The sequence below is a fragment of the Oncorhynchus clarkii genome, chromosome 33 (assembly GCF_045791955.1).
Source record: "Oncorhynchus clarkii lewisi isolate Uvic-CL-2024 chromosome 33, UVic_Ocla_1.0, whole genome shotgun sequence".
Taxonomy (NCBI): Eukaryota; Metazoa; Chordata; class Actinopteri; order Salmoniformes; family Salmonidae; genus Oncorhynchus; species Oncorhynchus clarkii.
In genome coordinates, this window is record NC_092179.1 from 10,285,123 (window position 1) to 10,400,374 (window position 115,252).

The 115,252-nt window shown below is 43.1% G+C and overlaps 10 protein-coding genes and 1 non-coding gene across 18 annotated transcripts in view; 4 read left to right on the forward strand and 7 right to left on the reverse strand.

The window, feature by feature from the left end:
• Window positions 1-18,791: 18,791 nt before the first annotated feature.
• LOC139392562 (aldo-keto reductase family 1 member B1-like) lies at window positions 18,792-36,668 on the forward strand. Its single transcript, XM_071140606.1, has 17 exons — window positions 18,792-18,983; window positions 23,204-23,371; window positions 23,595-23,711; window positions 23,999-24,076; window positions 24,318-24,440; window positions 25,147-25,253; window positions 25,516-25,597; window positions 25,706-25,789; window positions 25,889-25,971; window positions 26,216-26,246; window positions 26,922-26,934; window positions 28,699-28,787; window positions 34,871-34,977; window positions 35,255-35,336; window positions 35,450-35,533; window positions 35,632-35,714; window positions 35,785-36,668. The coding sequence occupies exons 1-17, from the start codon at window positions 18,918-18,920 to the stop codon at window positions 35,825-35,827; spliced, it is 1,440 nt and encodes a 479-aa protein (XP_070996707.1). The 5' UTR covers window positions 18,792-18,917; the 3' UTR covers window positions 35,828-36,668.
• A 559-nt stretch (window positions 36,669-37,227) lies between these two features.
• On the reverse strand, window positions 37,228-41,709 carry LOC139392609 (aldo-keto reductase family 1 member B1-like). The gene is made up of 10 exons (XM_071140699.1): window positions 41,538-41,709; window positions 40,883-41,050; window positions 40,426-40,542; window positions 40,242-40,319; window positions 39,998-40,120; window positions 39,774-39,880; window positions 39,422-39,503; window positions 38,667-38,750; window positions 37,361-37,443; window positions 37,228-37,270 (listed from the first exon to the last, which is right to left on the reverse strand). The coding sequence occupies exons 1-10, from the start codon at window positions 41,607-41,609 to the stop codon at window positions 37,228-37,230; spliced, it is 957 nt and encodes a 318-aa protein (XP_070996800.1). The 5' UTR covers window positions 41,610-41,709.
• A 149-nt stretch (window positions 41,710-41,858) lies between these two features.
• On the forward strand, window positions 41,859-46,488 carry LOC139392563 (aldo-keto reductase family 1 member B1-like). Its single transcript, XM_071140607.1, has 6 exons — window positions 41,859-41,870; window positions 44,692-44,798; window positions 45,076-45,157; window positions 45,271-45,354; window positions 45,453-45,535; window positions 45,606-46,488. The coding sequence occupies exons 1-6, from the start codon at window positions 41,859-41,861 to the stop codon at window positions 45,646-45,648; spliced, it is 411 nt and encodes a 136-aa protein (XP_070996708.1). The 3' UTR covers window positions 45,649-46,488.
• A 560-nt stretch (window positions 46,489-47,048) lies between these two features.
• LOC139392607 (aldo-keto reductase family 1 member B1-like) lies at window positions 47,049-51,252 on the reverse strand. The gene is made up of 10 exons (XM_071140698.1): window positions 51,181-51,252; window positions 50,704-50,871; window positions 50,247-50,363; window positions 50,063-50,140; window positions 49,818-49,940; window positions 49,594-49,700; window positions 49,242-49,323; window positions 48,488-48,571; window positions 47,182-47,264; window positions 47,049-47,091 (listed from the first exon to the last, which is right to left on the reverse strand). The coding sequence occupies exons 1-10, from the start codon at window positions 51,250-51,252 to the stop codon at window positions 47,049-47,051; spliced, it is 957 nt and encodes a 318-aa protein (XP_070996799.1).
• A 249-nt stretch (window positions 51,253-51,501) lies between these two features.
• LOC139392527 (aldo-keto reductase family 1 member B1-like) lies at window positions 51,502-56,130 on the forward strand. Its single transcript, XM_071140575.1, has 6 exons — window positions 51,502-51,513; window positions 54,334-54,440; window positions 54,718-54,799; window positions 54,913-54,996; window positions 55,095-55,177; window positions 55,248-56,130. The coding sequence occupies exons 1-6, from the start codon at window positions 51,502-51,504 to the stop codon at window positions 55,288-55,290; spliced, it is 411 nt and encodes a 136-aa protein (XP_070996676.1). The 3' UTR covers window positions 55,291-56,130.
• A 4-nt stretch (window positions 56,131-56,134) lies between these two features.
• On the reverse strand, window positions 56,135-66,404 carry LOC139392604 (aldo-keto reductase family 1 member B1-like). The gene is made up of 11 exons (XM_071140695.1): window positions 66,218-66,404; window positions 60,756-60,886; window positions 60,353-60,520; window positions 59,896-60,012; window positions 59,712-59,789; window positions 59,467-59,589; window positions 59,243-59,349; window positions 58,891-58,972; window positions 58,135-58,218; window positions 56,826-56,908; window positions 56,135-56,729 (listed from the first exon to the last, which is right to left on the reverse strand). Exons 2-11 carry the CDS (start codon window positions 60,825-60,827, stop codon window positions 56,687-56,689), a joined length of 957 nt encoding a protein of 318 aa, XP_070996796.1. The 5' UTR covers window positions 60,828-60,886; window positions 66,218-66,404; the 3' UTR covers window positions 56,135-56,686.
• LOC139392606 (short transmembrane mitochondrial protein 1) lies at window positions 65,672-70,409 on the forward strand. The gene is made up of 3 exons (XM_071140697.1): window positions 65,672-65,881; window positions 66,034-66,087; window positions 67,959-70,409. Exons 1-3 carry the CDS (start codon window positions 65,867-65,869, stop codon window positions 68,031-68,033), a joined length of 144 nt encoding a protein of 47 aa, XP_070996798.1. The 5' UTR covers window positions 65,672-65,866; the 3' UTR covers window positions 68,034-70,409.
• Window positions 69,415-69,926, reverse strand: LOC139392605 (small lysine-rich protein 1). The gene is made up of 2 exons (XM_071140696.1): window positions 69,848-69,926; window positions 69,415-69,681 (listed from the first exon to the last, which is right to left on the reverse strand). The coding sequence occupies exons 1-2, from the start codon at window positions 69,848-69,850 to the stop codon at window positions 69,415-69,417; spliced, it is 270 nt and encodes an 89-aa protein (XP_070996797.1). The 5' UTR covers window positions 69,851-69,926.
• Window positions 70,410-72,906: 2,497 nt separating the features above from the next.
• Window positions 72,907-108,358, reverse strand: LOC139392652 (striatin-interacting protein 1 homolog). Of its 6 annotated transcripts, none has more exons than XM_071140786.1 (22): window positions 108,160-108,358; window positions 105,074-105,143; window positions 104,257-104,331; window positions 99,550-99,684; window positions 94,612-94,732; window positions 86,851-86,919; window positions 85,565-85,671; window positions 83,568-83,695; window positions 83,112-83,300; window positions 82,649-82,699; window positions 81,614-81,846; window positions 80,776-80,841; window positions 80,584-80,647; window positions 80,026-80,097; window positions 79,539-79,613; window positions 79,275-79,372; window positions 78,830-78,956; window positions 76,954-77,054; window positions 76,612-76,678; window positions 76,306-76,410; window positions 75,908-76,112; window positions 72,907-74,082 (listed from the first exon to the last, which is right to left on the reverse strand). In XM_071140786.1, exons 1-22 carry the CDS (start codon window positions 108,274-108,276, stop codon window positions 73,829-73,831), a joined length of 2,529 nt encoding a protein of 842 aa, XP_070996887.1. In that variant the 5' UTR covers window positions 108,277-108,358; the 3' UTR covers window positions 72,907-73,828. The 6 variants fall into 6 exon arrangements, with proteins under 6 accessions (XP_070996887.1, XP_070996889.1, XP_070996890.1 ...); XM_071140788.1 differs by having other exon boundaries at window positions 108,256-108,349; XM_071140789.1 differs by lacking the exon at window positions 108,160-108,358 and adding an exon at window positions 107,844-107,925.
• trnaa-ugc (transfer RNA alanine (anticodon UGC)) lies at window positions 88,559-88,634 on the reverse strand. Its single transcript has one exon. It is a non-coding gene; the product is annotated as a tRNA-Ala (tRNA).
• Window positions 108,359-110,489: 2,131 nt separating the features above from the next.
• LOC139392512 (putative adenosylhomocysteinase 3) overlaps window positions 110,490-115,252 on the reverse strand; it is a 47,724-nt gene continuing 42,961 nt past the window's right edge. The window contains exons 14-17 of one of the 3 annotated variants that reach the window (XM_071140528.1): window positions 114,982-115,050; window positions 114,679-114,757; window positions 113,695-113,815; window positions 110,490-112,953 (exon numbers count right to left, since the gene is read on the reverse strand). In XM_071140528.1, coding sequence (XP_070996629.1) covers window positions 112,947-112,953; window positions 113,695-113,815; window positions 114,679-114,757; window positions 114,982-115,050 — 276 coding nt within the window. In that variant the 3' untranslated portion in view covers window positions 110,490-112,946. Of the gene's footprint in view, window positions 112,954-113,690; window positions 113,816-114,678; window positions 114,758-114,981; window positions 115,051-115,252 lie in introns of those variants that run through there. The other 2 variants (XM_071140529.1, XM_071140527.1) reach the window with 2 other exon arrangements.

A 115,252-nucleotide genomic window follows, 5' to 3' on the forward strand; every position in this document is an offset into this window, starting at 1 on the left:
TGTAAAATGATGTGGCTCTCTGCAATATCACCAGATGTTTTTGGAACTAGTGAACGTAACGCGCCAATGTATACTGAGATTATTTTATATAAATATGAACTTTATTAAACAAAACACATATGTATTGTGTTATTTGAAGTCCTATGAGTGTCATCTGATGACGATCATCAAAGGTTAGTGATTCATTTTATCTCTATTTGTGCTTTTTGTGACTCCTCTCTTTGGCTGGAAAATGGCTGAGTTTTTCTGTGAGTTGGTGGTGACCTAACATTATCGTTTGTGGTGCTTTCGCTGTAAAGCCTATTTGAAATCGGACACCGTAGTGGGATTAACAACAAGATTACCTTTAAAACTGTTTAAAATACATGTATTTTTGAGGAATTTTAATTATGAGATTTCTGTTGTTTTGAATTTGGTGCCCTGCACTTTGGTGCCGTGCACTTTCACTGGCTGTTGTCATATCGATCCCATCGAAATTTTAAGCCACTGTAATGTTTGGCTCGTTGAGCTAACAATCTATTGTCTGACTGACTGATCATTAAGATGGATGTCATAGACAGTAATGTTACGACTTCCCACAATAACCTGTCATAAAACACACTATGATACTGTAGGTGCCCACTAATTCTAACCACATGAGATTCCTATTAAAATTAAAGGATTTTCCAAAGGAACTTCCTCTGAAAACTTTTGCCTGATGACAGCAGCCTGTTGAACAGTTTATTCTTGGAATTGGCCCTCATATATATGTGTTGCATATATATGAGTGCCTCCTACTGGTCCGCCAACACCACTTCCAGCAACATCTGGTCTCCCATCTAGGGACTGACCAGGACCAACCCTGCTTAGCTTCAGCGGCAAGCAGGTTGGTATGCTGCTGCCTGAACATGTATGTTTCTGAAGCCAAGCAGGGTTGGTCCTGGTCAGTCCCTGGATGGGAGACCAGATACCTCTGGAAGTGGTGTTGGCGGGCCAGTTGGAGCCACTCATTCTAAAATAATATTCCAAGTGATTTAGGGTGCTGTCTTTCAGATTGGATGTTAAATGAGTGTCCTGACTCTCTGTGGTACCCTGAAGATTGCATGGCACTTATTGTAAGAGTAGGGGTGTTAACCCCAGTTTCCTGGCTCAATTACCAAGATGGCCACCAAATCATCCCTAGCTTCCAGATGGCTCATTCCTGTAACTGTTCCCCAGGTTGTTGCTTTAAATGTCTTCTCAGTCACCTTACCTGGTAAAATAAGGGTTATAAAAAAAAGTACCCAGCAAATTGGCATGATGTGGGTGCAATGCGGGACTAAAATATTGGCCTCACAAAGGCTGCCCACATTAGGCCGATCCACCTTTGCTCGTTGGCCTCAAGGGCAGCTAGAAATAAAGCCCACCCTTTTGGATTGGCTGCCCTTTACATTTTATCTGAACAATAAAGTTGTTACTGTCATATATATATATATAAACTCAGCAAAAAAAGAAATGTCCTCTCACTGTCAACTGCATTTATTTTCAGCAAACTTAACATGTGTAAATATTTGTATGAACAAGATTAAACAACTGAGACATAAACTGAACAAGTTCCACAGACATGTGACTAACAGAAATTGAATAATGTGTCTAAGGCACGTTCACACAGATGAGCAGGGACCCTGGGCATCTTTCTTTTGGTGTTTTTCAGAGTCAGTAGAAAGGCTTCTTTGGTGTCCTAGGTTTTCATAACTGTGACCTTAATTGCCTACGGTCTGTAAGCTGTTAGTGTCTTAACGACCATTCCACAGGTGCATGTTCATTAATTGTTTATGGTTCATTGAACAAGCATGGGAAACAGTGTTTAAACCCTTCACAATGAAGAGCTGTGAAGTCAATTGGATTGTTACAAATTATCTTTGAAAGACAGGGTCCTGAAACATATATTTAAACCAGAGAAATGTTTGTCACATGCACTTACCATAGTCCTTTCACAGACTTCATCATTGGCACTGTAAAATACTGACATAGCACAACACAAAAGTTCAACTGGAATGTCATTCTCAGTAATGGTTGCACAAAAATAACTTGTAAACCTAGAGCTACGGTCCTATCTGAAACAAGATGATTCCGAGATAATTGTCTTTCATTTTCCAAACCATCATTGGTTTGAATAGTGTCAACAATTTGTATCTTTTGTTATTTTTTTACTTAACAACTTGAATTGGGCTATTTGTAAACCACGCCCCCAAATATTGTCATTAGCCCTTGCCTCTACATTATAAAGTAGCTGGGCTTGGTGTGGGCTGGCCTACTGTATGTTGGGCTGGTGTAGGCTAGACTGTGTTGGGTTGGTGTAGGCTAGCCCGTATTGGGCTGGTGTGGGCTGTCCTGTGTTGGGCTGGTAGGCTAGCCTGTTTTGTGCAGGTGTGGGCTTTGTGTGGGCTAGCCCCTGCCCACCTTGCCCACCAAATACCCACATGAGACCAATGGGGTCATGTATGCTGGGTAATGTCCTTGTCTCTTCTAGTAGGAGATAATGAGTGTCACTGTAGTAATAGGGAGCATCATGTTCTGTATAAACCATTGAAATTACCGCGGCATACTGCATTCAGTTGATACATAAACCAAATCAAGCTGGGCAATTAAATTGGGAAAACAAGTCTGCCAATAAACCAATGTAGATGACCTAAAGTGACATATTGGGTTGAATCCATCCAAATCATGCTTCAGCACAGTGTGGCCTGTCCTTAAACAGTGGAACACAATTAAATGCCATGGTTTACTTTATGTTGTATAGTCCCACAGAGAGATTGTACCTCAATAAGTCAATTTGGGGCCTTTCTCAGTAGTCTATTTTACACATGCGTCAAAGAATTGTCCGCAACCACTGATACAAGTTAACACTTTTCATCCTCCTTGTGCTTTTGTGCAGATATGGAGTCGGGCAACTTCTGCCCACAGTGTGAATCACCTGTGGCACAAATGAGGACCCCTCAGCCAGCATCGGCTGCCCTGGCCCATGCCTGTCTGAATGTCTGTGTGTCATCCCCATGTGTTCTCCGTTAGAGATCAGTTAGTGGAGAGACGGCCCCACACGCTCAGAGACAGCTTTGAGAAATAAACAGAGCAGAGACTAGAAGGGAAGGGGCCTCTAATAGGGAGGTAAGGAGAGGTGGCAGTGAGGTGGAAGGGAAGGAGAAGTGTGTCGGCCCTAAGCAATGGCCCTTCTCCTCTTCATCCCTTCACATGGAGAGGTAATTAGCGAGGTTCTGGCTGCCACTCTCACCCTCTCTCTCCTTCCCTTTCTCTCCCCCTCTCTCCCTCCCTAACCTCTCTCTCTCCCTATTCCTCTCTCTGTGCATAACGCAAACACTATGTAATTGCCCCTTCTTTTTTCTGACGCCAGCATTGCAGAACACTGGTGCTAGATAATTGCCCATTCTATCTCAGACAAAGGACAAATGTGTTGGATGAAGTTGGGTGACGGGGAAAATATATGTTGTCCACATATCTGCATTCCACGGGTGATGCCTGTTTTAGCCTGCCCATCTTGAACAATTGGCCTTGTCTGCACTTGACTTGGGTCTGTGTCAGCAATTGTTTGTGTGTAGGTCCCTCTATTAGGTAGAGGACATTCTGCCCTCTCAGACAAGGAGTCCATTTTGCCAGTGGTAATATACTAATGGGCACTTGTGGGCAAGGTAATGTCACTAAACCAGGCTTTTGTTGCCAGTTGCACCCATTACACTACTTAGCCATATTTAGAGGTCAAATGGTTTAGCAAAGACTGCCTTTTTCTATACTCGGCTAAACAGTTGAAACCTATGTTATGGGTGGATATTGTTGAATTGAAAAATACGGATGTGACTATATACGTATGCCCACTAAAATGATTTATATAAGCATATATACTGAACACAAATATTAAAGCAACATGCACAGTGTAGGTCCAATGTTTCATGAGCTAAAATAAAAGATCCCAGAAATGTTCCACACACACAAAAAGCTTATTTCTCTCAAATGTTGTGCACTAATGTGTTTACATCCCTGTTATTGACTATTTCTCCTTTGCCAAGATAATCCATCCACCTGACAGGTGTGGCATATCAACAAACTGATTAAACAGCATGATCATTACACAGGTGTATCTTGTGCTCGGGACAATAAAAGACCACTCTAAAATGTGCAGTTTTGTCACACACAAAATCAAGTTTGAAAAGGATTGCGTCACAAGATGACATGTCAGGAGGCTTAAAAGCTTTGAATCCCCTCGTATTGTGTTCTCTCCTGCAACTTGTTTTTTCACAGCATGGTATGATCACTTAATTCTCCGTCAATGGGTCAATCAGATCCCAGTTACATCTTCCTGATTCAACGGGCCTCCAGGCTATTTAGTCGGGGTCTTTCGAGGGCAACATGCAAATGTTATTCTGTCTCGCTCCTTTTAAAACAGACAGCTGTCGTCATTGTCCCTCTGCCACTCCTCTGCCGAACTCACACACACACAAATGTTTGTTTGACTGTCCTTGTGGTTGACCAAACAATTGATTCCCATTCAAAATCCTATTTTCTCTAACCCTAAACATAACCCTTAACATAACCTTAACCCCAAACCCCTAAACATAACCATAACTCTAACTCTAAACCTAACACTAATTGTAACCCTAAACCAATGCTAATTGTAACCCTAAACCTAACCTACAACACTAATTGGAACCCTAAACCTAACCTACAACACTAATTGGAACCCTAAACCTAACCCCTAAGCCTAAAATAGCCTTTTTCCTTGTGGGGACAGGCCACATTTTCCTTGTTTTACTATCCTTGTGAGGACTTCTGCTCCCCACAAGGATAGCGCAAGCAAACACACACACACACACACACACACACACACACACACACACACACACACACACACACACGTCCTTCTCAGCCCCAGAGAGAGGTAGTCAGTGCATTGTTTTCTCAGGAGGATGTTATGTTCTGAGTGTCTGTGTCACAGTCTGACGAGCAAACCCCCCCTTCTCCCTAATACCCCCTTTCACCCACTCCTCCACCCTCCACCTCATTAAAACCCTTCCCATAGACACCAGCGCTCTGTGAGGCTCTCTGCTCTCGCGTCACCTCCTATCCCCCACTGCCTCTATGTCTTCCTTTGAGCCTCAACCTTTTATTTTCATCAGGCAAGACATGAAGAGAAGAAAAAAAAACATGTTTCTTCTCTCTTCCCTCTCTTGTCTTCAGTGGGCTGCTGGGGCTTTGTGGCGGAGCTTTCAAGTAGCAAGCACCTATTTATTTGCTCTTTTCACTGCTAATTCTCCATCATTGTCCCTCAACACCTCCCATGGAGCTGTGAACCAGGCAGCCATGAGAGACTGCTTTCTCTCCTTAGGATGTGATTCACTGAGCTGGGATAATGATGAGGCTACGGACACTGGAGAGATGCAGGCCCCATTCCAAGCACAGCACTGCTATTCTGTTCTGTACAGCCCAACAGTAAGCACTCTGCCACTCTACAATCACCCTGTGTGTTATGTGTGCAAATGAACTCAGATTATTGGTCATAGTTATGAAATTACTAGGCCTAGATTAAGGCCTACCGGTCCGTTTTGTGTTTCAAGACGCTGCCTGACAATCTGATCACTCTTTGGGCTTGTTGTTTGAGAAAGGCATGTTGACACACAGGCTATTTGTTTAGAGGTAGCAGACAGCTCGTGTCCTTCATCAAGATATCACACTTGTTGATTGAACTTGACATGGTTAAATACATTACTGGCAGGAACATCTCATCACAAATGTGTGCCACCTGTGTTCAGTTATCAGACAGACAGACAGACAGACATGTCTGCCTAGCGATTACAGCATTACCTTACCCATGAGAGAGAAAATGCGCTTGTGTCTGTCAGAATAAATGCCTCACAAGTCAATCTGATCACTTTCATTACTTCAAAGACAAACGCGCCCCAGCATAAGAGACAGTGGAGTGGTCTCAGAGGGGGGAGATAGATTCCTCGTCTCCATCCTCTATGTCATCTCTGGTTGGTCAGGTCTGGGCGGCAACATATACATTCACTGAACTCAATGAGACCCCCCACTGGGGTAAGGTTAGCATGGTCTCCACTTGGAAGTGAACTGTTAGACCGTACAATGATACAATGTGTACATTATTTGATCTATTTCTCTCTCTCTCTCTCTCTCTCTCTCTCTCCCTTCTGTCTATCTCCATCCCTCTATCTCTCTCGCTTCAAACCTTCTGTCAGAATTTTAGGTTAGTCTCTGTGGAGCAGTGAAGTGCCCACTCTTTTCCCCTCTACGGCAAAGTGAGTGTCTGAAGGGCTCTCCCATCACCAGACATAGCACTTGATAGAAGAGTAGCGTCATCTCAAACCAAAGTCATCCTTTTCTTAACGAGGCAATGTTATTTAGTCCACTATCATTAACATTAGTATAATATCGGATCTGTGTTATATCTGAAGTACTGAACACCAAGATGGTGATGGTCCAAGATGTTCAACTTGTCTTCGTGCTCAACTTGTCTTTCCCCTATGATCCACAAGAGGGCAGTCTATTTCCTATGCTCCTAGTGGTTCCCCTATCTTGCCATCCAATAGGAATGCATTGTTGAATCTCCACACCCAGTCACAAAAAGTACTATTATATGTTTAAGTCCATCTGGGTGGAATTATGTTAAGAAATCCTATAATAGCCTAGGTATAACATGAATCATGAATTAACTTTGACTCATCCAGTAGCCTACTCCCACACAAATTACAACACACTGACAGCACACCCAACACTTTTCACATTGTGGACACACCACCCATAATGCACAGTACGCATATGCAGTGGGCACTGCAATCCTCTCTGTCCTCTAAACATTGTTTTTTAAAATGTTTTCGCTAAGTCATAGTGACACGTTCTGTAATGACTCATGTGCCCCTTTAAATACTCACACTGTTTCCCTCGACCCCTCACCAGTGTGTGTGCCAATACATATCCCCAATACATATCCCGTCTAAACAGGATGCCCATATAACATGATAAAAATCAAATGTCCCATGATGATCGTGACAAATTACAGAAGTCCAAGAGATTTTTCTAAACATATTGAGAATAATATCTGGTGACCAAACAAAAGAGGAAATCCCCAAAAGAGGGGGGCGTGGAAGGCTTTTCTTGCAATGTCATTGTGTACACTGTAGATAGAAGTTCACTGAAACAAAAAAAACAATCACAGCACATGAGACATGCTGTTCTCGGGGCAGAAGAACAAACACAAACAACTGCAAGGCTGCAGCAACACAACTATCTAAACTCGGCAAAAAAAAGAAATGTCCCTTTTTCAGGACCCTGTCTTTCAAAGACAATTCGTAAAAATCCAAATAACTTCACAGATCTTCATTGTAAAGGGTTTAAACACTGTTTCCCATGCTTATTCAATGAACCATAAACAATTAATGAACATGCACCTGTGGAACGGTGGTTAAGACACTAACAGCTTACAGACCGTAGGCAATTAAGGTCACAGTTATGAAAACTTAGGACACTAAAGAGGCCTTTCTACTAACTTTGAAAAACACCAAAAGACACCAGGGTCCCTGCTCATCTGCGTGAATGTGCCTTAGGCATGCTTCAAAGAGGCATGAGGACTGCAAATGTGGCCAGGGCAATAAATTACAATGTCCATACTGACTGTGAGATGCCAGACAGCGCTACAGGGAGACAGGACAGACAGTTGATCATCCTCGCAGTGGCAGACCACGTGTAACAACACCTGCACAGGATCGGTACATCCGAACATCACACCTGCGGGACAGGTACAGGGTGGCAACAACTGCCCGAGTTATACCAGGAACGCACAATCCCTCCATCAGTGGTCAGACTGTCCGCAATGGGCTGAGAGAGGCTGGACTGAGGGCTTGTAGGCCTGTTGTAAGGCAGGTCCTCACCAGACATCACAGGCAACAACGTCGCCTATGGGCACAAACCCACCGTCGCTGGTCCAGACAGGACTGGCAAAAAGTGCTCTTCATTGACGAGTCGCGGTTTTGTCTCACCAGGGGTGATGGTTGGATTCACGTTTATCATCGAAGGAATGAGCGTTACACCGAAGCCTGTACTCTGGAGCGGGATCGATTTGGAGGTGGAGGGTCCGTCATGGTCTGGGGCGGTGTGTCACAGCATCATCAAACTGAGCTTGTTGTTATTGCAGGCAATCTCAACGCTGTGCGTCACAGGGAAGACATCCTCCTCCCTCATGTGGTACCCTTCCTGCAGGCTCATCCTGACATGACTTTCCAGCATGACAATGCCACCAGCCATACTGCTCCTTCTGTGTGTGATTTTCTGCAAGACAGGAATGTCAGTGTTTTACCATGGCAAGCGAAGATCCTGGATCTCAATCCCATTGAGCACATCTGGGACCTGTTGGATCGGAGGGTGAGGGCTATGGCCATTCCCCCCAGAAATGTCCGGGAACTTGCAGGTGCCTTGGTGGAAGAGTGGGGTACCATCTCACAGCAAGAACTGGCAAATTTGGTGCAGTCCATGAGGAGGAGATGCACTGCAGGACTTAATGGAGCTGGTGGCCACACCAGATACTGACTGTTACTTTTGATTTTGACCCCACCCCCCTTTGTTCAGGGACACATTTGTCCATTTCTGTTAGTCACATGTCTGTGGAACTTGTTCAGTTTATGTCTCAGTTGTTGAATCTTATGTTCATACAAATATTTACACATTTTAAGTTTGCTGAAAATAAACACAGTTGACAGTGAGAGGATGAATACGCAAGGAGGAATTAATAGTGAACTTCCAAAGCTATGCAGTATTTCACATTTGTATTTCCTTTCCTGATACTTCTCAATCTTTGTTTGTAGAAAATCAAATGGCAGTAAACCTCAGCATTGCTGCATACATTTTAATGAGGGCATATAAAGACTTAGAATGAAACGTATATTGTGGCAGCAGGTAGCCTAGTGGTTAGAGCATTGCGCCAGTAACTGAAAGGTTGTTGGATCGAATCCCCTAAATGACAAGATTAAAAATCTGTTGTTTGCCCCTGAACTTTTCCCCCGGTAGGCTGTCATTGTAAATAAGAATTTGTTCTTAACTGGTTAAATAAAGAAAGCATATAGGGTTATTTTAGTTCCCCAACATTGCATAGCCAATCAGAACCATCACTTAAAAATACCCAACAAGTGTCAACAGTTTAAATGTTTCCTATGTTTGTAAAGAGCAATCCATCCTGAATAAGATACCTCCTGTTAAGCAGGATGTGGTTAGAGGAGAAGTTCGGGATGAATAGGACCAGAGTAGGTAGAATTTGTATCCAACCACTCGTCTAGGATCAGATACTCCATCCTCCCTTATGCTCAAGGTTAGCATCCTAGATCTGTGGTTTGATGTACCTCCTCTACTTCAAGCAACACAGACAAGTCTGCAGGGGCAGAATTTCATCATCATCCAAAATCATGAAATTCAATTCAAATGAAAATCACACAGGCCTACTGCTACAAAACGTTGCTAGCTACAATTTATAAATCAGAAATATCTGTTTAGATACATCTGTGATTATTGGTTATTAGTAAGAAACCTGGCCCTCATATGGAATAGCCTACCTGTGTTTGGAGTGGGTAGGAAGACTGGAGGTGAAGTCAATTGAGTCTTATAGTTTAGGAGTGAAACTTCAGATTTAGATATCAGCCCTGGATGGGCAAGTGAAAAGGCCCTAGATATTTAACCAAAACCCTGTTTCCTCTTTTGTGTCTATTGGAGTGGAGTGCAAAAGGAAGTTGTTACGTCAAACCCTTGGTTGGACATATCTTGGGCAGAAATAATCACCCACAGATTTTGACAAGTCATCATGCTACGTGTACTGTTGAATGTGTGTGACATCGCTCACTCCACTGCGTCTTTTTCGAAGAGGGTTGCAATTGTTAGGACAGAGGGAGTTTGAGCCGTTTGGAGCGCTGGTCGAAAGTAGCGCAATTCTTTGTAAGAGCTTCAGGTGAATTTTCCGTTTTTTGATGTGTCATCTATTTCCTCAATGAGGGATGTGTGTGAAAATTCTCAACAGAATATTGTTTACAGTAAACGGGGCTATTTGAAGTCCTGAAAGTCAGATGCATTACCTACTAAAACTCATTTATCGAGACAATTTGATATCATGAAAGAGAATTACTGACAGCGGTTACTTGATATTATTTTTTCATTTTGCACTTTATTTAGACAGTTGGAAACAGAGGGAGGCAGGCAAGTAGGAGAACAGTAGGAAAGGTGGATGTGGGAATTGAACCCCAGTTTACAGTCGGGTCTGGGGATTGGCATGTGTCTAGCCGCGAGTGTTGCTGCTCGACTCGCCGGCTCTGCACAGTTACTTGACTTTCAACTAAGTCTTGACTCCTCAATCCTCAATCATTCTTGAGACAGTCTATCCATGTCTGTCTGTCGAGTGCAGTTCCTCTTCTCATGAACAAAGAAGCACACGGGAGAACGTAATTGCCAACCTTTGTGGAACTCTGACACTCTGTTCCATCCGGTACAAAGGCAAAGCACTCTTCCATTCCGCGTCTGTTGAGCCCATGTCTGACACACACAGTATAATCTATATAATTAGAAAGACGAACAGCCATTCAGAAGTGATTTGAGGGGAAAAGCCTCCGATTCCCTCTCAAAATATGTACTATATTGATTATGTTTATTCACACCAGTTAGGGCTGACGAGAGGGAGACGTGGGTGGGCACTTGTTTTGACGAAAAATAAACATCTTCAGATTATTCACAGGGAGCAAGCAATATTGAACCCCAAAAAATCAAGGCATTAGAGAAGCACTTCATTACTCTGCTTTCTCCCTGCAGTATTCTGTCTGAGAGGATGAACTAAGTGGTTAATCAAGCTGAAGCCTCTGCCTTGTTTGACTGGCCAAGAGTGGCCAGGAGAGGCCCGTGGCTATAGATGCTCCACGGACCGTACACAAACACACACACTCCGAACACACACACGCCACATTACAAACACACAGGGAGGGAATGGGCAGACGATGGAAGCAGACACTCAGAGGCTCGTGTCTGCCTCAGTGCCCAGCAGAGGTGAAAGGTCGCCCAGCTCTGAGAGGGGCAGCAGGCGTCCCACTGGACAGAGGAGCTCTTCTGTGTGATGGTGAGGTGGATAGTGCAGACTACTTGTTGCATGTCTTTATATGACCTCTCTCCTCTTCTTTCTGAGAACTCAAGTATCATCATCAAGGTCTGATTGTCCAGCCAGAATTCCATCAAACGCTTTAAGAAAGAGACACGTTCATATTTCATGAACCATTTACTTTCTACAATGTTTCTGTTTCTATGTTTCTACATTGTTATGTGTTTTCCTGCAAATCATTTTCTCAGAAGATGATAATCCACTGCTTTAATTTGATTCACATTGATCAGACCCAATTCAATAATAACTGCTTTGTTAGTGTTCATTGTCTATTAACCCAGTTGAGATTGCAAGTATTCTTGATATTTCCAGTGAAGATCTATACTAAAATCATGTAGATGTAGATTGATTTTGATTTGATGTTTTTTTGTTGATAAAAAGCATTTTTCATTGATTCCAGTAGAGATTTTTAATAAAAGCCTGATGACAATATCTCCTATGTTGTGTTTAGTCCGTAGACAGAATGTATGGTATGTGGTTGAACTCAGCAGGAGCTGACACTCAGTATTACCTCTGTGTGGACAGGGATGACCCAGTGCACCCTGGCAGACAGACAGAGTCGGAGAGAGAGAGAGGAGGTCCGGCGAGCCGAGCACAGAGATACTGTTTGATCTCCCCAGTACAGGTCAGGACTCAACGATTTAGTGTGTGATCTCTGGTAGGGAGCAGGGAGAAGAAGGGAAACATGGCCACCGGCCCACAGAGACCCCATTATAACCATACACATCAGGGAGGCCAGACTTGGAGATCAGTAGATCACTAGCGGCATCAGAAGGAAATACTGGGTGTGTGTGTGCATGTGTGTTCTCTGTCCATATTTTTCTTTGTCTATATATGCTTTCCTGTACTTTAACATAGGTAATAGTGGGTATATTGTATTTCATATAGCCATATCTTGACATGGATGAGACAGTGACAGCATATATATATGTATTTAATGAATGACTTAAACATGAACTTTAGACGGAAGGTGATGAAAATTCCATCTTAAATTCAAATTCTTCCGAGTGTTCAGACAACTCACTACAGCGTTGAACTTTTTATCCAAAAGTTTCCTAGAGACAGTCAGATCAAGATGAACTAATCGCTCTTATCTTCAAAACTGATCAACTTCTTGTCCTTGATTCTGATCGATGCATTGACTCTGTTCTCCAGGAGCCGTGTCATCTCAGCCTAGTCAAGTTACACAAAAGATAAACGTTAAAAAATGAAAATGTTCCACCTTTTTAGATGGCAATTGTATGTGGCTCCATGTCTGGCTTACCTGTGCCTCTTTGATCATGCCAGAGCATGGAGATGGGATGGCTGGGCGTTTGATTCCAGGGGTCCTTTGACAGCTCACCGGCTGGCAAAAGGCTGTCGGATGTCTGCAGGCAGATCAGAGGAGATGGGGTGGAAATCAGAAGTCCAGCTGGGAGAAGATCAGAAGAGACACAAACTTCAGCGAGAGCCATTGTGAGATACACAGACAGCGGCTCTGATAACTTTTCTGTTTCTTGTTTCTTTTCTTATTTTTCTTTTTTCTTTCGGTACGTCCTTTTCAGAATTTTGAACGGCTCATTTAAAGGTCTGTGAGGTTTTGTCTGACTTTGACAAAAGTGGTGTTTTTTTTTTCTTCTTTTGGTTGCCTTTTGGGGTTTGGCTTATTCTTCATGGTGGTGAATAACTATTCGATACGTACAGTAGGCTCCACACATTCACATTGTACATGTTCCAAGACAAGAGATTTTTAGAAAAATAAGGATTACCCCCTTTTTTTTCAATTTTTGTCTAAAATGACATACCCAAATCTAACTGCCTGTAGCTCATGCCCTGAAGCAAGGATATGCATATTCTTGGTACCATTTGAAAGGAATTACTTTGAAGGTAATGGAAATTTGAAATGAATGTGGTAGAATATAACACAATAGATTTGGTAAAAGATAATACAAAGAAAACAAAACCGTTCTTTTGTATTTTTTTCTTTGAAATGCAAGAGAAAGGCCATAATGTATTATTCCAGCCCAGGTGCAATTTAGATTTTGGCCACTAGATGGAATCAGTGTATGTGCAAATTTTGACTGATCCAAAGGACCATTGCATTTCTGTTCAAAATGTTGTATCAAGACTGCCCAAATGTGCCTAATTTGTTTATTAATAACTTTTCATCTTCAAAATGGTGCACTCTCCTCAAACAATTGCATGGTATTCTTTCACTGCAATAGCTACTGTAAATTGGACAGCGCAGTTCGATTAACAAGAATTTAAGCTTTCTGCCAATGTCAGATATGTCTTTGTCCTGGGAAATGTTCTTGTTACTTACAACCTCATGGTAATCGCATTAGCCTACATTAGCTCAACCGTCCCGTGGAAGGGACACCGAGATTAGCCTGGTTAATTAAGGGCTGGAGTCAATCCATATCACGGAAGTTCCATGTTATAGCTTGATTAAAATGTAAAGACAATGTTCCACGTTCGTGGAGACTGCATTCAAGGTAAACGATGCATATGTTGGCTCAATCACAAATTACCTTTACATTGTCACACGGATCTTTCGCGATACTTCCGCATTAAGGATGAATCCAGCCCTTACCAAAGGGTAAGTAAATACAAAATCTTATGGTATACTGTGTTTCTTACATTTTTAACCAGGTTCAAATTCAAGATAGTGTATAGGAAGTTATCAAATTACACTGAACAAAATATAATATGCAACATGCAACAATTTCAATGATTTTACTGAGTTACAGTTCATATAAGGAAATCAGTCAATTTTAATTTATTTATTTATTTATTAGGCCCTAGTCCACATATGTCAGAGTCAAGGCCCGCGGGCCACATCCGGCCCGCAAGAAGGTTTTTTACGGCCCCTGGGATGATCTTGATTTATTATTAGAACCGGCCCGCAGCAAGCCGGCAGCCCGCAGATCTTTTACACGCACCAATACTACATTTCCCACAATGCAAAGGTGACGCACCGAGCAGTAGGCTGCTTCATTTCAATATTTATTGGCACAGCAGTCGTCAGCATCACAGTAAAATTAACTTTCAGATACCCATCAAAAATGGCAAAACGGAAGGTGGATACTGAGAACCGGGGGTTTCAAACAAGGTGGGAGTCGGAGTATATGTTCACGAAGGTAGCTGGAAAACCTGTGTGTCTTCTGTGTGGAGAAAGTGTGGCGGTACTGAAAGAGTATAATCTGAGACGACATTATGAAACGAAACACGCGGACAAAAACAAGAATATGGACATGGAACAAAGGCTACAAAAGGCAGAGGAATTAAAACGAGGCCTCAAATCTCGACAGGCTCTGTTCAAAAAAGCCAAATCACAAGGCCAGGCTGCTGTCAAGGCCAGTTTTATTTTGGCAGAAGAGATCGCTAAATCAGCCCGGCCATTTACGGAGGGGGATTTCATCAAAAACTGCATGATTAAAGTTTGTGACGAAGTTTGCCCAGAAAAAAGGCAACTCTTTTTAAATGTGAGTCTGAGCAGAAACACCATTGCCGAGAGAGTAGACCAGTTGTCCATCAATCTAAAAGAGCAGCTTGTGAAAAAGGGAAAAGATTTTATTGCATATTCCTTGGCTGTGGATGAGAGCACCGACATTTCTGACATTGCCCAGTTGTCAATTTTCATCCGCGGAGTGGACTCCAACCTAAGCGTGACAGAGGAGTTTTTGGCTTTACGTCCTATGCATGGCACAACTACGGGGCATGATTTGTATGAAGAGGTGTCAAGATGTGTAAATGAGATGGAGCTGCCTTGGGAAAAACTCGTGGGTTTGACAACCGACGGAGCACCTGCGATGTGTGGACACAGGAGCGGACTGGTGGCGAAGATACGGGAAAAGATGCAAGAGGAAAACGCGACAGGTGAGCTGACAGCTTATCATTGTATCATACACCAGGAAGCGTTGTGCGGTAAAGCCTTGAAAATGGAGCATGTAATGAGCATCATCACGCGCACAGTTAACTTTATCAGAGCCAAAGGTTTGAATCACCGCCAGTTCAAGGCATTTCTGACGGAGTTAGAAACGGAGCATGGTGATTTGCCTTATCACACAGAGGTGCGATGGCTAAGCCAGGGAAAGGTGCTTCAAAGATGTTTCGAGCTTCGTGAGGAGATTTGTCTGTTCTTGGACAGCAAAGGGAAAGACACAACACAACTCCGAGACGAAATGTTTCTGTGTGAAATGGCTTTTCTGTGTGACATTACGAGTCATCTGAATGCAATAAACTTGCAGCTGCAGGGTCGGGATCGTGTCATCTCTGATATGTACAGTACAGTGAAGGCATTTAAAACCAAACTGACTCTGTGGGAGACGCAGATGCGGAAAGAAAATTTGAGCCACTTTCCCAGCTGCCAGACCATGAAAGAGAAGCTCTCTACCAGTGCGTTCCCGAGCACACAGTTGGCTGATAAAATAGGTATGCTTGCCGCTGACTTTCGACGCCGATTTGCTGACTTTGAAGCACAAAAAAGCAGGTTGGAACTGCTCGGTAACCCATTTGCTGTTGACGTGGAAAGCTCACCACCAAACCTCCAAATGGAGTTGATTGACCTCCAATGCAATGATGCACTGAGGGCAAAATATGCGGCAGTGGGTGCTGCGGAGTTCGCCCGTTTCCTCCCCGGCACAATGCCCCAGCTGCGCATCCAGGCTGCTCAAACGTTGTCTATGTTTGGCAGCACATACCTGTGTGAACAACTGTTTTCTTTGATGAACCTGAACAAAACATCACACAGAAGTCGACTTACTGCTGAACACCTCCACTCAATTCTGAGGATTTCTTCAGCTCAGAGCCTTACCCCGAACATTGATGAACTTGTGGAAAAGATGGGACACCACCAAGTATCACCCTCAACCTCAAACAAGTGAACATTACTGTGCAATCACATATTTAGAGTTTTTACTCAGTTCAAGTTTAAAAGTTAAAATTTAATATTTGTTTTCACTGCATGTTACTTCTCCTTAAACAAAGTGTTGTTTTTGATTAATAGATTTTTGCACTTTATTTTTTTGTATTTCAATCCAATTATATTTTAAAAATATTTCAGTTGAGTGGATGATAGAAAATTGCTATTATTGTTTTTTCTTTGAAGTAAATTTAGCCCACTTTTGCTAAAATAGAAAATATAGTCTACTGATGGTGCCTTGAATACCGGTTTCTTTCATTTAATGTTCATGTTATGGGGATATTTATATAAAGGAAATTTGTCTTTTGTGTCTGTTGAAAATTAAAGATTACTGACAGAGCCATAAGAAAATATTGCTTTATTTATCTGATCATATTGTAATATATTTGTTAGGTTTTCAGTAGGTTCAATTAGGTTCACTAGACTATATGCGTCATTTAAAATTTTTTCAATGAACATTCGAACAGTCCGGCCCTCGTCTTGTAGCTGATTTTTTTATTTGGCCCTCCGTCCATTTGACTTTGACACCCCTGCGCCTAGTCTATGGATTTCACGACTGGGAATACAGATATGCATCTGCTGGAGACACATCTCCTTCACATAGAGTTGATCAGGTTGTTGATTGTGGCCTGTATAATGTTGTCCAACTCCCCTATTTATGGCTGTGCAAAGTTGTTGGACATTGACGGGAACTGGAACTTGCTGTCATACACGTCGAACCACAGCATCCCAAACATGCTCAATGGGTGACATGTCTGGTGAGTATGCAGGCCATGGAAGAACTGGCACATTTTCAGATTTCAGGAATTGTGTACAGATCCTTGCGACATGGGGCCGTGCATTATGCTCATGCTGAAACATGAGGTGATTGCGATGGATGATTGGCACGACAATGGGCCTCAGGATTTTATCACGGTATCTCTGTGCATTCAAATTGTCATCCATAAAATGTAATTGTGTTCATTGTCCGGAGCTTATAACTACCCGTACCAGAACCTCACCACCATGGGGCACTCTGTTCACAACGCTGACATCGGCAAACCGCTCACCCACAAGATGCCAAACATGCTGTCTGCCATTTGCCCGGTACAGTTGAAACCGGGATTCATCTGTGAAGAGCACACTTCTTCAGCTTGCCAGTGGCTATTGAAGGTGAGCATTTTCCCACTGAATTTGGTTACGATGCCGAACTGCAGAGAGGTCAAGGCCCTGGTGAGGACGACGACCACGCAGATGAGCTTCCCTGAAACGGTTTCTGAGAGTTTGTGCAGAAATTCTTCGGTGACGTAAACTCAGTTTCATCAGCTATCCGGACGGCTGGTCCCAGACGATCCTGCAGGTGAAGAAGCCGGATGTGGAGGTCCTGGGCTGGCGTGGTTACACGTGGTCTGTGGTTATTAGGCCGGTTGGATGTACTGCCAAATTCTCCAAAATTACGTTGGAGATGGCTGAACATTAAATTCTCTGGCAATAGCTCTGGTGGGCATTTCTGCAGTCAGCATTTCACTTGCACGCTCCCTCAAAACTTGAGACATCTGTGGCATTGTGATGTGTAACAAAACTGCACGTTTTAGAGATGTATTTTATTGTCCCCAGCACAAGGTGCACCTGTGTAATGACCATGCTGTTTAATCAGCTTCTTGATATGCCACACCTGTCAGACGGATGGAATATCTTGGCAAAGGAGAAACTCTCATTAACAAGGACAAAAGGACAAAACTAAATGTGTGTAAACATTAGAGATATTTTATTTTGGGTCATGAAACATGGGGCCAACACTTTAGATGCTGCGTTTATATTTGTGTTGAGTGTACTAAAGACTAGTCTATATTTTACCCCCTAATCACATGCTTTAGGCTTTATCTTAGTCTTTTTCTTATTTTTTAAAATAGGAATATTGATGGCAATGCAATGGTTGTTTTTCTTGCTTGACCACATCTCTTCCTCACATTTCACACAAATATAAAAATCTTAGTATCAATACCATATTAGAATTTAACCTTTTGACTTCATGCGTGTATCACTAAATGCATAATTTCAGTTTTTCCTTGGAGTGCATTTGGGGCTGGGGCTGGGGCTGGAGAAATTCATAGACAGAGCTCTATGAATGCAAGGACTGAGCATCCAGAAAATCAAAGTGATAGTTTTAACCATATTTGGGGCAATATAGTGTTTACAAACAATGTAAGAACAAGCTTATATTTTGGGTTCTGATGCGGTAAGACAATTTAACTAAGCTCACGAGGCATTTAAGTTATATTATTCAATAGTTCGATGGGTATATGTATTTTTAAGTTTTAAAAAATCGTAACATTTGCAATTGCCCCTTTTAGCGTTTGATTGCCAGCTGAACGGTGTGGTAATGTCTCCCTCTAGTGCTTGTTACACATAATGCTTGAGGTGAAGCAAACGTTTTTGATTAAGTTTCAGAAACAAATTGATAAGATGCAAATGTTGAATTCAAGGTGAATGGGGGGGAGGGGGGGGGCAGCAATGATTATTCCATTTGTGAAAATGTTATTAAACTATTTTGGTTCAGGATTCTGTTTGGCAAAGAACGTATTCGTATGCTGGAAACATTTAAAATCAATTTGCAGGTTTATATGAAGCGACTCATCTGTGCCGTTGTAAAAATCATTAATAAAGAGAGTGAGGGTGGCACCGGGTGGCGCTGTTGTCCAGGATGTTCAGCTATATAGAATTCCAGGCGTAAGCAATCGATCACCAATATGGGCTGGCTGCTGTACCATTCGTAGTCTCTGCACTTTGCGCTGCACTTGAGGTTGGACTAGAAAACCGTCTGCAATTGCAACAAAGTATCTAAAGGTATATTTTGCAACAAAGAGGACGATGGCAACATCCGTGAAATTGAACACCGGTGCAGACATGCCGATTCTTGGTCTCGGGACGTGGAAGGTTTGTTCTAAATTTAGAAATGATCCCCTTTACTTGTATTTTGCCAAGAAAGCTAGCTATACTGCTAGCTAGCTAGCTAGGTCCAACTTTTTGAGTTCTTTGGTCTTTGAGCTAGTTAGCAACTTTGGAAATTACAGAATGGTATGCATTTATGACATATGAATACGTAGCTTTCTCTCTTCCGTTATGGAACTGTAATATATTGTCAACGTTACTTTTCTCTATTTAGAAAGCCCTCGACAATAAAATAACCAGGAGCCAGCTGCAATTCCATAAAATGAGCACTGAGATTTGTTCGATTTTAGATTTTTTTTTATATAGCCTGCCCTACTTACTGTATTGTCAAAATATTAGCTAGTCAAGATATGTGAACTCGTACGTTTTTAGGAACAGGCAATAGACCCCATAGTTTCTGTTACAATAAAGCTTTGTTTAGCCTTGGTCTTGTGATTTGTCGTTGAAAGGCTGCACCCATTTCCTCATAGCTGTATCATTAAAAGTCACAAATCCCCTTTGTGCAATATCTTGTGATCAAGTCTGTATACATTTGAATCCACAAGTGACATTTGCAGGTTACTGCATTTTATATATATATATATATATATATATATATATATATAAATGCAGTATTTTATTGGACCATCCTCCAGTCCCTCTTTGGAGGACAACATTTTGTTTTTACTGCTTTTTTTGTACAATGTACAATTTACGTACATGAACTTTTTTTACACAGTAGTTACATAACTATATTTTGCTATTTGACACATTACATCTGGATACATAGTACTTAAACACATCCGATAGAGATATTACATATATATATACCCACCCACCCAGCCCTTGGCTTTTTCCACATTTTGTTACATTACAACCTTATTCTAAAATGGATACGTTTTTTTCCCCCCTTAATAATCTACACACAATACCACATAATGACAAAGCAAAAACAGTTTAGACATTTTTGCTCATTTATATTTCAAAAATGAAATATCACATTTATATAAGTATTCAGACCCTTTACTCCATACTTTGTTGAACCACCTTTGGCAGCAATTACAGCCTTGTCTTCTCGGGTATGACGCTATAAGCTCGGCACACCTGTATTTGGGGAGTTTCTGACTCTTCTCTGCAGATCCTCTCAAGCTCTGTCAGGTTGGATGGGGAGCATCGCTGCACAGCTATTTTCAGTTCTCTCCCGAGATGTTTGATTGGGTTTAAGTCTGGGCTCTGGCTGGGCCACTCAAGAATATTCAGAGACTTGTCCCGAAGCCACTCCTGCGTTGTCTTGGCTGTGTGCTTCAGGTCGTTGTTCTGTTGGAAGATGAACCTTTGCCCTAGTCTGAGGTCCTGAGTGCTCTGGAGAAGATTTTCATCAAGGATCTCTCTGTACTTTGCTCCGTTCATCTTTCCCTCAATCCTGACTAGTCTCTCAATCCCTGCCACTGAAAAACATTCCCACAGCATGATGCTGCCACCCCCATGCTTCACTCTAAGGATGGTGCCAGGTTCTCTCCAGACGTGACGCTTGGCATTCAGCTTTTCATTAGACCAGAGAATCTTGTTTCTCATCTTGTTTCCTTTTGGCAAACTCCAAGCAGGCTGCCACGAGCCTTTTACTGAGGAGTGGCTTCCATCTGGCCACTCTACCATAAAGGCCTGATTGGTGGAGTGCTGCAGAGATGGTTGTTCTTCTGGAAGGTTCTCCTATCGCCACAGAGGAACTCAAGAGCTCCGTCAGAGTGACCATCGGGTTCTTGGTCACCTCCGTGACCAAGGTCCTTCTCTCCCGATTGCTCAGTTTGGCTGGGCAGCGAGCTCTAGGAAGAGTCTTGGTGGATCCAAACTTCTTCCATTTAAGAATGATGAAGGCTGCTGTGCTCTTTGTGACCTTCAATGGTACATACATGTTTTGGTACCTTTCCCCCAGATCTGTGCCTTGACAAAATCCTGTCTCGGAGCTTTATGGACAATTCCTTCAACCTCATGGCTTGATTTTTGCTCTGACATGCACTGTCAACAGTGTGACCTTATATAGACAGATGTGTGCCTTTCCAAATCATGTCCAATCAATTTAAATTTACCACAGGTGGACTCCAATCAAGTTGTAGAAACATCTCAAGGATGGCCAATGGAAACAGGATACACCGGAGCTCAATTTCGAGTCTCATAGCAAATGGTCTGAATACTTATGTAAATAAGGTATTTCTGTTTTAGTTTTTTTTTAAATACATTTTCAAAAATGTCAAAAAACCTGTTTTAGCTTTGTCATTATGAGGTATTGTGTGTAGACGTTTTTATTTAATCAACTTTAGAGTAAGGCTGTAACATAACAAAATGTGGAAAAAGTCAAGGGGTCTGAATACTTTCTGAATGCACTGTATATAGTATTTTCAGTCACAACATTTATAGATCATGGTATTTTGAACCCACCCCTCAGCTGCTCTCAGCCCATTCCACCTACTGTATCTCTGTAAACCACCCTCTTATGATTCGTCAGCCCGGAGGTGACATTGAGATCCTACTATTACAATGGGAGGCTTACTGGATATCCTACTATTACAATGGGAGGCTTACTGGATATCCTATCTAAAAACATTGACCCCTAGTGGTCTGAATATTGACTTTGATCTCAGGCCTTTCTTATAAACAATCATTTATTTTATGAACAAGTGTTATATATTTTACTGCTTATTAGCATAAACCTAATATGTTCCCCCTGTTGATGATGCTTATTATGCATTAAGGTTGAACCAAAAGATTATATGTAACAAATATAAAATGAAATACGAAACAACTAAATGTGAAATTGAATTATAATATAATAATAATGTATGTTGATGCAAATATTATGTACAATATTCAATTATGTTTCTATATGATAACAATAGCCTAATTTAATTGTGCCAAAAACTATTGTTTGTTTTTTTAACAGTTTCACTAATTCATTCTAGTAAATGTCATCATTATGACACACCCCTCACTATTGTCATTAGTTGCACTAATTGCACTGTTTGTCTCCATAACCTGGTTCAAGTACTCATGACATTGCCCTGAAGAAGGCACGGTGATGCCGAAACGTTGGTAAATACCCAATAAATTACTGGGAGGTTATATGTGGAGTCTGAGACTCTATTTATTTTGATAGTTAATAGTTTATTTGCCTTTAGACAGCACCTCCACACAAACTACTTTTTTCTGGGTGTGTGCCAGCTAATGTTTTTTATGTTGAAAATTCTAAAATAATTTGCTGCGTTTTTCCATCCAGTTTTCTTTTTTTGTAATGCACTGAGTGTTCAAAACATTAAGAACACCTGCTCTGACTAGGTGAAAGCTATCATCCCTTCTTGATGTCACTTGTTAAATCCACTTCAATCAGTGCAGATGCAGGGGAGGAGATAAGTTAAAGGATTTTTAAGCCTTGAAACATGTCTTGTGTATGTCTGCCATTCAGAGGGTGAATGGCCAAGACAAAATATTTAAGTGCCTTTTGAATGGGGCATGGTAGTCAGTGCCAGGCACACCGGCTTGTGTCAAGAACTACAATGCTGCTGGGTTTTTCACGCTCAACAGTTTCCCGTGTCTATCAAGAATGGTCCACCATTCAAAGGACATTCAGGCAACTTGACACAGCTGTGGGGAACATTCAAGTCAACATGGGCCAGCATCCCTGTGGAACGCTTTCGACACAGAGTCAATTCCCGACGAATTGAGGCTGTCCTGAGGTGCAACTCTATTAGGAAGATGTTCTTAATGTTTAGTATACTCAGTTTATATTACACTTGATCGTTCTTGAGTACGTTTCTCCAGTTCTTTTTGTTTTTCTTCTATCTTATTCTGTGCCTCTGTTTTTAATTTTTTTGTGCTTTTAATTTTTTTGTGTCTCACCGCTGCAACTCCCCAATGAGCTCAGGAGGCGAAGGTCAAGTCATGTATCCTCCGAAACACGACCCACCAAACCGCGCTTCTTAACACCCTCCCGCTTAACCCGGAAGCCAGCCGCACCAATGTGTCAGAGGAAATACTGTTAAACTGACGACCAAAGTTGAGGAGTCGCTAGAGCGCGATGAGCGAAGTAACGCCCCGCCGTATCCGTAACGCACCTTCAGCGTCCTAAGCATGCCTTCAACTGCCGATTTGGCTACTGAAGATCTTGATAATGTTGTAGTTGAATCATTTGAAAGAATGAATCATTCTGTTTCCTGCTCCCTCCTCTGTACCAGTCCCCTCCAGGTAAAGTAACTGATGCGGTGAAGGCGGCCATAGCTGCAGGCTATAGGCACATCGATGGGGCCTTCATCTACCAGAACGAGACCGAGGTGGGAGAGGGCGTTCATGCCATGGTCAAGGAGGGGGTGGTGAAGAGAGAGGAACTGTTCGTGGTCAGCAAGGTGAGATTCACTGTCTTCAGTACAGTTATCTGGTCTCAAATTTGTACCACTGGCATTGCAGTGAGAAGTTGAACCACTCTTTTAATATGCTATTTAAAATAACGAACTTGATATCAAGGCTATATGATTGAGATGATCAAATCTTGGCTAGTGAATTTGTGGTTTAGATTGAATTGAGGAAATTGGGTGGTAGTTACGCAAGTCAAGCTTGTTCTCTTTGCAGCTGTGGTGCACATTCCATGGGAAGTCTATGGTGAAAGAAGGCTGTCAGAAGACTCTCAGTGATCTGAAACTGGACTACCTGGATCTTTATCTGATACACTGGCCCATGGGCTTCCAGGTGAGACTAATATCATTTTAACACTATCTCACTTATAGCTTTTTTTTGCTCCAGTAGGCGCCATTGTTTCATGGCGGGGGTGTTCAAATCAAATCCTGCAGGTGTGGAGTACTGCTGTTTTCTGTTCTACCTGTTAATGTCCAGGTCTTAATCAGTCCCCGATAAGAGCGGAAGAATGAAAATCAGCAGTAGAACTGGCTTCAAGGTCCAGATTTGAATTCCCCAGGTGTATGGTGCTGTAAGAGGAGTGTCTAATGACTTTTATAATTACTATCGTTGTTGCGCAGCCGGGAGAGGACCTCTTCCCTACGGACAGCAATGGAAATAATATCGACGATGGCTCCAAATTCCTGGAGACATGGGAGGTGAGTCAGTGCGAGAGGACGCGTCCTCGAAGACACTATAGGACACTGTACAGTTCTCTTCAATTGAACATCACTTCAACTGGGTTATATTCATTAGACACCAAACGGACTGAAACAGGGACTACCTGGTCCAATAAGAAATGCTCAATTTTGTTTTCCGTTGTGTGCCCTAATGAATACAACCCTGAGTTTATTGTAATCTTATCACACAATGGGGATGCCATGCTGTCCTGTATACTAGGCTATGGAGGAGCTGGTGGATGCTGGACTGGTCAAGGCTATCGGTGTCTCCAACTTTAACAAAGACCAGATTGAATCCATCCTGAACAAGCCAGGCCTCAAGTATAAACCTGCCAACAACCAGGTACTGACTTTCCTTCATTACTGAATGAGTGTTTACTGATGGCGATAGTCACTCAAAAAGCTTGCATGCCTGGGGTCAGCACAATACATTGTGAAGCACACAATGCTGATCCTATATTCTTATGTGACGTTAATTGTATCTTGTATCCCTCAACCTTCTTCTAAATTAGACTTTTCAGGACACTGATCATCCAACGCTCGTTTTAAACCCTCCCTCAAAGGACAGAGGCCTCATTGTCAATATCCCTGCCCCATTGTCTTATTCACAGTGACCGCTCGGTCAGATAAAGGCCTGTTTAGTGCCTTTTATAGTCAGCCTCTTTCCCTGAGGCAAGGCAGCGATGCTTTGGTGACCTTCTATTCCTGCTGTTTTCCAGGCACATCCATCCCAATAGATATGTACCCGTTAATCAGGATGTCTATCTGGTTATTTGAGTGGACAGACCCCCTTGTGCTTTCTACTGTCACCACACTGAACAGCTTCCCGAATAAACAGCTAATCTTTATTGGGCTTATTTGACCGTAATACACAAAGGGTCTTAATTAAAGTAAATGTGTTTTTATTTGTAATCCACCATATAATTTAATTCTGTATCTTTCTCAAGATAAAATACCACCACTAATTCTCTTATAATACAGTACATCCCGTGTGTTGTAATAAGAACTGTAGGTGAAGTTGAATAACCTCACATTCTTTCTACTGCCAGATTGAATGCCACCCCTATCTGAACCAGGAGAAGTTGATCAACTACTGTCACTCTAAGGGCATCTCCGTGACAGCCTACAGCCCCCTGGGTTCCCCAGACAGACCATGGTGAGGGCGTATACTTCAACTAATAATACCTGAGAGATGTACACTGAGTGTACAAAACATTAAGAACACCTGCCCTTTCCATGACAGACTGACCAGGTGAAAGCTATGATCCCTTATTGATGTCACTTGTTAAATCCAATATTTCAACTGTTCCTAATGTTTGGTATAGTCCGTGTACATTCACCTTGTACATGAATTCTGAACATACACAGCCATTCACAGTTGTCCCTGTGAAAAGATTATAACACTGTGTCAATAACAGGGCCAAACCAGAGGACCCTTCCCTACTGGAGGATCCCAACATCAAGGCCATCGCTGAGAAGCATAAGAAGACCTCTGCCCAGGTACTGTACTCCCTTTTCACACTATCGAGCCGACCCGAACTGATGTTTTCTTTAACCTGGGATCACATTTACATGTCCGCTTTCCTCTCTCCGTCATCCTCACTTCAGGTCCTGATCCGCTTCCATATCCAACGGAACACGATTGTGATTCCCAAGTCTATCACCCCCACACGTATCCAGGAGAATTTCCAGGTATTATCTCCTGTAAATTCTCCATTACTTGAAGAGGTGTGTCATCTGATTTAGTTCACGTGTGTGGCTGTGGGGTAATTGTCTTTTTGAACCGCGCAGGTGTTTGACTTTGTGTTGAGCGACGAGGAAATGAAGACCATTCTGGGCTTCAACAGGAACTGGAGAGTCTGCCCAATGACAGGGTGAGGCCCTACGTGGTTTATTTTGACCAATGGGCTGTAGTTTACAGTATACACTCTGCAGAGGCTCAAACTGTTTAAATAAGTATTATGAAGTCAAATCATCATTTTAATGTGATGACAGCTATGTGTATTATGCTGTTACCTTCCTTTGAATTAAAATATACTTAGTGTTCAATTGATTCCTGTACATGTGTACAACTGTACTGTCTCTCTGAATGGTGTTTTGTTTTTCTTTGTCACCCAGGAGCATGAAGCACAAGGACTACCCCTTCAATGCTGAATTTTAAGGAAACGGTGGATTCACAAAGTTCCATCTCTGGTGCTGTGACTCGCTTGAGATGTCTGCCCTCTTTCTGTTCTCGTTTAGATTCATTCTTATTTCTCCCTTTAAGACAATGTGCAGAAATAGCCATCCTTGAGCTAGTTTCTTGCGAATACCCGTACATACTGTGATTTAGTATCTGTGTGTTGCAGTATTGTATTTCTCACGAGATATACACTCTGACCTATATAATTGCCTTCTTTCATAGCACAATGGTCATTATTTTTCAACAATCATGGAAACATAATTTGACATAGGATCGATATTAGTGAGGATAAAAAAAGCTTTTGGTTTCTGGTTTGATACTGTAGCAAATCCAAGGCGCCAGGCTTCCTAACGCGCACAATATGGTGTTTGTGGCTTCTCACATGACCCAGTTTGTTTGTTTCTCTTTGGTCACTCGCAATCTGTTTCATCAATTAGCATCTACATTTACAGGCCATATATAATCTTATGACTTTAAAGAATTGATGTTAACCATAGGAATGCATAGTTCAACCATAGGAGGTATGTCATACCTGGTCTTACTGAAGTAAGTTACAGAAATATCACATGGACATTGGTGTGTGTGATGTACAGTATTACATATCAACTGTGAGCTGTTTCCTCTGTTTCCTTTTTGTTTCAGAGATTTAAAAAATGTAGAATATAAATAGTATCGAAATAGCTTATCCTAATAGTACATTGACCTATGTTCATGAAGATATGTTGTTGAACACTCCTTCCCTCCAATGCCTAGTCATAGGAGCCTAGAATGAGTCATCCACACTCTTTGCCTTACAGGACGATAAAGCACTTCTACTCATTGATATAGTACTGTGTTCTTTATTATATCTGCAGATGAGGAAATATTCATAGATCAAGGTAGTCGGCAGTTTATATTTCAGGATTATAATCTTGTTTCAAATATGTAGAAATGCATAATATCTAAGGGCAGAACATCGAGGCATTCTGGAATGAGTCACATTTTACTGTGTATGTTGTCAATGTTAACACATTGTTTGAGATATCTCTCTAAAGACTGATTTTAATATAATTTCATATTTGAACGAGACGCACAGCATGTGTATCATGCTTTCAAAGGCACTTTCCAACATGCAAGTTAACTTACAACTATGCAACATGTTTAAACTTTGAACAAGTAAAGGCACTATTTGCCACTTATTACATTACACTGACACGTTCTGTTCACCTCCTGAACTGTTCTGTCTCATGAACAATGTCAACGTAGTGGTTGAATCTATATACAACTACTGTATGTCCCCAGTGTTTTTCACAGACAGGAAGACGGGCACTACAGTATAGGAATGTGGGTGTCAGGTCAGTGTCCGTTCTGTGTCTTTAGCTCCAGTTCCACGCTGAGTTTCAGTACTCTGCATGCAGAGGGAAGTCTTTGTGCTTGTTGCCCCTGCAGTGAGGAGGAGGAGGGTACGTCAGGGAAGAACAGGAGAAAGAGTTGAAGTCAGCATCTAGACACTCTGGAACTCTGTGGACTCACCATTCCATAGTGAATCCTCTCCAGTTCCTGTTGAAACCAAGGATGACTTTCATGTCTGCGGGACTTAACTTGAAGTCCAACACCTGTTTTCGAAGGCGACAAAATAACAATTTAGGAGTGTGAAGGAAACAGTGGCTCTGGGGTTATATCCCTGCCTTGAAACCAAGAGATTGTGGGTTCAAATCCCACAAGTTCTCTTTCTGCATGCAACTCTCAATGTGAAATATACAAAAAGAAAAGGTAACGGTGTCCGTGGCTCCCAGGTTAAATCCCTGCCTTGCATGTAGGTTCAAAACTCTGGCCTGTTTGTGTACGACTTTCAATATCATATACACTGAGTGTACAAAACATTAGGAGCACCTGCTCTTTCCATGACAGACTGACCAGGTCATCCCTTATTGATGCCACTTTGTCTTGCCCATATTTAAGTAGTCAACATGGGCCAGCATCCTTGTGGAACGCTTTCGAACACCTTGTAGAGTCCATGCCCCGCCGAATTGAGGCTGTTGTGAGGGGGGGTGCAACTCAAATTAGGGAGGTGTTCCTAATGTTTTGTACACTGTATACAAAGAGAAGGGTAACAAGTGTGAAGGGGTCTGTGGCTCTGGTGTAAGGATCTTTCCCCCCCCAAAGCACAAGGTTGTAAGTTTGAACTCTTGTGCTAGCTCTTGAGCATGGTTGGATACTGAGGACTCTGCTGGTCAGTGAGTCATGGCCACTTCAGGGAGTGGCTGCCACACATTTGATGCCTGGAGGGCACTGGCATTGGCTGGAATAGTGTGACAAGCGGACGGGCTAAACCACTCCTGGAAAAGGAGGGAACTTAGTTTTAAATTAAGACGTGCCTATATTTAAACAAAGTGCCCACTTTTTCCAGGAGGGGACACCAGGTATTTACCACCATGAGTTCTGACAGCCTTCCAACTATCCCAGAGTGAACGCAACTACATTCAGGAGCTGAGCCTGGGATCGAACCTACAATCCCGTACATCAGAGGTAAGATTCTTACCAGAGCCAACAGCTCTTCCACACTTAGAACACTGCCCTTTGTATATTTGACATTGAAACAGAGAAGAGAGGAAATTTAAACCAAGAACCTCTAGGTTGGGAGGCAGGGATTTAACCTCTGAGCAACCAACTCCTTCAGGATTCTGTGTAAGCACGCCCTTAGAATGCACTTAGTGGATTCCACATCTCTACCTAGGCAGTTAGGTTTGAATGGAAAAGACACTGCCAAAGTTCAATGAAGTAAAATATTTATTTTATTGAATCGCTTCCAGTCACAATTGTAATTGTCAAAAAATACCTGGAAATTTTCCTTGATCCGGGAGGGCGTAGCCGACTTGGGAATGACGATCACATTCCTCTGGATTTGAAAGCGGATAAGGACCTGTGGAGAGGACAACAACAGGGATTGGTCACTTGACTGACCCTAGACCAAGACTCCTTTTACCCAGCCAAAGAATGTAATGTTACCATGCGAGTGTTGGACCCAGACCCCGACGACGTGGTTTCAAAACAATGATTCTTACGTTAGAAGAGACGTGTCTTGGAAAATAGCAGCCAAAACCTTGACAACTGATTGTCCCCATTTTAATACCTAGCTGTTTTCTTTAAATGCTACATAAGGGACAATATCCAATTTCATACATAGGCTAATCATTGTTTATAAATCTATCAGCATATATAATTGTACTGTAAGGTTCTTTGAAGAGTGGTGTATATAAGCCAAGTTAACCTCAACTTGAATGGACTCTTGTTGAAAATTCAGAACTTCACAGGAGTAAGCATGGTTGAGAACACTGTTTGTTCTGCTCTTTGTATTCCCTATATCTAGGACCATGTGCTTGGTGCAGTCATGTGACATGCCTAGATTTGAACCTTTTCATCAAAGTGTCCTCTTTTCTTATTACGTCAGATGGTCCAGCACCATCATCAGACGATTTCTTTCATTTTTGTTGTAATTCAATATTTCTGGATACGGCTTAGAATACAGGATCAAATCTTGCTACAGTATGTCACTAAAGGCAGAATTAGGGGAAAGTGTTGACTCTCTCATACCTGTGCTGTGGTCTTATTGTGCTTAACAGCGATGGCCTTTATCTTTGGGTCCTCCAGCAGGGACGGCTCACCAGGTTTCGCCCTGTTGAAAATGTAATTTATTTCATGTTGACGTGAAGTCAAACACACGTCATTGTTTGTGGTGGGTGGGGCCTGAAAAAAAATCTAGGGAAAGAGTAGGGTCCGACACTGAACGCACTCATTAAACATTGTCTATAACAAATTCAACACAATGCATGTTTTGGATCATTTCAGAGTACAGGTTGAGTGTATTTTAATTCTAGAACCTTCTATTTGACCCAAAGTGACTGTATACATCAGGAATATCTTAGAAAAGTGTGATCTGTCTCACCATGGTCTGTCTGGCGAGCCCAGAGGGCTGTAGCCTGTCACTGAGATGCCTTTAGAGTGACAGTAGTTGATCAGCTTCTCCTGAGTCAGATAGGGGTGGCATTCAATCTGAAGGGACAAATACAAAGATGAGCCATTGGTAATACAGAGAGATGGGGCCATAATGCCTTGATACAAACTGTACGGACTTGTTTTGTCTGTCTTGATCACAACAGACTACAGTACCTGGTTGTTGGCAGGTTTATACTTGAGGCCTGGCTTGTTCAGGATGGATTCAATCTGGTCTTTGTTAAAGTTGGAGACACCGATAGCCTTGACCAGTCCAGCATCCACCAGCTCCTCCATAGCCTATACAATAGGTCAATATCTAGCTCAGTAACCTGTCAAATATCTTACGGTATAATGTTGTTCGCTGGTGTCCGGGGATGTTTTGTTTTGAAATACAGTATACCATTTTTGTCTTCCTTACCTCCCAAGTGTCCAGGAAGTTGCTGTCACCTGCGATTACTTGTCCGTCTTCACCAAAAGGAAATAGATTCTCTCCAGGCTGCATTGACAAACAGATCAGTCACAGGGACAATGGTCCTCTCGCTCTTAACCAGGGACAGTTTGAAAGCTGATAGTAATTTTATTGACACAGACACACACAGTACCTGAAAGCACATCGGGGAGTGTATTAGGTAGAGGTCCAGGTAGTCTAGTCTGAGGTCACTCAGAGTCTTCTGACAGGCTCCCTTCACCATAGACTTCTGATGGAGGGTACACCACAGCTATTTGGGAGAAACAGTTATATTAGACTGCTGCAAGTGCATGTTGAAATACAATTTAAATGACAATATTATCCTATGGACAAAATGAAGTGTCACGGTGACGTGTGGCAGTTGAGTAAGAGTACACCCAGAAGAAATGATAGTACTAGCATGACATTGGTGACTATACAGAGCATGCGCATGCACATGACATGCCTTCAGCCCGTATGGAGCTCTTTGTCTGCCTGGCGTCTAGTGGGAAATCATATGACCAAATCTACAAACATGACTAATGAGTCTTGTGATTCATGACACGTTTTCCACTTTTTGACACAGTGACCAAGTCGATAATCGTCCTCACCTTACTGACGATGAAAAGCTCCTCTCTCTTCACCACCCCCTGGCCAATCATGGTGTGAATGCCATCCCCCACCTCATCCTCATTCTGGTAATAGTAGGCTCCGTCTATCTGTCTGTAGCCTGCAGAGATGGCCGCTTTCACTGCCTCTGCTACCTTGCCCGCATCTGCCTGCACAGGGATTCAGAGGAATTACAGATTAGGGCCTAGATATTGTGTTCTATTGTGGTTACCTCACACTTGGCAAATGAGAAGACTGTCATTTATTTGAACATAAACATACCTGTAGCTGCCAAAGGAAAGAAACAGTTAACTGCCTACTGTTGATTCCATGAGTTTAGTTCAACAATGATCAATGGCATCCATGCAAGAGGACTAGAAGAAACACAATCACACGTTATCTTACCCTCCATGTCCCCAAGCCTACGATAGGCATGCTGGCCCCGGTGTTGAGAGTTACAGTTGGTGTGGGTGTCATCTTTAAAGATCTGCTGTGGTATCAATCCTAGGATCCTGGGTTGTGAGAGGAGAGGATCCCTGTATTCAGAGTGGAAGGAATAAGGAATCAGTATTCTCAGTGCAGCACACAAAGAGCTGAAACACAGATGTGAGGAGGGTTTATGTAGAGGGAGAGCGACTGTTTGTTTGGTTACGCCTGCAACCCTACATCTAAAGCAGCGAATGGGGACAGAAAATGGGCAGTGAAGGAGTAGCTGAATGAATCAGCATGTGTACGCGTGTACGTGCAAAAGAGGGTTTGCTTGTCACAATGACAAGGGAAACGTTTGTTTAAATAATTCAGGATGTGATGCAGGAGGCAATTCATGCTAATGTCGATTGAGTTGAAGAACATATGATATAAAAAGGTCAAGTATACAGCTTTTTGTTGGTGTTGATCAGTATTTGTAGGTTGTCTAGAGCCAAATCATCTTCCTTATACAAGGTAATAACCTGCTCACAAATAGGCAAGTTTTTAAATACAATATTGGAGTGATTTTTGACCTTGCAATCAATGATTGTGATAAAAAAGGACAAGTCAAGGGGATTTCAGCAGTCACAGACTCATGGTACAAAGCTGACTGTTGAAATCAGCATCCCGTGCATACAGTTTTGTATGCAGGTGTGACTAGCATAAAATGTAGCATAAAAACACAATAGATTAAACGCAACAGACCCAGAACCACAAACTCCATATTTTATGCAGATCTGCAACACAAGCCTCAAAAGCATAGCTAGGTTACTAAATGTGAACCTACAAGCTATCTAGGTTAGGCATACTGTTAGCAGTGTGGTTAGGTTTAAAGTCCAATTTTAAGAAGAGAAATTGTAGAAACGGGCAAGGTGTAAGACTTTGACAACTGCTGACGGGCCTGAAGAGCCTGTCTAGATGTCTCTGGAGCCACAAACTATCCAGCTAGCGTCTGCAGTCCACACATTGTTTCATGCACGTTTATCGAAACTTGAGAAAAGTGGAAATGTACAAACAAAGGATGAAAAGCTGAGGGCGGAGGATAAGTATTAGCGTTACTTTAAATGATTAGGTATGTACAATCCTGTTACTCTGGTTGTGTAAAATGCTTTTGTCACCTAACTCTGTATCTAAATCAACCACGGCTGTGCACATCTCGTGCTCTTGACCTCACCCCCTGTAAGTCTGAAACGTGCATGTTCGGAATGAGGTCTCTCTGTTCCGAACAAGTCTCTTCTTATCCTCTACTCTAAGGACAAACAATTCTTAGTGCGAGAACACATGGGGACTATGGGTTGGTTTGACACATTGAGACAGTTGTGGTGGATTAAGAAAATGTAACAAGGTCGGGCTATATAAGGCTCAGAATCAACTCAGAATCATTAGGCTTTCACTCTATCTACGTCTGTGTGTGTATAGTGACCAGCCCCCTTATCAATACATTTTTAATAAAGTTCATACCCTGATTGACCTTGTCTCTCCTCCTTATTGGTCATTTAAAATATCCACCACACACACATTTTTTTGCCAAGGTAGAGTGCATGATCAGTGAATATATTCAATGTACTCGCTACATTGTGGGGATCTCATTGTATGGTAATAACTGCATGTATATACGACTTGCATCCTTGGCACAAAATTATTCTATTCTACTCAATCCATAAGCTTCATTAATGTCATTCAGACTGTTTTGAGGTTGATACAATCGGCTATGAGAGCTGAGGTTCATAGCTAGGCTCTGAACTAGTATTTATACCAAACGTTTTAGGGTCCATTCACAGGTCGGCTACATAGCTAGCTACACATCCATAGGCATACAGACAATTTTTTATCCTCTGCGTAATAAGCAAGAAAAATAGCTAGCTAACTATGTAACTTCAGCTGCATTGCACGGCAAATATCAGCAAGGCAAGCTTACACAATTTTACATTAAATTTGCAGGAAATGCTTTGGCTAGCTAGATTCTTTACATCTACCGTTTCACAAGATGACAGTCTGGTTTGCTGGTTATTTCAGGAGTCCCTAAAACATGAACTTCTACGGGATCGGTGTCCCACCCGCGGGACGGTTGAGCTAACATATGCTAATCACATTAGCCTGAGGTTTCAGAGGGTGAATTGGCAAGACAAAAGATTTAAGTGCCTTTTGAATGGGGTAGGTGCCAGGCACACCGGCTTGTGTCAAGAACTACAATGCTGCTGGGTTTTTCACGCTCAACAGTTTCCCGTGTCTATCAAGAATGGTCCACCATTCAAAGGACATTCAGGCAACTTGACACAGCTGTGGGAAACATTCGAGTCAACATGGGCCAGCATCCCTGTGGAACGCTTTCGACACAGAGTCAATTCCCGACGAATTGAGGCTGTTCTGAGGTGCAACTCAATATTAGGAAGGAGTTCATAACATTTAGTATACTCAGTTTATATTATACTTGATCGTTATTGAGTAATCTTCTCCAGTTCTTTTTGTTTTTCTTCTAACTTACTCTGTGCCTCTATGGTAGTGTTTTTATTTACATTATTTGTTGTTATTTTTGTACTTTCCCCCTTTTTCTCCCCAATTTCAATCATGTCTCATCACTGCAACTCCCCAACGAGTTCAGGAGGCGAAGATCAAGTCATGCATTCTCCGAAACATGACCCACCAAACCGCGCTTCTTAACACCTTAATGCCCACTTAACCCAGAAGCCAGCCGCACCAATGTGTCAGAGGAAATACTGTTATTAAACTGACGACCAGAGTCAGCTTGCAGTCGCTTGGCCCGCCTCAAGGAGTCGCTAGAGTGCGATGAGCGAAATGAAGCAAAGTAAAGTAAAGTGGACAGACCCTCTTGTGCTTTCTATTGTCACCACACTGAACAACTTCCCAGGCTTCCCGAATAAACAGCAAAACTTTATTGGGTTTATTTGAACGTAATACACAAAGGGTCTTAATTAAAATAAATGTTTTTTAATTTGTAATCCACCATATAATTTAATTATTTCTCAAGATAAAATACCACCACTAATTCTCTTATAATACAGTACATCCCGTGTGTTGTAATAAGAACTGTAGGTGAAGTTGAATAACCTCACATTCTTTCTACTGCCAGATTGAATGCCACCCCTATCTGAACCAGGAGAAGTTGATCAACTACTGTCACTCTAAGGGCATCTCCGTGACAGCCTACAGCCCCCTGGGTTCCCCAGACAGACCATGGTGAGGGCGTATACTTCAACTAATAATACCTGAGAGATGTACACTGAGTGTACAAAACATTAAGAACACCTGCCCTTTCCATGACAGACTGACCAGGTGAAAGCTATGATCCCTTATTGATGTCACTTGTTAAATCTAATATTTCAACTCAATATTAGGAATGTGTTCCTAATGTTTGGTATAGTCCGTGTACATTCACCTTGTACATGAATTCTGAACATACACAGCCATTTACAGTTGTCCCTGTGAAAAGATTATAACACTGTGTCAATAACAGGGCCAAACCAGAGGACCCTTCCCTACTGGAGGATCCCAACATCAAGGCCATCGCTGAGAAGCACAAGAAGACCTCTGCCCAGGTACTGTACTCCCTTTTCACACTATCGAGCCAACCCGAACCATACTGATGTTTTCTTTAACCTGGGATCCCATTTACATGTCCACTTTCCTCTCTCTGTTATCCTCACTTCAGGTCCTGATCCGCTTCCATATCCAACGGAACACGATTGTGATTCCCAAGTCTATCACCCCCACACGTATCCAGGAGAATTTCCAGGTATTATCTCCCATAATTCTCCATTATTTGAAGAGGTGTGTCATCTGATTTAGTTCCTGTGTGTGGCTGTGGGGTAATTGTCTTTTTGAACCATGCAGGTGTTTGACTTTGTGTTGAGCGACGAGGAAATGAAGACCATTCTGGGCCTCAACAGGAACTGGAGAGTCTGCCCAATGACAGGGTGAGGCCCTGTACATGTGTACAACTGTACTGTCTCTCTGAATGGTGTTTTGTTTTTCTTTGTCACCCAGGAGCATGAAGCACAAGGACTACCCCTTCAATGCTGAATTTTAAGGAAACGGTGGATTCACAAAGTTCCATCTCTGGTGCTGTGACTCGCTTGAGATGTCTGCCCTCTTTCTGTTCTCGTTTAGATTCATTCTTATTTCTCCCTTTAAGACAATGTGCAGAAATAGCCATCCTTGAGCTAGTTTCTTGCGAATACCCGTACATACTGTGATTTAGTATCTGTGTGTTGCAGTATTGTATTTCTCACGAGATATACACTCTGACCTATATAATTGCCTTCTTTCATAGCACAATGGTCATTATTTTTCAACAATCATGGAAACATAATTTGACATAGGATCGATATTAGTGAGGATAAAAAAAGCTTTTGGTTTCTGGTTTGATACTGTAGCAAATCCAAGGCGCCAGGCTTCCTAACACGCACAATATGGTGTTTGTGGCTTCTCACATGACCCAGTTTGTTTGTTTCTCTTTGGTCACTCGCAATCTGTTTCATCAATTAGCATCTACATTTACAGGCCATATATAATCTTATGACTTTAAAGAATTGATGTTAACCATAGGAATGCATAGTTCAACCATAGGAGGTATGTCATACCTGGTCTTACTGAAGTAAGTTACAGAAATATCACATGGACATTGGTGTGTGTGATGTACAGTATTACATATCAACTGTGAGCTGTTTCCTCTGTTTCCTTTTTGTTTCAGAGATTTAAAAAATGTAGAATATAAATAGTATCGAAATAGCTTATCCTAATAGTACATTGACCTATGTTCATGAAGATATGTTGTTGAACACTCCTTCCCTCCAATGCCTAGTCATAGGAGCCTAGAATGAGTCATCCACACTCTTTGCCTTACAGGACGATAAAGCACTTCTACTCATTGATATAGTACTGTGTTCTTTATTATATCTGCAGATGAGGAAATATTCATAGATCAAGGTAGTCGGCAGTTTATATTTCAGGATTATAATCTTGTTTCAAATATGTAGAAATGCATAATATCTAAGGGCAGAACATCGAGGCATTCTGGAATGAGTCACATTTTACTGTGTATGTTGTCAATGTTAACACATTGTTTGAGATATCTCTCTAAAGACTGATTTTAATATAATTTCATATTTGAACGAGACGCACAGCATGTGTATCATGCTTTCAAAGGCACTTTCCAACATGCAAGTTAACTTACAACTATGCAACATGTTTAAACTTTGAACAAGTAAAGGCACTATTTGCCACTTATTACATTACACTGACACGTTCTGTTCACCTCCTGAACTGTTCTGTCTCATGAACAATGTCAACGTAGTGGTTGAATCTATATACAACTACTGTATGTCCCCAGTGTTTTTCACAGACAGGAAGACGGGCACTACAGTATAGGAATGTGGGTGTCAGGTCAGTGTCCGTTCTGTGTCTTTAGCTCCAGTTCCACGCTGAGTTTCAGTACTCTGCATGCAGAGGGAAGTCTTTGTGCTTGTTGCCCCTGCAGTGAGGAGGAGGAGGGTACGTCAGGGAAGAACAGGAGAAAGAGTTGAAGTCAGCATCTAGACACTCTGGAACTCTGTGGACTCACCATTCCATAGTGAATCCTCTCCAGTTCCTGTTGAAACCAAGGATGACTTTCATGTCTGCGGGACTTAACTTGAAGTCCAACACCTGTTTTCGAAGGCGACAAAATAACAATTTAGGAGTGTGAAGGAAACAGTGGCTCTGGGGTTATATCCCTGCCTTGAAACCAAGAGATTGTGGGTTCAAATCCCACAAGTTCTCTTTCTGCATGCAACTCTCAATGTGAAATATACAAAAAGAAAAGGTAACGGTGTCCGTGGCTCCCAGGTTAAATCCCTGCCTTGCATGTAGGTTCAAAACTCTGGCCTGTTTGTGTACGACTTTCAATATCATATACACTGAGTGTACAAAACATTAGGAGCACCTGCTCTTTCCATGACAGACTGACCAGGTCATCCCTTATTGATGCCACTTTGTCTTGCCCATATTTAAGTAGTCAACATGGGCCAGCATCCTTGTGGAACGCTTTCGAACACCTTGTAGAGTCCATGCCCCGCCGAATTGAGGCTGTTGTGAGGGGGGGTGCAACTCAAATTAGGGAGGTGTTCCTAATGTTTTGTACACTGTATACAAAGAGAAGGGTAACAAGTGTGAAGGGGTCTGTGGCTCTGGTGTAAGGATCTTTCCCCCCCCAAAGCACAAGGTTGTAAGTTTGAACTCTTGTGCTAGCTCTTGAGCATGGTTGGATACTGAGGACTCTGCTGGTCAGTGAGTCATGGCCACTTCAGGGAGTGGCTGCCACACATTTGATGCCTGGAGGGCACTGGCATTGGCTGGAATAGTGTGACAAGCGGACGGGCTAAACCACTCCTGGAAAAGGAGGGAACTTAGTTTTAAATTAAGACGTGCCTATATTTAAACAAAGTGCCCACTTTTTCCAGGAGGGGACACCAGGTATTTACCACCATGAGTTCTGACAGCCTTCCAACTATCCCAGAGTGAACGCAACTACATTCAGGAGCTGAGCCTGGGATCGAACCTACAATCCCGTACATCAGAGGTAAGATTCTTACCAGAGCCAACAGCTCTTCCACACTTAGAACACTGCCCTTTGTATATTTGACATTGAAACAGAGAAGAGAGGAAATTTAAACCAAGAACCTCTAGGTTGGGAGGCAGGGATTTAACCTCTGAGCAACCAACTCCTTCAGGATTCTGTGTAAGCACGCCCTTAGAATGCACTTAGTGGATTCCACATCTCTACCTAGGCAGTTAGGTTTGAATGGAAAAGACACTGCCAAAGTTCAATGAAGTAAAATATTTATTTTATTGAATCGCTTCCAGTCACAATTGTAATTGTCAAAAAATACCTGGAAATTTTCCTTGATCCGGGAGGGCGTAGCCGACTTGGGAATGACGATCACATTCCTCTGGATTTGAAAGCGGATAAGGACCTGTGGAGAGGACAACAACAGGGATTGGTCACTTGACTGACCCTAGACCAAGACTCCTTTTACCCAGCCAAAGAATGTAATGTTACCATGCGAGTGTTGGACCCAGACCCCGACGACGTGGTTTCAAAACAATGATTCTTACGTTAGAAGAGACGTGTCTTGGAAAATAGCAGCCAAAACCTTGACAACTGATTGTCCCCATTTTAATACCTAGCTGTTTTCTTTAAATGCTACATAAGGGACAATATCCAATTTCATACATAGGCTAATCATTGTTTATAAATCTATCAGCATATATAATTGTACTGTAAGGTTCTTTGAAGAGTGGTGTATATAAGCCAAGTTAACCTCAACTTGAATGGACTCTTGTTGAAAATTCAGAACTTCACAGGAGTAAGCATGGTTGAGAACACTGTTTGTTCTGCTCTTTGTATTCCCTATATCTAGGACCATGTGCTTGGTGCAGTCATGTGACATGCCTAGATTTGAACCTTTTCATCAAAGTGTCCTCTTTTCTTATTACGTCAGATGGTCCAGCACCATCATCAGACGATTTCTTTCATTTTTGTTGTAATTCAATATTTCTGGATACGGCTTAGAATACAGGATCAAATCTTGCTACAGTATGTCACTAAAGGCAGAATTAGGGGAAAGTGTTGACTCTCTCATACCTGTGCTGTGGTCTTATTGTGCTTAACAGCGATGGCCTTTATCTTTGGGTCCTCCAGCAGGGACGGCTCACCAGGTTTCGCCCTGTTGAAAATGTAATTTATTTTATGTTGACGTGAAGTCAAACACACGTCATTGTTTGTGGTGGGTGGGGCCTGAAAAAAAATCTAGGGAAAGAGTAGGGTCCGACACTGAACGCACTCATTAAACATTGTCTATAACAAATTCAACACAATGCATGTTTTGGATCATTTCAGAGTACAGGTTGAGTGTATTTTAATTCTAGAACCTTCTATTTGACCCAAAGTGACTGTATACATCAGGAATATCTTAGAAAAGTGTGATCTGTCTCACCATGGTCTGTCTGGCGAGCCCAGAGGGCTGTAGCCTGTCACTGAGATGCCTTTAGAGTGACAGTAGTTGATCAGCTTCTCCTGAGTCAGATAGGGGTGGCATTCAATCTGAAGGGACAAATACAAAGATGAGCCATTGGTAATACAGAGAGATGGGGCCATAATGCCTTGATACAAACTGTACGGACTTGTTTTGTCTGTCTTGATCACAACAGACTACAGTACCTGGTTGTTGGCAGGTTTATACTTGAGGCCTGGCTTGTTCAGGATGGATTCAATCTGGTCTTTGTTAAAGTTGGAGACACCGATAGCCTTGACCAGTCCAGCATCCACCAGCTCCTCCATAGCCTATACAATAGGTCAATATCTAGCTCAGTAACCTGTCAAATATCTTACGGTATAATGTTGTTCGCTGGTGTCCGGGGATGTTTTGTTTTGAAATACAGTATACCATTTTTGTCTTCCTTACCTCCCAAGTGTCCAGGAAGTTGCTGTCACCTGCGATTACTTGTCCGTCTTCACCAAAAGGAAATAGATTCTCTCCAGGCTGCATTGACAAACAGATCAGTCACAGGGACAATGGTCCTCTCGCTCTTAACCAGGGACAGTTTGAAAGCTGATAGTAATTTTATTGACACAGACACACACAGTACCTGAAAGCACATCGGGGAGTGTATTAGGTAGAGGTCCAGGTAGTCTAGTCTGAGGTCACTCAGAGTCTTCTGACAGGCTCCCTTCACCATAGACTTCTGATGGAGGGTACACCACAGCTATTTGGGAGAAACAGTTATATTAGACTGCTGCAAGTGCATGTTGAAATACAATTTAAATGACAATATTATCCTATGGACAAACTGAAGTGTCACGGTGACGTGTGGCAGTTGAGTAAGAGTACACCCAGAAGAAATGATAGTACTAGCATGACATTGGTGACTATACAGAGCATGCGCATGCACATGACATGCCTTCAGCCCGTATGGAGCTCTTTGTCTGCCTGGCGTCTAGTGGGAAATCATATGACCAAATCTACAAACATGACTAATGAGTCTTGTGATTCATGACACGTTTTCCACTTTTTGACACAGTGACCAAGTCGATAATCGTCCTCACCTTACTGACGATGAAAAGCTCCTCTCTCTTCACCACCCCCTGGCCAATCATGGTGTGAATGCCATCCCCCACCTCATCCTCATTCTGGTAATAGTAGGCTCCGTCTATCTGTCTGTAGCCTGCAGAGATGGCCGCTTTCACTGCCTCTGCTACCTTGCCCGCATCTGCCTGCACAGGGATTCAGAGGAATTACAGATTAGGGCCTAGATATTGTGTTCTATTGTGGTTACCTCACACTTGATTTGAGCCTCTGTCGTGAAAGGTTACAGAATACTGTAGAAATACTAATCATGATAGATGTATGATTACACTGTATAATATAATCATCATCATCAATATCACAGAGTTAGGCCATCATTTAGTTACATATGTTGGTAAATTCAAGTGTAGGCTAAACCGCAATTCCAAGTGTGACATTAAAACATTAGTGCAAAAAAATATGCTGCTAATCTTGGTCATCATCATAGTTCATTAAAACTCTCAGGATATATGGCACATGAGAAGACTGTCATTTATTTGAACATAAACATACCTGTAGCTGCCAAAGGAAAGAAACAGTTAACTGCCTACTGTTGATTCCATGAGTTTAGTTCAACAATGATCAATGGCATCCATGCAAGAGGACTAGAAGAAACACAATCACACGTTATCTTACCCTCCAGGTCCCCAAGCCTACGATAGGCATGCTGGCCCCGGTGTTGAGAGTTACAGTTGGTGTGGGTGTCATCTTTAAAGATCTGCTGTGGTATCAATCCTAGGATCCTGGGTTGTGAGAGGAGAGGATCCCTGTATTCAGAGTGGAAGGAATAAGGAATCAGTATTCTCAGTGCAGCACACAAAGAGCTGAAACACAGATGTGAGGAGGGTTTATGTAGAGGGAGAGCGACTGTTTGTTTGGTTACGCCTGCAACCCTACATCTAAAGCAGCGAATGGGGACAGAAAATGGGCAGTGAAGGAGTAGCTGAATGAATCAGCATGTGTACGCGTGTACGTGCAAAAGAGGGTTTGCTTGTCACAATGACAAGGGAAACGTTTGTTTAAATAATTCAGGATGTGATGCAGGAGGCAATTCATGCTAATGTCGATTGAGTTGAAGAACATATGATATAAAAAGGTCAAGTATACAGCTTTTTGTTGGTGTTGATCAGTATTTGTAGGTTGTCTAGAGCCAAATCATCTTCCTTATACAAGGTAATAACCTGCTCACAAATAGGCAAGTTTTTAAATACAATATTGGAGTGATTTTTGACCTTGCAATCAATGATTGTGATAAAAAAGGACAAGTCAAGGGGATTTCAGCAGTCACAGACTCATGGTACAAAGCTGACTGTTGAAATCAGCATCCCGTGCATACAGTTTTGTATGCAGGTGTGACTAGCATAAAATGTAGCATAAAAACACAATAGATTAAACGCAACAGACCCAGAACCACAAACTCCATATTTTATGCAGATCTGCAACACAAGCCTCAAAAGCATAGCTAGGTTACTAAATGTGAACCTACAAGCTATCTAGGTTAGGCATACTGTTAGCAGTGTGGTTAGGTTTAAAGTCCAATTTTAAGAAGAGAAATTGTAGAAACGGGCAAGGTGTAAGACTTTGACAACTGCTGACGGGCCTGAAGAGCCTGTCTAGATGTCTCTGGAGCCACAAACTATCCAGCTAGCGTCTGCAGTCCACACATTGTTTCATGCACGTTTATCGAAACTTGAGAAAAGTGGAAATGTACAAACAAAGGATGAAAAGCTGAGGGCGGAGGATAAGTATTAGCGTTACTTTAAATGATTAGGTATGTACAATCCTGTTACTCTGGTTGTGTAAAATGCTTTTGTCACCTAACTCTGTATCTAAATCAACCACGGCTGTGCACATCTCGTGCTCTTGACCTCACCCCCTGTAAGTCTGAAACGTGCATGTTCGGAATGAGGTCTCTCTGTTCCGAACAAGTCTCTTCTTATCCTCTACTCTAAGGACAAACAATTCTTAGTGCGAGAACACATGGGGACTATGGGTTGGTTTGACACATTGAGACAGTTGTGGTGGATTAAGAAAATGTAACAAGGTCGGGCTATATAAGGCTCAGAATCAACTCAGAATCATTAGGCTTTCACTCTATCTACGTCTGTGTGTGTATAGTGACCAGCCCCCTTATCAATACATTTTTAATAAAGTTCATACCCTGATTGACCTTGTCTCTCCTCCTTATTGGTCATTTAAAATATCCACCACACACACATTTTTTTGCCAAGGTAGAGTGCATGATCAGTGAATATATTCAATGTACTCGCTACATTGTGGGGATCTCATTGTATGGTAATAACTGCATGTATATACGACTTGCATCCTTGGCACAAAATTATTCTATTCTACTCAATCCATAAGCTTCATTAATGTCATTCAGACTGTTTTGAGGTTGATACAATCGGCTATGAGAGCTGAGGTTCATAGCTAGGCTCTGAACTAGTATTTATACCAAACGTTTTAGGGTCCATTCACAGGTCGGCTACATAGCTAGCTACACATCCATAGGCATACAGACAATTTTTTATCCTCTGCGTAATAAGCAAGAAAAATAGCTAGCTAACTATGTAACTTCAGCTGCATTGCACGGCAAATATCAGCAAGGCAAGCTTACACAATTTTACATTAAATTTGCAGGAAATGCTTTGGCTAGCTAGATTCTTTACATCTACCGTTTCACAAGATGACAGTCTGGTTTGCTGGTTATTTCAGGAGTCCCTAAAACATGAACTTCTACGGGATCGGTGTCCCACCCGCGGGACGGTTGAGCTAACATATGCTAATCACATTAGCCTGAGGTTTCAGAGGGTGAATTGGCAAGACAAAAGATTTAAGTGCCTTTTGAATGGGGTAGGTGCCAGGCACACCGGCTTGTGTCAAGAACTACAATGCTGCTGGGTTTTTCACGCTCAACAGTTTCCCGTGTCTATCAAGAATGGTCCACCATTCAAAGGACATTCAGGCAACTTGACACAGCTGTGGGAAACATTCGAGTCAACATGGGCCAGCATCCCTGTGGAACGCTTTCGACACAGAGTCAATTCCCGACGAATTGAGGCTGTTCTGAGGTGCAACTCAATATTAGGAAGGAGTTCATAACATTTAGTATACTCAGTTTATATTATACTTGATCGTTATTGAGTAATCTTCTCCAGTTCTTTTTGTTTTTCTTCTAACTTACTCTGTGCCTCTATGGTAGTGTTTTTATTTACATTATTTGTTGTTATTTTTGTACTTTCCCCCTTTTTCTCCCCAATTTCAATCATGTCTCATCACTGCAACTCCCCAACGAGTTCAGGAGGCGAAGATCAAGTCATGCATTCTCCGAAACATGACCCACCAAACCGCGCTTCTTAACACCTTAATGCCCACTTAACCCAGAAGCCAGCCGCACCAATGTGTCAGAGGAAATACTGTTATTAAACTGACGACCAGAGTCAGCTTGCAGTCGCTTGGCCCGCCTCAAGGAGTCGCTAGAGTGCGATGAGCGAAATGAAGCAAAGTAAAGTAAAGTGGACAGACCCTCTTGTGCTTTCTATTGTCACCACACTGAACAACTTCCCAGGCTTCCCGAATAAACAGCAAAACTTTATTGGGTTTATTTGAACGTAATACACAAAGGGTCTTAATTAAAATAAATGTTTTTTAATTTGTAATCCACCATATAATTTAATTATTTCTCAAGATAAAATACCACCACTAATTCTCTTATAATACAGTACATCCCGTGTGTTGTAATAAGAACTGTAGGTGAAGTTGAATAACCTCACATTCTTTCTACTGCCAGATTGAATGCCACCCCTATCTGAACCAGGAGAAGTTGATCAACTACTGTCACTCTAAGGGCATCTCCGTGACAGCCTACAGCCCCCTGGGTTCCCCAGACAGACCATGGTGAGGGCGTATACTTCAACTAATAATACCTGAGAGATGTACACTGAGTGTACAAAACATTAAGAACACCTGCCCTTTCCATGACAGACTGACCAGGTGAAAGCTATGATCCCTTATTGATGTCACTTGTTAAATCTAATATTTCAACTCAATATTAGGAATGTGTTCCTAATGTTTGGTATAGTCCGTGTACATTCACCTTGTACATGAATTCTGAACATACACAGCCATTTACAGTTGTCCCTGTGAAAAGATTATAACACTGTGTCAATAACAGGGCCAAACCAGAGGACCCTTCCCTACTGGAGGATCCCAACATCAAGGCCATCGCTGAGAAGCACAAGAAGACCTCTGCCCAGGTACTGTACTCCCTTTTCACACTATCGAGCCAACCCGAACCATACTGATGTTTTCTTTAACCTGGGATCCCATTTACATGTCCACTTTCCTCTCTCTGTTATCCTCACTTCAGGTCCTGATCCGCTTCCATATCCAACGGAACACGATTGTGATTCCCAAGTCTATCACCCCCACACGTATCCAGGAGAATTTCCAGGTATTATCTCCCATAATTCTCCATTATTTGAAGAGGTGTGTCATCTGATTTAGTTCCTGTGTGTGGCTGTGGGGTAATTGTCTTTTTGAACCATGCAGGTGTTTGACTTTGTGTTGAGCGACGAGGAAATGAAGACCATTCTGGGCCTCAACAGGAACTGGAGAGTCTGCCCAATGACAGGGTGAGGCCCTGTACATGTGTACAACTGTACTGTCTCTCTGAATGGTGTTTTGTTTTTCTTTGTCACCCAGGAGCATGAAGCACAAGGACTACCCCTTCAATGCTGAATTTTAAGGAAACGGTGGATTCACAAAGTTCCATCTCTGGTGCTGTGACTCGCTTGAGATGTCTGCCCTCTTTCTGTTCTCGTTTAGATTCATTCTTATTTCTCCCTTTAAGACAATGTGCAGAAATAGCCATCCTTGAGCTAGTTTCTTGCGAATACCCGTACATACTGTGATTTAGTATCTGTGTGTTGCAGTATTGTATTTCTCACGAGATATACACTCTGACCTATATAATTGCCTTCTTTCATAGCACAATGGTCATTATTTTTCAACAATCATGGAAACATAATTTGACATAGGATCGATATTAGTGAGGATAAAAAAAGCTTTTGGTTTCTGGTTTGATACTGTAGCAAATCCAAGGCGCCAGGCTTCCTAACGCGCACAATATGGTGTTTGTGGCTTCTCACATGACCCAGTTTGTTTGTTTCTCTTTGGTCACTCGCAATCTGTTTCATCAATTAGCATCTACATTTACAGGCCATATATAATCTTATGACTTTAAAGAATTGATGTTAACCATAGGAATGCATAGTTCAACCATAGGAGGTATGTCATACCTGGTCTTACTGAAGTAAGTTACAGAAATATCACATGGACATTGGTGTGTGTGATGTACAGTATTACATATCAACTGTGAGCTGTTTCCTCTGTTTCCTTTTTGTTTCAGAGATTTAAAAAATGTAGAATATAAATAGTATCGAAATAGCTTATCCTAATAGTACATTGACCTATGTTCATGAAGATATGTTGTTGAACACTCCTTCCCTCCAATGCCTAGTCATAGGAGCCTAGAATGAGTCATCCACACTCTTTGCCTTACAGGACGATAAAGCACTTCTACTCATTGATATAGTACTGTGTTCTTTATTATATCTGCAGATGAGGAAATATTCATAGATCAAGGTAGTCGGCAGTTTATATTTCAGGATTATAATCTTGTTTCAAATATGTAGAAATGCATAATATCTAAGGGCAGAACATCGAGGCATTCTGGAATGAGTCACATTTTACTGTGTATGTTGTCAATGTTAACACATTGTTTGAGATATCTCTCTAAAGACTGATTTTAATATAATTTCATATTTGAACGAGACGCACAGCATGTGTATCATGCTTTCAAAGGCACTTTCCAACATGCAAGTTAACTTACAACTATGCAACATGTTTAAACTTTGAACAAGTAAAGGCACTATTTGCCACTTATTACATTACACTGACACGTTCTGTTCACCTCCTGAACTGTTCTGTCTCATGAACAATGTCAACGTAGTGGTTGAATCTATATACAACTACTGTATGTCCCCAGTGTTTTTCACAGACAGGAAGACGGGCACTACAGTATAGGAATGTGGGTGTCAGGTCAGTGTCCGTTCTGTGTCTTTAGCTCCAGTTCCACGCTGAGTTTCAGTACTCTGCATGCAGAGGGAAGTCTTTGTGCTTGTTGCCCCTGCAGTGAGGAGGAGGAGGGTACGTCAGGGAAGAACAGGAGAAAGAGTTGAAGTCAGCATCTAGACACTCTGGAACTCTGTGGACTCACCATTCCATAGTGAATCCTCTCCAGTTCCTGTTGAAACCAAGGATGACTTTCATGTCTGCGGGACTTAACTTGAAGTCCAACACCTGTTTTCGAAGGCGACAAAATAACAATTTAGGAGTGTGAAGGAAACAGTGGCTCTGGGGTTATATCCCTGCCTTGAAACCAAGAGATTGTGGGTTCAAATCCCACAAGTTCTCTTTCTGCATGCAACTCTCAATGTGAAATATACAAAAAGAAAAGGTAACGGTGTCCGTGGCTCCCAGGTTAAATCCCTGCCTTGCATGTAGGTTCAAAACTCTGGCCTGTTTGTGTACGACTTTCAATATCATATACACTGAGTGTACAAAACATTAGGAGCACCTGCTCTTTCCATGACAGACTGACCAGGTCATCCCTTATTGATGCCACTTTGTCTTGCCCATATTTAAGTAGTCAACATGGGCCAGCATCCTTGTGGAACGCTTTCGAACACCTTGTAGAGTCCATGCCCCGCCGAATTGAGGCTGTTGTGAGGGGGGGTGCAACTCAAATTAGGGAGGTGTTCCTAATGTTTTGTACACTGTATACAAAGAGAAGGGTAACAAGTGTGAAGGGGTCTGTGGCTCTGGTGTAAGGATCTTTCCCCCCCCAAAGCACAAGGTTGTAAGTTTGAACTCTTGTGCTAGCTCTTGAGCATGGTTGGATACTGAGGACTCTGCTGGTCAGTGAGTCATGGCCACTTCAGGGAGTGGCTGCCACACATTTGATGCCTGGAGGGCACTGGCATTGGCTGGAATAGTGTGACAAGCGGACGGGCTAAACCACTCCTGGAAAAGGAGGGAACTTAGTTTTAAATTAAGACGTGCCTATATTTAAACAAAGTGCCCACTTTTTCCAGGAGGGGACACCAGGTATTTACCACCATGAGTTCTGACAGCCTTCCAACTATCCCAGAGTGAACGCAACTACATTCAGGAGCTGAGCCTGGGATCGAACCTACAATCCCGTACATCAGAGGTAAGATTCTTACCAGAGCCAACAGCTCTTCCACACTTAGAACACTGCCCTTTGTATATTTGACATTGAAACAGAGAAGAGAGGAAATTTAAACCAAGAACCTCTAGGTTGGGAGGCAGGGATTTAACCTCTGAGCAACCAACTCCTTCAGGATTCTGTGTAAGCACGCCCTTAGAATGCACTTAGTGGATTCCACATCTCTACCTAGGCAGTTAGGTTTGAATGGAAAAGACACTGCCAAAGTTCAATGAAGTAAAATATTTATTTTATTGAATCGCTTCCAGTCACAATTGTAATTGTCAAAAAATACCTGGAAATTTTCCTTGATCCGGGAGGGCGTAGCCGACTTGGGAATGACGATCACATTCCTCTGGATTTGAAAGCGGATAAGGACCTGTGGAGAGGACAACAACAGGGATTGGTCACTTGACTGACCCTAGACCAAGACTCCTTTTACCCAGCCAAAGAATGTAATGTTACCATGCGAGTGTTGGACCCAGACCCCGACGACGTGGTTTCAAAACAATGATTCTTACGTTAGAAGAGACGTGTCTTGGAAAATAGCAGCCAAAACCTTGACAACTGATTGTCCCCATTCTAATACCTAGCTGTTTTCTTTAAATGCTACATAAGGGACAATATCCAATTTCATACATAGGCTAATCATTGTTTATAAATCTATCAGCATATATACTTGTACTGTAAGGTTCTTTGAAGAGTGGTATATAAGCCAAGTTAACCTCAACTTGAATGGACTCTTGTTGAAAATTCAGAACTTCACAGGAGTAAGCATGGTTGAGAACACTGTTTGTTCTGCTCTTTGTATTCCCTATATCTAGGACCATGTGCTTGGTGCAGTCATGTGACATGCCTGGATTTGAACCTTTTCATCAAAAGTGTCCTCTTTTCTTATTACGTCAGACGGTCCCGCACCATCATCAGACGATTTCTTTCATTTTTGTTGTAATTCAATATTTCTGGATAAGGCTTAGAATACAGGATCAAATCTTGCTACAGTATGTCACTAAAGGCAGAATTAGGGGAAAGTGTTGACTCTCTCATACCTGTGCTGTGGTCTTATTGTGCTTAACAGCGATGGCCTTTATCTTTGGGTCCTCCAGCAGGGACGGCTCACCAGGTTTCGCCCTGTTGAAAATGTAATTTATTTTATGTTGACGTGAAGTCAAACACACGTCATTGTTTGTGGTGGGTGGGGCCTGAAAAAAAATCTAGGGAAAGAGTAGGGTCCGACACTGAACGCACTCATTAAACATTGTCTATAACAAATTCAACACAATGCATGTTTTGGATCATTTCAGAGTTCAGGTTGAGTGTATTTTAATTCTAGAACCTTCTATTTGACCCAAAGTGACTGTATACATCAGGAATATCTTAGAAAAGTGTGATCTGTCTCACCATGGTCTGTCTGGCGAGCCCAGAGGGCTGTAGCCTGTCACTGAGATGCCTTTAGAGTGACAGTAGTTGATCAGCTTCTCCTGAGTCAGATAGGGGTGGCATTCAATCTGAAGGGACAAATACAAAGATGAGCCATTGGTAATACAGAGAGATGGGGCCATAATGCCTTGATACAAACTGTACGGACTTGTTTTGTCTGTCTTGATCACCACAGACTACAGTACCTGGTTGTTGGCAGGTTTATACTTGAGGCCTGGCTTGTTCAGGATGGATTCAATCTGGTCTTTGTTAAAGTTGGAGACACCGATAGCCTTGACCAGTCCAGCATCCACCAGCTCCTCCATAGCCTATACAATAGGTCAAGATCTAGCTCAGTAACCTGTCAAATATCTTACGGTATAATGTTGTTCACTGGTGTCCGGGGGATGTTTTGTTTTGAAATACAGTATACCATTTTTGTCTTCCTTACCTCCCAAGTGTCCAGGAAGTTGCTGTCACCTGCGATTACTTGTCCGTCTTCACCAAAAGGAAATAGATTCTCTCCAGGCTGCATTGACAAACAGATCAGTCACAGGGACAATGGTCCTCTCGCTCTTAACCAGGGACAGTTTGAAAGCTGATAGTAATTTTATTGACACAGACACACACAGTACCTGAAAGCACATCGGGGAGTGTATTAGGTAGAGGTCCAGGTAGTCTAGTCTGAGGTCACTCAGAGTCTTCTGACAGGCTCCCTTCACCATAGACTTCTGATGGAGGGTACACCACAGCTATTTGGGAGAAACAGTTATATTAGACTGCTGCAAGTGCATGTTGAAATACAATTTAAATGACAATATTATCCTATGGACAAAATGAAGTGTCACGGTGACGTGTGGCAGTTGAGTAAGAGTACACCCAGAAGAAATGATAGTACTAGCATGACATTGGTGACTATACAGAGCATGCGCATGCACATGACATGCCTTCAGCCCGTATGGAGCTCTTTGTCTGCCTGGCGTCTAGTGGGAAATCATATGACCAAATCTACAAACATGACTAATGAGTCTTGTGATTCATGACACGTTTTCCACTTTTTGACACAGTGACCAAGTCGATAATCGTCCTCACCTTACTGACGATGAAAAGCTCCTCTCTCTTCACCACCCCCTGGCCAATCATGGTGTGAATGCCATCCCCCACCTCATCCTCATTCTGGTAATAGTAGGCTCCGTCTATCTGTCTGTAGCCTGCAGAGATGGCCGCTTTCACTGCCTCTGCTACCTTGCCCGCATCTGCCTGCACAGGGATTCAGAGGAATTACAGATTAGGGCCTAGATATTGTGTTCTATTGTGGTTACCTCACACTTGGCAAATGAGAAGACTGTCATCATTATATCACAGAGTGATCATTTAGTTACATATGTTGGTAACATACCTGTGTGACATTAAAACATTAGCTGCTGCTAAATCATCATAGTTCATTAAAACTCTCAGAATATGGCAAACAGTTAACTGCCTACTGTTGATTCCATGAGTTTAGTTCAACAATGATCAATGGCATCCATGCAAGAGGACTAGAAGAAACACAATCACACGTTATCTTACCCTCCAGGTCCCCAAGCCTACGATAGGCATGCTGGCCCCGGTGTTGAGAGTTACAGTTGGTGTGGGTGTCATCTTTAAAGATCTGCTGTGGTATCAATCCTAGGATCCTGGGTTGTGAGAGGAGAGGATCCCTGTATTCAGAGTGGAAGGAATAAGGAATCAGTATTCTCAGTGCAGCACACAAAGAGCTGAAACACAGATGTGAGGAGGGTTTATGTAGAGGGAGAGCGACTGTTTGTTTGGTTACGCCTGCAACCCTACATCTAAAGCAGCGAATGGGGACAGAAAATGGGCAGTGAAGGAGTAGCTGAATGAATCAGCATGTGTACGCGTGTACGTGCAAAAGAGGGTTTGCTTGTCACAATGACAAGGGAAACGTTTGTTTAAATAATTCAGGATGTGATGCAGGAGGCAATTCATGCTAATGTCGATTGAGTTGAAGAACATATGATATAAAAAGGTCAAGTATACAGCTTTTTGTTGGTGTTGATCAGTATTTGTAGGTTGTCTAGAGCCAAATCATCTTCCTTATACAAGGTAATAACCTGCTCACAAATAGGCAAGTTTTTAAATACAATATTGGAGTGATTTTTGACCTTGCAATCAATGATTGTGATAAAAAAGGACAAGTCAAGGGGATTTCAGCAGTCACAGACTCATGGTACAAAGCTGACTGTTGAAATCAGCATCCCGTGCATACAGTTTTGTATGCAGGTGTGACTAGCATAAAATGTAGCATAAAAACACAATAGATTAAACGCAACAGACCCAGAACCACAAACTGCTTTTCAGATCTTATCTGATTTGCTTCAGATCTGCAACACAAGCCTCAAAAGCATAGCTAGGTTACTAAATGTGACAGCTAACAAGCTATCTAGGTTAGGCATACTGTTAGCAGTGTGGTTAAGGTTGGGTTTAAAGTAGAAACGGGCAGGGTGTAAGACTTTGACAACTGCTGACGGGCCTGAAGAGCCTGTCTAGATGTCTCTGGAGCCACAAACTATCCAGCTAGCGTCTGCAGTCCACACATTGTTTCATGCACGTTTATCGAAACTTGAGAAAAGTGGAAATGTACAAACAAAGGATGAAAAGCTGAGGGCGGAGGATAAGTATTAGCGTTACTTTAAATGATTAGGTATGTACAATCCTGTTACTCTGGTTGTGTAAAATGCTTTTGTCACCTAACTCTGTATCTAAATCAACCACGGCTGTGCACATCTCGTGCTCTTGACCTCACCCCCTGTAAGTCTGAAACGTGCATGTTCGGAATGAGGTCTCTCTGTTCCGAACAAGTCTCTTCTTATCCTCTACTCTAAGGACAAACAATTCTTAGTGCGAGAACACATGGGGACTATGGGTTGGTTTGACACATTGAGACAGTTGTGGTGGATTAAGAAAATGTAACAAGGTCGGGCTATATAAGGCAAGTCCCAACTCAGAATCATTAGGCTTTCACTCTATCTACGTCTGTGTGTGTATAGTGACCAGCCCCCTTATCAATACATTTTTAATAAAGTTCATACCCTGATTGACCTTGTCTCTCCTCCTTATTGGTCATTTAAAATATCCACCACACACACCTTTATTTGCCAAGGTAGAGTGCATGATCAGTGAATATATTCAATGTACTCGCTACATTGTGGGGATCTCATTGTATGGTAATAACTACATGTATATACGACTTGCATCCTTGGCACAAAATTATTATATTCTACTCAATCCATAAGCTTCATTAATGTCATTCAGACTGTTTTGAGGTTGATACAATCGGCTATGAGAGCTGAGGTTCATAGCTAGGCTCTGAACTAGTATTTATACCAAACGTTTTAGGGTCCATTCACAGGTCGGCTACATAGCTAGCTACACATCCATAGGCATACAGACAATTTTTTATCCTCTGCGTAATAAGCAAGAAAAATAGCTAGCTAACTATGTAACTTCAGCTGCATTGCACGGCAAATATCAGCAAGGCAAGCTTACACAATTTTACATTAAATTTGCAGGAAATGCTTTGGCTAGCTAGATTCTTTACATCTACCGTTTCACAAGATGACAGTCTGGTTTGCTGGTTATTTCAGGAGTCCCTAAAACATGAACTTCTACGGGATCGGTGTCCCACCCGCGGGACGGTTGAGCTAACATATGCTAATCACATTAGCCTGAGGTTTCAGAGGGTGAATTGGCAAGACAAAAGATTTAAGTGCCTTTTGAATGGGGTAGGTGCCAGGCACACCGGCTTGTGTCAAGAACTACAATGCTGCTGGGTTTTTCACGCTCAACAGTTTCCCGTGTCTATCAAGAATGGTCCACCATTCAAAGGACATTCAGGCAACTTGACACAGCTGTGGGAAACATTCGAGTCAACATGGGCCAGCATCCCTGTGGAACGCTTTCGACACAGAGTCAATTCCCGACGAATTGAGGCTGTTCTGAGGTGCAACTCAATATTAGGAAGGAGTTCATAACATTTAGTATACTCAGTTTATATTATACTTGATCGTTATTGAGTAATCTTCTCCAGTTCTTTTTGTTTTTCTTCTAACTTACTCTGTGCCTCTATGGTAGTGTTTTTATTTACATTATTTGTTGTTATTTTTGTACTTTCCCCCTTTTTCTCCCCAATTTCAATCATGTCTCATCACTGCAACTCCCCAACGAGTTCAGGAGGCGAAGATCAAGTCATGCATTCTCCGAAACATGACCCACCAAACCGCGCTTCTTAACACCTTAATGCCCACTTAACCCAGAAGCCAGCCGCACCAATGTGTCAGAGGAAATACTGTTATTAAACTGACGACCAGAGTCAGCTTGCAGTCGCTTGGCCCGCCTCAAGGAGTCGCTAGAGTGCGATGAGCGAAATGAAGCAAAGTAAAGTAAAGTGGACAGACCCTCTTGTGCTTTCTATTGTCACCACACTGAACAACTTCCCAGGCTTCCCGAATAAACAGCAAAACTTTATTGGGTTTATTTGAACGTAATACACAAAGGGTCTTAATTAAAATAAATGTTTTTTAATTTGTAATCCACCATATAATTTAATTATTTCTCAAGATAAAATACCACCACTAATTCTCTTATAATACAGTACATCCCGTGTGTTGTAATAAGAACTGTAGGTGAAGTTGAATAACCTCACATTCTTTCTACTGCCAGATTGAATGCCACCCCTATCTGAACCAGGAGAAGTTGATCAACTACTGTCACTCTAAGGGCATCTCCGTGACAGCCTACAGCCCCCTGGGTTCCCCAGACAGACCATGGTGAGGGCGTATACTTCAACTAATAATACCTGAGAGATGTACACTGAGTGTACAAAACATTAAGAACACCTGCCCTTTCCATGACAGACTGACCAGGTGAAAGCTATGATCCCTTATTGATGTCACTTGTTAAATCTAATATTTCAACTCGATATTAGGAATGTGTTCCTAATGTTTGGTATAGTCCGTGTACATTCACCTTGTACATGAATTCTGAACATACACAGCCATTTACAGTTGTCCCTGTGAAAAGATTATAACACTGTGTCAATAACAGGGCCAAACCAGAGGACCCTTCCCTACTGGAGGATCCCAACATCAAGGCCATCGCTGAGAAGCACAAGAAGACCTCTGCCCAGGTACTGTACTCCCTTTTCACACTATCGAGCCAACCCGAACCATACTGATGTTTTCTTTAACCTGGGATCCCATTTACATGTCCACTTTCCTCTCTCTGTTATCCTCACTTCAGGTCCTGATCCGCTTCCATATCCAACGGAACACGATTGTGATTCCCAAGTCTATCACCCCCACACGTATCCAGGAGAATTTCCAGGTATTATCTCCCATAATTCTCCATTATTTGAAGAGGTGTGTCATCTGATTTAGTTCATGTGTGTGGCTGTGGGGTAATTGTCTTTTTGAACCATGCAGGTGTTTGACTTTGTGTTGAGCGACGAGGAAATGAAGACCATTCTGGGCCTCAACAGGAACTGGAGAGTCTGCCCAATGACAGGGTGAGGCCCTGTACATGTGTACAACTGTACTGTCTCTCTGAATGGTGTTTTGTTTTTCTTTGTCACCCAGGAGCATGAAGCACAAGGACTACCCCTTCAATGCTGAATTTTAAGGAAACGGTGGATTCACAAAGTTCCATCTCTGGTGCTGTGACTCGCTTGAGATGTCTGCCCTCTTTCTGTTCTCGTTTAGATTCATTCTTATTTCTCCCTTTAAGACAATGTGCAGAAATAGCCATCCTTGAGCTAGTTTCTTGCGAATACCCGTACATACTGTGATTTAGTATCTGTGTGTTGCAGTATTGTATTTCTCACGAGATATACACTCTGACCTATATAATTGCCTTCTTTCATAGCACAATGGTCATTATTTTTCAACAATCATGGAAACATAATTTGACATAGGATCGATATTAGTGAGGATAAAAAAAGCTTTTGGTTTCTGGTTTGATACTGTAGCAAATCCAAGGCGCCAGGCTTCCTAACGCGCACAATATGGTGTTTGTGGCTTCTCACATGACCCAGTTTGTTTGTTTCTCTTTGGTCACTCGCAATCTGTTTCATCAATTAGCATCTACATTTACAGGCCATATATAATCTTATGACTTTAAAGAATTGATGTTAACCATAGGAATGCATAGTTCAACCATAGGAGGTATGTCATACCTGGTCTTACTGAAGTAAGTTACAGAAATATCACATGGACATTGGTGTGTGTGATGTACAGTATTACATATCAACTGTGAGCTGTTTCCTCTGTTTCCTTTTTGTTTCAGAGATTTAAAAAATGTAGAATATAAATAGTATCGAAATAGCTTATCCTAATAGTACATTGACCTATGTTCATGAAGATATGTTGTTGAACACTCCTTCCCTCCAATGCCTAGTCATAGGAGCCTAGAATGAGTCATCCACACTCTTTGCCTTACAGGACGATAAAGCACTTCTACTCATTGATATAGTACTGTGTTCTTTATTATATCTGCAGATGAGGAAATATTCATAGATCAAGGTAGTCGGCAGTTTATATTTCAGGATTAGAATCTTGTTTCAAATATGTAGAAATGCATAATATCTAAGGGCAGAACATCGAGGCATTCTGGAATGAGTCACATTTTACTGTGTATGTTGTCAATGTTAACACATTGTTTGAGATATCTCTCTAAAGACTGATTTTAATATAATTTCATATTTGAACGAGACGCACAGCATGTGTATCATGCTTTCAAAGGCACTTTCCAACATGCAAGTTAACTTACAACTATGCAACATGTTGAAACTTTGAACAAGTAAAGGCACTATTTGCCACTTATTACATTACACTGACACGTTCTGTTCGCCTCCTGAACTGTTCTGTCTCATGAACAATGTCAACGTAGTGGTTGAATCTATATACAACTACTGTATGTCCCCAGTGTTTTTCACAGACAGGAAGACGGGCACTACAGTATAGGAATGTGGGTGTCAGTGTCCGTTCTCTGTCTTTAGCTCCAGTTCCACGCTGAGGTTTCAGTACTCTGCATGCAGAGGGAAGTCTTTGTGCTTGTTGCCCCTGCAGTGAGGAGGAGGAGGGCATGTCAGGGAAGAACAGGTAAAAGAGAAAGAGTTGAAGTCAGCATCTAGACACTCTGGAACTCTGTGGACTCACCATTCCATAGTGAATCCTCTCCAGTTCCTGTTGAAACCAAGGATGACTTTCATGTCTGCGGGACTTAACTTGAAGTCCAACACCTGTTTTCGAAGGCGACAAAATAACAATTTAGGAGTGTGAAGGAAACAGTGGCTCTGGGGTTATATCCCTGCCTTGAAACCAAGAGATTGTGGGTTCAAATCCCACAAGTTCTCTTTCTGCATGCAACTCTCAATGTGAAATATACAAAAAGAAAAGGTAATGGTGTCCGTGGCTCCCAGGTTAAATCCCTGCCTTGCATGTAGGTTCAAAACTACTCTGGCCTGTTTGTGTACGACTTTCAATATCATATACACTGAGTGTACAAAACATTAGGAGCACCTGCTCTTTCCATGACAGACTGACCAGGTCATCCCTTATTGATGTCACTTTGTCTTGCCCATATTTAAGTAGTCAACATGGGCCAGCATCCTTGTGGAACGCTTTCGAACACCTTGTAGAGTCCATGCCCCGCCGAATTGAGGCTGTTGTGAGGGGGGGTGCAACTCAAATTAGGGAGGTGTTCCTAATGTTTTGTACACTGTATACAAAGAGAAGGGTAACAAGTGTGAAGGGGTCTGTGGCTCTGGTGTAAGGATCTTTCCCCCCCCAAAGCACAAGGTTGTAAGTTTGAACTCTTGTGCTGGCTCTTGAGCATGGTTGGATACTGAGGACTCTGCTGGTCAGTGAGTCATGGCCACTTCAGGGAGTGGCTGCCACACATTTGATGCCGGGAGGGCACTGGCATTGGCTGGAATAGCGTGACAAGCGGACGGGCTAAACCACTCCTGGAAAAGGTGGGAACTTAGTTTTAAATTAAGACGTGCCTATATTTAAACAAAGTGCCCACTTTTTCCAGGAGGGGACACCAGGTATTTACCACCATGAGTTCTGACAGCCTTCCAACTATCCCAGAGTGAACGCAACTACATTCAGGAGCTGAGCCTGGGATCGAACCTACAATCCCGTACATCAGAGGTAAGATTCTTACCAGAGCCAACAGCTCTTCCACACTTAGAACACTGCCCTTTGTATATTTGACATTGAAACAGAGAAGAGAGGAAATTTAAACCAAGAACCTCTAGGTTGGGAGGCAGGGATTTAACCTCTGAGCAACCAACTCCTTCAGGATTCTGTGTAAGCACGCCCTTAGAATGCACTTAGTGGATTCCACATCTCTACCTAGGCAGTTAGGTTTGAATGGAAAAGACACTGCCAAAGTTCAATGAAGTAAAATATTTATTTTATTGAATCGCTTCCAGTCACAATTGTAATTGTCAAAAAATACCTGGAAATTTTCCTTGATCCGGGAGGGCGTAGCCGACTTGGGAATGACGATCACATTCCTCTGGATTTGAAAGCGGATAAGGACCTGTGGAGAGGACAACCACAGGGATTGGTCACTTGACTGACCCTAGACCAAGACTCCTTTTACCCAGCCAAAGAATGTAATGTTACCATGCGAGTGTTGGACCCAGACCCCGACGACGTGGTTTCAAAACAATGATTCTTACGTTAGAAGAGACGTGTCTTGGAAAATAGCAGCCAAAACCTTGACAACTGATTGTCCCCATTCTAATACCTAGCTGTTTTCTTTAAATGCTACTTAAGGGACAATATCCAATTTCATACATAGGCTTATCATTGTTTATAAATCTATCAGCATATATAATTGTACTGTAAGGTTCTTTGAAGAGTGGTGTATATAAGCCAAGTTAACCTCAACTTGAATGGACTCTTGTTGAAAATTCAGAACTTCACAGGAGTAAGCATGGTTGAGAACACTTGTTTGTTCTGCTCTTTGTATTCCCTATATCTAGGACCATGTGCTTGGTGCAGTCATGTGACATGCCTGGATTTGAACCTTTTCATCAAAGTGTCCTCTTTTCTTATTACGTCAGATGGTCCAGCACCATCCTCAGACGATTTCTTTCATTTTTGTTGTAATTCAATATTTCTGGATACGGCTTAAAATACAGGATCAAATCTTGCTACAGTATGTCACTAAAGGCAGAATTAGGGGAAAGTGTTGACTCTCTCATACCTGTGCTGTGGTCTTATTGTGCTTAACAGCGATGGCCTTTATCTTTGGGTCCTCCAGCAGGGACGGCTCACCAGGTTTCGCCCTGTTGAAAATGTAATTTATTTTATGTTGACGTGAAGTCAAACACACGTCATTGTTTGTGGTGGGTGGGGCCTGAAAAAAAATCTAGGGAAAGAGTAGGGTCCGACACTGAACGCACTCATTAAACATTGTCTATAACAAATTCAACACAATGCATGTTTTGGATCATTTCAGAGTACAGGTTGAGTGTATTTTAATTCTAGAACCTTCTATTTGACCCAAAGTGACTGTATACATCAGGAATATCTTAGAAAAGTGTGATCTGTCTCACCATGGTCTGTCTGGCGAGCCCAGAGGGCTGTAGCCTGTCACTGAGATGCCTTTAGAGTGACAGTAGTTGATCAGCTTCTCCTGAGTCAGATAGGGGTGGCATTCAATCTGAAGGGACAAATACAAAGATGAGCCGTTGGTAATACAGAGAGATGGGGCCATAATGCCTTGATACAAACTGTACGGACTTGTTTTGTCTGTCTTGATCACCACAGACTACAGTACCTGGTTGTTGGCAGGTTTATACTTGAGGCCTGGCTTGTTCAGGATGGATTCAATCTGGTCTTTGTTAAAGTTGGAGACACCGATAGCCTTGACCAGTCCAGCATCCACCAGCTCCTCCATAGCCTATACAATAGGTCAAGATCTAGCTCAGTAACCTGTCAAATATCTTACGGTATAATGTTGTTCGCTGGTGTCCGGGGGATGTTTTGTTTTGAAATACAGTATACCATTTTTGTCTTCCTTACCTCCCAAGTGTCCAGGAAGTTGCTGTCACCTGCGATTACTTGTCCGTCTTCACCAAAAGGAAATAGATTCTCTCCAGGCTGCATTGACAAACAGATCAGTCACAGGGACAATGGTCCTCTCGCTCTTAACCAGGGACAGTTTGAAAGCTGATAGTAATTTTATTGACACAGACACACACAGTACCTGAAAGCACATCGGGGAGTGTATTAGGTAGAGGTCCAGGTAGTCTAGTCTGAGGTCACTCAGAGTCTTCTGACAGGCTCCCTTCACCATAGACTTCTGATGGAGAGTACACCACAGCTATTTGGGAGAAACAGTTATATTAGACTGCTGCAAGTGCATGTTGAAATACAATTTAAATGACAATATTATCCTATGGACAAAATGAAGTGTCACGGTGACGTGTGGCAGTTGAGTAAGAGTACACCCAGAAGAAATGATAGTACTAGCATGACATTGGTGACTATACAGAGCATGCGCATGCACATGACATGCCTTCAGCCCGTATGGAGCTCTTTGTCTGCCTGGCGTCTAGTGGGAAATCTAGTGACCAAATCTACAAACATGACTAATGAGTCTTGTGATTCATGACACGTTTTCCACTTTTTGACACAGTGACCAAGTCGATAATCGTCCTCACCTTACTGACGATGAAAAGCTCCTCTCTCTTCACCACCCCCTGGCCAATCATGGTGTGAATGCCATCCCCCACCTCATCCTCATTCTGGTAATAGTAGGCTCCGTCTATCTGTCTGTAGCCTGCAGAGATGGCCGCTTTCACTGCCTCTGCTACCTTGCCCGCATCTGCCTGCACAGGGATTCAGAGGAATTACAGATTAGGGCCTAGATATTGTGTTCTATTGTGGTTACCTCACACTTGGCACATGAGAAGACTGTCATTTATTTGAACATAAACATACCTGTAGCTGCCAAAGGAAAGAAACAGTTAACTGCCTACTGTTGATTCCATGAGTTTAGTTCAACAATGATCAATGGCATCCATGCAAGAGGACTAGAAGAAACACAATCACACGTTATCTTACCCTCCAGGTCCCCAAGCCTACGATAGGCATGCTGGCCCCGGTGTTGAGAGTTACAGTTGGTGTGGGTGTCATCTTTAAAGATCTGCTGTGGTATCAATCCTAGGATCCTGGGTTGTGAGAGGAGAGGATCCCTGTATTCAGAGTGGAAGGAATAAGGAATCAGTATTCTCAGTGCAGCACACAAAGAGCTGAAACACAGATGTGAGGAGGGTTTATGTAGAGGGAGAGCGACTGTTTGTTTGGTTACGCCTGCAACCCTACATCTAAAGCAGCGAATGGGGACAGAAAATGGGCAGTGAAGGAGTAGCTGAATGAATCAGCATGTGTACGCGTGTACGTGCAAAAGAGGGTTTGCTTGTCACAATGACAAGGGAAACGTTTGTTTAAATAATTCAGGATGTGATGCAGGAGGCAATTCATGCTAATGTCGATTGAGTTGAAGAACATATGATATAAAAAGGTCAAGTATACAGCTTTTGTTGGTGTTGATCAGTATTTGTAGGTTGTCTAGAGCCAAATCATCTTCCTTATACAAGGTAATAACCTGCTCACAAATAGGCAAGTTTTTAAATACAATATTGGAGTGATTTTTGACCTTGCAATCAATGATTGTGATAAAAAGGACAAGTCATGGGGATTTCAGCAGTCACAGACTCATGGTACAAAGCTGACTGTTGAAATCAGCATCCCGTGCATACAGTTTTGTATGCAGGTGTGACTAGCATAAAATGTAGCATAAAAACACAATAGATTAAACGCAACAGACCCAGAACCACAAACTGCTTCAGATCTTATCTGATTTGCTTCAGATCTGCAACACAAGCCTCAAAAGCATAGCTAGGTTACTAAATGTGACAGCTAACAAGCTATCTAGGTTAGGCATACTGTTAGCAGTGTGGTTAAGGTTGGGTTTAAAGTAGAAACGGGCAGGGTGTAAGACTTTGACAACTGCTGACGGGCCTGAAGAGCCTGTCTAGATGTCTCTGGAGCCACAAACTATCCAGCTAGCGTCTGCAGTCCACACATTGTTTCATGCACGTTTATCGAAACTTGAGAAAAGTGGAAATGTACAAACAAAGGATGAAAAGCTGAGGGCGGAGGATAAGTATTAGCGTTACTTTAAATGATTAGGTATGTACAATCCTGTTACTCTGGTTGTGTAAAATGCTTTTGTCACCTAACTCTGTATCTAAATCAACCACGGCTGTGCACATCTCGTGCTCTTGACCTCACCCCCTGTAAGTCTGAAACGTGCATGTTCGGAATGAGGGCTCTCTGTTCCTCTACTCTAAGGACAAACAGTTCTTAGTGCGAGAACACAGGAGACTATGGGTTGGTTTGACACATTGAGACAGTTGTGGTGGATTAAGAAAATGTAACAAGGTCGGGCTATATAAGGCAAGTCCCAACTCAGAATCATTAGGCTTTCACTCTATCTACGTCTGTGTGTGTAATGTGACCAGCCGCCTTATCAATACATTTTTAATAAAGTTCATATCCTCATTGACCTTGTCTCTCCTCCTTATTGGTAATTTAAAATATCCACCACACACCTTTATTTGCCAAGGTAGAGTGCATGATCAGTGAATATATTCAATGTACTCGCTACATTGTGGGGATCTCATTGTATGGTAATAACTACATGTATATACGACTTGCATCCTTGGCACAAAATTATTATATTCTACTCAATCCATAAGCTTCATTAATGTCATTCAGACTGTTTTGAGGTTGATACAATCGGCTATGAGAGCTGAGGTTCATAGCTAGGCTCTGAACTAATATTTATACCAAACGTTTTAGGGTCCATTCACAGATCGGCTACATAGCTAGCTACACATCCATAGGCATACAGACAATTTTTATCCTCTGCGTAATAAGCAAGAAAAATAGCTAGCTAACTATGTAACTTCAGCTGCATTGCACGGCAAATATCAGCAAGGCAAGCTTATAAAATGTTACATTAAATTTGCAGGAAATGCTTTGGCTAGCTAGATTCTTTACATCTACCGTTTCACAAAATGACAGTCTGGTTTGCTGGTTATTTCAGGAGTCCCTAAAACATGAACTTCTACGGGATCGGTGTCCCACCCGCGGGACGGTTGAGCTAACATATGCTAATCACATTAGCCTGAGGTTGTAAGAAACAAAAAATAAATCCCAGGACATAGACATATCTGATATGGGCAGGAAGCTTAAATTCTTGTTCATCTAACTGCACTGTCCAATTTACAGTAGCTATTACAGTGAAATACTACCATGCTACAGTTTGAGGAGAGTGCACAATTATGAACTTAAATTAATAAACCAATTAGGCACATTTGGGCAGTCGATACAACATTGAACAGATATGCATTCATTGGATCAGTCTAAAACTTTGCACATACACCGCTGGCCAAAATCTAAATTGCGCCTGGGCTGGAATAATACATTATGGCCGTTCTCTTGCATTTCAAAGATGATGGTACAAAAAAATACAAAAAAACATGTTTTTTTCATTGTATTATCTTTTACCAGATCTAATGTGTTATATTCTCCTACATTAATTTCACATTTCAACAAACTTCAAAGTGTTTCCTTTCAAATGGTATCAAGAATATGCATATCCTTGCTTCAGGTCCTGATCTACAGGCAGATAGATAGGGTACGTCATTTTAGATGAAAATGGGTCTGATCCTTAAGAGATTTTTAAACAACCAGAATTACAATGTCATACTCATGTCACAACGCCCATAAAGCTAACCTGCTAGATGGCTTATAATGTTAGCTAGTCAGCTAGCTTGCTAAATAGCCATTTTCGGAACTTAGCTTAGACAAAAAAAAAATGCATAATCGTTTGTCTCTACATTAACTAACAAACTAACATATTCCTCACAACTGTAAAAATGTTTGTGCATGATTCGTTATTTAAGTGATAATGCCAGAGAAGCCGGTGTTTGGAGGATATATTGGCACGGGTGTTGTTAGACCCCAACTGTTGTCACCCAGGCGAAGGATATTACAGTCGTGGCCAAAATATTAATTTTCACAAAGTCTGCTGCCTCAGTTTGTATGATGGCAATATGCATATACTCCAGAATGTTATGAAGAGTGATCAGATGAATTGCAATTAATTGCAAAGTCCCTCTTTGCCATGCAAATGAAGTGAATCCCCCAAAAACATTCCTACTGCATTTCAGCCCTGCCACAAAAGGACCAGCTGACATGTCAGTGATTATCTCGTTAACAACGGTGTGAGTGTTGACAAGGACAGGGCTGGAGATCAAATAACAGACTGGAAGCTTCAAAAGGAGGGTGGTGCTTGGAATCATTGTTCTTCCTCTGTCAACCATGGTTACCTGCAAGGAAACACGTGCCGTCATCATTGCTTTGCACAAAAAGGGCTTCACAGGCAAGGATATTGCTGCCAGTAAGATTGCACCTAAATCAACCATTTATAGGATCGTCAAGAATTTCAAGGAGAGTGGTTCAATTTTTGTGAAGAAGAATTCAGCGCGCCCAAGAAAGTCCAGCAAGCGCCAGGACCATCTCCTAAAGTTGATTCAGCTGCGGGATCGTGGCACCACCAGTACAGAGCTTGCTCAGGAATGGCAGCAGGCAGGTGTGAGTGCATCTGCATGCACAGTGAGGCAAAGACTTTTGGAGGATGGCCTGGTGTCAAGAAGGGCAGCAAAGAAGCCACTTCTCTCCAGGAAAAACATCAGGTACAGACTGATATTCTTCAATAGGTACAGGGATTGGACTGCTGAGGACTGACTGAGGACTGATGAGGACTGGGGTAAAGTCATTTTCTCTGATGAATCCCCTCTCTGATTGTTTGGGGCATCCGGGAAAAAGCTTGTCCGGAGAAGACAAGGTGAGCGCTACCATCAGTCATGTGTCATGCCAACAGTAAAGCATCCTGAGACCATTCATGTGTGGGGTTGCTTCTCAGCCAAGGGAGTGGGCTCACTCACAATTTTGCCTAAGAACATAGGCATGAATAAAGAATGGTACCAACACATCCTCCGAGAGCAACTTCTCCCAACAGTTTGGTGACGAACATTGCCTTTTCCAGCATGATGGAGCACCTTGCCATAAGGCAAAAGTGATAACTAAGTGGCTCTGGGAACAAACAAAACATTTGTATTTTTGGTCCATGGCCAGGAAACTACCCAGACCTTAATCCCATTGAGAACTTGTGGTCAATCCTCAAGAGACGGATGGACAAACAAAAACCCACAAATTCTGACAAACTCCAAGCATTGATTATGCAAGAATGGGCTGCCATCAGTCAGGATGTGGCCCAGAAGTTAATTGACAGCATGCCAGGGCAGATTGTAGAAGTCTTGAAAAAGAAGGGTCAACACTGCAAATATTGACTCTTGCCTTATGGCAAGGTGCTCCATCATGCTGGAATGGTCTCAACTTCACGTAATTGTCAATAAAAGCTATTGACACTTATGAAATAATTGTAATTATAATTCAGTATTCCATAGTAACATCTGACAAAAATATCTAAAGACACAGAAGAAGCAAACTTTGCAGAAATTCATATTTGTGTCATTCTCAAAACTTTTGACCACGACTGTAGATTGTATGGAAGGGAGTTTAGTCCAACGGTAGTGATTGCTGTAAAACCACCATGGCTACTCCCGCCTCCAGTAGTTGATCTCGAAGTGTTGGAGAGACTACAGAAAGACTGCATTTATTTCAAGTACAGAGGAAAGTCGGGGATACAGGAAATTAGTTTAAAACGTATATTGAGTAGAACGTCATAAAATATAGTCTATCATATTTGAGATTTTTTTTAAAGCAACGGAGCTGGCAGGTAGGATTTAATTTCTCAGTCTCTGGTCCACACTCCAGTACAGTAGGTGGAGGTAATGCACCATAACTTTGGATGCCAACCTCCGATCAACCCCGCCGAAGAAGTAGCGGGTTTGATCACATAGCGCCCCGCGTAGATGACAGAAACCTTGCAGACAGGAGTCGTGGCCAATGAAAATACTTTTTGAAGGCGACATGACATGCGCATTATACACTGTTGATGACTTCGCTAGCTGTTTCGACCGAGCTTTGAAACAGGATCGCTAAAATATATTAAACAGTCTCCTTCGTTAGACACGACCATGCTACAGTTTTTGGTGAGTTGATATCGAAATGAAAACAATGTATTACTGTTTACTGATGGGCTAACTATGTTGTATGCTAGCTATATAACCATCAGTGCTGCTGACCTAGCTAGTAAAAACAACATGTGTTCCGTCTTGATTAACACTTATTTATAATCTTGCAGGCTGGGTTTACCTTGGGAAACGTTGTTGGGATGTACCTCGCTCAAAACTACGAGGTACTAAGAGGAACAACTATCGCCGCGGACTAAACTCCACTACCAACCGAGCAGAGTAAGGCTTTGGAGTCAAACTACATCGACAAGGTCAATACTTAAAAATATAGATTATGAAACATCTACCCTGTACCAATGTTTGTCCTCTGTAGTTGCGTGCCTGCCTTTCTTTTGTTTGCTGAAATCCATACTTTTCCAATGAACTTTAATCAAATACAACCACCGTCTTTCCTTGTTGAGATTCAATGGGCGGCATTTGTGCAGTTGCCATCTTACAGGCTGACCACACCGCTCGTTGCAAAATAAATTTAGAAATCTGTTATTCAATTATTGCGCACCAACGAGCTTTGGCAAGGGCTAAAATATATAAATCAGTTATATTTCTAACGCAGATCGCGCTGCAAGTCCAAGTCCTGTACCCATGTGCCATCTCCTCATTGGTTATATCCATGTGGGTGACTGAAAGATGAACAGGTCAGTCAGTGGTGGTAATGCACCTAATTTATGAAAATTGCCAATCGCAATATAAAGTCGAGAAGAAAAGGCCTGGAAGGAAGAGAGATGACTGGAAACGATTCGGTTGACCGTTTCATGTGCAGAGTAGAGGAACTTTTGCATTTCAGGTAAAATAATAACTCAATGTTTATATCCCAGGACAAATTAGCTAGCAAGTGCAAGCTAACTAGCTAAATTGCCATAAATGTTTAATGCTTTTTGACCTGTCCCCAAATTAATATAATTGGTTCAGAGTTTGTTTTGATATTTTAACCTGCATGTCGTGATCGCGTTTAGTATGGGGGGACAAAATAAATGTATGCATGATGGCAGCTGGTTTGGGTTCCATGTAACAGGCTGATCACACCACTCGCGTTGCAAATAACATTTTGTAATCTATGTTATTCAATTATTGCGCCTGCGTTGCCAAGGGCTAAAATAGATGTCCTTTCTATTTCTGATGCAGATCGCACTGCAAGTCCTGCCTCTCCCATCTCCTCATTGGTTTATAGAAGCAGGTACCCACGTGCAATATCCTCATTGGTTATACCCACGTGGGTGATTGAAAGATGAACTGTGTTGCGGGTCGGTGTAGTAATACTATGAAAGATTAGATGCCAATCATCATATAAGTTCAAAGATGAAAAGGCCTGGAAGGAGGAGAGATGACTAGAAACGATTCGGTTGACCGTTTTATGTGTGGATTAATTGTCGGAGTAGAGGACCTTGTGCATTTCAGGTAAAATAGCAACTCAATGCTTATATCCCAGGACAAATTAGCTAGCAACAGCAAGCTAGCTAAATAGGACAAATTAGCTAGCAAGTTCAAGCTAACTAGCTAAATTGCCATAAATGTTTAATACTTTTCGACCTGTCCCCAAATTAATGTAATTGGTTCAGAGTTTTTGATATTTTATCCTGCGTGTCGTGATCGTGTGTGGTATGGGGGGGACAAAATAAATGTAGGCACGATGGCGCACGCGAGCAGCCTGTTTGGGTTCCGTGTTAGAGCAACAACAATGAGCAAACAGTCGGTTGTAGTGGGTTAACTTTGATTGAAAAAGTATGGTATTCAGAAAAAGAAAAGCATGCAACCAGGACAAACATAAGTACAAGGTAGGCATTTCATAATTCACATTTTTTGAAGTATTGACATTGGGTCGAATCGATGTAGTCAGATATTCCAAATAGCCAGGTCTCTGCTCCAATTTCCTGGACGGTGGAGTTAAGTCCGCTAGGAAACAACTCACTATATATGTCAGTCGGTGTCAATGGTTCCCCTGTGTATTTGCCTAAAAAAAAAACACACACAATAGGCCTATCCCATTGAACTCTTTCCTTTTTGGCACTCTTCTCTGATTACTCCACTTCTGTTTAAGGTCCCCAACATTTCCAAAAAGATAGAAGCCTTCAAAAAGGATGTGGAGGCAAAGAAGAAACCTCCAGCAGAGTGAAGAGATTGCTCAACAACATGGAAAGAAAGAACTGGACAGATTTGAAGAGGTGGGGGACTAATTGGAACAACAAGATGCACACTGCAGAGGATATATACCAAATGTTAATCTCATTTAATATTTTTTATCAAAAGCAGTATGTATACTAAGGTTACACTGGCAGAGGAATAAATGGTAAAAATGTATTCTCTAAGCAGGGTTTTCACAGTGCCTGGACTGGGCCAGTGTTCTTTTTGTTGTTTTGTTTTCTTAAAGTAATTGGCTACTTGTCAAGATAATGTTATGATGGTGCTATTTATGAGTGTATATGCAAAGATGACTAACTGCTGTGGGACAACATCTACACTTCAGAAACCTTGGCCTTATCCTTGCAAGGAGCTGGGCAGGGCAGGCCTTAGCGTTCATGTCTAAACATGGCATTTTTACCACATGCGCTTGTCATTTTTGACAACTAAACAGAGTGCAGTTACTGCTTTTGAGTGATGTTATCATATAAATAGAATTGAATTGCGAGGCCTGTTCTATGGATTGTATTTCTGTGGGTGTTATGGTATTGAGAATGAGTAGCTCATGTAAATGGCATTGTTTGCAATTCTAATCTAAATGCTGGTCTCTAACATTTTAGGCCTCACTCAGATGTTGCTGAATTTGGTTCTGTCATAAATTGAAAATAGGTGTTACATCACATAAGATACTGTTGTCTAGCAAGGGACCGATCTCAATACTTCCTCACCATCCAGTAAAATAGATTATTTTGTAGGGCAGTTATTCTAGCTCGCCATGTTTTATTCTTAACATCCATTATCCAGAGAAGCATTCTTTTCACGCGTCACAGAAATCTTTCCTGGGAGCATCTAGGTATGGTGTGCCAGTAGGCCAGCAGAGGTCAATGTATTCCCATGTTTTCTTTCCACTGTTCTCTGTAAATGAAAACCAATCCACCAGAGGTAACCAGAGTTCTATTTTGAATTTGAACAGACTAGATCAACTAAAATATACATTATAATTAGGGATTTATTCAATCTGTAAAGCTGAAGCGTTACAGATTCCGCCATAGAAATGTAAAAGTCATTTCCGATTTAGCCAACATAAGCAGCGTTTAGCATGAATGCAGTCTGATAAATCGGGAATAGTGGCGTTTGCTTAGGGCTGGAATGAAGCGGAATGGTTGGAATGGAGTTAATGCAATGGTATCAAACGTGAAACTAGTCCATTCCGGCCATTATTATGAGCCGTCCTCCCCTCAACAGCCTCCACTGATCGGGAACATCGCCTTAACATTTATATCACGCTGAAAAGCTGGATTTCCACCATGCGGATTGAATAGAGCCGTACTAAACTGACAATGTTTGCTTTGGTCTTGGCAAGGTTTGTGGTAGAGTCACTTTTTGTTTTTTGGTTTCTTGCCCTTCATTCCTCCTGTTTTCTTTTTAGTTGACTTAGGCCATCCAAAGCCTCGGAACGCCAGACAGTCAACTGCATTGTGGGAAATGTAGTAAACATTCTGCATGGCTGCTGAACTGAGAATGTCCACTTCTGACTTGGTGGCTTTGGCACTGACTGATCTCTTCTTGGATGACCTCCTCCTCTCTGCCTTTTTGACAGGCCTTTTTGACCTTGATTTTCTGGATTTTGTTGATTGTGTAGGCTGCGGACAAACCATTTGATAATCACTATAGATAACATGGGAAAGTTCATGTTAAGCAGTATGTTTAGTAATGTAGGCTACTTGCTCTACACTGCACCCTAGACCAGTGATCAATGTATGCAACAACTGCATCAATGCTTCAAAAACTACATCCAATTTACTGTACCATTGTGTGGACATTCCTCTCCTATTTGATCTGTGAGATCATCTGTTCATTCTCTGCAAATGTGTCACCAAAGAAACCTGGAAATATCAGGGACATCACACGAATAGGTTACTTTTCAAGTAAAGAATGCACACCCCAAAACTTACCAAGTGGCATTTTTATATTAGGTCCTTGTGAACAAGTGAAAACAATTTTTTTTTATGTCAAATGAAATCACACCAATATTGAAATAACCTAGAATTGTAATAGAAATAGTTATGCTTACCAACCTTTCAGTGTAAACGTCTGGCAGAGAGACGACTTCCCGTGTGTTTGTATCCCGTTGTCGTAGAGACTAGGCTTGTTCTTGGTGTTTGAATAGGCAGCGGCTTTAACAAGGTTGTCCCCCGTCTCTGTGCTGCTGGGCATGCCGTTAGTTGCTGTCTCACATGTCCTTTGTCTCCCACAAAGAATGTCTGTTTACATCACCATGGTAATCTGCTGATTATCTCCTGGCATCATGAATATTATATTACAAAAACACCATTCCTTATTCACAATCAATAAATAGACCTATACCAAAGGGAGGGGGGTATTTTGCTTACCTTTAACTTCGGGATAAAAAAAAAAAACACTTTCAGACAAGATATCCTCATGTATTCTCACACTACCGGTTCTCCAGGGAAACTATGTGGAATGCACATAAGTCAGACAACACTATCCTGAATAGTGGAAAAGAGTCAAGAGTGTCGACTTCCTAAACATTATCCATAGAAAAATGTATACTAATTAAAACCATTGATCTCTTTATTTAGAAAATACAGTATAATGAAGGACAGAATTATCTTACAAGTTTCAACTCTGATGTCTTTCAACGGAATAATGCTGCTGTACAGGACAGTCATTGCACATACCCCTGAACAAAATCAATATTATTTTTACACTGTCCTATAATTATGGGGAAAAAACACACAAATAGCAATATCCAAACACTGTAAAACACATCTAGGAACACATCCTCCAACTGCCAGAACTCATACATACATGTACTGTAGAGTATTTCCAGTGATTGTATGTAGAAAAAGAGATATTGCATTGTTTCGAATGAGAGGTGCTCTGAGTAAGGCATTCATTTATAATCAAAAACTGGCTCTCATTACTTTGGCACAAGGTTAGGGTTTCTGAAACAAAGTCAGGAGTAACTGCAACAAGTGTAAAGAAATGATCAACGTGTTAGGTTACTGCATGTGCCAATCAAAGTATAGACTACTTTTCAATGCTTCGATTGGGATTATCATGTTATTGCTATTCCACCAGTTCCACTCGTACTTACATACTGTATAGGTAGTGAGGAGGAAGCCATAGTTGTTGATCTTTACAATTATTGTACATTCTGAACCTGAGAATCCTCAAGATAAGCAGTTATTTTTGAAAGCTTTTGCATTCAAGAAAACTCAGAAAGTCAAATGACTTTGTCTTCACCTGTGTGGGACAAACTTGACATGTCTTTTGAGACATGCCTCAGAAGCAGACATGGTGCTGACTCGATAGACATTTACCAAAACACCCTACATATACCAAATCATGAGTGAGAGTACATTTCGAATTTGTGTTCTAAAAACGGAATTTCAACAAAAGTCACATTTTGAAATATTGTATAAAATTTCAGAATACAGTTTTAAATATGACATATTCAAACAGAAATATAAAACTGCAGCCATGCACACTTAGATTCCACAAAGAAGCACAACACAGTTACACAAGCATCGTTCAATACAAATATAATACAACCAAGTACATCTTGGCCGCCTACACAAATTCCCAGGAGAGAAACACTAAAGACTACACTAGATAATATGAAAAAGGATCATGTCTTATGTGCTTGTGTCATCAGAGAATGTTCCATAACCTTAAGAGAAAGTTACAGAACACTCGGAGAATACTTAATGGCCTTGACAGCCCAAGGTAGTTCTGCTTTACAATGAAAGAAATTGACTAGACAACAGATCTCGTAAAAATCAGCACCATTGTGTGACAACTACTGTGTATTCAGCGAGGGAGATCAGCCTCACAAGGACACGTGTATCCCTTCAGCTGTTGTGCTGTTATTCAAGGTTTGCTGCTGTGGGGAGGTGGATTGAGGGCTAAACCAAGACAGCCATGACACCTTTGGGAGGACAGAGAGTGAAGCCCACAGGACTCGTCGGGTTCCCAGAGGGAGTCAGGGACACTGCCCTCGACTTACCCAGAGACAGCCTTCCCACGTTGGGCCGATGAACCCCCTCAAGCCTCCCAATCCCTGGTCAAACCCTTCAGATCAGCCTCAAAAAGGTTTTCCTGTGTCCTTATCCTTTCCTTTCTCTCCATCTGGCCAAAGGCTTCACAGACCTTTATAAACATAAATTAACTACCACGTATTACTTACAGCCGGGTTCCCCAACAGAATTTGGCCCGCGGGTGATTTTATTTTTTCTCATTGTTGGACATAAAAAACGTTTAAAAAATGTAAACACCAGGAAATCAGCTCCATGTGATTTTAATTGTGGAAATCTGTTCCCAAGTATTCCCACGCATAATAGAGAGACGGGATCGCATACAAATGTAAGCAAGTTTGGAAGTTATTATCTTTGTCAAATCCTATATCTGTTTTGAGGTTTTTGCAGTCAATTTTATGTATACAAATGATTTGCAATTATGTTGTTTCGGCCCCTTGACCATCCGCTCAAGAAAAAAAACATAGGCCTTCCTGGTGGCGCCTTAAGGGCGCTGTACTGCAGCGCCCTTAAGGCGCCATCGGAGTCCCCAGGGACTCGCGCCCAGGCTCTGTCGTAACCGGCCGCGACTGGGAGGTCCGTGGGGCGACGCACAATTGGCCTAGCGTCGTCGGGTTAGGGAGGTTGCCGACACATTGGTGCGGCTGGCTTCCGGGTTGGATGCGAGCTGTGTTAAGAAGCAGTACGGCTGGTTGGGAGGACGCATGACACAGCCTTCGTCTCTCCCAATGAGACAAGATAGTAGCTACTACAACAATTGGATACCACGAAAATTGGGGAGAAAAAGGGGGTAAAAGAAAAAAAAAAAAAACATCCCGCGGCTGGATCTAGTTGATGATCAATGACTATTAACCCAGAGAGGGGAAATGTGGTTCAATTCTCCCTTAAAGCAGTCAAAAATGTGATTATCCTGTGGTTTATACACATTTCCACACTACGAGGTTGGAATAATACTGTGAAAATGATGATAAATGTAAGTGCTGTTTCTTCCTGTTTCTTTGGGATGGAGTTCCGGTCTGCCTAGCGACATCCGCAGGCGGGGAAAATGAGTTAATAGACCGATAAAAGAGTTCAAAACCTGTCTGCCAATAACAGCTACTTTTCCCCTCCCTACTCACACCACTCCCAGACAGTCCAAGCAAAATTCTTGCTTGAGAAATTGCTCACCTATGAAGCTATTTTTGTATACGTTTTACTATTTTAATTGAAAACAATCAATCAATCAATCAATCAATTGTTAGCCTGTACTATCTTTCCAAAAATGCCCTTTTTTCTAGAAATATATAAATCAACCACAATATCATCTGCACCTATGAGATTTACGAACTAAAACATAATGGCTGTGATCATGAATAAATACACATGCAAAACATTACAACATAAACTAAGAACAGTGTCAGTACTTAATTCATTTAAGGATGGTTTTAAAATGAATTATTCCACAAAGCACAGAAGCGAATCAAATTGAGTGAGAGAAAAAAATGAACTGGTGGTTTGGACATAGTGGTTGGATTGGATGTTGTGACTGACAGAATAGTGACAGTATTCCACACTGTAAGAGCCTGCTCCTGCCAAGTTGCCATGACATCGTTATTACTGTCTATACGTTACTGTACAATTTCTGCATGGATACAGGTGACTACAAACTGATGTTCTATTTCTGCCACATATTTACATGAAGATCACAGTAGTCGTAGGCTTGTGTCCCTGGTATGCGTGTCCTCCCCGCTCATTGGGCCTGTTGTAGTAGACCCTCCCATTGGATAGGCTGTGAAAACACCTCTCTCTCCAGCCACATTTCATAGCTGTAGTGGAAGTCCTCCGGCAGCTCAACACGCTGGCCCAGAACGCTTTGCAGGCAGTTGTCCACCGGGGCGAACTCGCCGTTCTGGTTCTTGTCGTAGCGACGGCTGTTGAACTTCTCGATGCTCTCCCTCAGGGCGCACTCCTCCGCCTGGAAGTCCCACGGCCGCGCGTCGATATCTGGAGGACAAAAAGAACAACAGTTTTATTCTCAGGTCTATTAACTCGGTGAACAGCACCACATAACCCTATCCATTGTCTCTGCCGATTTTCTGTTCGGGAAAATACGTTATACTGTTGTTAAAGGACAATAGACCTCAATAATCAATCAATACAGAGAAAACAGTGAATTCTGGGATTTAAATGACATCAGATGGACATCCTGTCAGTCTGTATCACCAGACTGACAGGATGACAGGACGGTGCAGTTGGAAGGCCAACTGCACCGTCCTCAACCGCAAGGCTCTCCAGAGGGTGGTGCAGTCTGCATAACGCATCACCGGGGGCCAACTACCTGCCCTCCATGACACCTACAGCGCCCGATGTCACAGGAAGGCCAAAAAGATTATCAAGGACATCAACCACCCGAGCCATTTCTCCAAAAAGTATGATCTTTGTTCCCATGTGCAGTTGCAAACCGTAGTCTGGCTTTTTTTATGGTGGTTTTGGAGCAGTGGCTTCTTCCTTGCTGAGTAGCCTTTCAGGTTATGTCGATATAGGACTTGTTTAACTGTGGATATAGATACTTTTGTACCTGTTTCCTCCAGCATCTTCACAAGGTCCTTTGCTGTTGTTCTGGGATTGATTTGCACTTTTCGCACCAAAGTACGTTCATCAATAGGAGACAGAACGCGTCTTCTTCCTGAGCGATATGACAGCTGCGTGGTCCCATGGTGTTTATACTTGCGTACTATTGTTTGTACAGATGAACGTGGTACCTTCAGGCGTTTGGAAATTGCTCCCAAGGATGAACCAGACTTGTGGAGGTCTACACATTTTTTTCTGAGGTCTTGGCTGATTTATTTTGATTTTCCCATGATGTCAAGCAAGGAGGCACTGAGTTTGAAGGTAGGCCTTGAAATACATCCACAGGTACACCTCCAATTGACTCAAATTATGTCAATTAGCCTATCAGAAGCTTCTAAAGCCATGACATAATTGTTTTGAATTTTCCAAGCTGTTTAAAGGCACAGTCAACTTAGTGTATGTACACTTCAGACCCACTGGAATTGTGATACAGTGAATTATATGTGAAATAATCTGTCTGTAAACAATTGTTGGAAAAATTACTTGTGTCATACAGATGCCCTAACCGACTTGCCAAAACTATAGTTTGTTAACAAGAAATGTGTGGAGTGGTTGAAAAACAAGTTTTAATGACTCCATCCGTAAATACTGTATTTTATACCATCTATTGCACCTTGCCTGTGCCGCTCGGCCATCGCTCATCCATATACTTACACGTACATATTCTCATTCACCCCTTTAGATTTGTGTGTATTAGGTAGTTGTTGGGGAATTGTTAGATTACTTGTTAGATATTACTGCACCGTTGGAACTAGAAGCACAAGCATTTTGCTACACTAGCATTAACATCTGCTAACCAGGTGTACATGACCAATAACATTTGATTTGAAGAACCAATGGAGCTCTCTCCTCTCTTTCTCTCTGTCCGTCTGGTTAATTGAGAATAGAACCTGAGACATGTGATGACAGACAGTCGTCTCTTTTTCTCTGAGGGCCTCTCACCCCTAGCTGGTCCCTGGTTTGGTTGCTATGGCAACACATCCTTAGTTACCGGCCTTCATCTTACAGCAGTTGGCTGATTGGAGTTTCCGTTACGGAGATCAATAATCAAAGGCACATAGTATGTACCTACCGCATTGCATTTCACATTCATCAACAAATTCTGATTCGTTTCATAGCTTTCACATCTCCTACAGACCAGTGATTTAAGAGTTGACTTCAGGTATGCGTTCAATAGTTTATTTCCTCTGCATCTTACCGTTGCCATAGGCCCAGTCATCATTGAGCCTGTGTCGTACTTTCTGGTAGATTGCTGACATGGTCTTCATGTTGCTCTTCCTCCACTGGCGGCCCAGGTACTTGGTCTGGATCTTGAGCAGCTTGAGGACATACAGCTGCATCATGGCCTGTTTGACCTTTAGCGCCCTCTTCAGGATGGGAGCAGACTTGAACACCACCAGCATCTGAGAGAGGAGGTGGAAGAGAAGGACACAGTGGATCTCAAAAATGTCCAGTCACAAATCGTTGAATTCTAAACTGTCCTCTAGCCTGTACACCCTAGGCACTCTTGTAGATCTGAAAGGATCTGATTCTACAAGTGGGTACTGAATAAGGGACATGTGATCATAAAGAGACGCAGGACCAGGTCTCTCTCACCATGGTCCTGGAGTGTTTCCACTTAGTCAGCTTGTTGAGGATCCTCAGCAGGTTGATGCAGGAGAAGAGATTACGCCAGCAGAACTGATTACTGTCTCCAGCTTCCTACAAATCACAGGCAACAACAGGATTAGGAGAATTGAAAACGCCCACAAAGAATACATGTATAACGGCCTAGTGTTTAGGATGGGTAGCCGGACACGGCCAGTGTCTAATCACAGCCAACAGATGAACCGAACCCATAGCCAGGTCTTTTAACATTCGAACAGTCTGATGTAAACACATGGGTTTGTGATCTGGACTCACCAAGCTCTCAGCCGTGAGCTCAGGCATCTCGTGGACCACACAGTGAGGGAAGTCCAGCACACATATACTACAATGAGAGCACAAACGAGAGTATTACAGCCCATCTTTGTGTCAACAGTGGTGTTACACCTGTCATTGAGGTGAGAGGTACACATTTGCCAACCACACCTGAACCCCCCCCCCCCTGTGTTTTGGCACCTCCACCCCTCAGCCGCTGGTGTTTTTTATGAGCAGGAAACAAATACCTGGCAGTCGGAAGCCATGCCTTTATGTGGGTGCAGATGCACCTCTGGCACTGTGGCAGAATCTAAGTGGTAGTCAGTTGTAGTCAGTGAGTCCTACCTGTTTTTGGCACTGATGTAAGACATGATGTTCTGGTTGAAGAACTTGAGGATCAGTGGGATGCAGTTAGCAAACACCAGGTGTTGAGAGACAATCTCAAACTGGAGGGAGAGGGAGGGAGGGAGAGAGAGAGGGAGAGAGGGAGGGAGAGAGAGAGAGAGGGAGAGAGGGAGAGAGAGAGACAGGAAGTACAAGGTCACTGCAAAGTCCCTGACTGTCTTTAGTGCACAGGAACCATGGAGGACCAGATAAAGCACTAAGGCCCACTAGCCCTTTAACTCCTAATAATAAAAATTCATATCCATTAAATAATAAAATATTAATCCTCCAACCCCCAGTCTTTTTATATTTTATGAGCAGCCTGCAGAGTTCAGGAATAGACCGATTTCTCCTCTTTTATACATTCTATGCAATCGTTTACGATCATCAAAAGACCGTTCAAGACCACTTTTTGTTAGCACAGCTACTATTATTGCTGTGTGCCTATGAATTCAAAGCAGAAACCATGATGAGCATTCTGTCATCCGACTTTTGGGGTGTAAAAGACACTCTGAAATGACAACCCCTTTACACTCTCACGATGGGAATGACGGGGGTTCCAATAAGAGGATTTAGCCAATCTGCTCTCCCTGGAAGTACTCAGCTCTGCGGCATGGCCGTCTAAGAGCCAGCAGGATAGGCAGACTCATTTAACCCTTTCACTGAGCTGGGTTCTGCAGTTGCAATAATGCATCTTTGCAACAAGCTTCATTTGGCAGTTGGTCGTGGGAAATAAGAGTGAAGGTAATCATTTTGGGCAGTAGATGGCGCTACAATAATTTTACATCCAGCTTTGTTCATCTTTCATCCTATTAAATGGGGAACTAGCTCCTTTTTCATGTAGGATTTGACAGAACAGTCCTGACCTGCTGCCAGGTATAAGCACACTATTGTCAAAAGAGCAGATGCTCCATTTCTCTCTGAAGACGATTCACTACCTATCAATAGTGGTTGCGTGCCAAAAAGTCAACCTTGAACCAATCCCTTTTAAAAAAGGTACATGGTTTCGTGTGCTGAAGAGAGACACACTCTCTCGTCTCAGGGAGAAGCAGCAGTAGGACGACGATACATGAAGCTAATCGGCCCAAAATAGGAATTATAATCCTCCTTTACAAGAGCAGATTTTGGAAGGAGCTCAGCTTTGCATTTTAGAAAATGGATGGTGCGGCTATGTACCCATTTCTTGTCTGATGGTACTTCTCCAACCCTCCTCCTCCTCCTCCTCCTGCCTCCCTCTATCCTGCCTCCCTCTATCCTGCCTCCCTCTATCCTGCCTCCCTCTATCCTGCCTCCCTCTATCCTGCCTCCCTCTATCCTGCCTCCCTCTCTGTGTGCAGGGAGACGTATGAACCTTTGACTGTGTGCCTATCATTCCAGTGCAGGATCTGTGTTGTCGGCTGCCAGGAGCCAAATGGGTGGGGGATGTGAGAGGAGATGAAGACAGAAAGCGAGAGAAATGTGGTGGTGAATGTGGAAGGCAGGGAGATGAGAGAGAATGGAGGCTGACTTAGTGTGTGAGGGTGGCAAAGGTGTGTGTGTGGGGGGGTAAACTGTTCGCCTGCTGTGGTGTAAAAAAAAAGTTAAGCTTCCTATATTTTCAATGCATTTTTCTGCAAAAGTGGTTAAACTGCGTTTACCCTCCACTACCCCACTGGAAGAGATGAGAGCGAGAGAGCAGCGGCAGACCTGAGGGGGTGGGGGAGAGAAAGGGATGGAGAGCGAGAGATAGTGGTTTTACCTGGGGTGTGAGGGGGGGGGGGGGGGGGGGGGGGAAACAGAGAAAGAGAGAGAGAGGTAGAGAGAAAGAAAGACCGGTAGGGGCGGTAGGTGGGCTTACTTGGTAGATGTGATTGAGTTTCAGGTGCTTGAGGAGCAGCAGCAGAAGTGCAGAGATGGCCTTGACAATGATCTCCTTGTGTCTGTTCACGTCAATACCCAGCTTCATGCTCTGGAGGACCGTGATTCTGCCATCACACACACACACACACACACACACACGTACACACACACGTACACACACACGTACACACACGTACACACACACACACACACACACACACACACACACACACACACACACACACACACACACACACACACACACACCCCTTTTATGTGATTCATAGCAACAACTTCCCTTGACATGACAAATCTATAGTCATTGACTTTATCTATGAACAAACTATATTACAGGTCCTCCTTATCGCCATCACTCAACTTAAGCATGAACGGCAAAGATGGCCGTGAGGGAACAAGGAGAGGCACAAGGCTATTACACTCACGGCATCTCCTCTGGTAGCACATCAGCCAGTATATTGATGGAGTCCGTCTTGGCCTTGGAGGTAGGTGCTGCAGCCAGCAGCAGCTTCAGAAGGGCAATCTGATCAATACAATGTGGCTTTTTAGCTTTCAACCTCTCAGCTCGGAAACATGACAGGTCTAGACAGCAAATACTTAGTAACAATCTAGGATTTTTGAGATGCAAAGTAAGATGATGCCATGTGAAGTGTCTTGGTAGAGCAGAATATAACGGTAGATGTCCTCACCACATACTGAGACAGGTTAGGAAGCATTCCCAGATACAGGATCTCTGTTGGGGTCTCATCCACATCCTCTTCTCCCTGACACAACACAACACCACACGATATGAGTTACACACGGTCTATAGTCATCTTGTTTCCAATCACAGAGCCCTGTTCCAACACTTAGAAAATGAAATATCATATTTCTATTTGACCAGGTTAGTTCTCATTGAGATTAAGAATCTATTTTAGAAGAGAGATAGAATTCAAATGTTATTACAAAGACACATTCACAACATAAAACACAAAAAGCCCTGCAGTTTTAAAATGTAAAAATGTAGACATTGAGCAGACATTATGCTTTTGGGAGGTGTGGTGCAACTAGGGGTCAAAACATTGACAACCCCCCCCACTTCATTTTCCAGTATAGTTTTAGCCTAGCATTAAACTCATTCAAATAGAGGAGTTCCTGTCATTTCATATAAAGTAAACAGTGAGAAGCGTCACTGACCAGGGTCATGGGGCACTGTTGAAGCTCCTCTTCCCTCTTGATCTGCATCTCAGCTATAGAGACATATTTGTGCTGGAGGGAAAAGAGAGCATGGTGTTGGATTGGGTGAGTTAGCCACAATACACAATACAATATAAAGCACTAGGAGAGCCAGCGCAAAGCACTTCATACCCACAATCGATTCTATTCCACGTCACACCTTTTCAATGAGACATCACCATGGCGATATACCATAGTATTCCGACATCATCTCGTCAGGCAGCGCGCGGGGTGTAAACAGAAGCGGCTTTGAGCGGGTGTTCATTAGTATTCACAGGTTGACACACAGAAGGGCATTCCTCAGTGTAACGATGTTTCACAGTCAGTTCAAAACACACAATTAGATGTCCGAGTGGGATGTCAACGTCCAGGAATATTGACCCGCTGGTCAAATAAACGGTCGATGCTTCGTCACCGGTGTAACACTCGATCCTGGTGGAGCGAGAGCGACGGAGGGATTGAGAGGAGAGGGAGAAAGGACGGAAGAGGAAGAACAAGAGAGATTTATCTCCCCCTTACCTGTTTGAGGGTCTTGACACTCTCGTGTATGGGCCTAGGAAGACCGACCAGTGTCTCTGTGTCACTAGAAGAAAAAAAACATAGCAGCCGAGAGAGAACAGTCACTGGCACTGCAATAACTAGGACCACACATGGCAGTGTACTACGTGGAGCGAGCCTTTCAGACAACAACACAGTGAAAGCGACACTCACTTTCCCAGAGTGAAGCCGATGAACTTGTTCCTGCTGGTCTCCAGGAAGTGCTCGATGTCTTTCTCTCTGTGGAGACAGACCGATAGATTCGATAGAGGCCTGCTGCCCCTCACTAACCCCCCCCCCCCCCCCAGTCTGAGATTCACCTTCTCACTGATCACACTACGAGACCTACTGTGTTTCCTAGTCTGGTTTCCCGGGCTTGTCGAGATACTATCTAAACAGACCGATCAAAGATGTTCGGCTGCTAACCAGATGATGCATCTCCTCTCCAACAGACATCCATCTTAAGAGTGTTTGCACACACACACTTTAGGGTGCCGTGTTGGCTGCTTAAAGCCTCATCAGTCACACTCGATGCTGCCTCTGTACACTGTGTGATATTGGAACTCCACCTCATGTGCTAAATTATCATTCATGTCGCCATGTCCACCCACGCACACACACACACACACACACACACACACACGAGTGATAGGCCACTGTCACTAATGTGTAGACAGAGGCCATCTTGCGAGGGGGAGCTGGCTGTTACTGTATGAGTGACTGAGGTGGGTTACTTTGAGTCCTCCTAAACAGAGGGGGCACTATCAGCAGCACGAGTGTGTAGAATAACAAAACTAGAACCCAGTGTACATTTGATTTTGTATGCTATCACTTGAGTTTGCAGATCTGAGGTAAGCAATAAGGTGATCGATCCACCCTGCCTTCTGATGGTGTTTGGGGAGCTTCCACTATATTACACCTATCCAATCCCTTCAGATCTGCAAACACAGAAGGGTTAAGAGTTATGGCGAGGGGCGAGAGGTTGGTTTGGAACTGGGCGTTCCAGCCTTACCTGACTTTGGGGGCCCAGGGCAGACCCTTGGGGAGGGACGCACTCTCAGTGGGGGGTCTGAGCGGGGGCGGTGGGGGTGGCGGCTGGATGATGACATCACGGTCCAGGGGGTCCACCTCGCCCTCGATGCCACTGTCGGCTTCCTCGCCATCCTCCTCCTCGTCGCGTGCGTCGTCGTTCTTAAAGGGGTCTCGCTCGTTGTACGTGTCTAGGCTGTCCTGCTTTACCAGGGGCTGGAAACCAGAACAACCAGCAGGGGGCATGAAAGAGGCCGTCCCCTCACACACACACACAGGCTTCCCACTTCAACCCCAAGCAATACTCAAGACTTACCTACCATAAGGCTGCACTCCAAGACAAAAAAGTTACAGAAACTCCCAGTAAAAAAGGAACCTTTGGGCCCAACTCCATATTCAAGTGTTAAACATTCCACTTACAACCATAATGAGTCATACAAACACAAACCCCAATAATTTCAAACCACTTCCATAGTTTTAATGAATGACTGCGGCATCATCAACGCAACAAGCATCAGGCAAAGGGGGTTGCATTTAATAGCAGCGGAGCGCCAGTGCAATGCAACGTATGGCGGTGTGGTGGTAGTAAGTAGTCGTCAGGTAGACTGTGTGCTGGCGAGGAGAGCAACAGAGGTAACGGAAGCAGTGTGACCAGCATAGACCTACATGACTCATATCCCATGGAGAACAAGCCATTCAGCTGCGTGGTGGGAAAGAAGCTGCAGTGAACTGTTGTTCTACAGCGATACGCTGGCGGCCTAACAACCCGGTGGAGATGGAGACGAGAGGAAAGCTCCCGCCATGTCCGCAGGGACCTCGACCACAGCCAGCCTCGCCTCTGTACCCACCCATACAGTGCAGAGCGCAGTGAAGGAGGAGAAAAGGGGAAGGAGGAAGAAGAGGAGGAGGAGGAATAAGAGGAAGAGGAGAGAGAAGAGGAAAAGAAAGAGGTGGAGGAATAGAAGGTGCAAGAACCAGCCCGAGGCAGAGAAAATGCAGAGGGAAAGTGGGTAAAGACCTGCTTCTTGGGAAAGGGACTGTCTCCTTCCAAGCTATCAACAAAGGCACTCTGCAGGGACACAAGGAAGAGGAGGGTGGTTGAGAGCCTGGTGAAGTCAGAGCCCCAGTCTAAAAACAGCACAGTTGGGATTAGAGGAAGAGGTTAAAAGAACAAAAGTGTCAGGGGGAGTGCAGTACACCGAGGGTGTGCACATAGCTCCTAGTCACATTCTCTACTGCTACAGTCAGGCTGAGCAATCCATGCTTGTTAGAGGGCATGGCGCCGTTAGGCTGTGACTGCACGGGTTTAGTTAGGCTCGCTGTTAGAACACATCAGGTGTGTATTCAGTCAAGTGAGTCTAGCGCACAGGTGTGTGTGTGTGTGTGTGTGTGTGTGTGTGTGTGTGTGTGTGTGTGTGTGTGTGTGTGTGAAAAGCTCCAGGAACAGTATGTGCATGATATGATGGCTGTATAATACGTACCCTGCGGCTGCGGCGTCCTCTCTTGGCCTGCTGTTGCTGTTCGATGAGCTCCATTGCCGAGGCTGGAGGAGAGGCTGCTCTCATGCTCCGAATTACCTTGATGCTGTCCTCAGGCAAGGGGGGCAGGCTCAGTCTCTCTCTCCCTCGAACCTTCATCTCCTGGAGCTCCTCGAAGCCCCCCATGGTGAACTGTGACACGCATAGAGACAGACGGACACAGAAAGCCACAGAGATGTACATGAACACACGGACAGAGCTCTGTGCAGCTATTGGCAAACCGAATTTTACGAACCCATCGATTCCATTGCGGGAGCCAGTCGAGCCTGACACTCCGGTTCCAACGTCATTCTAGCAAGCGTTTTGAATTTACACTAGTGGTGGATGAAATACCTCTGTTACGGAGCGGCTAGCCTACTAAACGGACAGTTAATGGTGTCGGTGCTGTAGCTTACTGACCAGGATGGTCTTCCAGAGCAGGAGCAGGACCTTCTTCATGGGAAAGTGTGGAGCGTTCATACTGCAGAACTTGGTCACCATGGTGAAGAGCAACAGGGAAAATGGCTCTCCGTTGTACAGAGGAGAACCTGAGGTTAGAGGAGAGGGTCAACAGCCAGCACACACATACAGTGTACACACTAAAACTTTTCCTGTATAATTTACAGTAACTTACTGGCAGCAATTGGCCAGTAAGTTACTGTACTTTCTTTTACAGTACAGCTACTGTAATCCATTTTACGGTAGCAAAACTGTTACTGTAATCTAATTTACACTACCAAGTCAGTTACTGCAATCTAAATTACAGTACCAATAACAATTACGGTATAAATCTGTAATCACCCAGTGCTCTCAAGTTTTAATTTTTACATTCGGGTCATTTAGCAGGCACTCTCGTCATTAGCAACTTACGGTCTGTGCATTCAACCAAAGTTGAGAAGGAAAAAAAACACATATCAAAGTCATAGCATGTAGAAACGTTTCTGAAACCGTTACTGAAAATATTGTTGTAGTTAAGGAGACACTGGTCTTCAAAATAATAGTTATTACAGCAAGATATCTTATGATATCTCTCTGACTATCTCTGGATAGTGCCCAAACATTACTGAGATATTCACGGTGGCTTGACATCACTTTCCTGTAAATGACTATAATGTCAAAGAAATGAAACCCAGTCCAATACAGTAAAGGTGCCTAATAAACTGTAAGAAAGTAATTATTGCAGTATTTTCCTGTAATTACAAGGGATTAGAGCGAGAAGGTTGGCTGCTAGGTATTTGAATATTACATCATATTTATGAACATTTGTTTTTTTATATCACAGGCCTAAACAAAGGCTTCCAAACTGGCTGTTATTACAGGGAGAAACAGATTGACTGGACATTGTTAAATATTCAACCATTAAAGGTGTAAGACTCACTGCCACTCTGATCTAGTCTGGCAGAGGCCAGCTCTCGAGCTGTGTTGTGTAGTCACCTGGGTCACTTCACCCAGGCTAACTCTGATCTAGTCTGGCAGAGGCCAGCTCTCGAGCTGTGTAGTCACCTGGGTCACGTCACCCAGGCTAACTCTGATCTAGTCTGGCAGAGGCCAGCTCTTGAGCTGTGTCGTCACCTGGGTCACGTCACCCAGGCTAACTCTGATCTAGTCTGGCAGAGGCCAGCTCTCGAGCAGTGTCGTCACCTGGGTCACGTCACCCAGGCTAACTCTGATCTAGTCTGGCAGAGGCCAGCTCTCGAGCTGTGTCGTCACCTGGGTCACGTCACCCAGGCTAACTCTGATCTAGTCTGGCAGAGGCCAGCTCTCGAGCTGTGTCGTCACATGGGTCACGTCACCCAGGCTAACGCTGATCTGTTCCCTATATACATTTCATTGTTAGGGAACTACTATCACATATCAGTTAAATTCGTACAGCATTCTCACTAATATAGCCTCTTAAAAGACAACAATACCATGAACCCACTACTGCTCAAAAGGTTTTTGGCACTCCAAAAATGCAGTTTGGTACTGTATTCTGAATTACAGTCAATTCCTGCCAGCAATTGGCCAGTAAGGTCCTGAAAATCTACAGGAAAAGGTTTGTAGAATTCCTAAAATACAGTATATTACTGTATTCTGGGTGGGTACAGCATTCTCACTCACGGGTGCAACAAATACAGCCTCTTACAAGGCACACATTAACATACAGCATGTTAATGAGCAAGACTCTTTCCCAGCTCACAACATTAACCCACAATGCACCATCATTAATCCTGTAAAACACATTTATGGTATTTTACTGCATTCTACAGTGTTTTGCTGTTGAAATTACAGAAACGTCTTACAGCGCGCACGCACGCACGCACGCACGCGCGCACGCGCACACGCACACGCACACGCACACGCACACGCACACGCACACGCACACGCACACGCACACACACACACACACACACACACACACACACACACACACACACCCAGTTCAGTCTTGAAGGCCTCTCTGGCAGTTCTCCACTCTGGCCTGTCGTCCTCTGTCTGCAGACGGATGGTCTCCACCATCAGGTACATGATGCTTAGCAAGACCCTAGTGGAACACAAGAGGTCAGAGGTCAGAATGAACAGGTGTGTGCATGCATGCATCAAGACAAATAGTCTGTAAGCTACTGAGGTAGAACAGCTCTCCACTCCAAAAAACATAACTGTGTGTGCTTGTGCATACATTATGTCTGCCTATGTGTAGTTTGTACATGTGTGAATCTGTAAATGTGTGTGTGTGCACACTTAATGCTCTTGTACACGTTTCCACATGCACTTGCCTAGCTAATGCGTCAGCCTAAATCACCCTACAGTAATTATACAATGTTAGCGAGGCAGTGTCCTGTGCATTAACGCCTTGATTCAGATGGAAAACAAGCCATAATGGCCTCCATTTTCTACAAGCTATTAGGACGTGTTATTTAGTTTCCCACCTTATTGTCCCTAGAATTTGTAAGCAAACAGCTGGAGGCAGGGCTTTCTCCTATAGAGCTCAATTTTTATGGAATGGTCTGCCTATCCATGTGAGAGACGCAGACTCGGTCTCAACCTTTAAGTATTTACTGAAGACGCATCTCTTAAGTAGGTCCTATGATTAGTGTAGTCTGGCCCAGGGATGCAAAGGTGAACGGCAAGGCACTGGAGCGACGAACCTCCCTTGCTGTCTCTGCCTGGCCGGCTCCCCTCTCTCCACTGGGATTCTCTGCCTCTGACCCTATTAGGGGGGTTGAGTCACTGGCTTACTAGGGCTCTTCCAAGCCGTCCCTAGGAGGGGTTTGTCACTTGAGTAGGTTGAGTCACAGATGTGATCTTCCTATCCGGTTTTGTGCCCCCTTGGGCTCGTGCTGTGGAGGAGATCTTTGTGGGCTATACTCAGCCTTGCCTAAGGGTAGTAAGTTGGTGCTGTTAAGCTGTTGATATCCCTCTAGTGGTGTTTACTCCTGAAGTACTGACCTGTTGCATCCTCTACAACCACTGATTATTATTTGACCCTGCTGCCCATCCTTGAACATTTGAACATCTTGAAGAACAATCTGGCCTTAAATGGCCAGGTACTCTTATAGTTTCCACCCGGAACAGCTAGAAGAGGGCTGGCCAGGTTCCTTCCTTACTAGGGAGCTTTTCCTAGCCATAATGCTTCTACATATGCATTGCTTGCTGTTTGGGATTTTGGGCTTGGCTGATTGGGCGACTGCTGTAAAAATCAGTGAGGTGGAAGGATGGTCACCTGAGTTCTGTGCTGTCCGCCAGAGAGATGGCAGGTTTCCTCACTGCACTGCTGCAGGCTTGGTTGTTACTGCAGAGTGAAACACAGAAGCAGTTCAGCTTGTATACAGTACAAATCATACCACACCACAGCTAAAAACAGACGAGAGATATCGCTCATGTCTAGGCTCTGGTCAGGTCATGGGGTCAGGAAGTTCTCATTTCCTATAATTAAAGTGACAAGGGGGTAGCGGGTGTCGCTTTCTTAACAACAGCTAGTGCGCAATCTCTAATATTAAAAGGAAGTCTTGAGGTTCTGCTAAACTGTATACCATACTATTTACCAAGTTTTCATCTATATTTTTCGTAGATGTCTTTTTACCACCACAAACCAATGCTGGCACTAAAACCACACTCAACGAGCTGTATAGATCCATTATCCAACAAGGAAATGCTCATCCAGAGGCAGCGCTCCTAGTGGCCGGTGACCTTAATGCAGGACAACTTCTCATTTCTCCCAGCAATTCACCTGTGCAACTAGAGGAGAAACAACTCTAGATCACCTTCACTCCACACACAGAGACACATACAAAGCTCTCCCTCACCCTCCATTTTGCAATTTTGACCATAACTCTATCCTCCTGATTCCTGCTTACAAGCAAAAACTCAAACAGGAAGTACCAGTGACGGAAGTGGTCCGATGAAGCGAATGCTAAGCCACAGAACTGTTTCGCTTGCACAGACTGGAATTTGTTCTGGGAATCATCCTATGGCATTTTCAGAGTTTACCACATCAGTCACCGGCTTCATTAATAAGTGCGTTGACAACGCTGTCCCCACATTGACCGTACATACTTTTCCCAACCAGAAGCCACGGATTACAGGCAACATCCACACTGATCTAAAGCTGCCACTTTCAAGGTGAGGGACACTAACCCGGACGGTTATAAGAAATCCCGCTACACCCTCAAAAAACCATCAAACAGGAAAAATGTCAATACAGGACTAATATCGAATCCTATTACACTGGCTCGGACCCTTGTCGGATGTGGCAAGGCTTGCAAACTATCACGGATTACAAAGGGAAACTCAGCCAAGAGCTGCCCAGTGACGTGATACTACCAGACAAGCTTAATGCCTTCTATGCTTGCTTTGAGGCAACACTGAACCATGCGTGAGAGCACCAACTGTTCCAGGCGACTGGGTTATCACCCTCTCCGTAGCCGATGTGAGGAAAATCTTTAAACAGGTTAACATTCACAAGGCCGCAGGGCCAGATGGATTACCAGGACGTGTACTCAGAGCATGCGCTGACCAAGTTAATTCACTGACATTTTAAACTTCTTCCTGACCCAGTCTGTAATAATTAAGCAGACCACCATAGTTCCTGTGCTCAAGAACGCCAAAGGTAACCTGTCTAAATGACTATCACCTTGTAGCACTCACATCTGCAGCCAACAAATGCTTTGAAAGGCTGGTCATGGTTCACATCAACACCATCATCCCAGACACCCTGGACCCACTCCAATTCGCATACCACCCCAACAGTTCCACAGATAGCGCAATCTCTATTGCACTCCACACTGCCCTTTCCCACTTGGACAAAAGGCACACCTACATGAGAATGCAGTTCATTGACACCATAGTGCCCTCCAAGCTCATAATTTTTTACATTTCTATTTTTTGTCATTTAGCAGATGCTCTTATTCAGAGTGTATACATTTTCGTACTGGTCCACCGTGGGAATCAAACCCACAACCCTGACGTTGCAAGCGCCATGCTCTACCAACTGAGCCACACTGGACCGACCATCACTGAGCTAAGGACCCTGGAGGGTTGTGGGTTAGTGTGTACGGCCCAGTGCATCACTGGGGCCAAGCTCCCTGCCATCCAGGACCTCTATGCCAGCCAGTGTCAGAGGGAGGCCCTAAAAATTGTCAAAGACTCCAGCCACCCAAGTCTGGAACCAACAGGCCCTTGAACAGCTTCTACCGCCAGGCCATAAGACTGTTAAATAGTTAGTTAAATAGTTAACCAAATAGCATTGACCCTTTTTGCATTCATTTTTCTGACTCGTCACATACGCTGCTGCTACTACCGTGTCACTTTGTTTCTAGTTATAGGTACTTATCTACCTCAATGACCTCATACCCCTTCACATGGACTCGGTACTGGTACCCCTTGTATATAGTTATCGTTACTCATTGTGTATCTATTATTACGCGTTTGACTTTTCTAGTATTTCTCTATTTTCTTTCTCTCTGCATTGTTGGGAAGGGCCCGTAGGCATTTCACTGTTAGTCCACACCTGTTGTTTACGAAGCATGTGACAAACTTGTATTTGATTTGAAGTGAAAAAAACCCAGCGTAAATCACAACTGAGAATGAACACCAGTGCAGGCAGGATAAATAGCAGAGGAGAAATACAGACAGAGATCATTCCCTGTGTGTTGGCTCCGCAGCTTAACAGGTGCTACGAAGTAATAGGAGGCGGCTGCTTGCTTGCTAAGCCGTAGAATCAGAGGTCAATAAGAGACCAGGACAGAGGAGCACATAGACTAAAGGAAGGAAACAACGCCTTGAAGGCTCTGCCACCTCGCCAGTGAGCTGTGAATCGCAGAGGCCGGTGCTCTGTCTCCCTCTCTGTCTGCTCTCAACCTGCTCTCGCTGCTCTTGTCCCCCTCACTAAGAGCCAGTAGGTGCCTCATATCCTAGCTGAAGCGAAGAGGGATGGATGTGGGAGGTAGGACGGAGAAGAGAAAGAGAGAATGGTGTATTCATGAATTAACATTTCTGGTGTGTGTGTGTGTGTGTGTATCTCTCTGCCGGTCTGTGAACGTGCGTGTGCTTGTACATGCCTGTGTGTGTTTAACTTCACACTGTCCAGGGTCCCTCAGCAACACTCAGCAGGGATTAGCCTTGCCTGGCGGTGACTCTCTCATTAAAGAGGAGCCAAGGGGATGGACAGAAATACCCTACAGAAGAAACAGAACAGGAAGCCATTCCTGGACACTGAGTCATGATCGAGCTGTCTGTCTCCTCTCCACACACACATAGACCACGGCCTGTACCACCTCCCAGAGTCACTCCCACCGGGAGAATAATTAAAAATAGATGTTCAATCCTGTTCAATTCCCTGCCCTCTCTCTCACACACACACACACACACACACATACATACATACATACATACACACACGCACACACACGCACACACACGCACACACGCACACACACAAGCCAATCAGCTATTATCAGCACCATCTCTACCAGCCTCTCCCATTTGGTAGATTAGTCCATGGCTAAGGTTGGTAGAGACCCAAAATAGTGAGGCAGCAGTAGATCTTCCCTTAGGGAGAGGAGGAACCTCAGGCAGGCAGGTGACAGAGGAATTGACTCCGTGGGGACATTTAATATAGCTACTTATCGATTCAGTGGTATGCTTATGGGATGCCCTTTAAGTGTAGGAGCTGTTTGAAAAGACCACCTGAAATTGTACAGTGTACAAAACATTAAGAACTGACTGAGTGAATCCAGGTGAAGGCTATGATTCCTTATTGATGTCACTTGTTAAATCCACTTGTTAAATCAGTGTAGACGAAGGGGAGGAGACAGGTTAAAGAAGGATTTTTAAACCTTGAGACAATTGAGACATGGATTGTGTATGTGTACCGTTCAGAGAGTGAAAAATATTTATGTGCCTTCAAACCGGGTATGGTAGTAAGTGCCAGGCGCACCTATTTGTGTCAAGAACTGCAACGTCGCTGGGTTTTTTCACGCTGAACAGTTTCCTGTGTGCATCAAGAATTGTCTACCACCCAAATGACATCCAGCCAACTTGACACAACTGTGAGAGGCATTGGAGTCAACAAGTGCCAGCATCCCTGTAGAACGCTTTCGACACCTTGTAGAGCCCATGCCCCGATGAATTGAGGCTGTTCTGAGGCCAAAAAGGGCACTGCAACTCAATATTAGGACGACTGTTCTTAATGTTTTATACACTCAGTGTATAGTATTTGACTTATTGATGAGTCACTTTGAAATATCCTTGTTTTTTAGATCATTTAAATAACATAAAATTGATCAGAAATACAGTGATAATTGATGTGGTAAATGACTATTGTAGCTTGAAACAGCAGATTTTTTTATGAAATCGACAACCATCACTCCTGCAACCATCACTCCTGTGTTCCAATGGCAAGTTGTGTTAGCTAATCCAAGTTCATCATTTTAAAAGGCTAATCGATCATTCGAAAACCCTTTTGCAATTATGTTAGCACAGCTGAAAACTGTTGTCCTGATTAAAGAACAATAAAACGGGCCTTCTTTCGACTAGTTGAGTATCTGGAGCATCAACATTTGTGGGTTCGATTAAGGCTCAAAATAGCCAGAAACAAATAACTTTCTTCTGAAACTCTATTCTTGTTCTGAGAAATTAAGGCTTTTCCATGCAAGAAATTGCCAAGAAACTGAAGATCTCGTACAACGCTGTGTACTACTCCCTTCACAGAACAGCGCACACTGGCCCTAACCAGAATAGAAAGAGGAGTGGGAGGCCCCGGTGCACAACTGAGCAAGAGGACAAGTACATTAGAGTGTCTAGTTTGAGAAACAGACGCCTCACAAGTCCTCAACCGGCAGCTTCATTCATTAATAGCAAAACACCTGTCTCAACGTCAACAGTGAAAAGGCAACTTCGGGATGCTGGCCTTCTAGGCAGAGCTGCAAAGAAAAAGCCATATCTCAGACTGGCCAATAAAAATAAAAGATTAAGATGGGCAAAAGAACAAAGACACTGGACAGAGGAAGATTGGAAAAAAGTGTTATGGACAGACAAATCTAAGTTTGAGGTGTTCGGATCACAAAGAAGAACATTCGTGAGACGCAGAAAAAACTAATTTAATGCTGGAGGAGTGCTTGATGTCATCTGTCAAGTAGTGGAGAAGGTGGAAAGGTTTAAGTTCCTTGGCGTACACATCACGGACAAACTGAAATGGTCCACCCACACAGACAGCGTGGCGAAGAAGGCACAGCAGCGCCTCTTCAACCTCAGGAGGCTGAAGAAATTCGGCGTGTCACAAAAAACACTTACACACTTTTACAGATGCACAAATGAGAGCATCCTGTCAGGCTGTATCACCGCCTGGTACGGAAATCGCTTCGCCCTCAACCGTAAGGCTCAACCGGGGGGGGTAGTGCACAATGCATCACCGGAGGCAAACTACCTGCCCTCCAGGACACCTACACTCCCCGATGTCACAGCAAGGCCAAACAGATCATCAAGGACAACAACCACCCGAGCCACTGCCTGTTAACCCCGCTATCATCCAGAAGGTGAGGTCAGTACAGGTGCATCAAAGCAAAGGCAGAGAGACTGAAAAACAGCTTCTATCTCAAGGCCATCCGCCTGTTAAACAGCCATCCCTAACATTGAGTGGCTGCTGCCAATATACTGACTCAAATCTCTAGCCACTTTAAAAATAAAAAATTGGATATAATAAATGTATCACTAGCCACTTTAAACAATGCCACTTTATATAATGTTTACATACCCTACATTACTCATTTCATATGTATATACTGTACTCTATACCATCTACTGCATCTTGCCTATGTCATTCTGCCATCGCTCATCCATATATTTATATGTACATATTCTTATTAATTCCTTTACACTTGTGTGTATAAGGTAGTTATTGTGAAATTGTTAGATTACTTGTTAGATATTACTGCATGGTCGGAACTAGAAGCACAAGCATTTTGCTACGCTCGCATTAACATCTGCTAACCATGTATATGTGACAAATAAAATGTCATTTGATTTGGTGGAGGCAATGCGATGGTCTGGGGGTGCTTTGGTGGTGGTAAAGTGGGAGATTTGTACAGAGTAAAAGGGATCTTGAAGAAGGAAGGCTACCACTCCATTTTACAACGCCATGCCATACCCTGTGGACGGAGCTTAATTGGAGCCAGTTTCCTCCTACAACAGGACAATCACCCAAAGCACAGCTCCAAACTATGCAAGAACTATTTAGGAAAGAAACAGTCAGCTGGTATTCTGTCTATGATGGACTGGCCAGCACTGTCACCGGATCTCAACCCTATTGAGCTGTTGTGGGAGCAGCTTGACCGTATGATACGTAAGAAGTGCCCATCAAGCCAATCCAACTTGTGGGAGGTGCTTCAGGAAGCATGGGGGGAAATCTCTTCAGATTACCTCAACAAATTGACAATTAGAATACCAAAAGTCTGCAAGGCTGTAATTGCTGCAAATGGAGGATTTTCTGATGAAAGCAAAGTTTGAAGGACACAATTATTATTTCAAATAAAAGTCATTATATATAACCTTGTCAACGTCTTGACTATATTTCCTATTAATTTTGCAATGCATTGCATGTATGTTTCTGAAAATGTAGCCACTATGATGTTCTAATAAGCCTAAACCTACAGAGCAGTACATTACTTTACTGATTTCCCCTGTTGTCCCCTTCCCCCACTGTGTCCCTTTCCCCCACTGTGTCTCCTTTCCCCACTGTGTCTCCTTTCCCCACTGTGTCTCCTTCCCCCACTGTGTCCCTTTCCCCCACTGTGTCCCTTTCCCCCACTGTGTCCCTTTCCCCCACTGTGTCTCTTTCCTCCACTGTGTCCCTTTCCCCTACTGTGTCTCTTTCCCCCACTGTCTCCTTCCCCTACTCCATCCAGCGAACAACTAGTGAGAGTGAATGCAACTGTGTACCAGCACTGTAGCATTAAATGCCCAGTGCAGTCAAACACATGATTTCCTGTGTTTTCTATACATTTCCAACCTATGAGGTTGGAATAATACTGTGAAAAAAATAAAATAATGATGTCCTTATAGTGTAAGAGTTGTTTGAAAAGGCCACCTGAAATTTCAGCTTGTTTTGGTTGGATGAGTTTTGGCCTGCCTGGTGACATCACCAAACGGTAAATGAGTTAATAAACCAATAAGAAACAGTTCCAAGCATCTCTGCCAACAACAGCTAGTTTTCAGTTTTCCCCTCCCCACTCACACCACTCCCAGACAGTCCTAGCTAAATTCTTGCTTGAGAAATTGTACTTTGCTAAGAAACTAATTTTGTTTATTTTTCCCCATTTTAAATCGAAAACAGTAACATTAAGGTACTTAATTGTTACCCTGTAAATGATTTGGACCATTAATCAAGGCTCACCAACTTTAAACATCAGCTATCTGAGCTGCTAACCGATCGCTGCAGCTGTACATAGTCCATCTGTAAATAGCCCACCCAATCTACCTACCTCATCCCCATATTGTTTTTATTCACTTTTCTGCTCTTTTGCACACCAGTATCTCTACTTGCACATCATCATCTGCTCATTTATCACTCCAGTGTTAATCTGCTAAATTGTAATTCTTCGCTACTATGGCCTATTTATTGCCTACCTCCTCATGCCTTTTGCACACACTGTATATAGACTTTCTTTTTTTCTACTGTGTCATTGACTTGTTTATTGTGTTATTGGCATGTATATTGTTTACTCCACGTTATTCCCTGTGTAACTCTCTGTTGTTGTCTGTGTCACACTACTTTGCTTTATCTTGGCCAGGTCACAGTTGTAAAGGAGAACTTGTTCTTAACTAGCCTAACTGGTACATAAAGGTGAAATAAATAAAATAAATAAAAAGGAGGAAGTAAGCGCTAACCACAGTGGTGCTAACACTTGTTGAGAGACATAACAACACAGTCATTACGAGACATTGCAGTGATGTTGTGGTGCGGTTGTAGCAATGTTGTCCTACTCACTCCATCTCCATGCTCAGCAGCTCCAGGAGAGCGGTGAAGACGCCCATGTCATACAGCAGGAACACGTTGTGGCGAGACCAGTGGAGCACGTCTGTGTCCGTGTCACACTCATCAAACACCCCTGGGGAACGCCACACAACAGACACACATAGGGTTCAACAGATGCTCCCTCACCACACAACCCCCCCCCCCCCCCCCCCCCCCCCGCACTTTTCCTTCATCCAAATCCAGACAGATGATGTCCTGAAAGAGCTGCAGAATCTGGACCCCTACAAATCAGCTGGGCTAGACAATCTGGACCCTCTCTTTCTAAAATTATAAGGCCGCCATTGTTGCAACCCCTATTACTAGTCTGTTCAACCTCTCGTTCGTATCGTCTGAGATTTCTAAAGATTGGAAAGTGTCCGCGGTCATCCCCCTCTTCAAGGGGGAGACACTCTAGACCCAAACTGCTACAGACCTATATCTATCCTACCCTGTCTTTCTAAGGTCTTCGAAAGCCAAGTTAACAAACAGATCACCGACCATCTCGTATCCCACCGTACCTTCTCCGCTATGCAATCCAGTTTCCGAGCTGGTCACGGGTGCACCTCAGCCACGCTCAAGGTCCTAAACGACATCATAACCACAATCGATAACAAAGACAGTACTGTGCAGCCGTATTCATTGACCTGGCCAAAGCTTTCGACTCTGTCAATCACTGTATTCTTATTGGCAGACTCAACAGCCTTGTTTTCTCTAATGACTGTCTCGCCTGGTTCACTAACTACTTCTCAGACAGAGTTCAGTGTGTCAAATAGGAGGGACTGTTGTCCGGAACTCTGGCAGTCTCTGGGGGTGCCACAGGGTTCAATTCTCGGGCTGACTTTTCTCTGTATACATCAATGAGGTCCCTCTTGCTGCGGGTGATTCTTTGATCCACCTCTATGCAGACGACACCATTCTGTATACCTCTGGCCCTTCTTTTGGCACTGTTAACAAACCTCCAAACGAGCTGTAATGCCACACAACAATCCTTCCGTGGCCTCCAACTGCTCTTAAACGCTAGTAAAACTAAATGCATACTCTTCAACCGATCGCTGCCCGCGCCCGCCCGCTGCTCGCACCCACCCGCCCAACTATCATCACTACTCTGGATGGTTCTGACTTAGAATATGTGGACAACTATAAATACCTAGATGTCTGGCTAGCTAGACTGTAAAATCTCCTTCCAGACTCACATTAAGCATCTCCAATCCAAAATGAAATCTGGAATCGACTTCCAATTTTGCAACAAAGCCTCCTTCACTCATGCTGCCGAACATACCCTGATAAAACTATCCTGCCGATCCTTAACTTCAGCGATGTCATTTACAAAATAGCCTCCAACACTCTACTCAGCATGCAGTCTATCACAGTGCCATCCGTTTTGTCACCAAAGCCCCATATACTACCCACCACTGCGACCTGTATGCTCTCGTTGGCTGGTCCTCGCTACATATTCATCGCCAAACCCACTGGCTCCAGGTCATATATAAGTCTTTGCCAGGTAAAGCTCCGCCTTATCTCAGCTCACTGGTCACCATAGCAACACCCACCCGTAGCACACACTCCAGCATGGATATTTCACATCCCCAAAGCCAACACCTACTTTGGCCGCCTTTCCTTCCAGTTCTCTGCTGCCAATGACTGTAACGAATGGGAAAAAAATCACTAAAGTTGGAGACTTCTATCTCTCTCACTAACTTCAAGCGTCGGCTGTCAGAGCAGCTTACCGATCGCTGCAGCTGTACACAGCCCATCTGTAAATAGCCCATCCAACCAACTACCTACCTACCTCATCCCCATATTAGTTTTTAGTTTTCTTCTGCTCTTTTGCACACCATTGTTTCTAATTGCACATCTATCACTCCAGTGTTAATTGCTAAATTGTAATTACTTCGCCATTATGGCATATTTATTGCCTTACCTCCTTATATGAGATGCACACACTGTATACAGATTTTCTACTGTATTATTGACTGTACATTTGTTTGTGTAACTCTGTGTTGTTTGTGTCGCACTGCTATGCTTTATCTTGGCCAGGTCGCAGTTGTAAATGAGAACTTGTTCTCAACTGGCCTACCTGGTTAAATAACGGTGGAATATATATATTTTAAAGGACTCAGGCATAAATACGGTACATGTCCTCTGTTTTGTAAGAAAATGTTAGTCAGAAAAATCAGAAGGGAAATATTTAAATATTCACTTAATCTCCTGGATGCATGTAACAATATGCTACAACCAAAGCAAATGATCTTGTAGTGTGCAGTGACGGCGATGATGATTTATTTATTTATTTTATTTCACCTTTATTTAACCAGGTAGGCCACTTGATAACAAGTTCTCATTTACGACTGTGACCTGGCCAAGATAAAGCAAAGCAGTGCGACACAAACAAAACAGAGTCCATAATACAGTAGAAAAAAAGAAAACAAAAAAGTCTATATACAGTGAGTACAAATGAGGTGAGATAAGGGAGGTAAGGCAATAAACAGGCCATGGTGGCAAAGTAATTACAATATAGCAAATAAACACTGGAATGGTAGATGTGCAGAAGATGAATGTGCAAGTAGAGATACTGGGGTGCAAAGGAGCAAGATAAATAAATAAATACAGTCTGCGGATGAGGTAGATAGATGGGCTGTTTACAGATGGGCTGTTTACAGATGGGCTATGTACAGGTGCAGTGATCTGTGAGCTGCTCTGACAGCTGGTGCTTAAAGCTAGTGAGGGAGATATGGGTCTCCAGCTTCGGTGATTATTGCAGTTCGTTCCAGTCATTGGCAGCAGAGAACTGGAAGGAAAGGCGACCAAAAGAGAATTGGCTTTGGGGGTGACCAGTGAGATATACCTGCTGGAGCGCGTGCTACGAGTGGGTGCTGCTATGGTGACCAGTGAGCTGAGATAAGGTGGGGCTTTACCTAGCAGAGACTTGTAGATAACCTGTAGCCAGTGGGTTTGGCGACGAGTATGAAGCGAGGGCCAACCAACGAGAATGTACAGGTCGCAGTGGTGGGTAGTGTATGGGGCTTTCTTGACAAAACGGATGGCACTGTGATAGACTGCATCCAATTTGTTGAGTAGAGTGTTGGAGGCTATTTTATAGATGACATCCCCGAAGTCAAGGATCGGTATGATGGTCAGTTTTACGAGGGTATGTTTGGCAGCATGAGTGAAGGATGCTTTGTTGCGATATAGGAAGCCGATTCTAGATTTCATTTTGGATTGGAGATGCTTAATGTGAGTCTGGAAGGAGAGTTTACAGTCTAACCAGACACCTAGAGTTCAGTGTGTCAAATCAGAGGGCCTGTTGTCCGGACCTCTGGCAGTCTCTATGGGGGTGCCACAGGGTTCAATTCTCGGGCCCACTCTTCTCTGTATACATCAATGATGTCGCTCTTGCTGCTGGTGATTCTCTGATCCTCCTCTACGCAGACGACACCATTCTGTATACTTCTGGCCCCTCTTTGGACACTGTGTTAACTGACCTCCAGACGAGCTTCAATGCCATACAACTCTCCTTCCGTGGCCTCCAACTGCTCTTAAATGCAAGTAAAACTAAATGCATGCTATTCAATCGATCACTGCCCGACGGTCCAGCATCACTACTCTGGACGGCCCTGACTTAGAATACATGGACAACTACAAATAACTATCAGAGAAGTAGTTGGTAAACAAGGCGAGGCAATCATTTGAGAAACCAAGGCTGTCAAGTCTGCCAATAAGAATGTGGTGATTGACAGAGCCTTGGCCAGGTCGATGAATACGGCTGCACAGTAATGTCTCTTATTGATGGCGGTTCAGATTTCGTTTAGGACCTTGAGCGTGGCTGAAGTGCACCCATGACCAGCTCTGAAAACCAGATTGCATAGCGGAGAAGGTACGGTGGGATTCAAAATGGTCGGTAATCTGGTTTTTTAACTTGGCAATCGAAGACCTTAGAAAGACAGGGTAGGATAGATATAGGTCTGCAGCAGTTTGGGTCTAGAGTGTCACCCATTTGAAGAGGGGGAAGACTGCGGCAGATTTACAATCATTGGGAATCTCAGACGATACAAAAGAGAGGTTGAACAGGCTAGTAATAGGGGTTGCAACAATTTCGGCAGATCATTTTAGAAAGAGAGGGTCCAGATTGTCTAGCCCGGCTGATTTGTAGGGGTCCAGATTTTGCAGCTCTTTCAGAACATCAGCTATCTGGATTTGGGTGAAGGAGAAATGGTGGGGGCTTTGGCGGGTTGCTGTGGAGGGTACCGGGCAGTTGACCGGGGTTGGGGTAGCCAGGAGGAAAGCATGGCCAGCCGTAGAGAAAAGCTTATTGAAATTCTCAATTATAGAGGTTTTATCGGTGGTAACAGTGTTTCCTTACCTCAGAGCAGTGGGTAGCTGGGAGGAGGTGCTCTTATTCTCCACGGACTTTACAGTGTCCCAAAACTTTCCTCTACTGACGGGATGAGGCCAATGTCATTCCAGGATACCCCGGTCAGGTTGATTAGAAAAGCCTGCTCGCATAAGTGTTTTAGGGAGCGTTTGACAGTGATGAGGTGTGGTCGTTTGGTCGCAGACCCATTACGCATGCAGGCAATGAGGCAGTGATCGCTGAGATCTTGATTTGAAACAGCAGACGTGTATTTGGAGGGCGAGTTAGTTAGGATGATATCTATGAGGGTGCCCGTGTTTACGGATTTGGGGTTGTACCTGATAGGTTCATTGATCATTTGTGTGAGATTGAGGGCATCAAGTTTAGATTGTAGGATTGGCGGGTGGGTTAAGCATGTCCCAGTTTAGGTCACCTTGTAGCACGAGCTCAGAAGATAGATGGGGGGGCAATCAATTCACATATGGTGTCGAGGGCACAGCTGGGGGCAGAGGGTGGTCTATAGCAAGCGGCAACAGTATGATGATGATGATGATGATTACCCTGTGCCAGGTAGAGGATGGCCCGGGCCACCTTCAGCCTTTTGTCCCGGTCAGTGACCTCCAGAGCATCTAGTAGTCTCATCACATAGGCCCTCTGCTGCTCCTGACCCAGCTCAATCCACCTCCTCCCCCGCACTGCAGAGAGACAGGGACAGGGTGAAAGAGACCAGGTGAGTCATGTCACTTTGTAGGACGGTGCGACCTTGTGACTCTGAGTTTGAACGTCTGTCGCTCTCTTACTCTCGCTGACTCTATTCACTTATTTCTCCCATTCCCTCACTTTTTATTTTCTTCGTCCATTTCTCCCCCCCCCTCCCCCGCTCTCTCTCTCCCCCCACTCTCTCCCTGCCCTTTTCACACGTGAAAAAGATTAGCAGGGATCAGGTCTGGTCATTAAACTCACACTGACCCAGGAGCAGCTAGCGGTCTCAGAGTCAAAGTGTCCTGGCACCCAGCTCACATGCATGGTCACAGCAAGCTATTTCAGCCCTGGCCAGTTATAGCAGTACACCCACTGATCACTGATCACCCACTGTGATGCCAGGATCCAACATCAAGGCAGCAACGCCTTTTACTTATAGGCTATGAGCGATTGATTCCTAAAAGTGAAGTATATTGTACAATTAGGATCGTTTCTGTCCTTTATTTTTTTTACCTCAACTCTTGGGATTCTTGTAGGACATCGTGATCAATGGAATTCAAATACCTAGTCAGTTCCCCTCTTTCAGTAGACATTTTCGGACTGTATGTCCGAACTGTATGTACTGTATGTACCTTCAAAAAGTATTCATACTTATTCCACATTTTGTTGTGTTACAGCCTGAATCCAAAATGTAGTACATTTGTTTTTCTTCTCACCCATCTACACACAATACGCCATAATGCAAATGCATCGAAAATGAAATACAGAAATATCTCATTTAAGTATTCACACCCCTGCGTCAATACATGTTAGAATCACCTTTGGCAGTTATTACAGCTGTTAGTCTTTCTGAGTAAGTCTCCACGAGCTTCGCATACCTAGATTGTACTATATTTGCACGTTATTCTTTTTTAAATTTATCAAGCTCTGTCAAGTTGTTTGTTGATCAATGCTAGACAGCCATTTTCAAGACTTGCCATATATTTTTAAGTTGATTTAAGTCAAAACTGTAACAAGGCCACTCAGGGACATTCAATGTTGTCTTGATGAGTAACTCCAGTGTATATTTGGCCTTGTGTTTTAGGTTATTGTCCTGCTGAAAGGTGAATTTGTCTCCCAGTGTCTGTTGGAAAGCAGACTGAACCAGGTTTTCCTCTAGGATGTTGCCTGTACTTAGCTCAATTCCATTTCTTTATATCCCCCCCTCAAATAAAACTCCCTAGTCCTCGGCGACAAGCATACCCGTAACATGATGCAGCCACAACCATGCTTGAAAATATGAAGTGGTACTCAGTGACGAGTTCATCCATCCTCAGTTTTCACCTTTCACACAGCCTTTAATCTCTGAGACTGTTTTAAAGTAACCATTGGCCTCAAGGTGAAATCCTTGAGCAGTTTCCTTCCTCTCTAGCAACTGAGTTATCTTTGTAGTGACTGGGTGTATTGATACACCATCCAAAGTGTAATTAATAACGTCACCATGCTCAAAGAGATAATCAATGTCAGCCTTTATTTTTTTTACTCATCTGCCAATTGGTGTCCTTCTTTGCGAGGCATTGGAAAACCTCCCTAGTCTTTGTGCTTGAATCTGTGTTTGAAATTCACTGTTGGACTGAGGAACCTTAAAGATAATTGAATGTCTGGCACAGGGATGAGGTAGTCATTCGAAAATCATGTTAAACTCTATTATTACTAACACTATTATACATACAACCGGTGACTTGTTAAGCACATTTGTACCCCTGAATGTATTTAGGCTTGCCATAATAAAGAGGTTGAATACTTATTGACTCAAGACATTTCAGCTTTTCATTTTTAATTAAAAATGTCTAAAAACATAACTCCACTTTGAAAATAGGGAGCATTGTGTGTAGGCCCGTGACACAAAATCTTAATTTAGGCTGTAACACAACAAAATGTGTTAAAAGTCAATGGGTGTGAATACTTGCTGAAAGCACTAACTCTCTGACAAAACATCCCCTGTTTAAAGTTCATCCCATATAACTTTTAATGCGCGGCTCTGAGAAGTGCTCTGATAATGGTCATTATGATAAAAGTGCGTGGAGAGTAGCGACACAGAGGACATGAGTGCATAACAGATTCAGCAGTGATGGAGAGTGGCAGTCTGGCAGATGTGTTAAAACATTGATGAGGGGCCCCGTCACCGTTTGACATATTTAAAACCCAGATACAGAGAGACAGCACATCTCCTATCAATCTCCGCCGCACAGCCAGCCAGCCAAGCTTTCCACTGATCCAGCTATTCATTCCCATTGGCTTTATGGAAACAGAGTGGGAAGAACAAGACGTAGCCTAGCTCTCTTAATTTATGTAATATGCTGCAGCTGCAACAAAATTGCCCTTTGGGGACAATAAAGCTCTGTGGAATTGAATGCCTGGCGCTACACATGTATTGTTCCTCATTATGAACCTTCCTTTAACTCGGTAAGCGGAGTAAGAATACAACCGCATTTACAGCACAGCAACGAACTGGGCAGAGTTTGAAAGAATGTGAGAGGGGTCTAATTAATGTGGAGATTAGACCAGCAAAATGGACACAGTACAATTCATCCGGCCAAAAGGATTCACATTAGGAGATAAAACGTAATCGACCAGCTGTTTAATAACAGTGCTCATGATATGGAACAGTTGGTCACGGTAGGTATGGCTGTTATATATTCGCGGCAAAACCACAGCTAAGGCAGCTCTGTTTGTCCTGGCGCTAAGAGAGGCAACGGCTGCAGAGCAGAATTTGGCAAGATGTGCGTGTTCCTGTATGTATGGATGTACAGTTGAAGTCGGAGGTTTACATACACCTTAGCCAATTACATTTAAGCTCAGTTTTCACAATTCCTGAATTTAAAAAGTCCCTGTCATCAGTCAGTTAGGATCACCACTTTATTTTAAGAATGTGAAATGTCAGAATAATAGTAGGGAGAATGATTTATTTCATCTTTTATTTCTTTCATCACATTCCCAGTGGGTCAGAAGTTTACATACACTCAATTAGTATTTGGTAGCATTGCCTTTAAATTGTTTAACTTGGGTCAAACGTTTCATTCAGGTGGCCTTCCACAAGCTTCCCACAATAAGTTGGGTGAATTTTGGCCCATTCCTCCTGACAGAGCTGGTGTACCTGAGTCAGGTCTGTAGGCCTTCTTGCTCGCACACGCTTTTTCAGTTCTGCCAACAAATTTTCTATAGGATTGAGGTCAGGGCTTTGTGATGGCCACTCCAATACCTTGACTTTGTTGTCCTTAAGCCATTTTGACACAACTTTGGAAGTATACTTGGGGTCATTGTCTATTTGGAAGACCCATTTGTGACCAAGCTTTAACTTCCTGACTGATGTCTTGAGATGTTGCTTCAATATATCCACATAGTTTCCCCCCCTCATGATGCCATCTATTTTGTGAAGTGCACCAGTCCCTCCTGCAGCAAAGCACCCCCACAATATGAAGCTGCCCGTGCTTCACGGTTGGGAAGGTATTCTACGGCTTACTTGCGTACTATTGTTTGTACCGATGAACGTGGTACCTTCAGGTGTTTGGAAATTGCTCCCAAGGATGAACCAGACTTGTGGAGATCTACAATTTAGGTCTTGGCTGATTTCTTTTGATTTTCCCATGATGTCAAGCAAGGAGGCAGTGAGTTTGAGGGTAGGCCTTGAAATACATCCACAGGTACACCTCCAATTGACTCAAATTATGTCAATTAGCCTATCAGAAGCTTCTAAAGCCATGACATAATTGTTTTGAATTTTCCAAGCTGTTTAAAGGCACAGTCAACTTAGTGTATGTAAACTTCTGACCCACTGGAATTGTGATACAGTGAATTATAAGTGAAACAAATCTTTCTGTAAACAATTGTGTGAAAAATGACTTGTGTCATGCACACAGTAGGTATCCTGTCCTAACTGACTTGCCAAAACTATAGTTTGTTAACTAGAAATTTGTGGAGTGGTTGAAAAATGATTTTAATGACTCCAACCTAAGTGTATGCAAACTTCTGACTTCAACTGTATGTGTGACCTTCTCCCAACACCTCCTGCTGAAAGTGTCAGGTTAGAGCAAGCAATCAGACACACACACACACACCACTGGGCAGAACACTGCTGACAGTTCACTTGTATACTCTCCTTCCTTCTCTCCATCTGAACCACTTACAGAAAAAGGGAAATGTTACACCTGGGAGCGGTCAATTAATCAGCTCCCTCGACCCTCTCTCCCTTTCCCTCCGTCCTTCTCTCTCTTTCACCCCCTCTCTCTATCAGACTCTCTCTCTCCAGATGATTACCAGGGCGAGAATCCATTCCATTGCACTTCTACATACTCTCTCTCTCCGTAAACGCTAGATTAACAGGCAAACACATTAGAGGGTATGCAAACAAACAGCGTGTTCAAGGTGAGTCAGAAAGCCTTTTGGCACACTCGCTGCTTTAGAAAAAAAAAACATGCGTGCGTATGCGCAAGGACGGACACACACACACACACACACACACACCACACACACACAGTTGGCTGGAAAGACAAATCCGCCACTGACAGACAAGAAGGTAACAGTACCATGGCTCCTGAAGTCCTCCTCAAAGTAGTCCCTGTTGAGGGCGAACTCGGGCTCCTCCGTGTAACTGTATATCTCTGTGGGAAAACAGGAGAGACAGGGGAACCATCAGACAGACAGGATGACATACAGTACAGTACTGACGGATTCAACAGAGCTAATGCCATGAAAGACATCACGGGGTATACTGTAGTGGAAGCCCTGTATGGCTCAGTTGGTAAAGCATGGGATTTACAACGCCAGGATTGTGGGTTTGATTCCTGGGGCCACACATTTGTCAAATTCATGGAAGCAATGTGACTAAGTCGCTTGGGATAAAAGTATCTGCTAAATTGCATATATTATAAGCCAACTCTTTCACTAAGTACCTTTCATAAAGAATCTATTTGGCTCCCAGTTATCCTTTCTGTCGTGTTTTTGTTAGATTCATGACATCGCTGACTAATCCTTCTTCAGCGAGTATACAGTAGTTAAATGTCAACTGTCACTCCAGCCTGATCGAACAGTCACAAGAGAGCAACGGTGGTGTGTGTTTGTGTAAGCTAATGTCTCAGCGGGACTAGCGACCTAACCAATGCAGCTGCATTCAACAAGGGAAAAATATGACCTTGCATTGACTCAATCCCATGTAGCTGCTGACAGCGCAGCACTGTACAACAGTGATCACCAAAGCTACAGGGGTTACCTTGCATGATTTTGTTCCAGCAACTGTTCAATAAGGTGCTTGAATAATGTGCTTTGTGGTTGGAACAAAAGCCTGCCCAATAGCTGCCCAGGTCTAGGGTTGGTGACCGCCGGGATAGGGTTTAAAGACCTTACCTGAGAGTTCAGCAGTCAGGCTGTCTGTGTCCCCATACTCAAACTCCAGGTTAGGGGACTCCATGGAGCTCTGAAAACATAAAACAACATTGAAGTCTTGGCAGAATTGCAAAGGGAAATGAAGGCACATGACAAACACACACACACAGACACAGACGCAGACGCAGACGCAGACACAGACGCAGACACAGACGACACCCCTGAATTCCTTTATAATTATTGCATGGCTATGCAAATACAGGGAGCAATCAGAGTGGAAAAACTGAATGAGAGGTGTGCAGGAGTCAACATGCCCTGCATTTCAGAATGGGTTAACGGACGTATCCAGGTAAGGATCTTTGATGCCGCTCTGACATCAGCCTCACCCCATGCTCTCTGGGCACTTTACTGCAGGACACCATAGTACACACACACACACACACACACACACTGTGGGAATAAGGACAGAGACAGGGTCCGCCTCTGTTTGCCGTCATAGCCACTTAAAGCATTATTTTCCCAGGTCGAGACAGACTGATACAGTATTCATGATCTCACCAGTTATCAAAGCAGCGCAGAACAACAACATTCTCATACTGCCAGCCAATACAAAAGATTGTAGCACTTGGACAGAGACAGACTAGACTTTGAAATAGGTTGAGACCGGCCGTTAGTCAGACTTGCGAGAGTGTCTCAGCAGCAATTTAGTGACAAAGAAAATGACAGCGAATCACGGTCCTTAAATGGCACGTGTCAAAGCCTGAGCCTTTGCTGAAGTGTGAGGACTGTCTGTAGTTGTTTCTTCCATGCATCCTACCACAGAAGGGCAGCGATAGCCAGGGATAAGCTAACATCTGTAATTCACTGGAACCTGAAGAACCCAAAGCCTGAGAGCCAGAAACAGTCTGTCAGATTAGGTTGAGATCCAATAGGAGCGATTGAAAACGTAAGAATCGATTGGCCTAATGATTTGTTCACTCCAAATACAGTTGGCACAGATCCCACTCCAGATGCAGACTTGTTGTGTCGTACGAGGTGATTTTCAGACTCTGAGTCAGTGGAACGTGTGTCCAAATAAGTCATTCAGAAACTGGGCTGGACTCAGAATGACCCACACACACACATACTGTGCATCTCAGACGGCTGAGAGAGCAGGAGTCACAGCAGGCTAAGGAGAGAAGATGACGGCGTACCCTCTGACGGGGAGAATGACACATTCCCAGAGGATGAGCCTGGGGTTCAGGGGCCGATAGTCTCACAGTGTGACAGGGCGACAATGGAGGTAAGCTTTGGGGGGAAATCACTAGGGAAGATATTTTGGTCTTCAGAGAAAATGGACCAGTCACGGTTTGATGTGCTACATCGAAAATGTGCTCTAGTTAGGTGTTCAAACTTTAGGTTAATTACACACTAAACCACTGGCCCTGGGGATCTGCAGGGTGAAGGCTTTCGTTCCAGCCCGGCACAGTATCATCACCACTAGAGAACAAAAAAAAAATTGGTATCATATTTCACTCTAGTTAAAACCATGTCATGCCAGTCTAACCACTGACACCGATGTCACTGTGCTGACTGTACTGACCGTGACACTCACATTGCCTTGAGTGCAGATAGTGATGTTTCTCAGAGACCAAGCTAAACCCTCAACCCCATTTCAGCGCATGATTGTTTGATTGGGATTATAATAAAACACAGGCCTCAATCCTAGTGTCTGATTGGCTTAGTCCCCCCCCACCAGAAAAAAAACGAAAGGTTTTTATTGTTATTGCTCTCAATAGAGCTCTTTCATGTTTGTCTGAAGGAGAGTGGGGAATTTGTTGTCTCTCACTCAGCTACCCATGGGCATCAACAATTCTCTCCACCCCCCAACCAGCTTGCTATGAACACTGCCCTTCCTTCCACACTGGCACAGTGAACCCTGCGCTCCACCGTCAGTGTGCGCAAACACTGGGCATCACGTCAAAATACCCACCAGCCCCCATCAACCCTCCTCTCACATGAGCATTTGTTAAAAATAACCTATGACCAAAACCAGCCAGCCAAGCCAATGGGCCAATGCAATAATAAACGTGAACACAGATCACATGAGGAACAGCCTGGACAAAGAAAGATAATTAAGTGGTTTGATCATATCTCATATCGGCAATGATGACTTAGGCGTACATTGTGTGGCTTTGCGCACTGAATCTAGTCTTAGGTATTGACTACACCAGGTGTTGGCCGGGGTAGGCCGTCTTCGTAAATAAGAATTTGTTCTTAACTGACTTGTCTAGTTAAATAAAGGTGACATAAAAAATGAAGATGTAGGCTACCTACCACCGCAGTTCACCCACTAGCAGGGCTAGTCTGGATCTGGGTTGCACTGCCAAGACATGAATCCAAAATGCTATTGATTTGTTTTTCGCTTTTAACGGCTGAATTAGTGAGTTATTAGAAAACAATATGCTGTATCATAGTAGTACGGAACATAATGTCAAGCGTGTTTACTTGAGTGCAACTACAGGCCATTGAGGTACAATATAATTACAGAAACATTTTGAAAACCTATTAGTGTGTTTTTGTATTTGATAAATATCCAATTAGTAATTACATCTTAATATGTAATAATTAGGAAACTAGCTAATAGCCTATGCCTTATTCTATCCATTTCAAATCCACTCTTCCTGCACTGGCAAAAAAAATGCAATTCAAAAATAATATTGAGTCACACAGTGACATATCTACAGATAGGCTGCTGCCCGAGCATATGGGACACACCGAATTAACATCAATAAGGTGTATATAAACCTACTGTATATTTGCCAATCTGACACCGGTCTACGATGCACAAATTCACAGGCGGCGGGTGCAAGACAAGACTCGACCACAAAACGGCCTGGACATTGACAGTCACATTAGCTACCTGCATTTGCCACGTTCAGAATTAACCATAAGCTTACGGTATTTATAGCATCCACTTGCGCTGTCACCAAAATAAGAACCCGGGCTGCAAGCTTTCAAAAGCGGCTCTGTAGCAAAAGGGCATTTAAAGCTCCCCAGCAACAACACACCACACGGACACCGACCCCTCTATACCGGCTCAACGAGTAGCTACAAACTGGCTTTACCTCCCAATCCTTCAGCAGATTCTTGAACACATCTCTCCCATTCGGCAGAGGCCTTTGCTTGTTGCAGTTACTGTTAATGTTATTAATGATAGGTACCTCCATTTCGTCCGCCTGCATCTTTCTGTGTCGGTTCGTTCACTTTCTCTGCAGCTCGTGCATTCCGGTAAGGCTCTCGAGCCTGTCAAATTGTAACAGATTTCAGTATTCCAAGTTCAGAAAATCCGTCCCCGTCCGTGTGATTGGTTGACTGGACGCCAGAGAGGGCGGGGTTAACTTCTACTGTAAATGGTGACTGGCGGGTTGGTCTTGCCCACTAGTGAATCAGTGGGGTAGATGATGCGAGTGATCTAATGCGGTCAATGAATTGGTGCTGATGCTGAGCATTCCATAATGGCACCTGCATTAGAAACATTGTCAGTTTCTGTGGATTGCATGAGACATGTGCTATTATAACAAAGTACTGATAGGCCATTCACTTGCATCTATTGCTTGAATGTAACCACACCGTGTTCACACAGCTGTGTAATCCATCTTGATCTGTCAGAATGACTGGATTGTGCATATGTTATCTGTCATATCGTGATTTCCTCCACACCTTAGTCAGAGCGGGTATTTCAATCAATCCAAGACCTGAGACAAGACACGAAACTTATGAGTCAATAAAATGATTTCATACCGAGAGAGTAACAAAGCAGCTTAAACTAATCAAGAGCTTGATGACTATTTCGTCAAATCAGGTATCTTACTGCTGGGCCAGAGCAAAAGCCTGCACACCCTGTCAGGGCTTCCAGGATCATGATTGAAGAACACTGCTCTAGAGGGAATTTAATATTCCCCCAAAACATCCATCCCTTGAGGCAAGCTGTCACGTCACATTGAGTGTTGGTAATGTAGGGATCGATAGACGAGACCGAGACCACTCAACAGTCACTCTCATCCCACCACCGCCACAGTGAACGGAGTGAATTATTGATTAGTGACTGTAGCAGGAGGCTGCTTGGTGTAGATCGCCTGGCTCCCCTCAGCCCCCCGTAACAACCCCTGGCTGAGAAAAGCACTTAACATGATCTGATTGGAGTGTACAGTTTAATGAAAGCGCAAAGGTCATATCTGTTTCACGGACGTGAACTTGACGCATGGTGGCTGGTTGGGTGCGAGGGTGTTTATACTGTGTGCAGGGATTTATGAATGAAGAACGCTGGTCAAAACAAACATGATTATGGTGTGAAACACCGTTGTTCATGTCATTCTGTTAAGGCCACCTTAATGGTGTTACTATTTTATTTATTTATTTTAATCTGCGTTGTTGGGAAAGAACTCATACGTAAGCATTTCACTGTAAAGTCTACACCTTTTTTTGTATTCGGCGCATGTGACAAATACATTTGATTTCATATGGTTAATATTGGTGGCTGTTAGGGACCAAAACAACAGTTTAATAATGAATTCTTTAACTTGCGTTTTTGCCATTGTGTGACAACTCTTTCACATGAACTGAATGAAATTGATGTGTGTGTGTGTAGCATGAACGAGATAATAGGCAGTCAACATCTGATTGTGTGTGTGTGCCTCAGTGTCTGTAGCAGAGTGGGTGCACTCTGATTAGGTCACTCACGACAACTCTTGACTGAGTGGCAACAACAGCTGCTTTCGACTGCTCGAGACACACCCAGTGTCACCCCCCATCACTGTGTCATCTGGCAACACAGTAATCAATTTAATCTGAGCGCAGAGCCCAATTACAACCCCATGACTGAATAAGTATCCACATTTATAAGAGTTCTGAGAACATAATTAAAATGGACACAGAATATATCGTTTGTTGAGTCACTGAATAACCAGTGTTAATGTTACACGCATGTTCTTTCACAATTTAACTGCAGTCATAATTAAGTCTTATAGGACACATGGCTTGTTAATACCATTGAGGGAACATAACCTAAAGCCATCCCGTTAAACTTGGCCAAACACTGGTACCAGCGCCTAGTGATCAAATCATCCAAGCTGTAGTGAAACGCCCTAGTTCACAATCATACTTTGTTTCTAGCACTTCGCATAACATCCTCTGTTCCTCTCTCAAGTGGTGTCATTATTGATGTCCGTCATTCTTTGAACTCAAGGTCATGGGAAATCAGTTTACACAGGCAGCCCGATACTGATCTTTTGTCCAATAATTGGCAAAAGACCTGATCGGTTAATAGCATTTAGTGGTAAAAGATCAGAATTGGGCTGCCTGTGTAAACGCCTAATAGGCATTGGTGGCAATCTAAATGTAGGTATATTCAAGGAAATACATGAAAATGAATACAAATACAGCACATAGACGACAAAGGTTGATACAATATTTTACATTTTTATTCTTTAAGATTACAGATGTATTATTGCTCATCTATCATTATCACTTGCAATGTTTAAACATCGTTTCGACAACTTAAAAATTTGAGAAGAATTTTCCATTTGTACTGACTGAGGATTTACAACAATAAATACAAGAGTTGATATGCTGTAATTCCTATACTTTTGAGTTAACCATACAAGACGCTGGCGTTAACCCTGCCCATGTGATGCAGCTATTGGACCGACTAATGCTCTTTCACCCCCGGAACGCACAGGCTATGATCCTGAGACAACTGCATCGAAGCAACCATGTCCTAACATCAAATGACCCCCCCCCCCCCCCCCCCCCCCCACACACACACACGGGTAATGTTCTAAAAGTCAGACAAACAGACATATGAGTAGTATGGATGGTCACACAGACGGGGTCTCTGACTTGGATGGTTATTATGGAGGCTGGGGGGCATAAATGCACAAATGGTAGCTCACAAGTATGACATGAACACAGTGACAGTTTAGAATGTAGGATTGGGAGCATATGGGCGTATATTCTCATGGATTGTATATAAAAAAGAAAATAAAAGCTGGATCCTCCCCGCTGGCTTGTACTATGGGCTTTTGGTTCAGGAGAAAACTGTAACAGCTGGGAATCGAAAAGTTGATCTAAAATGTTGAGTAAATTAAGTCGGACTAATAATCGTACCAGAGGAGTTTGGCCCTCAACAGGAAACCTCAGCAAACTAGCCATGACACCAAATCTTGGACATTTATAAAAAGGTGACTATTACCTTTTGTCATAAATACATAAGAAATTGGAACAACGAGGTAAACTGAAGCCTGAAGAGGTGACATTTTTTTTTAAGAACGTGTGAAATGTAGGTCCCCAACTAATTACAAGCATTATGTAATGATCCAGCCATCAAGCTATAGCCTCACTGCAGCTACAAACACTACTAACCCCTGACAACGGCTATGTGTACCAATTGGTTTTAGAGCTGTAAGTACTATACAGATTTGCTTACTTATTGAGGACTCGGCCAAAGAAACAAGTACCAGCCTGGCTGTACATTCTGCATCTCACTGAAATAGTCTGTCACAGCATTCAAAAAAATCATCCAGAACATTTATTACATTTATCATATAACATTTAATTGCTTATCTTTATAATGAGACAGATGTTTAATTTCAAAAAGGTAAGATATTAGATGGGTGGAGGAAAGATAGAAAAATCGACATTTCTACATAAATATCTAAATATATCCCCTTGTAATGATCTCCCATACCTGTCATGCCTCTGATTAAGCAATAAAGCACGAGGGGGTTTGTGGTATATGGCCAATATATCACTGCTAAGGGCTGTTCTCATGTAAGACGCCGTTGTTTTATTTGTCATATAGCACAAACCCCCGAGGTGCCTTATTGCTGTTATAAACTGGCTACCAACGTAATTAGAACAGTAAAAATAGATGTTTTGTCATGGTGGTATAAGGTCTAATATACCAGGGCTTTCAGCCAATCAGCATTCAGGGCTCGAACTACCCAGTTTATAATTCAGTATAATGCTTTGAAAGGAGAATCTAGCTCCGGACATCGTGGATGTCATAAACTCTGGTTGGCGGAATACTTTTCATATAACTTCAACACTAGCATCATCGTGAGAGCAGTGTGGGAGCTGAGGAACAACGTTTATTATTGAGTGACTGTTGGACAGGCAGCGGAGATGGATTCCCTGTGTTTGAGTGATTGGTTGAGACCTCCCTCTCCCACCTATCACAGGGAAAGAACCCGGCCCCACGCCTGTCTCGGTCCAGTTTGATTGAGGGAAAAGGACAATCAACGCATTAAAACATACCTAAAAACAAGACAACGAAAAAATCTGAATCAAATGATCAAATGAAAGACAGGATATGATTGGACCCAATGACCCCCCCCCCCCCCCCCCACCCCACCCCACATCTTCATCTAATCCCTTTCAATTTATCTTTGAAAACAAAACACAAATCAAGAGTAGGAAAAGACAAACAACAGGACATGAACCACATGTCCATCACTAAATCTTCAGAGGTCATCGTTCAGATATTTTGTTGTTGTACATTTCAGTTTTTTTTGTTTTTCTTCATCAATAGTTTCTCCATCTTTAGCTTTTAAACGAACAATAAAAAGATCTCGCAAGGGAGTTTTTACGTACGACTGACTGACACACAAGTAGCTAAGAGAAAACCAAATGGTGGAAACTCCAGGAGACGCTAGCTAAGGAGCGCAAAATGGCAGGAGCAGCTCAAAAAAAGGTTAGTTACACTATTCTAGCGTAAATAAATAAACACTGCCAAAGCGCAGGTAAAGCCACGCCCTCCACTCTGACCAATAAGCACAGAGCTCCTCCTCTCGCCTTTCTTCTGGGTTCTGTACGATTTATGGAGCCTTGGTATTTTCTTCATTTCAGAGTTGGTTTAATACCTTGGGGAGAAAAAAAAAGAAGGTCAAATCATGTTATTAATGTTATGTAACATGGGAAGAATGGAAAAATCTCTCTACCAGCATATCTCTCTAGCAGCATAGCAGTCTCACAGTGCTTCTACATCTGCATTGCTTGATGTTTTGGGGTTTTTTAGGCTGAATTTCTGTATAAGCACTTTTATAAAGGGCTTTATAAATACATTTGATTGATTAATTGACTTCTCATTATAACTCTGATACACTGTATTTATAGCATCACGCCGTAGTAATATAAGGCCATGAATCATGTGTACAAAACATTAAGAACATCTGCTCTTTCCATGACATCGACTGACCAGGTGAATCTGGGTTCATCTCTTGTTAAATCCACTTCAACCAGTGTAGATGAAGAGGAGGAGACAGGTTGAAGAAGGATTTTTAAGCCTTGAGACAATTGAGACGTGGATTGTGTATGTCTGCCATTCAGAGGGTGAATGGGCAAGACAAAAGATTTAAGTGCCTTTGAATGGGTTTTTCACGCTCAACGGTTTCCCGTGTGTATCAAGAATGGTCCACCACCCAAAGGACTTCCAGCCAACTTGACACAACTGTGGGAAGCATCGAGTCAGCATCCCTGTGGAACGCTTTCGAACACCTTGCTGCAACTCAATATTAGCAAGGTGTTCATAATGTTTGGTATAGTCAGTGTATGTGACATACAATGTTAGCAGGAAATCTAAGCATTCAGGCGTTAATGTTTACCTGTAGTAGTTTGGCTTGAAGGGCCCGTTCTTGTTCAAGCCCAGGTACTTGGCCTGCTCGTCACTCAGCTCTGTGAGGTGGGCATCGAACGTAGGCAGGTGAAGACTGGCCACATATTCATCTGGAGTAATACAGAAGGAGGGAGTGGGGGGGGAGAAAAAAAGAGCCAGAGAAAGACAGAGACAAAGAGAACGAGTGAGAGCGCTAAGTTACTCTAGCTAGCAGGGACACAGGGCTGTTGGCTATTTACTAATGTGTTTGTTTGTGATGAGCACATTGGGGCTCCGTCTCGGTCTCTCCCTCCCTCCGTCTCTCTCCGTCAGTGATGGTGCAGTGAGCTTAGCAGCAGGCTCTGACAGGCTGACCTATATTGAGCCTCGTTTTTACTCTAGACACTAGGGGGGGGGGGGGGCAGAGACCCAGCTACGCTGTCAGCTGCAGTCACACACACCAACGCATGCACACTCAGGCTCTCAATGAGATGTAGTCTACTGTGAATGAAGCACACCCAGACACACACCCCTTCTCTCTAAATAGAAGGCATTCTACCATGATTTACATATTTTCCTAGTCCGCGCCATGGCTGTAAACGAATAGGACAAATGACTAAACACCACATACACACCCTGATACACAAAGCAGCACCCAGTGTTCGTTTCGTATCATGACATGGAACATCTATAACCCAATCCAAGACATGGCTGCAGGGGAGGAGTTCCTACCATCTTTATCCCCATCCTGGATATCTCGTGCTCCTCTTTGCTGAGTTGAGTCTTTGTTGTGCATTCTGGCTGATCCCCCTTTCAACTCAATGTTTTCTCCTAAAAGGCTTTTGTCAGAGGTTCAGACAGGCGGACGGGTGCTGTCAGGTCGCTACCGGCTGAGGCCTGAGCGAATAAGGATTAGGGAGCGTGTGTGTGCGCGCGAGACCGAGGAGGGATGAAGGGGTGTGTGTGTGTGTGGACATAGAGCGCGGTCTCTTACCCATCTTCTTGGGCAGCAGGTAGACATCCTGTTTGTAGCGTCCCTCCGGGGCGTTGTACAGCTCTATCAGAGCCAGGGCCTGAGGTATGAGACAAGACCCGGATCGTCAATCCCACACACGGCGGTTACCACGGCAACGCAACGGTCGCTCTCATGGCGCACGCGGGCCTAGCGCCAGCGGCAGAGCAATGGACGAGACCCTAATCTCTACGATTACTGTACGAAGTGGCACACACACACACACCCCCAGACGCTGATCCACCCCACTCACAAATCCCAAACGCACACGGGCACGCACGGTACCTGAGTGGTGGCGGTGATGGACAGGACAAAGGTGGGGACCGTAGAGCAGCTCAGGTTCAGCAGACGACCCTGAGGACAGATAGAGACACATTGGGTTAACAACCAGTCAATAGCACACAGAATCAGGGATTCTACACCTCCGTGTCAATGATAAGATACTGTGTGTGTGTGTGTGTGGGTTTGACGCCAAATATCAGAAAAAGTCCAAGGTCAGAATAACAGAAGTTGCCTGTTATCCCAGACAGATGTGGTGCACACAGACATGTAAACA

Excerpts from the sequence above, each read along its gene's own strand:
- LOC139392562 (XM_071140606.1), top strand. The coding sequence starts at position 18,918 with ATGGCAACATCCGTGAAATTGAACACCGGTGCAGACATGCCGATTCTT. Across the intron at positions 25,598-25,705 it reads ATAAGAAGACCTCTGCCCAG|GTCCTGATCCGCTTCCATAT; the intron begins GTACTGTACTCC and ends TCCTCACTTCAG. Across the intron at positions 35,534-35,631 it reads GTATCCAGGAGAATTTCCAG|GTGTTTGACTTTGTGTTGAG; the intron begins GTATTATCTCCC and ends TGAACCATGCAG.
- LOC139392609 (XM_071140699.1), bottom strand. The coding sequence starts at position 41,609 with ATGACACCCACACCAACTGTAACTCTCAACACCGGGGCCAGCATGCCT. Across the intron at positions 39,881-39,997 it reads ATAAACCTGCCAACAACCAG|ATTGAATGCCACCCCTATCT; the intron begins GTACTGTAGTCT and ends TTGTCCCTTCAG. Across the intron at positions 38,751-39,421 it reads ACAATAAGACCACAGCACAG|GTCCTTATCCGCTTTCAAAT; the intron begins GTATGAGAGAGT and ends TCCTCTCCACAG.
- LOC139392563 (XM_071140607.1), top strand. Across the intron at positions 45,355-45,452 it reads GTATCCAGGAGAATTTCCAG|GTGTTTGACTTTGTGTTGAG; the intron begins GTATTATCTCCC and ends TGAACCATGCAG. Across the intron at positions 45,536-45,605 it reads AGAGTCTGCCCAATGACAGG|GAGCATGAAGCACAAGGACT; the intron begins GTGAGGCCCTGT and ends TTTGTCACCCAG.
- LOC139392607 (XM_071140698.1), bottom strand. The coding sequence starts at position 51,252 with ATGACACCCACACCAACTGTAACTCTCAACACCGGGGCCAGCATGCCT. Across the intron at positions 49,941-50,062 it reads ACTTCCTGGACACTTGGGAG|GCTATGGAGGAGCTGGTGGA; the intron begins GTAAGGAAGACA and ends CCTATTGTATAG. Across the intron at positions 47,092-47,181 it reads AGAGGATTCACTATGGAATG|GGGCAACAAGCACAAAGACT; the intron begins GTGAGTCCACAG and ends TCCTCACTGCAG.
- LOC139392527 (XM_071140575.1), top strand. Across the intron at positions 54,997-55,094 it reads GTATCCAGGAGAATTTCCAG|GTGTTTGACTTTGTGTTGAG; the intron begins GTATTATCTCCC and ends TGAACCATGCAG. Across the intron at positions 55,178-55,247 it reads AGAGTCTGCCCAATGACAGG|GAGCATGAAGCACAAGGACT; the intron begins GTGAGGCCCTGT and ends TTTGTCACCCAG.
- LOC139392604 (XM_071140695.1), bottom strand. The coding sequence starts at position 60,827 with ATGACACCCACACCAACTGTAACTCTCAACACCGGGGCCAGCATGCCT. Across the intron at positions 60,013-60,352 it reads AGCTTTTCATCGTCAGTAAG|CTGTGGTGTACTCTCCATCA; the intron begins GTGAGGACGATT and ends TCTCCCAAATAG. Across the intron at positions 56,730-56,825 it reads AGAGGATTCACTATGGAATG|GGGCAACAAGCACAAAGACT; the intron begins GTGAGTCCACAG and ends TCCTCACTGCAG.
- LOC139392606 (XM_071140697.1), top strand. Across the intron at positions 66,088-67,958 it reads ACCTCGCTCAAAACTACGAG|GTCCCCAACATTTCCAAAAA; the intron begins GTACTAAGAGGA and ends CTTCTGTTTAAG.
- LOC139392652 (XM_071140786.1), bottom strand. The coding sequence starts at position 108,276 with ATGCAGGCGGACGAAATGGAGGTACCTATCATTAATAACATTAACAGT. Across the intron at positions 81,847-82,648 it reads GTCCCTTTCCCAAGAAGCAG|CCCCTGGTAAAGCAGGACAG; the intron begins GTCTTTACCCAC and ends TCTGGTTTCCAG. Across the intron at positions 74,083-75,907 it reads TGACTGGGCCTATGGCAACG|ATATCGACGCGCGGCCGTGG; the intron begins GTAAGATGCAGA and ends TTTGTCCTCCAG.